The 141,708-nt window shown below is 44.4% G+C and overlaps 1 protein-coding gene across 1 annotated transcript; it reads left to right on the top strand.

Annotated features, from left to right (window-relative positions):
• The first annotated feature begins 21,968 nt into the window (after window positions 1-21,968).
• On the top strand, window positions 21,969-122,490 carry Myrfl (myelin regulatory factor like). The gene is made up of 26 exons (XM_042054244.1): window positions 21,969-22,090; window positions 33,016-33,074; window positions 37,470-37,560; window positions 47,623-47,690; window positions 47,780-48,023; window positions 48,670-48,761; window positions 58,142-58,292; window positions 62,987-63,182; window positions 66,085-66,161; window positions 67,135-67,245; window positions 68,191-68,281; window positions 73,768-73,968; window positions 79,030-79,138; window positions 79,842-79,951; window positions 95,482-95,648; window positions 96,325-96,388; window positions 100,460-100,545; window positions 102,919-102,993; window positions 103,267-103,319; window positions 103,440-103,622; window positions 114,959-115,021; window positions 116,207-116,294; window positions 118,798-118,872; window positions 121,776-121,887; window positions 122,211-122,285; window positions 122,404-122,490. The coding sequence occupies exons 1-26, from the start codon at window positions 21,969-21,971 to the stop codon at window positions 122,488-122,490; spliced, it is 2,850 nt and encodes a 949-aa protein (XP_041910178.1).
• Window positions 122,491-141,708: the final 19,218 nt, after the last annotated feature.

Below are 141,708 nucleotides of genomic sequence, written 5' to 3'. Positions count from 1 at the left end.
GTGTGTGCGTGTGCATCACACTCGTGCCTGGTGCACAGAGAGGTGAGACGAGGGAGTCAGACCTGGAACTGGAGTTGCAGACAGTTGTGAGCTGCCAGGTGCCCGCTGGGAACTGAACTAAGGTTCTCCGCGAGAGTCTTGAGCCATCTCTCCAGCCTGTGCTTCCTGCTTTAAAAATGAATAAATTTTCCCTGTGAGTAAACCTCCACATATTAAGAAGTTTTTTACAGTTTATGTATTTATGTGGGAATGTGTCTGTGCCTGTGGAGGTCACATGACAGCGTTTGGAGATCTGTTCTCTCCTGTGTGGTTTCTAGTGATCAAACAAACTCAGGACATCAAGCTTGGTGGCAACACTTTTACCTGGTGGGCCGTCTCTCTGGTGCAGATCTCCACACCCTAATCACTGTATGTTAATTGTAATTAAACAGTTTGTTTCTAGAGATTGGGTTGTTTTCAATTCTTTACCCATCATGACATTGTGGTGAGTCACTTTGCGTATGTATACTTCCATGGCCACAAAGTGCAGGGCATAGGCTGGAAATAGAAGAATGGGGGAAGTGAAAATGGTAGTGTTCAAATAAAATGTAAGTATTTATAGCAAATGTATTTATGTGAAAGTGCATGTGTCTATATATTAGCCCAAATATGAAGATAAAAAGTCCTTACTCCTTGTTGTTCGGCTTCTGCACCCAGCCTCCACTGCGCACGCCCAGTGCGGGGATGATCCACAGGCAGCAGGCAGGGCCGTGCTGAAAGATTACAATGAGGAACGGCGCAACAGGACTTTGGAGTCTTTCCTGACTCCTGCCCAGGCAGATATTAACCTTGGACCTCTCTGGTCCTCTCATCAGCCAGACAGTTGCTCTCTGAGGCTTTTAAGGGATTCACCAAGAGGACTTTGAGAGTCCCATTGCCTGGTATTGAATGTCCAGTGATCCATACCCCCAGACAGCTAGTCTCCAAAATGTAACTGAACTTCCTTCTACCACACTGTCTTGTCCTGTGTACTTCGCTCGACAAGGTTCTAAGACCCTGGAGAGCTGCCGCCAGCCTTGACGGGCACCTGTCCAGGCGAGGAGTGAGACCAGCGTGGGTGGGCATATCCCTGCAGCCGGAAGTGGCCTTGTTCACTCTTGCCACCCTGTGTCATGGTAACTGCCATCTCAGGGATCAGCAAACAAACTTTACATATAGTGAAATACCCAGGGGATGCTCCTCGTGGAATGTTCTCTGGGAAATCTAGAAGATGCTGATATCTTAGACATGTAAAAATTGTTTATATTCGAGGAAAATCTTGACAGGAGTATGGTCTTTGGTAGCAGCTCTGTAAGAAAGTGGAAATTACCAAATAAGTAGAAGGGGAAACAGGAGCAGGTATGGCGAAGGCTTCCTTAAACCGGAAGGTCAGGTTTGGCTCAGAACTCTCAGGTGAAACAAATGAGAAAAAGTATATGGGAAGCAGCTATATGAGAGACCCTTGAGGCAGCCAATATCCAGTTCTTGGAGGAGGCTGAACATGATGTGGAGAAAAATGATGGGGCACCGGAGGAGGGTGAGGACCATGCAGAATACGATTCTGCTGACCGGGGAATGGCCTGCAGACAGACGGACGGATTATCCCCATCTCCAGAGACATCTGGCCACACGTGGCCTCTGGCTATGACAAGAGGGTTGGTTTTGACACTTTTTCTAAGAAAGGGAAAATGTTTCGGAGAATATTCTGACAGCGTTCATCATTGAATTTAATAATTCACCTTAAAATTTAAAAGTGAGCATTAGAGATAGAAGTGTCAGCTACAGAATGCCACAAAGACGAGGCGGAGGGAGGGGGTGAAGTAGAGCTGAGTGTCATGACCCTGCCTAGAATCCTCCCTCCCCAATTAGGAGGCAGGAGGATAAAGAGTTCAATCAATGTCATCCTTAGTTGCAGAGCAAGTTCAAAGCCAGCATGAACTTACTGAGACCCTTTTCTTTCTTTTTTCTTTTTTCTTTTTCTCTTCCTCCTCCTCTCCTCCTCCTCCTCTCCTCCTCCTCCTCCTCCTCCTCCTCATCTTCTCCTCTTTCTTTCTTTCTTTTCTTTCTTTCTTTCTTTCTTTCTTTCTTTCTTTCTTTCTTTCTTTCTTTCTTTTTCTTTCTTTCTTTCTTTCTTTCTTTCTTTCTTTCTTTCTTTCTTTCTTTCTTTCTTTCTTTCTTTCTTTCTGACAGTTTCTCTGTGTAACAGTCCTGGCTGTCCTAGAACTAGCTCTTGTACACCAGGCTGGCCACAGATATCCGCCTGTCTCTGCCTCCCAAATGCTGGGAATAAAGGTGTGCACCTCTGCCATCCAGCAGAGACCCTATTTTTTTTAAATGGAAGTATTAAAAAATGTTTAAATTCTAAGTATTGAATAGCAAAATATAGGAAAGATTTTGGCTTTAGAATATATAAAATATAAGATTTCAGCTTTAGAAAAAATTGTGTATCAATTGTTTTAGAGCAGTGGTTCTCAATGGTGGGTCACAAAACCTTGGAGTCACAAAACCACAGGGATCATCTAAGACCATTGGAAAATACAGATGTTTACATTATGATTCATAACAGCAAAATTACAGTTAGGAAGTAATGAAAATCTTATGGCTGGGGGTCACTACAACATGAGGAGCTGTATTAAAGAGTCACAGTACGAGGGGGTTGAGAACCACCTATTTAGAGTGAGCAGACTGACTGACTGAATAAAATTACAGAAAATAAGCTCAGGGAAGTGAAGGAAAGGACTCTGGACCACAACACAAAGTGAACAAAATTTTAGGCAAGTTTATCATGGAGAAAAAACAGACAGATAGCCAACGTTAGGGATGGAAAGAGTCGCCATTACAGATTCTGGAGACACTAACCAGATTCAGTGGGTGTTGTCATGCCAGTTCACGTGAGAACTCAAAGTGAAAAGGTTCCAGGAAAAAGTTGAAGAAGAAATAAGCCTTACTATTCTTATTAAAGGAGAGAAATTTTTTCTTACATAGCTTTACCAAGAAGAATGGATTATTCTGACATGCAAATTTACCCAGAAAATAGCTTAAGATGCCAGCTACAGCCAAACTAATATCACCTTGATACTAACACCAGATAGACTAAATCTGAGGGATAAAAAGTATGGGTTTGTTATAGTCATGAACCTAACACACTGACCAAATGAAATCTGTCTCAGGAATGCAGCAAAAGCGGTATATTAGAAAATTGATCTCCTTTGCTGTAGGATAAAAGTCAAAAGCCAATTCCCATCAATTTCCCCATCAATAGATGGGGAAAAACTGATAAAATCAATACCTGTTAAAAATAAGTCATCTTTAAGTAAGAGAGTACTTTCAATAAAAGGATGCCTGAAAACCCTGTGATCACTGTTCTTGGGAGAAGGACACGAGAAACAGCTTGAAAATAATCAACCGGAGAGAAAAACACAGCTGCGGAGGAAATCTCACAAGGCCCCGCCCTTGGGGTGGAGAACTACAGGCAACTAATGACGGCTGAGAGTGGGGGGAATCCATCTTCCCCAGGGTCAGCCCCCAAACATAAGAGCAACATTAAATGGACTGACAAGTTGTGCTTATAAATTCATGTGTATGTCTAGATTTAACAATAAAGAAAAGAGTCCATGAATTTGAGAGGGGATGGGGGACATGCAAGAGTTGGAGGGAGGAGAGATGGGGGTGGAAACAGTTGTAAATACAGTACTAACATATAAAATTCTCCAAAATGTGAGCACTCACATTGAGCAGCTCACACCTGCCTATAATTCTAGTTCTAGGGGATCTCATACCCTCTTCTGGCCTCTGGGGGCACCTGCACTCATGTGTGCTTACCCCGACACAACCACACACATACAAATAAAAATTAAGTTAAAATTCTTCAAAATCAAAACAAGGACAACAATTTTCCTCATTTTAAAAATCTGACATAGTAATAGAAGTGTTACCACAACATAGAAAGATAAGAAAAAAAAAGACCAGCCTAATTATTGAAAAGAGATAGGCTAAAAGGAGCTTGCAGATTATGTCGTTGTATACATAGAAAATCCAATTAAGAAGTCCACCATCAGATTATTAGACCTTAATTGGGCAGTTTACTAAAGAATCAATATGTAATTGTAAATTCAAATGCTTGCTAGTTTTGTATGGAGAAGGTGATAAAGCTACAAGGCAGAGATGAAATGCTTGTGGCTTGAAAACCCCAAACCTGTCAGTTCTTACTGAATGACAGGTTGTGTTCCTCTTGGGCTTGACAAACTGGTTATGAATATATGTGACTGAGTACAAGATAAAAAAATGTCAAGGTACCAATTGGAAAAAAGAAAGTCTGAGCCCTACTAATAAGGCTGGAAATTAATGCATTAGTGCAAAAATGGACAAACCATCCAGTCCACAGTTCTATAGCATATTTGTGTACATATTTGTGTACATACATTGTGCTTATATTGGTAAGCAGGCATACTATAGATCAGTGATTCTCAACCTTCCTAATGCTGTGACCCTTCTATACAATTCTTCATGTTGTGGTGACCCCAACCATAAAATTATTTTTCTTGCTACTTCATAACTAATTTTGCTACTGTCATGAACTGAAATGTAAATACCCAATATACAGGATAGCTGATATATGACTCCAAAAGGGTTGCAACCAGAAGGTTGAGAACCAGTGCTATACATGAATAATAGAAGTGTCCATGCAACGAGACCAACCAACCAACCAAAACAAAACAAAAAATGGGGGTGGGCATAAGAACTTAAATCTTCCTCCACACGTACAACTTAAGTATCTTGAACTTAAGGTCTTCTGATGTACAAAACACAGGAAAAAATATATTTTAAAATACATGTGAATCTCTTTAAGAATTTAAAGTTGAGGCAGAGAGAAGTCATAAAAAAATAAGTAAAAATAAAATTGGTTGTGTTATAAATTCTTTTAGAACTTTTGTCCAGGCCAACTCCACACATGAGAAGACATTTGTCAGCAACATGAATGTATAGAGAGTTGAGACTGGTGGCTCATGCCTATAGTTACACAGGAGGCTGAGGCAGGAGGATTTTAAGTTTGAGGAAGGTTTAGAAAGTGTGGTATTGCTGGAGGGAAGTATATCACTAGAGGCGGGCTTTAAGGGATATCGCCCCCTCCCCCAAATTCCAAGTTCATTCTCTACTTTGTGTTTATAGTTAAAAGATGTCTGTTCTCAGCTTCCTGCTCTTCCCACCACGATGTGGGATTCCCCTCTGTAGTCTGTGAATATGTTTTATTACAATTGGTTAATGAATAAAGAAGCTGCTTGGACCTATGACAGCAGAACAGAGCTAGGAGGGGGGGGGAACTAAACTGAATGCTGGGAGAGAGTAGGCAAAGTCAGTGAGACGCCATGTACCTGGCAGAGAAGAAAGATGCAAGCCACTGGCTGGAACCTTTCTGGTAGGCCACGAGCTTTGTGGTAAAATGTAAAATAATAAGAATGGGTTAATTTAAGATGTAAGGACTTGCTAGAAATATGCTAGAGTTATTGGTCAAGCAGTATTGCAATTAATACAGATTTCTGTGTGGTTATTTTGGTTCTGGGGAGCTGGGAATGAACAAGCAGCCTCCTACTACTCCACCATGTCTACTGATTATTACCGTGCATCTGCTCTGCCATGATGGACTCTAACACTCTGCAACCATAAGCCAAGGACACGCTTTCAACTGCCTTTGGTAAGGGTATTTTATAGTAACTAATGCAGAGCTGTAGCTGAGTGGTAGGTACATGTCAAGCCCTACGTTCTACAACAACAAGGGCAGACAACCTAACAGAAAAATGGGCAATAGATTAAGGGTTAATTTCCCCCCTGAAATTAGAAGTACATAAATGACAATATTTAAAAGATTTTTATTCTCAGTCAGAGAAACAAGACCATAGTGATATATTTAAATAGAGTCAATGGGCAAAAATGAAATGACCTAACAAAATCCAGTTTTGAAGATTTTAATCAATATGATCAGTCATGTATTACTAATGTGTCAATTTATTTATAGCCATCGTGATTAGCCATTCATTTAAAAGTTAAATATTTGAAACAAAATAAGTCATTTTAGAAAGAGGAGTATTTTATGTTTTCTCTCCTACATGGAATGGAGATTTTAAAAGGAGGAAAAGGTCTATTTGAGATTAGTGAGGGGCTTGTGTGAAGGGAGCAGGAACATAAAACACCTACACAGAATTGTCATAATGAAATCCATTTTTTTGCAATTAATACTTGACAATGAATTTAAAGATAAGAAAATGGAAATAGTTAAGAATTTGTATACTTGCAAACAAGCAATTTCACTTTCATCTTTTGAGATAGTGTCTCACTATGTAGTCCAGGCTAGCCTGGGACTGACTTATTGTATATGCCAGGCTGGTTTGAGCTCATGACAATCCTCCTGCCTCTGCCTCCCAAACACGTAGATTTGTGTGAGCAACTATGCCTAACAGCAGTTCCACTTTTAGTTGTATGCTCAAGAGACATACTTGCACAACATATTCCAGAATATATAAATAAGCATGTTTTAGAAAAAAAATCAAAGGAATATTGTAGTGGACTGTTTGTTCCTGGCTGCCCAGATTCCTGAAATAATCCCACAAAAACTGTATTAATTAAATCACTGATTGGCCTATTATTAGGTCTAGCTTCTTATCGGCTAGCTCTTACATATTAATTTAACCCATTTCTATTAAGCTGTGTATTGCCATGAGATTGTGGCTTACCTGGTAAAGTTCCAGCATCTGTCTCCGGTGGGGCTACATGGCTTCTCCTAACTCCATCTTCCTTTCTCCCAGCATTCAGTTTAGTTTTCCCACCTAACTCTACTCTTTGGCCCTATCACGGGCCAAGACAGTTTCTTTGTTAACCAATGGTATTCACAGCATACAGAGGGGAATCCCATGTCAGTATATCCATAGGGGGATATATGTTCACGTAATGGACTGTTGTATGGTACTGAAATGTATAAATACTGACTCTTTGCAATGTGGTAACTTAATAACATAGAATGAAAAGGCGACTGTCGGAAAACTACATATAGGCCACTCCTTTTCTCATAAAAGTTAGCTGTAGGTGTGTGTGTGTGTGTGTGTGTGTGTGTGTGTGTGTGCGCGCGCGCGCACGCGCGCGTGCGCGCGCATGTGCATGTGAAGTAAAGTTTTTAAACTACAAGGTAGTAATATGGTTCAGGAGAGTGGTCATCTGTGGGCATGGGAGAGCTGGTGAAGTAACAAACACCTGCACAAGTATCTGTCATTGTGTAGCCTCTGCCCCGGGCAGCAGGTTTAAAGGTTCTCATTTGTCATTAAAACATGCATGGAAGAAGGAACGAAAGAGAAGCACCATGGCCTATTGGTGCCATGTGAGGGAGCGAAGCCTATGACTGGCTGGTCACGTGCGCATGCATTCCCTCACAAAACCCTGAACTATTGAGCAGGAACGTTGAATTCATTTTCCATTTTTGCTTTCAGTTGACTTGTGTGAAGCTGAACTTGCTACAGGAAATGGAAAGACAAGTAAATCACGCTCTGTGTGTGTAGTCTAGAAGGGCTTCCACACTTGGTCTGTACCTTTAAAAACAGAGCTTTGAAGGAGTACTGAGGAATGTACTTCTCCACCCTACATTTGAAAATATCGGACAAATTCCCTTTATTCTCACAAAACTTTTGAAATAACCCAGTCTTTTTGGCCATCCATAGAAACGATTATATTGATGTGCACCCTTTCTGAGGTTAAAGACAATAACTCTATCTTTTTGGTGGCTAAATGGATTTACTTGGTGAAGGTGAAGATAGAGACTGTGTACAGGACACAGAAGAGATAAGGCTGGGCATTTATTGCCCATTTATGTAATTATATGTGTCACTAAGGACAAAGGTCCTTAAAACAAAGACCAGAGGCAAAACAGAAACAGTTCCTGAACTAAGAGAGATGGATTGGTCACTACTTCCCTCTTGGTGATATTTTTTTTTCCTGTGTGGTCGCAAGCCCTTTCATCTTATAATCACGTTGGAGAACTTAGCCGCCTTTACAGGCTCAAGTTTGATGGCTGAAGAGATGCTTCACGTCCATAAAAAGAATATGGAGATTTCCCGGAGTGTTCATGGGCTTTGAAGCCCCGTGGACAACACCTATTTCCTGAGGTCTGGCTGCTTTCGCTTGGAGAGGAAAGAGCAGCATGGACGTGCTAGATGAGAACGAGGCTTTGCGGCAGTTCTTTGAAGGTAAGAGCCCAGGATGCCACGGTTTCTGCTTCTGAGCTACGTCTCTGCCCGCTCCCACTCTCTCTGCCCGCTCCCACTCTCTCTGCCCGCTCCCACTCTCTCTGCCCGCTCTGCCGTTGGAAGGGTGCTATCAGATAACTCCCGAGCGGAACGACAGGTTTTATTTGCGCCATTGATAGCAAAAGTCAGTGATATGGGTAATAGTTTTTTAAACACAGGATTCCATCTTCCTTAGCTTGGTTAGTAAATGAGTCAAGTGAGCGCTTGCATTATCACCCGCCTGTGTCTTGTTGTTAGGGCTCATTCCTTCCAATCCTTTATGTTTTAAAAACGCCAGGTCTGTCCTCTTTCTAAAGTGACTGTATGGTGTAACAAAAAAAACATAAGATTTTAATTAAGATATATAATTTTGAATAATTATTTTCAAATCAGCCTAAAACAGCAAAGGAACCCCAATTCCTACTCCCATCTTTCTGCTTATTCTTAGCACTTGAAAAGCATGTAGCTGGAAGATCATTTGCTTTTGCGGTTGAGGTTCTCGTCTGTCTGGCGGGGATTGACCAACACCAGCATTGTTACACAGGTTTTCACCCTGCTCAAAACCTAAGATGGCGGTGCAGTTGTTCATATTTCATCAGGAGGATAGTCTTATAATAGTGGGTCCTTTGAAGAAAAGATCTTGCCCTCCGCTGCCCCTTTATGATGCATGGTTGGGAGAGTCAACATTAACCCGGCTCAGGCCTCCTCTGGAAGGGAAATGTGGTCGAGTTTTGACAAGGTCCAGGGTGTTTCATGGAAGGTGCACTGAGAGGGTCTGGGGTGCACTCACTCAAGAGCAGGCAGCAGCACACTCAAAGAAACGATATTATTATTATTATTATTATTATTATTATTATTATTATTATTATTAATGTTAGTGAAGGGTGCGACAAATAAGAGATATTTAGAGGTTGGAAAGCATTAAAACCTGAAAAAGGCTGACCGCTAATGAGTGGCAGTCACAGAAGGCATTGAAAGACTCTAGGTCACAGCCAAGAGGAACTGACACCATGAGGGAGTTGCCATGGTTTGGGTTTTGCCGGAAATGGCAAAAAAGTCAAGTTAAGCTGTGAGATTCGCTGAGTTCCTTTGGTCCTGCATTCGGTCCCCCGGAGTCCTGCCTGCAGCGGCGGCCAGGCTCGACATCGTGCATCTGGGCCGTGTTTGGCATGCGCTCTGCCGGTTCGCTGTTGTTTTCTGCGGTTATGCCCTGTGGAACTGTCGTTGGAGCGGTAGGCAACGCGCTTCAAGCCACAGCTGCCGCCGTGCTTTTCTTTTAAAAGAGAAACTACTGATTCTTTGTACAAGCAAGAAAGGTAGACTTTGCCTTCGACTACTGAGGGAACCAGGTCTCTGGTCTCTGCTTTTCCTGGAAGAGCTCAAGACTCACATGATCCGCCTGCTGTTCTGTTTGTCACAGAGATCTCTATGATGCTGTTTCCATAAATCTTTTCTGTAGTTTTTGGAATACTTATTCTCCGTAATATATCATCATCGTCATCCTCCTCCTCCTCCTCCTCATCATCATCATATCATTATCATTATTACAGTTTCTTTTTTGGCCTCAAACTAAACGGTGCAGCCTCTCCAATGGTGAAAGAGTCCATTCTCCATGCATAGAAAGATTGCCAGCGATCCTCCTTTGAGTACAGAACAGGAGAGTTGGCAAACTTGGGGGAAATACAGAGGCACAAGCCCCCCAAATCACAGGTAGCTGCCAATTTTTAAAATTCCTTCCAGGTTTTAGCAAACATCAAGTATCTCTTTATGCCACGTCTCTCCCACCTCTTTTAGGTGGAGGCGAGCAGGGTGGGAAAATTTTCCCCTTAGGTTTTCATGATTTTCTTTCCCTGGAGCTTAAAGAATGCAAACCTTTAGAACAAGGAGAGCAAGACCAGATAGGGAGCTGCAATCAGGAGGGCTGCCGTTGCAGCCATATTCCTGTTGATCGCTCATTTTGAAACAAATGCAATCTTGCATTTAATTTCATTGGTTATTAGTGACACAGGACTTAGACACAATTAGTCACTGAATACATTTGGCATACCCACTTTTAAAGACTGATTCAAATCTTTTGGGGAGAGGGATTTTTAACCTGAAAAAAAATCCCCCTTTTCTGTTTAAAACACTATCAAAAATCATTCTATTGTAGTATTATTTAATATGTAAATTGTAATATAAAGATATATTTTAGTATATGTGTATGCGTGGGTGCTTGCTTGCACAACATCTGAGCCTGGTGCTTGTAGAAGTCAGAAGAGAATGTTGAATTTTCTAGAACCGGAGTTACAGGTGGTTGTGACCCACTCAACGAGGGTGCACAGAATTGAACCCACGTCCTCTGCAAGAGCAGCAAGTGCCCTTAACCATCGTGTGTGTGTATGTGTATTTTTTTAATTTACTCAGGTGTGTGGTTTTTTTTTTTTTATTTACTCAAGGTCTGAAAAAAATCAATAAAACTTTTGACAAATTGTTACACATCTGAAAGCAAACTTTCTCTTTACCTTGGAGTTTTTATTCCAAATAGGACATTCTTCCTTCTAAGGATTTTGGTATTAAAGAATTTAAGTTGACAATATAATCTTGAATTAAATGACTTTGCTAGTCACAGGTTATACTGCTGCTGGTATTTGTGTTAAAGTGGCTTACTGAAATCCAGCTCCCCTGTAGACAACTGCGGGAGTGACTTCTAGAACTCCAGGCTGTGCAAGGGCAGGGACTATCAGAAACAGCTTGTCTGGGAAGCTGCAATCAACATAGCTTTGAACATTTCTAGGCAGCCATTATCACAAGAGGGCAGCGAAGACACAGGAAAGACAGAAAAAGCTGCTATACTGGTGGATCTCAACCTGTAGGTCATGACCCCTGCCTAGGACCATTGGAAAACATTTACATATTTACATTGCAATTCACAACATTTGCAAAATTACAGTTAGGAAGTAGCAATGAAAATAATTTTACGCTCTCCATAACATGAGGGACTGAATTAAAGTAAAGGGTCACAACATTAGGAAGCTTAAGAACCACTGTGCTATACACAAACTGTTTGAGAATACCACGGCAATGCAAGGTTCAGGAAAATGAAGAATGCTATGGAGCAGAAAAACAATGACCCATTTTTTTTTAAACCTAGATTAATCTTGAAAGGCTTCAAGGGAGGCGAGCTAGATCTGTTGAGTAGAGGAGAGAAAAAACTTGAAACATGCTTGCCCTATACGGCATATGGCAGTCACCCCGTAATACATGCAAAGAATGAGTAAAAGAACAGTGTGAACCCCATTCCTGTCAACCAACAGCTGTTGAGTTCCAACTCCATTTGAGGCGATCAGCAAGTTCAAATGCAGGGAAAGGAGGAAAAATCGCCCAGCGGCAGAATGGTCCAGTGACTGGAGTAGAGGGAGTAGACACAGGGAATTGCTATTTGGTGGAAAGACTAGATGCCCTTATTTTCAGAGATCCAATGATAATTGCCTTGAGTGGTCCTTGTGTATTATTTCTCCATCGGCTGATGTTTCTGGCTTTCCAAGAGAAGGGTCAGAAGCCCAGAGCAGCTGAGTGCAATGTACAGGGCAGACATGGCTCACTGCCGGAGCTGGTCCTGGGCACGACTTTCCTGGGGACGAAGAATACCATCCACCATCAGCTAGCCTCTTAATTGTCTTTTTCTCACACTGAGATCCCCGCTTTGTCCCTGTCTCAAGCAATCAGTGCCCTTCTGCTTGCTTCCTTCCGCCTCAGCAGAATCTCAGCTCACACAGAAGAAGCAAACTCCAAATGGCCTAAGACCATCTCCCGTCTCTGTAAGGTCATGAGTTCCAAGTGCTTTCATGGAACACTGATGCTGTTCTGACCCAGAGGGTCAGAAAGGTTACTCTTCGTTGATGGGAGACTTGGTAAAGCTCTGAAGCTAGAATTCTAGACACGGTGTTGCCTCTGGTCTGAAGTTCCTCTGAAGAGACTGAACTTGTTTATCTGCAACATAGCTTTTACTTCTGTGTGGAGACAGCCAGGATGTTCCAGGAGACGGAGCAAGATTAAGTCGAGAACAGAAAGAACCAGCCAGGTCATGCAATGAGTGAAGATCCTTAAGGAAGATATTTAACTTCGATCTTAAGTGCAAGCTTCTATTTGATGTGGGCGGTTGGTTAGAAACCATGTAAATGGCATGAGCCATGCAGGACAGACCTAGTGATGGGCAATTTCGAGTTTAAAATGTAGCACAAGGGGGGATCAGCGCTGACTTCAACCACCTGCACACCCATTGCATTTGAAACCTATTAGGCTCGCCAGCATCTTCCCTCAGATAAATCCCCCAAGAGAAGGATTTCATCGCCTGCCTCGGTGTTAGTGGTGTCTGTCATCTTTCCGGCTTTGAGTCAAGCCAGGGTATCTGGCCGACTTGGCTGTGGCTTGGGTTGTTCAACACACAGGCGCTGACGTAGAGATGACCTAAAAAGAGGAGGTGGTTGTCTCAACCATGGTGCCATTCAGTGCTTACCCCTGTCCAGTTTTCCATTGCTGCTGTGTGTTTTCGTTTGGGCTTGAGTTTTGGTTTTGTGAAATGATGGTTTGTTATGTAGCCCAGGCTGGCATCAAACTAAAAATTTTCCTGCCTCAGCTCTCTAAGTGGTGGGATTTCAGGTATGCTTCACCAACCCCAGCTTTTTGTATGTTTTAGACAAAGTACAGAGGGTTCTATGACTTTACTCCTTAGCATTTCACCTTCTCATGAAACACAGGGTGAGCTATGCTTATCATTGGTTGGTTATTCTTGCTGACCTGCAGCAGAGGTTCACAAGCTATGACCTAGAGTCCACATCTGACTGGAAGCCTGTGAATGCCAATAAAGTTCAGCAGAACACACCTAATCCCACCCATGTTGCCTACAGCTGCTCTGATGCTCCGATGGCAGAATTGAGTGCTTTCACCAGAGACCATATGGGCTGTAAAACCTAAAATATTTGCCATCTGGTTCTGTACAGAAAATGTTTGACAACCCCTAGTCTGCATCCTAATTATCAATAATAGTTGTTATTTATTGAGCATTTATGTTTCTGAGTATGGGATAATAATTAAGACCATGGACTTTGAGTCAGTCATCCTGGTTGTGAATTGTGGTTTTGCAATATGCTGTTTCTAGGATGAGTAAACCTCTCAGTCCTTATGTTTCCCAATGTGTAAAATAGAAATAATCATATTACCTCCATTTGTGGTCTGTGGCATTATGCCGGTGCAGAGAGGTCAGTAGTTTTTGCTATGCTTATTTTTAGGGTTATCAATTTTTTTTAAGTTACATGTTTTCTTCTCCCTTGTAAAACTTAAGACTGAAGTTAAATAGTTAGGTTAAATCTTGTTTAAGTTCATCCAGGCAGCAAGTGGCTGCAAGGTAACTGCTGAGGCTTTGGATATGGGCTACACTAATAACTTGTCAGGATTATGAGAAAATGTACCACCATTGAGATGAGAACAGGTAGAGGAAAGAATAGCTAGAGGTGAGAACAGCTGGAGGTGAGAACAGCTGGAGGTGAGGACAGCTAGAGGTGAAAACAGCTAGGGGTGAGTTGCTTTAGGCTCCAAGGGTGATATTGAAGCTATCAGCAATTATGGCACTGGAGAGAGGAAGAGAGAAAGCAGATACTCTCCAAAGAAAAAGAAAAATGAGCCAGAATTTGGTTGATGCCGCTAACAGGAGGTAGGCTAGTCATTTGCCATGTGACATACGACCTGCAGCCAGGCATAGTGGAAAATTCTGGAAGCAGAAATGAAAAACAAGAAAAGGGCTTCTCTCACTTGCAGCCTGAGGCACACGTGCATGAGAAAACCACCTTTGCTTGAGATGACCCATAGTTCTACTGTCTCTTACTGTGCATGGAGGCTTGTTCTAGGTCCTAACTTCTTAAAATGTGTTGAAAAAATACTTCCAAGTCTCTAGTTATTTACTTAAAGATGCTTCTCCATAAAGTAGAATTGTTGGCACATCAATATTGTTAGGTTACCTGCTGTAAAGTTTGGGTGTAGGGGAGGATTGTTTTACTCTAAATCAGTGGTTCTCAACCTGTGGGTAGCAACCCCTTCGACAAACCTTTATCTCCAAGAATATTTACATTACGATTCATAACAGTAGCAAGATTACAATTATGAAGTAGCAATGAAAATATTTCCATAGCTGGGGTCACCACAACATGAGGAACCGGATTAAAAGGTTGCAACGTTAGGAAGGGTGAGAACCATTGCTCTAAAGCCATCCTTCCAGTTGCCCCATGTTGAGTTGCATTTTTTCGATCTAGAAAAAGTTACTCCAAGTTCAGAGCCTGGGATATAATTCCTGGTGGAGTGGGGTGGAAATGTGTATTTGTGAATGGTCATACAAGAAAGCTCCTGGCTCAAGAGCCCAGATATAGAAGGAATAAGGTGCCACTGAGACTGTCCAGGATTACAGTTCAGAGGTTTAGTCCATTTTCGTTATGGTGGGAAGCAAGACAGCATGCATGCAGACATGGTGGTGGAGCTCAGAGTCCTTACATCTTGATCCAAAGACAACAGGAAATGATTTGTCTCCAGGCATGACGTGAGCATATCTGAGACCTAAAAGCCTGCCTCTACAGTGATGCACTTCCTCCGACAAGGCCACACCTCCTAATGATGCTGCTCCCTTTGGGGGCCATTTTCTTTCAAACTATCACTGTCTGTCTGTCTGTCTATCTACTATAGTATTAAGCTGCGGCTGAGTCCCACCGCCCAGCTCCCAGCCACCTGGCTAGCTTATGCCCCGAAATAACAGCACACAAATTGTATTCATTTAAATACTGCATGGCCCATTAGTTCTAGCCTCTTATTGGCTAACTCTCACATCTTGACTAACCCATATCTAATAATCTGTATGCCACCACGAGTTTGTGGCTTACCGGGAAAGATTCTAGCCTGCATCCATCTCGGAGAGGAGACTCATGGCGTCTGTCTGAGGCATCTGCTTCACTGCCTTCTTCCCAGAATTCTGTTCTGTCTTTCCTGCCTACCCATGTTCTGACCTATCAGGCCAAGCAGTTTTCTTTATTAATTAACCAATGAAACAACAGATAGACAGATGACACTCCCACATCAATCTACCTACCTACCTATCATTTATGTGTCTGTTTATGTATCTATGTACCTATTATCATCTATCTATCTATCTATCTATCTATCTATCTATCTATCTATCTATCATCTATCTATCATCTATCTATCTATCTATCTATCTATCTATCTATCATCTATCTATCTATCATCTATCTATCATCTATCTATGTATCTATGTATCTATGTATCTATTTATCATCTATCTGTCTGTATACCTATGTATCTATCATCATCTATCATCTATCTATCTATCTATCTCTATCTATCTATCTATCTATCCATCCATCCATTCGTCCATCTATTTATCTATATGTGGGAGCATGCTACAGCATGCTTGTAGAGATTGGAGTACTTTACAGGTCAATTCTCTCCCCCACAATGTGGGTCATAGGGATAGAAAGAACGCAGGTCGTTAGGCCTGGTGGCAAGTGATGAGCTATCTGGATTTCTTCTTTCAATGCTGTTTCTACTCCCAAACATCCACCTACCTCTCCAGTTTCATCATTAGTCTCTCATAAACACCCACTGTCTTCACTTTTCATTCCCCCTTCAGTTTTGGCACACTGTGACCTGGCTTCTGTACCCATTTATTTGGAATGTCTTCCCATTGCTAGAGTCCATTGGAAGTCTTTAGCTCGGGTCCTCTGAGAGTTGCCCGGCCTTGCCACAGTCACCTTCTGTTTACTCATGCACACACTCTCCTAGTTACGTCCATGGTATCTGATGGAGGACTCTCATTGGTTAATAAAGAAACTGCCTTGGCTTTTTGATAGGGCAGGATTTAGATAGGTGGAGTAGACAGAACAGAATGCTGGAAAGTTAGTCAGATGCCCTGTTTCTCCTCAGTGAGACAGTCGCCATGAAGCCAGCCACCAGGTCAGACATGCTGAATCTTTCCCGGTAAGACACCACCTCATGGTGCTACACAGATTACTAAATGTGGGTTAAAGCAAGATATGAGAATTAGATAATAAGAGGCTGAAACTAATGGGCCAGGCAGTGTTTAAATGAATACAGTTTGTGTGTTATTTCTGGGCATAAGCTAGCCAGGTGGCTGAGAGCCGGGCGGCGGGAAGAGACCCGCACCTCTCACTACAGGTATCCTTGCCTCTGGCTCTCATCCAGCTTGTTCCTCTCGCTCCCTTGAAGTCACCCAGCCTCCTCCATGTCTGCTCCAGACGACTGCTTCCAAAGCACAACTATGTGACTGTCACAAGCTTACCCAGGGGTTCCCACTTCTTAGCACAGCCCAAGCCGTTGATAACTTCCAGGCCTGTGCTGACAGCTCCTGAATATTCCCATGCAAGCTCGACATCCCTGCTCCTCATCCAGACTGTGCTGGCTCCTGTGTACTCTTCACTTCCCCAAAACTTTTGCTGCTCTCTCTCTCTCTTCCTCTCTCCCTCCTTCCCTCCCTCCCTCTCTCTCTGTCTCCCTTTCTCCCTCTCTCTCCCTCCTTCCCTCCCTCCCTCTCCCCCCTCTCTCTCTTTCTCTCTCTCTCTCTGTGTGTGTGTGTGTGATAACACAGCACTGGAGGTTGGGAAACTTACGAAAGATGTGCATTCATGTATCACGGTTCTGGAGCCTTGACAGCCTAAAAGATTAGGACCTGGCATCTCTTGTCTGCTGAGGGTGCTCTTGTGTCCTCATGTGGCAGAAGGCAGAAGGGCGAGAGAGCAAGCTGGATGAATACTGCAGGAGATCTGTCTATCTAGAGTGTTGGTGATACCGGGGCTGTTATCAATATCTTAGCAGTTAAGAAGCCTGAATGCTTTTCTAGAGGACTGGGCTCGATTCCCAGTATTCACACGGTGGCTCACAGTCATCTGTAAATACAGTTCCATTGACTCCAATGTCTTCTTCTGCCCTCCATGGACACCAGGCACGCTAGTGGTGCAGACATACATGCAGTCAAAACACACTTAATAAGCCAAAACATACACTAGTAATAAAAAGGAGTCTTAATCTCATCCTGAAGGATAAAGCCCTCCTGACCTCCTCCCGTCCTAAAGGCCGACTTCTGAGGGCTATCACACGGCAACACTTGTGAAAGCTATCACACATCAACACTTGGATGCTGGAGGGACTCACATTCAAATTAGCACCTCTCAAACTAGAAGCAGGGTTGTAACTCTTAATGACTCTTCCTAATTATCTATTAATTTGGGTTGCTTCAACCTCAGAAATATCTTTTGGCTGTAGCTCAACTTCCTTCTGTTTGGAAGTCTCTTTCTCTCTGCCTGAGTCTCACTAGGTAGGCCAAGCCGGCCTCAAACTTAAGCTTCTGCCTCAGCCTCTTGAGTGTTGTGGTCCCTGGGGCTCACATGCTCAGCCAGAAATTTTACCTTTGCAACTTTTATTGTATTGTGTGTGACCCACAGCTCACATGTGGAAGTCATGTGGAACTTTCAGGCATTGGTTCTCTCTCTACATGATGGGTTCTAGTTCCTTAAAATCATTCTCTGGGGCAGATAGGTAATGGAGGCGGTATGGTATTCATGGTAGAAAACATGGTGGAGGTGCTACCTGGGGTGGAGGGGGGCTGGAAACCAAAGTCCACAGCTAAGAGGTCCAAAGTGAACTCAAACAGGGTTATAAGGTGGCCTAAGCATCAGGATCAGCACTGAAAGTCACTGGGAGATGTCAATCATCAGATGGAGCGGAAGCAATAGCCCTGAGTAAGAGAGAGATGGCATTAGAAAACACTATCAGGCACTAGGCTTGGGGTATGGGGATGGCTGTAGGACTCTCTGAGCACAGTGGCTTTCACATCTGAAGCTGCAGCAGGCCATTCCCCTCCGCTCTGGAACTGGAAGCTTTTATAAGTCACCTGTATTGACTTTGAGCTCCATGTTTCCGTTTGCATGCAGTGGTGAGGTGCACCAGTCAGAGCACAGGTGTGTTTCTAGATTGTTCTGGGTTCAGATACTGCTTCTTTTGCACTGAAGTGCTGCTGACAGATGGGTCACCTCCCTCCTCTATGCAGGGCTTGCGCGATGCATTATAAGAGGGGCTGAGAAAGGAGTAAGATCAAATATGTACAAATACATCCTAGTTAGGGTTAGCTGTCTGCTTGACACAGTCCAGGGTTCCCTGAGGGAGTCCCAGTTGAGGAATTGCCTCCATCATATTGGCCTGTGGCCATGGCTGTGGGGGGCATTTTCTCAATTGCTGATACATGAGTATCATATAACTATGCTCTTTGTCAACTTGACACAAACCTGGGCATACCTGGGAGAAGCAGGTTGACCTGTGGGCATTTTCTTAATCACTAATTGATGTAGGAGGGTGCTGGGTGGTGCCATGCACGGGCAGGCAGGCCCAGGCTGTGGAAGAAAGGAGGCTGAGCAGACCAGGTGGAGCCGATTTCCTCCGTGGTTTTTCCCTTTGCTTCTGTTTGTGTTCCTGCCCCTGACCTCCCTTGGTGGTGGACTGCCACCAGAGTGTAAACCAAGAAACCTTTTCCTCCATAGTTGATTTCCGTCATGGCATTTATCACAGTGACAGAAAGCAGACCAGGACATATGCCATCATGCCTGGCATACAGTTATTATCCAATAAAGCAGTATTATTAAGTTTAAGAAAAATTATTTCTATAGTTCCCTGAAGCAGGCTATGATCAGACACAAAAATCGCTGTCATTTAGAGAATGTTTGATTCTGTGGTACAATGTGCTGTTCTGGGAATCAAACCCAAGAGCTCACACACGAGAGACAAATGGTCTCCCACTGACCGACATTTCCAGCCCTGTGTTAATTCCTACCGCATCCAACGCAGTGAACAGGTAACATTGCCATCACCAGGGAAGAGATTCATACAGGATATTATGTGCTGTGTTATTAGATATCAGAGCTTGGATTTGCACAGAAGTCTGTCTGACTCTTGAAGGCTGGATGTCTATAGCAGTGGTTGTAGAACTCATGGCTCCTGCTAAAGCATCCAGCTGTTTTTTTTTTTTTTTCAGTTCGCGTATAAAATTATTGTGGAATGCAAGTAGTTGGTTTTCCAGCCACCTAGCGAAGCCCAGCTCCAGCACCATGGTTATAAGACAATGAACTATTCTTACAGAGCAAGTAGCTACAGAACCAAAGAAAGAACAAAACAACCTCTAACACAAACACGGGAGCATCAGTACTGACCCATTGTGCTGCCCGTCTTGTACCAACACCCTGCAGGGGAATCTAGGCAGCTGGGTCTGCCCTGAAGTTTAATAGTAAATATTGACTCTTGCCCTTGGCATCTAGGGTAGCCAGACTGAAGACAAGACCAGCAAGATGATACTCCAGGGTTTGTTACCCTGGTAATGGCAATAAAAGAAACGAACATAGGGTATAGCAATGGAAAGAAACATGTTCGTAATATTTTGTAGTTGGAGTTAATGTCACCTTTGCAGTCTAGGGCTCTCAAAGCTTTAAGTATTGGGAGCTGAGAAATACATTTCCTAAGATTCTGTCAGAAGCCTTTACTTTCATGTGTGCCAGCCTGGCTTTGAACCCTCGCTCTTTTGTTTCCCTGTTGTTGGCTTCTTTAACTTGGCTACTGGCTTAGCCTTTTAGACCAGTGGGCTTTTTCCTATTTGCATAATGGGAATAATAGCACCTACTTTACTGCACAGTGTTGTGAGGATTAATGATGAAATGCTGAAATGGGGGAATTAATAGTAGTTATTGATCCTTATTATACTGTAACCGTGAAAAACTCAAGTGCTTATTTTATTTATTTTGAGACAAGAATGAATCTAAGATTATACACAGACCCATACATTTCTTTTTCAAGGAAATACTCCTGTCTCCAGGGAGCTACTATAACTTTTACACGCTCATATTAGTTATCAAGCCTTTATAATCATAAAATCCATTTATAGCCCTTGATTGCTAAGCAACAAAGGACAAAGTACTGAGTGTTTCCTTTTACTATGAAAGGTTCAACTTTTCCATATTTGTCATGAAATCAGCATATTTTAGAAAGGACAGAACATCCTATTTCTTAAAGGACTTAGCTGGCATTTTCGTGTAGAGGTAGACTCAAGCCTGAAAGGAATAAGTGTTATTATTTTGCTGTTATTACATAGACTATAAAGCATTGCTATTTATACAGAGTGTGAACATAGAAGTCTGGAGTTGAGAGACTACAAGTTCCTTTTAAGGTGAGGTAGCATGTTACTCGTGTTCTGAGATGTTCTCACTCTGAGGCCTGGTGCTTTTAGCCAGCACTTGTCTTGAGGGAAGGTAGAGAGGTGTGCTTCCTGCACAGAGAGCCTTGCTACACACCTGTGGACCTTGGTAACCAACAGCTGAAGCAGTCAGGGCATTCAGCCAGACTCGACAGGGTTTGGGAGAGCTGGCTTTTAAAGAGTCATAATCAATCAATGTAACCAGTATCCTTTTAAGAGATCAAAATAGTTAATCATTTCTGTTGTTTTTCAATAGGTAAGACTTTGGAAGTCCCCAAAGAATATACCACTACTTAAAGTTTTACAAAGAACTTCAGGACATTTTCAGAGCCCTTGAGCGCAAAATTTTAATAGGTTGATGCAGCTATTTCTCTATTCACCCATATTAAAGTAGCATCAAAGCAGATTAGACTGTTCTTCCTGAAGTCTGGCTGCTCTTTGTCTCGGATGCATTTTATATAAGTGGAGGGGTACTATGGGTGCTGAGTGGGGACAATGGTCCTCTTCTTCCTTTCTTGTGGAGTTAGAAAGACTATTACTTTGAAACAAATCTACCGAGGAGTCCCATAGAATATCATTCATGCAGGAAGAGATGGAAAGGATGCTAAAGCTCCTATAATTCCTGACGGTAACATCTAGTCAAAGCTCTGTCGCTGAGAACAAACGGCCTTCAGAAGGGTTTGTGTGTAAATGTGGCAGTAAGTGCTGTCTATTAGGAATGGTTTGGTCCTGTTTGACCAGAAGAGAGAGACTTTAAAAATCTTAAAAATAAACAACAACAAGCCGGGTGGTGGTGGCGCACACCTTTAATCCCAGCACTCGGGAGGCAGAGGCAGGCGGATCTCTGTGAGTTCGAGACCAGCCTGGTCTACAAGAGCTAGCTCCAGGACAACAACAACAAAAGGCAAAAATAAGAAATCTAGAAAAAAATAAATCTATTATTTTATTATCATATGTGTTATCTATACAGCACACATATAAATATATATTTATATAAGAAAATGTAAATACGCATATCCATATATTATCCACACATGTTAAATAGAGTGCCTTCGGCAGCATTTGAACTACTAGGCGGACATCTGCTGCCCATGGATCTGAAAAGCTGAACACGGTGGTGAGCTCAGATCTACAGACGAGCACCAAGGATGTCTCTGTCTCTGACAGCCTTCTGTGGAAAAGAGCAAAGATCTACGCATCCCCGTTTTCCTTTCTCTGACAGTCTGTTCCCAGCCCATCAGCCCATCTTGCGTGTTTCCTTTCCACTTTCCCAGTTCTGCCATGCTTGTTTGCAGACTTTCATCCCTATGCGCCCGTTGGTCCTAACTCACCTCTGAGAGGAAGACGATTTACAAATCCAGTTTTTCTTGGCATTTGTTGTGTGTATTACCATGGACACAGAGAATGCAGAGAACAACTATGTGAATCCCGGGGGACTGAACTCAGGTCATCAGGCCTGGAAGCACACACCTGAGCTGTCTTATCTCCCCACAGCTTACATAGACTATGAAAAGTATGCGAGTATAAGTATTTACATGTAAAAGTACACATATAACAGAACAATCACACACATACACATACGCATGCACATATACATATGTATATATATATATATTTATATTGAGTCCATCTAGTGTCGATCATATGTACATGTCTTTAGGTCTGACTGCTTTGGATTGGAAAACCAATCAGGGATTTTGTTGCTGGAGAAAACTGATTCTCCCTCTCTCTCTGCAACCACTGATTGCCCGTAGCCCTTCATCTGGAGAGGGGATCAGTGTGAAACTTCTCCCATCTGCATGGGTAGCTGTCATTATGTAGGTCTTGTGGAGACCCTGTCACATATAGAAGACACTTCTAGCAGCAGGCATCCTGGTCCTCTTGCTAATGCTCTTACACTTACCTCCACTTACACAAGGTCCCCTGACTCTTAGATGCTAGGGATTGTATTGTGGATGTATTGGGCGGGGCTTGGCATTCCATGGTCACTTATTCCCTGCGTTTTCAGCAGCCGTGGGTATCCGTCAGAGGTTCCCTCTGCTGCAAAGGGAAGCTTCTTGGATGAGGATGGGAGCCACACTTATATGTGGGTGGAAGGCTAGGTATTTAGAATACAGTTAGAAATTGCGTTGGTTTAGGAAAATGGCAGTAGTGGGGTCTCCTCTGGGTTCTGTGATCTCTCCAGCCATGGGTAGCTGGCTAGGTTTATAGACCGAGAAATGAATTCCCTCTGTTGAGCAGACCTTAATTAGAGAGATGTTGGTTATCCCCAAGACAAGAGTGCCGCTATTGCACCACTGAGCATACCTTACGGGACTGGTCATGATTGTAGTTCAGAGGCTTTACAGCTGGGTCGGACTAGCAATTGCTTTTCTCTCCTGGAGGCCTGCACAGCACCTTCTGAGAGTTAGTCCTCAAGAGGGAAGCTTCCAGATCAGGCCCAGCTCAATCCCTCCACATCCTCTGTCTGAGGTGCGTGGTATCTTCAGTAACAGTTAAGCTCTGAGAGGCAACCAAGGGCAGTGGAAATTGCCGATGTTGTTTGAGAGTCTCTTGGATTCTCCTGACTTCAAAGAGAGGTTTTATATGACTGGAACTGGGGTTTCTGTTACTGTTAGTCTTTGGCTCCTGGAGAAACATGATGTAATTCCTATCATCTATCTATCTATCTATCTATCTATCTATCTATCTATCTATCTATCATCTATCTATCTATCTATCATCTAGCTATCTCTACCTAATCTGTCTCCTATTGTCTTTTTATTTTTATTTTAAATGAATGAGTGTTTACCTCTCATGTATACATGAATACCATGTTCGTAAAATGCTGGTGGAGGCCAGAAAAGAACATAGTATTCCCTAGAACTGGAGTTACAGATGGTTGTGAGCCACTGTGGAAGTGCTGGGAATCAAACCTGGGTCCTCTGGAAGAGCAGCCCGTGCTCTTAACCTTGAACCCATCTCTCCAGATATTATTTATAAATCTTTAAGTAAGCTTACAGAGCACTAAGTTTCCATGTGGCTTTTTTTTTTCAGGACATCCTAGTGTTTAAATGTGTGTGTGTGTGTGTGTGTGTGTGTGTGTGTGTGTGTGTGTATGTGTATGATGTGGGTTTGGATGCAAGGGCCCCTTTGTGTGTGTGGAGGTCAGGAGATAACTTTGTGTAGTTCATTGTCTCCTTCCAGTTTTATGTGAGTTCTGGGGGGGGGATAGGACTCAGGCTGCCAGCAAAATTGAACCATCTTGCTGGTCTGCAAAATTCAACATCCTAATAGATCGAATGAGAATAATACTATAAAATCTTGCATTATAAAACAATGAGATTATTTTCCTGTCTTCCTGTGCCACTTAATTTTTTTTTTCTAGACAGGGTTTCTCTGCAGCTGTTTTAGAGCCTGTCCTGGAGCTAGCTCTTGTAGACCAGGCTGGCCTCGAACTCACAGAGATCCGCCTGCCTCTGCCTCCCAAGTGCTGGGATTAAAGGCGTGCGCCACCACCGCCCGGCACTTAAATTTTTTGTCACGGTATGTTCCCCAAACTTATCAACTATAGTTGAAACTAATATCGATTAACATGCAATCAGTTGTGTTTAGTTTTAACCTTTCAAGTACCTTATTTACTCCACCGCACATTCACGGTAATGTTTACTGAAGAAAAAAAAAAACGAAGCATGAAAGTTTAATTCTTATGTAGTAGGGCTAGCTGTAAAGATCCCAAACTGCTGGCAGAATGGATTTGCAAACTCCCAGAAAAGACAGTGACTCTCTCTTAATCACTATTTCAAACTGCTTGTTTAAAAGTAGTGTGAATTGAATCGCCTCTTAGTGAAACGATTCGACCAAAATAGAGATCAAAGGAACCGTAGATAGCTTTCCCTTCCTGCTATGAATCCCACGTGAACTTACACTTTATTCAGTAAGGGGGGGGGGGACAAATAACACAAGGGCGGAGTCAGCCATCAATCCTTTTCTAGTTACACCAAATGCCTTTCGTGTTTGCGGAAAGCAATGAACGACACGCTCCTGCGGAACTTCCATGGTGTCCGCACTGAGGACGCTTGCAGCATTTGTAGGGTATGTGTGGCCAGCACCATCCACAGAGGCGCCCTGCCCCTTCCCTGCTCCCAGCAGCCTCATCTGCCTAGTCCCAGTCAGAGAACTCTCGAAGGTGAGAAGGGAGTCTCTGTCACGTGGGTCGCAACTGCCGTTAACCGGTTTCCTCTCCCCCCACTTCCTCGTCTTCATAATTCAGCAACTGCAATCCTCTGAAGCCATAGCATGGTCATAAAGGGGGAACTGTCTTCATTTGCTGAAGTAATAAGTCCCTTGAATACGAATTTAACAAATCGCTTAAGTTTGATTGGGACCATCACTGTTTTTATTGACCTCTAGTAGCTTTTCCACCAACCATATATCCTGCTATTATTTTGTATGATTCTATAGGAAGTACACATACAGTATGTGACAGTAAGATACACCTGGTCCCTTGCAACGACTAAGACTGCATCTCTGAGAAAAAAAAAATGGAGTTAATAAAAAGTGATGTGATAAAGTGAGCTTGCTTTATCTTAATATTAAATATTAAGACATACTTGCAAATTGACTAACATGGTGATGGTATGCACTACGTTTAGAGTTTACCCAGCTTTCCTCTGCTAGGTGCCACCTTTCCCTCAAAGGGCCTTGCCATGGTTAGCTTCAGCTTTCGTAGACATAAATATAGCATTTCCTGGGAAGAGGGAAACACTACTGAAAAGCTGCCCAGATCACACTGCCCTGTGGCCGTATCTGTGAGGTATTTCTTACTTACTAATCAAGGAAGGAAGGCCCCGCCCACATTGGGTGGTCATCCCTAGGCAGTGAGCCTGGGCTACGTAGGAAAGGTAGCTGAACAAGCCAGGGGTAGGGATCTAGAGAGCGACACCCCTTTGTGGTCTCTGCTTCAGTTCCGGCCTGCGAGTTTCTGTCTTGAGTTCCTGCCCTAGTCTTCCCTTAGAGATGGACTGTAAACCGTGAGCCACATTAACCCTTTCCTCCCCTAAGTTGTCATTGGTCATGGTGTTTATAGCAGCAACAGAAACAGGCATGGGTCTCACATCCTCAAGAGACAACCTGCGTGCTGAGGAACAAGGACCTCACTTGCCCTATTTTCATAGTCAATGATCTATGGCCACAGCCCTACATTTAGCTTTATCAATACTTCCTCATAGTGACATGCGAGAGGACTCATATCCTGGTCATCTATTCATCCCCGAGCAAGGCCCAAGCTGCGTGCTTAGCTCCCTGCTCGCACCCTGTCAGAGCAGCCACTAGGCAGTCAAGGCCAGACTGGGATCTTCTCCTTCACGTTCTGACACTCGGATAATTTGCCGTTCTGTATTTATCCAAGTCACAAGTGGCATTGTTAAGAAGGATGGGAGCAGAGTCTTTTTATACTAAACAAAATTTTCTCTAGGTTAGTCTTCTGGAGGACAGTCTAGATCAGTGGTTCTCAGCCTTCCTAGCGCGGCAACCCTTTAATACAGTTCCTCATGTTACAGTGACCCCCCCAACCATAAAAGTACTTTTGTCACAACTTCATAACTGTCATTTTGCTATCGTTATGAATCATGATGTAAATATCTGTCTTTTCTGATGGTCATAGGTGACCCCCGTGAAAGGGTCATTGGATCCCCAAAGGAGTCGTGACCCACAGGTTGAGAACTGCTACGAAAGCCATCAAATTCTGTGAAATTCTAAAGTATTCCCTTTGCCATTTTCTGTCCTTCCTATAGCTCTCGTCACCTACTTCTGACCTGCCTACCACCTTGCCCCTGTTGCACAATGTGCAATGTATGTATTTACTCAAATTGACTAAAGATTTATTTTCATTTTATCTCTCAATTATCAGTCATACCATGTTAAAGTCCAGAGAGAGAGCCCATTTAGTCACTGTCTTTAACAATGGGTGCTGTTATCTCTGCTGGGCACAGCTGATTAGATTCTGGCTAGATGGATCTTAGATAGTCATATAAGGAAAGCGGAAAATTCTCAGGAATTGGGACAGCAGTGCACTTTTGGAATTGGGACGAGAGTGTGCTTTTCTCGGGTGTGTTGTCCGGCTGCTCACGTCTGTACTAAGTCAGTCTTCCTATCACAGGGACAGAATCCCTGGTAGGAGCCATAGAAAGACGGGGAGATCTATCGTGACGCAACCCTGCATGGCAGTGGTAGCCAGCATTGTGGCTTGGTCCACAAAGCGGCAAGAATTTGCAGCTTGCTCACCTTATGGCTGACCAAGAAGCAGAGGTGGGATTAGAAGCGGAGCAGGATTGAGATCCTCAAAGTCCACTCTTCGTGGCCTCTGTCTGCCAGCTTAGGTCTTATATTACAACGTTCTACAACCTCCCCAGCCAATACCACTAGCTTGGGGCCAAGTATCCAAACACGGCACAGGCATTCTTACTGTGGCCAGTTTTAAGCTAGTAACTCAATGTAGCTAACTATGGTCTTGGGAGACAGACAACAGTACATACTCGTTGGCTTCCTCACCCTCTTGCACATTCTCCTACTTTCTGGACTCTGTTTCCACTGAACCAGATCAGAGTCATGTGACATCCAAGAGCCCAGAACCTGCTCTTGCTGACAGTTGCAATTGACCCCTGTTCCCAAAGCCTTTCCTGACACCATTTCACCCCGCTGAGTCACTTAGGTATCCCATAATGCCTTGCACGCATTCTTACTGTTTATTGAATAGCTAGCTACCGCACTGCAGGTCATGTTCTGGGTGTTGCAGATGTTGCAATGGCATCTTTACGTTTATTCTTTCTCACTGGCCTGTTAACTTCTAGAGCAGAGAAACTGATGGTAACCATACAAGGTAGCGCTTGCTGACCTGGTAGCTGGACTAAGCGCTTTGTGTGTATTATCTCATTGATTCTCACAGCTCCATGAAGGAGGGCCATGACTGTCCTCTTATTGATAGGAAAATGAGGCAGGCCAGTCTCCCAACTGTAGGCTAAAGGACCTTCAAAGTCATACACATGATCATATCACTTCTCTCTACAAATGTTATGTTTGTCGTCTCTCTGCAGAAGCTCTACCATGTATGATTGGATCAGTTACTTCCGTGTCTCCATGATCAACAGCACACACCACTTTGATACGGGGATGTAGTCCATCGTGGTGGCAGAGGCATACTAGTGGAAGAGGCTGCTGGCCCCACTGTGGAGGCCAACCAAGGAAGCCTGTGGGGGCACATATTCATATTTGCACTAACAATAATTACAATGATTCATCCAAGCCTTTGTTTATGCAACAAACTTAATATTTATTGAACAACTACCATACCCCTCGTCATGTTCTAGATCAGTGGTTCTCAACTTCAACGCTGCGACCCTTTAATACTTCATGTTGTGGTGACCCCAACCATAAAAATATTTGCCTTGCTACTTCATGACTGTAATTTTGCTACTGTTATAAACCAGAATGTAAATATCCGATGTAACAGGGTATCTGATGTACAACCCTCAAAGGGGTCACGACCCACAGGTTGAGAACCACTGTCCTAGATGCCTAGGCATTGTACAGTAAAAGGTTGTTTGTGATCTAGAGTTGAGTAGAGAGAGCAGACACACAACACGTAATTGCCACTCCATTAAAATCAGCCGTGCAGAGCTGGTGGGGAGCCCCATAGAAGGTGTGGTTCTTACTCTCTGACACTTTTGTTATCTGCTTCCTGCCTCATTTGCACAAACTGTTAAGATACAACTTCCCTGATGCTCCTAGGAGCACCACGTAGCTTTTCCACCTGTGAGCAGGACCTTGGCAGCGCTCTTGGCCTTGAAGCCTCTGGGCAGAAGCAAGTGGACCCCAGGATGCAAATGAGCTGCTTGGATAGGAGGAGAAATATGCAAGCTGGGTGCTCTAAGCAAGTGTTTAAGACGTTTAGAGCAAAGTGATTATTTTTAAAAGCCCAGGATTTATTTTAAGAGCCATCTGAGAGCTGCTCTCTGTGTGTGAAACCTCCTGAAACAGTTTTATCTGACACTATGAATTTATCTTGTTGAGTTATTTCCTCTGGGTCTGGGAAGCACAGATGTGATCCAGAGTCCCAGAGAAAGCTGGCTACAGCAGGGATCATCTCTCTGTAGTTCATTATGGTGCTTGGCTCAACCTTGTCAGGCAGGGCCCATCTCCCGTGTCCATCTGGGAAGGGGAGCCGAACAAGAAAGAGCAAGTGGGGTACTGGTCAAACCTTCAGGAATAGAGACTCTATTTCCACCTCCAGTATGTGTGTGTGTGTGTGTGTGTGTGTGTGTGTGTGTGTGTGTGTGTTAGGGGATGGGTGCCCCATAAAGCAGATGGGACACCAGCAGGAGCTTGCATGTGAAGCCAAACAGATTTCTCCTTCCATCTGCTTTGCTTAGCACTTGGCTTGTCCAGAGCCCAGTGAAGCAAGAGAAGCAGCGAGCCCTCTCAGCAGTGGGTTGGTTGGCATGGCTGTTGGAGGCAGCTGAGCCAGCTTGCCCAGAGTCGCTCACAGTGTATAAGTGGCAAGGGGGAGCCAACCCAGGCCTGCCTCGACACGAAGTTTCCGATAGCCCATCCTGGCCTCAAACTCACTTTCTAGATGAGGATGGCTTTAAATTTATGTTCCTCCTCCTGTCTCGACTGCCTAAATGCTAGGATCGCAAGCATTTACTGCCATGCCTGGTTTAAACAGCACTGGGAGGCAAACCCTGGGCTTTGAGCATGCTAGACAAGCACGCTACCAACCAAACCACTTCCCCAGCCTTCTGGCTTGACTCTTGAGCTCGCTCTCACCACCCCCTACTATGCCCACCTCTCAAAGCACAGAATCTTCCGTCTCTGCCAGCAATCCCAATCCTTGTAAGTTGGGTAGTACTGACAAGCACAGCCCAGGACCGAGATAAAGATTCATGGACACCAGGAAGGTAAGGTATGACATTTAGCCAAGCACAGAGCGAAAGGTTCTGTGGTCTTTGGAAAGCCGCAGTAGCATTCAAGTGCATCTCCCCACGGTTCTTCTTCCCTTAGAGTCCCCTTTGCATAAAGCAGCCAAAAGGACCTTTGAGTGTGTGCGAGAAGCACAGCGCATCTCTTTCCAAAGATTTCTGTTGCCTTGATCTCATCATCCCTACATTTCCGTGCTCCGTTCCCTGAGAGGATCCACTTCCAACTCGGCACAACGCAACCCCCTTGCTCTTGTTCTTGCCACTCCTCCTACCCAGCGTGCTCCCTCCTTGAAGACTGCATAGCTGGCTTCTGCCTCAGAGAGGCTTCAAAATCAGAAGAATGTCCTGGAGGGTGGCTTGTCACACTGTCCTGTTACACTTCATCACTGACTGACTGTATCCTGCGCACTGTTTCTCTGCGTGGTGGTTGTCGTAGCCTCCCTTTGCTTAGGGAGATACCTGGAAGGTTCCTGTTTCTTTCTATTTTTTCCCTACGTGCACATGTGTGTGTGTGTGTGTGTGTGTGTGTGTGTGTGTGTGTGTGTGTGTACACATCACAGAATGCAGGTGGAGGGCAGAGGACAACTTGCAGGAAGGAGTTACTTCTCCCTTCTAGCCATGTATTCTCTTGGGATTAAAGTCAAGTCATCAGGCTTGGTGGCAAGTGCCTTAATCTGTTGAGTCATCTCACTGGTCCCCATGGAAGGTTCTTGCTTCCTTTTTGCTCCCGTGTCTCCAGCACATTGCACAGTGCCTGGAATATGGCAGACGCTTAGCAGACACTAGTTGAATCAATGGAAGAGAATGTGATTCGTGCTACAGTCTATACCCTACCCAGCCTTTCTTCAAAGTCACGTGTAAGTCTAAAGGCCATGGTACTATTTTGGAGCAGCATGGATTTTAGGGATCTCTTTCCCCGATAAATGCAGGAAATGTCTGTGACGTGTCCCACCCGTTGACTCTTAACCACGTGCCTCTAAATAGAGTTGGTTGTGTTTCTTCTCCACTGGTATGATTCCAGAGCACGCAGAGAGAAGCCTTCACTTTCCTTTTGTGAAGCCAGCACAAACATGTAAAAGATGCTGGTGTGGGTAAGAGCTGAAGAGCTACACATCTAAACCACGCCTGGGAAGAGAACCCACGAAATATACCACACCCTCATTCAGCTATCTAGCCACTATTTCAGACTGTAAGAAGATGAAAGAGAAGCCTTTGGCTTCCGACCGTCGGTCAAAGCCATCAAACAACACTCCCCTTGTTTCGGGGTCTAAAGATAGGAGAATTTTGTTATCTAGAAAACCAAACTATTCTGCATCACAAAGTGAGCCACACAGGGTGGATGCTGCGAGTTGCCAAAGACGATCCCACCTCCGGGCTGTGCGAGTGTCATCCGCGTCAGCCCAGAGCAGCTGACTGCAGCAGAGCTGCACGCGACAAGTCAAGTACTCGCCTTAGCTCAACCCAGGGACAGCAGCTTCTGGATGTTGGCTGCCTGGGCTCTGGGACAGTCGTTCTCAACCTTCCTAATGCTGCGACCCTCTAATATGGTTGGTTCCTCGCATTGTGGTGACCCCCAACCATAGCATTACTTTCTTTACTACTTCATAGCTGTAATTTAGCTACCTTTATGAACTGTAATATAAATATCTGTATTTCAGTGGCCTTAGATGACCCCTGTGAAAGGGTCATTTGATTCCCAAAGGGGTCATGACCCACAGGTTGAGAACCCCTGCTCTAAGTAGTAGGGTATATAACCAAAGCAACCGCATCTTATTTTGTCCCCAGCACTAGTGGAAATCATTCTAACTATAGAAATATCTTCAAACTTCTTCCCCAGTGGTGTGCCTTGATGTGAGTTTTCAATCATTATACTATGTAGAGGGGAGCTGCGGGCAGGCCTGCTTTTCGTCCCGCCCGGCTCCCGCACAGCTAGCTTAGCCCCAGAATAATTACACGGAAACTGTATTCATTTAAACACTGCCTGGCCCATTAGTTCCAGCCTCTTATTGGCCAATTCTCACATCTTGCTTTAACCCATATTTAGTAATCTGTGTAGCACCACGAGGTGGTGGCTTACCGAGAAAGATCTTAACCTGCGTCCATCTCGGAGAGGAGAGCTATGGTGTCTGCCTCACTGCCTTCTTCCTCCCAGCATTCTGTTCTGTGTTCCCCACCTACCTATGTTCTGACCTATCAGGCCAAGCAGTTTTCTTTATTAATTAACCAATGAAACAACAGATAGATAGAAGACCCTCCTACACCAATACCATACACATCTGTACCTGTGTATAAAAGAGTTTTCAATCATTATACTATACATGTATGTATCTATGTATATGAATACATGGAAAGTATTCACTAGAGGCCGGGCGGCGGTGGCGCACGCCTTTAATCCCAGCACTCGGGAGGCAGAGGCAGGCGGATCTCTGTGAGTTCGAGACCAGCCTGGTCTACAAGAGCTAGTTCCAGGACAGGCTCCAAAGCTACAGAGAAACCCTGTCTTGAAAAAACAAAAAACAAAAAACAAAAAAAAAACAAAAAAAAAGAAAGTATTCACTAGAATTGACATTGATTGTTCAATTCTTTTTGGCATGGATCAAAAAAGTCAAAACACATTTTTCCTTTTACTAACCTAGTAAATAATCATTTTTGTGTACATTAATGATAAAGCCTCCAAATGTTAAAGTCCACTTGACAACATTTTCCTTAGGGCTTGGGTATGATGTCCACCACTGCTATGAGTTTTCGTTATTCATTCCATTTCCTCAACTGTGGCTTTGTACAAAATAGCTGAGCCTTTTCCTTTTCCCTCTGTGTTCCAGATTGTGAAACTGGCGGAGGAATTATCATGTTGCTCATGTTTTAAATGCATGGTCTGTGATGGTGTTTTATTAATTGGTTTATTTATATTTTTGTGTGAGTGTATTTGAGTGAGTATTGTGAGTGTATGCCACTCATAGTGTTGTGATTAAAAAGTAAACAAAAACAAACAAAAATCCGAAACAACAACAAAAAAACCCACATAACAGAGGCAGCTTAGAAAAAGAAGAGTTTCTTTGGGCTTGCGATTTCAGGTTAGAGGTGATGATGGAGGAATGAGGGGAGGAGGCAGGCAAGGCAGCTGGAGCACCAAGCTGAGCGCTCACAATTTACAGCCTGAGCAGGAATCTAAGAGAGCAAACCGGAACCCAGGGGAGGCATTCAGACCGCCAAGCCCAGTTTCAGTGGCGCACTTCCAACGTTAAGGTCACATTTCCTGGACCTCCCCAAACAGCGCCGCAACAGGGGACCAAACGTTCAAATAGCCGAGCGCATAGAGGACGGTCTCATTCAAATCGCCATGCTTTCTATTCAGAACTGTGATCATGGTCACACTTTAAATGCATGGTCTGTGGTGCTGTTTTGTTTATTATTTATTTTATTAATTGTTTTTTATTTCGGTGTGTTTCTGTTTGTGTGAGCGCGTGCCCGCTTTTTGTAGGTGCCCACAGAGACCAGAAGAGGACGTTGCATCCCTTACAGCTGCAGTTGCAGGCAGCTGTGGGCCACCCACCCATATGATTGATTACTGGGAACTGCACTTGCATCCTCTGCAAGAGTCTGACTAATAAAAACAGAGAGATGGGCTCTGAGATATGAATGATGATTAGCATTATGACGTATCATCTCATCGTCCAAACTTCCAACTTCTATTGCTTATACTACTTCCCCTTAGTCAATTCACAAAACAACTAGCCAGTCCTTTCCAAAACATAAATATCAAAAGTCCCAACAGCTAAATGGACTGGATGCTGGGCAAGAGAAAAAAAATACTATAGATAACATACAGGGATAATAGGTAAAATATGAATAGGAACGGAAGCTATATTAGTATTAATTTGAATAGGAACGGAAGCTATATTAAAAACTTGTATCAATGTTAAACTTCCTGATTCTCATCAATGAATTGTAGTTGTGAAAATAATGTTTTTATACTTAGCAGTGTTCACTGAAATACCCGGAACAAGGCTGCATGCTTAAGGGCTGAGGAAGGCCTGGTAGGAAGATGTGTGTAATTTTGTTTGCTTTAGTTTTTTTTAAAGATAAATGTCTTTATATGTGTGTGTATGGTATATATGTATATATGTATACATGTATATATGTATATATGTGTGTGTATGTGTGAGGAGAATGAGAATGAGCGATCGAGAGAGAGACAGACAGAGAGAGAGAGAGAGAGAGAGAGAGAGAGAAAGAGAGAGAGAGAGAGAGACTAAGGCAGTAGTATAATGTTAATATCCATGAATTTGGGCGAAGTGTATTTCTGAGTTCCTTGGCTTTCTTACTTCTCCATAGGTTTTAAATTATTTTTAAAAATGTTAACAATCCTTTCCTCCTCAAAACTACATAAGATGATTTTTTTAAAAAAATTACCAGTATATGTTCATTACACAAAATGCTAACTTTTATCACTTATATAAAGAAAAATTCACTCTTGTGAATTTATTGTTCTGGTTTTCATGACGCAATTAAAAAGCCTGGTCTGCCTCAGGATCATAAGAACTATACTCATATGTTCGTGATTGTACATGACTATGATCACATGTTTTCCCTGATTTGATTCTCATGTGGCCATGGTTGACCGATCTGGAATTTGATGTCGAAGCAAGGCAGAGGTTGAGATTGTTTCCCCACATGCCCAGCTGTCGTGTTCTCTTTCTAGTGTTCCTTGAATAACTAAGGTCAAAGTATGTAGTCTGCCATGCAGTAATACTCCACGTATTTTAATCCTGTTGCTTTATCTCACATAGCTTATGTCTCTTCAAGGTGTCCACACATATAGCTCTTACTTTTTTTTCTGCGTCGTTTTGTATATTTGTTCCTCTAAAGAATAGATATTTTAGTTGTCTGTTTCAGACAGGGTCTATGTAGTTCTGGCTGTCCTGGAGCTCTCTGTATAGACCAGGTTGGCCTTGAACTCACAGAGATCCTCCTGCCTCTGCCTTTGGACTGCACCACTACATCCAGCTAGGAAGAAAATCTTTTTCTAATAAATTTGTTTATTTATTATCATCCCGGCTGCAGTTTCCCCTCTCTCCGCCCAGCCCTTTCCCCCATCTCCCTCTGCTCCCACCCCCCTAATCCACTCCTCCCGTTTCTGCTTAGGAAAGGGTAGGTCTTCCTTGAGTATCAACAAAACATGGCTTATCAAACTGCAGGAAGACTTAACACCTCCCCATGTATTAAGGCTGGGCAAGGCAACCCTATATCAGGAGTAGGGTCTCAAAAGTCAGTGAAAGAGCCGGAGACAGCTCCTGTCCCACTATTAGGAGTCCCACAAGAGGACCAAGCGATATAAATCTATAACATATATGCAGAATGTCCAGCTCAGTCCCATTCTGTCTCCCTGGTTGTTGGTTCAGACTCTGTGAGTTCCTATGAGCCCAGGTTAGTTGTGTTTGTGTGTTTTCTTGTGATATCCTTAACCCCTCTGGTTCCCACAATCCTCCCTCCCTCTCTTCAGCAGAATTCCTGGAGCTCAGCCTAATGTTTGGCTGTGGGTCTCTGTATCTGCTTCCATCAGTTGCTAGATGACAATTGGGTTAGGTACCAGTCTGGTCACTGGAAATGGCCAGTTCAGGCCACGTGTCTGCTATTGCTTGGAGTCTTAGCTGGGGTCATCCTTTAAGATTCCTGGGAGATTCCCTTGTACCAGGTTTTTACCTGACCCCAAAATGTCCCCCTGGCCCCTGCCACTTTCAAGAATTATTTCAAAACACTTTAATGTAGAGAACATTTGATTTACGTGGGGGGTTTGAAATCAAATCAAAAGGGGGTTATTGTGTGTGACCAACAGTTTGACATCCAGTTGGAATAGCCAGGACTCAGAAAGTTTAAAACAGATTAAATGGGATTTAGGCAAACAGCAGAAATATTTAGATTAACATCTAGTCTTCCGCCTTACTGTTGTATGACTATCTAGAACACTGAATCTCAAATCGGTTCATTCAAATTATTGGTTGAAATAATTGAGTTGGTCACTGGCTAATAAATTGGTTGGCTCTGCCTGATTCTGTCTGTTGTGTTGTAAACGTGCTGCCGCAAATGGCTTTGTGAGAGGAGCGGTCTCAGCCAAGGCACAGTGTCATTGGCAGGCACACTAAGTAATGCCCACTAAAAACTTTGTAATACTGAGTTTTTCAGCTAAAGAACAACGTAGGTCTCTCCAGTTATTTAAGTCTCATCTTTAGGCCTTGGATGGAGATTTTTAGTTAAAAAGTTATTCTATTCTAATAATTAATAGTATGATGACGTCATAATGAAACCTATTACATAATATACTAAGATAAGAAATGAATTAAAAAGTGTTCTTAAATGTATGCTTGGTGCTTTAGGCTTTTTGTTATTTGTTGGGAGAGTTCATAGGAACTCACAGAGTCTGAACCAACAACCAGGGAGACTAAATGGGACTGAGCTAGACATTCTGCATATATGTTATAGAGTTGTATAGCTTGGTCCTCTTGTAGGATTCCAAACAGTGGGACAGGGACTGTCTGTTTGTTGTTTGTTACTGGATACCCAGACCTGATAATCACACAGAAATCAGTATTAATTGCAATTCTGTTTGGCCAATAGCTTAAGCGTATTTCTGGCTGACTCTTACATCTTAAATTAGCCAATTTCTACTAATTTGTGTATCGCCATGTGGCTGTGGCTTACCTGCAAGATTTCTGTGGGCTGCAGTGGAGGTGTCTGTCTCCTGTGAGCCACTACATGGCTTCTCCTGGACTCCACCTTCTTTCTCCCAGCATTCAGTTTAGTTTTCCCACCTAGCTCTATGCTGCTATGCCACTGGCTGAAACAACTTTATTTATTAACCAATAAAAGCAGCACATAGACCCACACCAGTTATTTTCAATGTATTTGTTGTATTCATTTGAATGTTAATTGACATTGTTTATATAAGAACAATTAGTTTTATGTTTTATTTTAGCTAACCATCCTTTTGATGCTCTGGTCATTTTTTTTCTTTTGAGTTTGCTAAGTATAAAATAACTTTAACTGCTGGCAAAGTGTTTATTTTATTAGTTACTGAGTATGTATGATGTATGTGTGTAGAGGCAGGCAGGTGTGTATGGGGATTAAAAGACAATGTTTCCCTTCTCGCTCCATAGTTTCTAGGGATCAAGCTCAGGTGGTCAGGCTCACAGAGAGAGCTCAGGTGGCCAGGTTCACACAGAAAGCTCTTTTTGGCCTGCTGAATTGTCTCACCAATCCACAGAATGTTTTTGTCTTCCTTATGAGACTTATTTTTACATTGCATTTTAGATTCTTTTAAAATTCTAATAATATTTGCTATAATCAATGAGAACTATTTTTTTTTTCATTTGTAAGTCAGGGAGAAGGGCAGAAGTATTATATTTTAGAAAATCTAATAAAAATGTAAAGAATGCATTGAACTTATATTGGTCAAACCAGTCAACACGCCAGTCACGTGTGTATCCATCCATCCATTCATGTATTCATCCGTTATTTGCTTATTTACCCAACAAATGATTGTTGCTTCTTTTATTCCTTGGATCTTCATGAATAAAATAAGAAAGACACAGATGTCTCCTTAAAGGAGGGGGTACAGGGAAAGAGAAGCAGAGGTAGGGATAGGGGAAAGAAATGGGTGAGGGGAGAAAGAGAGGTTTTTCAGGTGCACAAAGCAAGTGGTCAGTGTCACAAGAGCTAATAAAAGAGCACTACCCCAGGCTTAGTCAGCTGGAAGTCTTCCTGGAAAGGATGATCTGAAGAGATTTCTGAAGGAGGTATTTAAATGGAATAAAGACTACATTCCCAGCAAATGCATTGTGTTGTTTGTTTGTCTTGTAAGTCTGGGTATCTGCCTGTCAAGGTGTTAGCAGTCATGAAACAGTCATGGGTCTCATGATTTTCCATTTCCTTTTGCAGCTCAGGGAGCCAGTGGTACTCTGGAGAACCCAGCCCTGGATACGAGTCTTCTGGAAGAATTCTTGGGCAATGACTTTGATTTAGGAGCCTTGTAAGTAATGGAGACACCACTCCCTACTTGATGCTTTTGAAATTGTGACATGGTTGAATGATCTGGAGAGTGTTGACTTTGCTTGTGATTGTTATAAGATCTTGATTAGAATTAATCTTATTTCTTCTGTGGAACTTGGGCAGATTTTACCAGCAAAGCCATCTGGGCTTGGTGTTTTTCTTTGTGGAGGTTATTCTTGCTGCTCCAAATCCGTTCCTTTGCAACCAGTTCAGTATCTCTAGTAGATAAGGAGATACTCAAGTTATTTATGGGCAGGTGCCAGCTTAGGCTATTTGAGGTTTTCAATGAATTTGTTAATATTATTTAGATCATAGGTTTCTATAGTTCCCTATTACATATTTTAACCATTTTTTATGTTCATGAGTGTTTGCCTTTGTAGATGTGTGTACACCATGTGCATGCCGGTACCTGCAGAGGTCAGAAGATTATAGGCAGAAGTTTCCTGTCTTTGAGCAGCTCAGTCCCAAATACCCAGCAGCTACTTCCCACATTACCACAGAAGCTTAATATTACTTACAAATGCTCGACCAGTAGCTCAGACTAATTATTAACTAGCTTTTACATTTTAAGTTAACCCACATTCCTTATTTATGCTCTGCCGCATGGTGGTACCTTTTCTCAGTTCAGCATGCCCATCTTGCTCTCTCTGAGTCTGGCTGGCTTCTCTTCACTTTGCCCTTCTCCTGCCAATCATCCATAGTCTAGTCACCTTTCCTGTACTTCCTGCCTGGCCACTGGCCAATCAACCAACTCGAGTGACAAATCTTTAGAGTGTACAAGAGGATTATTCCACAGCAGAAGAGGGCATCAGATCCTTTGTAACCAGAGTTACAGATGACTGTGATCCACCATGTGGGTACTGGGAACCAAACCTAGGTCTTCTGCAAGAACAGCCAGTATTCAGTGTTCCCAACTGCCTAGCCATCTCTCCAGCCCCTCTATATTATATTCTAATATCTGTAGGGTCTCTGATCTGATTCTTCTTTTGCTCTTGGAGTCAGTAATGTCTTTTCCTTGGTCAGTCTGGCAGAGTGTTTATGAATTTCCTTAACTTTTTGAAAGAAATTTATATTCATGTTTCTTCTGGTTTTTCTGACGTTAATCTAGCTATTACAGATTTCTTTCTTTTTTTGGCTTTGTTTTGCCGGTTTTTTGAGGCAGGGTCTCTCTGTGTAACAGCCCTAGCTCTCCTGGAAGACCAGGCTGACTATGAACAGAGATCCACCTGCCTCTGCCTCCAAAGTGTTGGGTTTAAAGGTGTGTGCTGTCACACCCAGCTCCAGATTTCTTTTACTTTTAACTTCTATACAGCAAACTCCATGCACTTAAAATTTTTTATGTGTGCACGCGCATGTGTATGCATGTGTGTGTTTGGGTGAGTATATACTGTGTGTGCTGGTAATCACAAAGGTCACAAGGTGGGTGATGTGAACTCAACTCTGGAGGAGCAGTCCATGCTCTTTACCCCTGAGCCATCTCTTCAGACTTCAAACACAACACTCTTTGGATATAGCGCTGAGTTTTGATAATCTCATAGACTACTACTATAGTTATAATATAGAACAGTTCCCCATCCCCTGGTAACCACTGATTTCTCTTCTGTCTCTATGATTCCAATTTTTCCAGAATACCAAATAGATGAAGCCATGTGATACTTTCCGAGTCTGCTGTCTTCCAGTTAAATGCCTTTGCACATCAGTTCATTCCTTTTATTTCTGAGAAAGACCGCACTAAATGCTTATACCATTGTTTAACCACTCCTAAACTCAATGACATTTGGATTAGTTACACTTCCTGATAGTATGAACATTATCTTATATACATTTTCATGTATATGACTTTGATTTCCTTATTTTTGTGTGTGTGCACATGCATGCATAGACTGGAGGAGGAGGCAGCGTCCCGCTCGGTCACCCTCAGCCTTATTCATTTGAGACATGGCTTCTTACTGGACCTAGAGCTAGTCTGACTTCCAGCAAGCACCAGCCAGTCTCCTGTCTCAGGCTCACATGGTGCTTGGGTTACAGGTGTGTTCATGAGGTCACACCTCACTTTTTTTTTTTTTTTTTTTGGTTTTTCGAGACAGGGTTTCCCTGTAGTTTCTAGAGCCTGTCCTGAACTAGCTCTTGTAGACCAGGCTGGCCTCGAACTCAGAGATCCGCCTGCCTCTGCCTCCCGAGTGCTGGGATTAAAGGCGTGCGCCACCACCGCCCGGCCACACCTCACTTTTTGCATGGGTTCTGGGGATCCAAACTCAGGTCTTCATGTTTGTGAAAAAATACTCTTACCCACTGAGCAAGGGTCTAAGCATCTTTAGAGTAAAATATATAACATAAATACTGCTTTCTTGTGTTGTTGTAAATGCAAACTCAACTGTAAAAATTGCCAAATCCTCTATTGCAACCACACTGTTTTACTGTTACCATCTATTAGTTATCTGGCTGCTTCACTCTCCTTGTCTGAATTATCAATTTTTAACAAGTTTGTGGTTATTCATTTTGCTTTATGTTTTTATGTTTTATGATGTTAGGCATCAGTTTGTATGTTTCTTTGACACTTATTCTTATGTTTTCCTTGATAAATTATGTTTCAAATCTTACATCTATTCTTAAAAATTAGGGATTCTTTCTTTTGGTTTAGAAAACTTGAAAAAATATTCTGTACTTTAAAATCTTGTTAGCTCTAATTTGTGAATATTTTATGTCAGTCTGGCCATGAACTCGCAGAGATCTGCCTGCTTCTGTCTCCTGAGTGCTGGAATTAAAGGCATGCATCACCACACCCGGCTTGTTGAGCACTTAAACCTATGTTCATCAGAACACGAATCCTTAGTTTTCCTTGCTTACACTGAATTGTGCGGCTTGGCAATTGGAATAATTATAGCTTTTTCCAAGCAATCAGAAAGTTTTCCTCCTTAAGTTACATGGATGGAAGAGTGTGTGTAGACTCGGGACTATCAGCGCCATTATCTGAGTGGAAGAGTGTGTGTAGACTCGGGACTTTCAGCGCCATTATCTGAGTGGAAGTGTGTGTAGACTCCGGACTATCAGCATCATTTCTAGCCAGGCACAATGGCATACACCTGTAATCCTGACTACTCAGGAAGTTGAGCCAGGAGTTTCACAAATTAGAGACCAGCCTGAGCAATACACTCATTTCAAACAAGGACATCAGCAACACAGACAGCACCAACAGCGCTCAGGAGCTTTTTCCTTGTGAGTTTTGGCAGTTTTTTTTAAATCACCCCCCTAAGGAGTTGGCCCATTTCATTCAAGTCATCAAATTTATGGCTGCACAGTGTTCGAGGTATTTCTCATCATAACCTCTATTCCCCCAAAGGGTCTAGTGATACTGTTGTTCCTCATATCAATGCCTTCTTTTCTCATTTTCCCCAAGGAGTCTGGCTAGAAAATTTAAAAATGCATGTTTTAAGTTGGATCATAATTGTATGTATTTATGGGGACAGTAACAGTACTGTATAAAATGTATGATGATCAGATCAACTCCGGGTAATTATTATACCCATTACCTCACATGTTTTATTTATGTTTATTTCTTACTGTGGGAACATTTAACATTTTCTCTATTATTTTGAAATGTGTGGTTATTTATTGAATAGTTACTGCACTGTGTCGTAGAGCATTGAATTATTTCTCTTATCCGGCTGTACCTCTAGACTCATTAATCATCCCATTTCTACTCCCAACCCTCTTCTTAGGGCCTACTAAGTCCCCTCCCACATCCTCTTTCTATGAGCTGGGTAGTTTAGCTTTCACATTTAGGGGAACACAACAATTGTTTGGGGTGAGGGATATAAACAGAAGCCTAACTCAAAGGAACACCTTCTTATGTGGGAAGTCTGAATGTGTCCTAGGGTCCTCACGTCACTGAGATGTGTCCATGACAATCATGATCCTTCCTGTAGAATCACAGATGTCCATCCGCAGCATCAGCCATTGCCATGGCAATTCCGACTGACTTTCCCAGTAGAATTCACACCCTGTATCTTTGGGAGTGGGCTGAGGGGGCAGGCTGTAAGTGAGGCAGACAAGAAAATGGGTATTGCTGAGCATCTGCGAGCACTGGGCACTATTTTTTTTTACACTTAATTATGTGTTTGATGCTACACATTTGTTTTTTTATGGATCAAAGAGGAGGAGGGTGAGGTCCAGAGTGGTTCAGTAATGCATCATATGGCAGCAAAGCTGGGATTAAACCTTGCCTAGTGGGTAGCACACACATATCCTTTCTTCTACTGGTAGCTTTTAGACTAATTGCCATTTGGGGGAACGTTTTGGAGAAATACGAAACCTAAGGAAATAATTAAAAGCATCTGCAGTGATCCATTGAAAAGTGTGACTCAAATGAGATCCAAGCCATGGCTTTACAAACGCAGCAGTGCTACTGTCCGCAATGGAACCGAGGCCAAGGACAGTGCACTGTGCACCCAAGGTTAATGCTGGCAAGGAGCCCAAGGGGAGCCTGGTACTTCACCAGAGTTTTCTTTCCATATTTTAAGTGCAGATCAGATTATCAGATTAATCCAATGCGGTATTATAGGTTACTTAATTACTTAATTTTACAAATTCCCTTTGGGTGGGGAAGAATGGGTCATTGTTTTAGCCTAGGTTTTTTTCTCTTTTCTCTCTAGGCCTCCTCGGACTTCACTAGCTTGTGTTTTTACGGAGTTGTTAGCAAGTTCTTCCCGCAGAAACACACACACCACCCCACTCCCTTCCATAGCTGCAAAGTAACCATTCTGTAAGGGCCACAGAAACGTGATGTGCTCCTGGCCCTTACTCATCCAGGTCCTAACTAACACCCATCACTAGACAGAAATAAAATAAAACCAGGCGCTGACCGCTTCATGACCTAATAGATACCCTCATCGCCACCAAGTCCCCTCTACTGTGGCGTCACCATCCATCCCCGAGACACCAGAACTATGTTAAGCACACAGAATAGCATTTGCTCTGTCGTTGGTGGCACTTCTCCATCTAGGACTGGAGACATTAGATAAGACAAGGGATGCAAGACTTAGCCCAGTGCCAGGCCAGGCAGGGGTTACAGACCAGGGCCTCTGTGTCTAGCGCAGCAGAAATGGGGTGCCAAGAGAGCCAGAGCCTTGCAGCTTGCAAACAGCCTAGAGGGGGAGTGGTGGTATCTTCCTTGTCGTGTTTCTTGTCTTCCTGTCATGAAATGGCGTTTTGGGGCTATCTTAACCACTGACATGTCTTCAGAGCCGTTGTTCAAAAATCTTCATTCCAGGGCAGTAGCTACAAACTTCAGCAGCACTCTGGCAGGCGTTTACCTCTGGGTACCATGGAACAGTGCTCACACGGTGCTAAGATATATCTTTAACATGAAAGTCCGCATGGGAGAGATATAGTATGCTCGTTAAGATTACAGGAAACATCAGTTATAATAGCTAGTTTGTAGCTGGGCCATGAGATACGGTCATGAACGAAGCAGATCGATTCTTCATTGAGAGGTTATGAAGGACAAAGAGCAGCCTGTCCTGGCAGGGCACCCAGTTTTGTCCCCTCCCCCCATCCAGGACTGGGGTTGCATTTGGAAGGAAATGGAAAGCAGACAGGATCCTTATAGGCTTTGGTGTAGGTTTGAAATTCTCTACAGACAATGAGTTTCCCTCTTGCTGACTCTTGGGGTAAACCATTTCCTTCTCCTTGCTCTTGGCATGCCACTGCTGCTATGCCTCTCAGTGGGAACAGAGAGGCCATAGCAGGTGGTCTGGAGTTCTTTAATGAGGTGAAGACACATTGGACGAAGGTAAGATAAGTAGCGAGTGAGGGGTAGGGGAAGCCTACTGGTTTAGATTTGGTGGTGATGACAGCCCTCTCTTGACGCGTGAATTTACATACACATCATGTTCCTAATTTTTAGAAGAATCTTTCATACTTATAGAGTTCCAGGTCTGGAGCAGGTACTGTGCTGAGCTGTACCAAGCTTCACCGAGCTGTGCAGAGCTGTGCAGAACTACACCAAGCCATGACGAGCTATGGGGTTTCAGACCTAATGTGTGTGAAGGATAGGGGAGTCACTGCAAAATACGGGTACTGGGTTGCCGAACTGTAGATAGTCTTACCAGGAAAGTCACCTGAAGATCCTGCTTTGACGCGCGTGGGTATTGCAAGGTGTCTCATGGAGTCATTGGCCTAGTACGCGGTCAGTGAGTCTAGGACTTGATCAGACTTGCCATCTGAAAGTTATACTGGCGGCTTTTGGGGTAGTGCGCAAACACCATGCAGGCACGTATGGCCTCAGCCACTGGAAGGTAAAGTCTTCGTGGTCTCCTCTTGCTTTGTGTAGCTCCCAACCACCAAATCATCGCGTTTCTGTATTAATCCTCCAAAAGACAAAGCAGAGTGTGTGCCCAAAAGGAAAGAGATTAGAAGGCAAATTATTAAATTTTTTGCCGGTTGTTAAGAATCTCTTGATTTTTTCATAGTCATCCATTCCAGAAGCTAGAGACAGGATCAATCACTCAGAAAGTGACCCATGTGTCCCTCACTCTCTAGTGTCTGTCTGGTTTATGGACATCCCTTTGGAATAAGACCAGTTCAGAGCACAAAGGCCCCAAAGAGCCTACTGTATGTAGCTGGGACCCTTGATGCTGTGGGCATGAGGAGGGAGGAGGCAGATCAACTCTGAACAACTGTGTGCATTACCACCGCCTTTGTGTTTTTGACCATTTGTCTAATTTTGAAGGCAGTACTCACTTTCTTTAAATTCTCTGGGAAGAGCCGTAACACTGTCCGAAACACGTACAATGCACTGAGCATGGGCTGACGTACTATGTAGTAAGATAAAGCTGTGGCTGTGTTGAGTTTGGGAGGGCGGTAAACTGTGAGGAAGACATGGGAAAGTTAAAATCGGTTGAAACCACCAACACATATGCACTACACATGCAGTCGCTGGGTGTAGGTAGGGGCACACACATTTCTCAGAACAGTGGATAACCTTTGTTTTGACAGGCAGTTATTCTGCTCATACACCAACTGTAGACACTGTCTTGAGAACTGGTTCACATTTCAGGTCCCCACCACATGAAGGAACAGCACAGAATCAGCAAGAGATGTGGGCAGTTAGACACTGACTCTGGGTACCCCTGTCTTTTCCAAGATTCCCCATTAAGTTTTCAACATCCCTTGCTGGTTCCAAACTCTCTTTTCTGGTTCTTCAGGCCTAGAAAACTGAATTTGCATTGGTGTTTTAGATGCTTTGCGATTCAGTTAAGAGCTATAAATGGACCATCACTGCCCGCCATTACCTTCCTCAGAATCTTATTGTCTCTCGAGAGTCCTGTTGTCTTTGTCCACTTTCCAGTGTCTTTGGGTAGTGATGCCCTTCCGTAACTTCAGGTTTCCACCGGCTGGAGGACCAGATCTGGCAGGGGCTTACCTTTCCTTTCAGAGGCAGGACAGCTGTTGGTGACTCCCGCAGTCCTTATTCAGGGTCTGTCCTGGCTTTAATGTCACAAGCTTTCTGGCAGTGTGTACTGTTTCTTTGTTCTGTGTAAGTTCGGTATGCAGGTCATCATGTCCAAACTGTAGACTTCCCTGCAGAGTGATCAGATAGGGAGGGCTATTGATTTCCAATTAAAATTACTAAAATGGGGGAAGGGGCAGGGGAGTGGCCCAGTGGCCTTCTGAGGGTGCAAATTTGATTCCCAGCATCTATATCTGGCAGCTCACAACTACCTGTAACTAGCTCCAAGGAATCTGACATCTTCTTCAGCTTCTTCAGACCTACACACACACACACACACACACACACACACACACACACACACACACACACGGACAAATACATAAACACATACTTACACTCATGCATACCTATACACACTTATATATACACATGCACACATACATGCATCCAAATATACATATATACATACATACACTCACACATGTACTCATACATACATACATACACATATACATACATATACACATGCATTCAAATATACATACACATATACATACACTCACAATGCACTCATGCATATATACATACATACACACATATACATACACACACTCACACATGTACTCATACATACACGTAAATACATTTTTTTTCATCACAAATTATTGAAAGATTGTGCCCCTCTGTATCCGCCATCACATTCCGTGTTCCTTGGAAGAACTATTCCAGTTTCTTCCTTATGTTAAGCCTGCGTAGACAGGTGCAAAGCAGAGCTGAGCAAGGCTCTTACAGTTCAGTGTTTGCGTTTCCTTTTCTTTTGGAGGCCTTAGAACACAGTGCCTAACATGCTCAGAAAGCTCTCCATGCCGACGTGTGTCTCAGCCTTGGTATTCAGTCTGCAATGCATCCTTCCACGTTGTCCCAACAGACTTGATTGTGCTGGTCACCTTGTACCGCAACCTCCCTGGCTCTGTTTCCTCAGAAAACAACCGCTTGCAACTTTGGAGTGGTGAATGGGGGGGGGGGGGGACACTGGCCTAAGGGTCCAGTTGTTCCTTAGACCTCCATCCAATTCTGTTTCCAGCTCCACACTTCAGGATTTGAAGCTTTGGGTGACTTTAGTGTCCCGAGCTTTGTTTTGGAGCTCTGACAAGATTTCTCCATGTTGCGTCCTGTTGCACGGTCGGAGCTCGCTCCTACAAAGTCAGCTAGGGTTTCTGGACAGGGGATGCTCGAGGCCAAAGAAAAACAAGATGAAAGAAACAGAAGACAGGATAGACTCGGGCGGTCTGTCCGGTCATGCCAAAACAGCCAAACAGCCCCGAGTTTATTTCAGAGCTTGCTTATATACAAAAGCAGAACAAAGCGCAGCACAATCAGCCGGTGTCTAAGCACAAGACCATCCCTGTCCTTGAGTGAGCAGCCTCCTACCCAGCGTGTGCTTGCTGCTCTGGGGCAGCCTTACTGTTTATCTTGATGTTCCTGAGGTTTGTCGTCAGCAGCGTACGCGCTACTAGATAGAGTGTTCTTTTCTCACGGGCTAAATCAGAAGTCTCTCACAGCCCTCAAGGTTATGGCAAAAAGCAGAGCAGGCAAGCTTGAACTCAAATGGCTTCTTGTAGTCAGAAATGACTCCAGATGGAAACCTAGTCATGCGTGGGCTCCCACAATGCGCACCCCCCCCCCAAAATCCAGGCAGTCTCTGTTAATTAGATCCCACCATCTTATGTCTTCTGCCACTGTGTTATTGAAAGTCTGTTGTGGTCTATGTCCAGGTTCTCTAAACCTTTTAGTATTTATGCCTCTATATTCCTTCACAGCGATAAATACTCTCTTCCTTATTAATAAAGGGAGAATAAAGTTTAAAGAGCCAATCTGAGCATTAAAATTTTTTAAGAAAACTTTTATATTTAAAAATTACCTTTTAAGATGAGCTCACAGAGCAATGGCCATCGTCACGCCATTTTCACACCTATCTGTCTTTATATCCTAACCCCACTGCTTCTCCATTTCTCCTCTCTGGCTTTTCTTCCCTCCTCCTCCACACCCCCAAACAGTGAACGATGAAAATGCACTTTTCTCATCTTTGCATTATACTAGAATCTTTTTTTTTAACCCCAAGACAGGGTTTTTCTGTAGCTTTGGAGCCTGTCCTGGAATTCTCTCTGTAGACCAAGCTAGCCTCGAACTCACAGAGAGTCACCTGTCTCTGCCTCCTGAGTGCTGGGATTAAAGGTGTCCGCCACCACCGCCTGGCTATACTAGTATCTTGTTCCTTTCATGGAAGCCTTCAGTATCTTCCAAGCGTGTGGGATGCCTCACCCTTACATGGACGGAAGACCACTGCTTGCTTCAGTAGCAACATTTTTACACTCTATTGAACACTAAGTTCGGAGCATTACAGTACAGGCGGGGTGGGTAGGGGCTGGAGAACTGAAGAGATGAGCGGGGACTCAAAGCGCAGCCAGTCCCACTGGGCGCAGTTGGAGGAGCTCTGGTTCTTCCCCTGTCCTGTGCACAGAGGGTTGCCTCTCTTGATGAAGCAGAACGAAACGAAGCAAAACAAAATGTAGTATTTCTATTCCCCAGGCAACGGCAGCTCCCTGACACCCCGCCCTACTCTGCATCGGACCCTTGCTCTCCTCCACAGGTGGAAGGTGAGTCCATCCACATAGCACCTTGCACGGCTGACTCAAGCCTCGATGGTGCAAATGAGAGGCACCTGTCACTCCTTTCTTTCCCGCAGGCGCATGCTGCGGGACCCCGAGACCTACAGCAGGGAGGATCCCCGCCACCTTCCTCCACTCCACCACGGCACCCGGGCTGCTGCCTGAGCACGCACCACAGAGCATGTCCAGCCAAACCCACAGCGGCTTTCACAACGGCTACCTGGACTCCAGGCACCCCGATACTTCCTGCCACCAAAGCGGGCCTTCCCATATGGGCATGAGTTGCCCTTACCATCAGCAGCCTTTGTGCCACGTTCCTGGGTAAAGGATAAGATATTTAATCATGAACCACCTCAGCATCCACAGCTGGAGGGCCCAGGAGGGACCGCGGCAGCCTGTCCAGCAGGTGGCAGTGTGGAGACGCACACGGGGCACCTAATGTTCTCAGCTCAGTCTTCATTAGAAATCCCCGCAACTAAAGGTCCTCCTCCAACAAAAAGCTAACATGTCCAGAATGTGCAGAATAACTCCAGGTGGCGAGACAAGGAACGGCTTCCTTATGCTGTCTCCAGTAGAGGGGCTCGAGGCAGTTTGAGAATGAGTTAATTCTCAATCAAGTTTTCTTGGCTCCTCTTTTCTGGCCTCTAGTCCTCCATCTCTGAAAAGCCAGGTCCACTGGTGACCGTGGCAAGGATCCATGAGAAGAGAATTTTCAGATGTAGAGTGTATTCCTGAATATTCAGGCTGAGTCCTCTCTGCCTTGAAACTATTGCCTGTTTATCTTTCAGGCGGGTGGATCTTCGATTGGTCGAACATAGAAAGATTACTGTTCAGAATAGCGGGGCCCAAGGAACCTTAAAGAATTGGGATTAGACTAAGGAAATGGGAGAGAAAAGACCGGGGAAATTCGGCTTGTTTTCATGCAACAATAAAGGTGCTAATCAACCTTTTGGTCTCTTGCCTTTAGCGCCTCGTTGCCTCCAACAAAGAAGAGAAAGCATGCGCAGATACTAGAGGACTCCGGGGACCGCCGAGTGTGGGCCCACCGCTTCAGTCCAAGTGAGCACGACCGACTTTGTGAGGAAGTCGAGGCATGGAAGCCTTGGCTGCTGTCTTAAAGCTTTTGACCTGCCCCTCAGCAGCCTACACAGCTCTGTTCCCTCCCATAGAAGAGGAACAATGGCTCAGGGTCTGTAGTCCACCCTCTTGGCGTCTCCTTTATGCAGGTCAGTCACACAGGTGCCCCGAGGGACAGTCGCTTGCTGCTCTGTCTCTCCCGTGCAGGTAAAATGCTAGTCTTTCTATTTCAGGAGCGTTGCATCTCAGAGGATGCAGGCTCCAAGCCTGGGGAGCTGGAACACACACAGCTTTCAAAAGCCTATGAGCTGCCCGTTTCCTAGTTGCCCGCCGTCCTTTGCAGCTTTATTGTGCACAGGCTAACTCAGGATCTTGGTAAAATGCAGGTTCAGATCGGTGAATCTGGGCTGGTTTCGAAGCTGGCCTGTGTTTCAGGTGGGGGGAAGATGAACTCCCCCCACTCACGTTAAACTGGATCCTTACTAGTTTGTAAGATGATTTCGTAACTATTTCATTAAAAACATCCGATGTCAGACCGAGGAGATTTCCCTGTGGCTAAAGCACTTGGTATTCACGCTGTAAGTTTGAGGACCTGAGTTCAGAGCCCCAGAATGCACAGAAATGCCAGATGGCTATAGCAGCCAGCCTGTAATTCCAGCACTCTAAACGTGAAGACAGTTGATCAGTTGATCCCAGGAGTAAGCTGGCCAGTCAGAACATCCATATGGTCAAGCTCTGGGTGCAACTGAGAGACCCCGCCTCAGCGAGTGAGTTGGAAAACAATGGGGGAAGACCCCTCAGACCAACCTCAGGCCTCCACATATATATATACAACACATGTATCTGCATACATGTGGATATGTGTATACACATGCACACCACACATACCCTTGGGGAAAAAACCAAACCCCCAAAAAAACACCCGATGCCTAATAACTAGTCATTTATCTTATATAACTAGTTATTTATCTTATATAACTATTTACCTTATATGAGTTATCTTATATAGCTAGTTATTTATCTTATACAAGTTATTTATCTTATACAAGTTATTTATATATAACTAGTTATTTATCTTATATAACAAGTTATTTATCTTATATAACAAGTTATTTATCTTATATAACAAATAGCTCATTTGTTTTGAGCTTAAAATGATGGAGTCGGGAATAGCTTGGTCTTTTGGGATCTGAAGGGAAACGTTAGAATTTCTAGGCAAAGGGATAATACTCTAGGCCAATTCTCCTTGTGACTGTAAACCTTCAGAAGCATGCAATGTGAGCGGTGGCCCAAATTCAGTGTATAAATACCACACTCTGTCTCCAGGAGAAACCCAGGATTTCCTCTATCCCCCGTCCCTATTCCTAAACCCTAAACCCTCAGATGCTTCAAAAAGAGGTACTTGTTTTCTACCAGCTGGGGTTGCTGCCTTTGACTTAAATAACCCTGTGGTGGGTGAGGACCCTTCCAGGGACAACTGGCTGCAGCGTTGGCATGGGCACATGTGTATGTGGCTTCGTTGTTTGCTTCTGTGGAAAATGACATCATCTTCAAAGTCAGTTCACACATGTGGTCATCCCTGAGAGTGCCAATGTTAGGATCGCATAGGGCATCGTGTTCTGGTTGAGTTGAGTCTTGACCCCTCTCCCTGCCTTGTTTCCTCTCTTACTGATCCGTGATCACAAGCAGTTAGCCCTTTGCAGCATGAAATGCTGACTGAAGCCCTGCTTTTGGATGTAGAACCCTCCGTCTACCTTTCTATGCAAGGTTACCCTAGTTTCTTTAGGGATACCTGCATTTACCCCACAGCTAGAACATATATACCGATCACATCTCCAGCCAGCTGAAGGACATCTGTCCACTCTTCTGCGGTTGTCCTAGCTTCCTGGGTGATGCATAGCAGGCCACTCAGATCTTCCAAGAGTTTCTCAAAGGGCCAGATAGCTGCTCGATGAGTCTTGGCCATTCAAGAATTAAGCTTCATTCTGTGATGGTTTTCTGCCGCTGTCTTAAACATGGACATTGCTTCTTCACCTTCTTCAAAGGAAGCTCTGAAGAGCACCTGAAATGTCCCAGCAGGCAGGGAGTCCTGGATCCCTTGCTTATGTCCCTTTTAAAGGTCACTGAAAAGCCAGCTAAGGGTAATCATTTCCAGACAACTGTTTGAGAATGAAAAACAAGCAATTTCCAGGACAAAAAAAAAAAAAAAAAAAAAAAAAAAAAAAAAAAAAAAAAAAAAAAAAAAAAAGAAAAGAAAAGAAAGAAAAAAAAAGAAACATAAATGACTTAGCTCATCCAGATGCCATAACGTTGAAGTTTGGGTATACATCTTCTGGTGGAGAACTCCTGCTGGATTTGGTGTTGCAGAGACCGAAGGCCCTTACTACACTCAGCAGGAAGGAGAAGCCTGCACTAGTCTTGGCGGCAGGGATAGGGGTTGCAGATTTTATTTATTTTTTAATGAGTAAGATATTCTATATCAACAACAAGGCTTTACAATGTATGAGCTCTATTCTTGTGCTGTTTCAAAATGCCTGACAAAGCAATTAATCAAAGCTAACAGCCGTTTGCTTTGGCTCATGGTTTGAGGGTAGACGCCGTCACTGTGGGGGAGCTATGACAACTCACGTCCAAGGCTTGTGGTCCTGTTGTATCCATTGTCAGGAAGAGGAGCAAAATGAATATGGTTACTCAACCTCTCCCCATTTCTTTCTGTCCTTTCTGTTCAATCATGGACCATAGCCCATAGGATCTTGCCACCCACATGCAGGGTGGCTCTTCCATGTTTAGAGTATTTTGAGAAATGTTCTTATAGGCACTTCCAGAGGTGTGTTTCCACCTCCAGAGCTGTGTTTTCTTGGTGATCCTGAATTCATCAGATCTGCAGTGAAGATCATCACAGCTGGTGACCTTCTCCCCGCAGTGCACATGAGCAAGGCTTCCAAGGCACCGTTTGTGGACTGTAGAACCAATGTGTTGGTGCGAACAAATGTCGAATGCTCAAGAGAGATGGGGGATGGAGGGGGAGAAAGAGAGATAGAGATAGAGAGAGGGGGGAGGGAGAGAAAAAGAGGGAGGAAGAGGGGGAGAGAAAGAGAGAGGAGGGTAGAGACAGAGATAGAGGAAGAAGGGGGAGAGAGGGAAGGAGAGGGACACAGAGAGAGGGGGAGAGAGGGCAAAAGAGAGAGGGAGAGAGATAGAGACAGAGAGACAGAGAGAGGAAGAGGGGGGGGAGAGAGGTAGAGAGGAAAGAAGATAGAGAAAGAGGGAGAGAAAGAGAGGAAGAGAGAAGTAAAGATAGAGAGAGGAAGAGAGGGAGGGAGGGGGAGAGAGAAAGAGAGAAGGAGAGAGGTGTAGAGACAGAGAAAGGAAGAGAGGGAGGGAGAGGGAGAGAGAGAGGAAGAAAGGGAAGGAGAGGGATATACACACACACACACACACACACACACACAGAGAGAGAGAGAGAGAGAGAGAGAGAACTATTGGTGTAAGGCTCCTGTTCCTTGGCTCTTGACCCCAATTGCCTGATTTAGAGAGAGAGGGCTCATGCCTTTCCTGAGAGACGTTGACTCACGTGTATAATACTTTATAAATGAAGTATTTTGCCTGAATGTTGTATGCATGTCTGATGCTGGTGGAGGTCAGAAGAGGGTGTTGGGTGCCCGGGAACTGGAATTACAGATGGCTTTAAGCCACCTGTGGGTGCCAGGAACTAAGCTCAGGTCCTTTTCAGGAGCAGCAGGTGCTCTTAGACCACGGAGCCATCTGGCCAGTCCTGGCTCTTCTGTATTTTGAACACCAAACCTAAAGACAGGATCGCAGTGAGATATACGATAGCTAAACATGCCATATAGGACCAAAAGTATCTGTTTCGTCTCTTTAGCAACTGGGGACTCTCAAAGCATGACTTTCCTCAGTTACCAAACAAATATCCTAAAATCTGCTTCATTGACTTTTTTCTTTCTTTCTTTTTTTGAGAGCCTATCTTGAAAGTAGCTCTTGTGGACCAGGCTAGCCTCGAACTCCTAGAGATCCATCTGCCTCTGCCTCTTGAGTGCTGGGATTATAGGTGTGCGCCACCACCACCCAGCTCTCTGAGAGTCTTCTAAAGTGAGGTGTCTAGGTATTTTGAAGGGCATGCAAACACAAGCCACCAGCTTTCTCCAGTGGAATCCGGGTACTCGACTGCCATCAGTGTGTATATGTTCTCTAGAGATGCCCAGGTGACCTGAAGGGAAGAAGGAGGTTTACACACATGCCTTCCTCATAACTGCTGTGACACTAGCAAATCATTCCAGGTCCTCAAACCCCAGTGTCAATCCTTGTGAATGAAATTTAGGATCCTCGTCTCATAACCACTTCAGAAGCACTTAGTGGCATATCGTCAAACGTATTTCATTAGCCCCTGATACAACACCTAGGCATAAACCTGACGGAAATGTAAACACACACCCACCAAAAAAAAAAAAAAAAAAAAACAAAAAACATGCAACTCAGAATGTCCCTTGTTCCATTACCCATAATTCAGATGGGTCAATGGCAGGTTATGCAATGGAGTATGTTATGGCAATGCAAACAAATGAATGCCATTTGCAGCAATAGTAGACAGATCACATAAACACAGTGGTGGGTAAAAGATACCAGCACTGGTATTCCTATATTATATTCTCTCTCCCTCCCTCTCCCCTCCTGTCTTTCCCCCTCTCCCTCTTTCCCTGCTTCACTTCCTTCTTTCTGAGGCTGGTTCTGGGGATGGAACCCTGCACCTAGCTCATGTAAGCACTCTACCACTGGGCAACACCCCCATGCGTCTTCTCCTTTCTCTATAAATTCCTCTGTGCTTTCAGACTGCAAGGCAGTGGCGGTTATCAGAAGGGGCGTGTGTGTGCGCATCGATATTGGAGTTATCATTAAAGATAAAGGCTTTTCCTTCCCCTTTTCTTCCCTATCCTTCCTTTCCCTTTCCTTTCCTTCCCCATAAAAAGAGTAAAGGAGTCCCCGTGGCCATGCTTGGGTGGGTTAGTTCTAGCTTGCCAGGGAGTTGCCAAGCCACCGGTGAAGTCCTGGAGACTGCAGGCACAAGCTGAAATTCCAGGCACAAGCCCAAGGTCAATGCTTGGATCCATCGTTTTGTTTTGGTTTTGGTTTTTGTCTTGGGACAGGGTTTCTCTGTGTAGGAGGACATCTGAGGCCAGTACGTAAGAAAGTTTATTTTCTGTGACATTTGGGATGCAAAGTGACTTGAAGCAACCCTGTTCTATAAGGACATGAAAAGTGGACGGGTGCTGGGCGGTGGTGGCGCACGCCTTTAATCCCAGCACTCGGGAGGCAGAGGCAGGCGGATCTCTGAGTTCGAGGCCAGCCTGGTCTACAAGAGCTAGTTCCAGGACAGGCTCTAGAAACTACAGGGAAACCCTGTCTCGAAAAACCAAGAAAAGTGGACGGGTAAAAGAAAAAGCACAGACCCTTTCTCTTACCTTCCCCCAGCTACAGGCTGGTGGCACGTTCTATAGACGCTGATGTTCTGCTCCCGTGTCCCTGCTGACAGCCCACGCCTGATCTTATCAAGGCCTGCAATCCCCCTTATTCCTGACATCAGGCACTATGCCCCACAACCTGCGGATCCCCTTCTTCTTAGCAGCAAGTCCTCTTTCTACTTGTGTCCTTTTTTATTAATGACCCAATGGTTTTCATTAGCGTTGCTTATAAAATACGGACATCTTACCAATAGCTACAACACCGAAGAGAATGTCTCACCCTCTCCTACCAACCACCAATTGCCGGTATGTTTCTGTGAGCTGCATCCCCCTCCATGACACGATACTGATGGCCCCAGTCTTGTTTAGATAACCACAGTTGCTAAAAGCTCAAGAGAGGGATGGCCACGTTATGCGCAGGACACAGGGTTCTACAATATTCTACCCCGTCCTCTGGCCCTTTATGCTCTCTCTTTCCCCTCTTCTGTAGTGTTCTCTGAGCCTTGGAGCAGGTGGATCTCACTCACAGCTGAACAGCCAACAGTCACTTATTTTCGCCACTTGCGACTATTTATGCGTCTCTGTGGCCAGCACTAACCGCTGCAGTAAGACGCTTCAAAGCTGGCAGGAGCAGCAGACAGTGAGCATAAACATGATTATTGAGAAGACAATTGTATGGGTGGGATCATATCCGTTTAGCAAAATAACCGCAGTAGCCTTCCTACTAGGGACCTCCCCAGCTGTAGCTTTTGATTCGGCTTATACTAGCAGAAGGGAATTCCCTCCTGTGGAACAGGGCTCAAATCCAAGCAGAAAGTGGTTGTTTCTTCCCATAGCAGGCTTGACACTGTTGTACAAAGGGTACATCGTGCTGGCTGGTTGGTTTGCTTGCTTTCAAGGTTCACACTGAGCACAACTGTTGATGTCAATGCTTCCCCAGCAGTCAGCACAGCATCTTCCAGCCCACCGTGGGCTAGGCAGCAGAGAGGAAGTTTGTACCTGGTTCTGACTGATTTCTCTATGTCCTGGGACCAGAGCATGTGGTATCTTTAGCGACTTTTAGTAGACAACCAATAGCAGTTGTGATTGCATGTATTGTTTTTTACAACCTCTGGGGCCTCCTTGGCCAACAGCCCATAGGAAAGTAGCCCAACCCCCAACACTGAGACTTTCATTTAATAATACTTGACTTCTGTATCTGTTCATACAATTTACCTCTATTCAAATTCTCTCTCTCTCTCTCTCTCTCTCTCTCCTCTCTCTCTCTCTCTCTCTCTCTCTGTGTGTGTGTGTGTGTGTGTGTGTGTTGTGTATTTTATTTTTAATTGTGCATAGGTGAGTATATCTGTGTGTTGTGTGGTGTGTGTGTGTATTTTATTTTTAATTGTGCATAGGTGAGTTTATCTGTGTGTGGTATGTCATGAGTGCAGGTGCCCACAGGGGCCAGAAGAGAGTGTCAGATCCCCTGGAACTGGAGTTCCAGATGGTTAGGAGCTGCCTGATGTGAGTGCCGGGACCAAGCTTAGGCTCTCTGGAGAAGCAGGCATTCTTAACCACAGAGCCGTCTCACCAGCCATCTTTGGAAATTAGCTGAGGATCCCATTTCTTCACAGCCTGTTGACACATCCTTGGTTTTGACTGGCCCTCGCCCCTCCTCTCACTCACCTTTCTGCCCCACCCCCAGCACCTGTCTTCTGCTTTTGTATCACGTGTTCTGCTACCATCCCTCAAGCTTCGTTTTTCTTCCCTCATAGGAGCTTTTCTAGTTCCATTGCCCCTGCACCCTCTGCAACACACACACACACACACACACACACACGCGCGCGCGCGCACGCACACACACGCACACGCACACACACGCACACGCACACACACACACGCACACACACACACGCACATGCACACACACGCACACGCACACACACACACACACACACATAAAAGTTAGAAAATAGGACCTTCATATGAAAACAAACGTGGGATATTTATCTTTCTGAATCTGAGTTAACTGTCCTCATATAGTATACCCCAGTTCCAACCATTTTCCTTGAACGTTTTCATTTTTCTCTACAGCTGAGTAGAATTCCATTGTGTGTATGGACCATATTTTCATGATCTGCACACCAACTGGTGACCACCAAGGCTGATTTCACTTCTGTGCTATTGTGATGTAGAGGGGAGCTAAGGCTGGATCTGCCAGCGTCTCTGCTACAGATATAGAACTCTTTGGGTACAGGCCTAGGAATGGTGTGCTGTATTCTCTTTAGTGTTTCAAGACTCTGGGCTGGTTTACATGCTACCTGTACCAGTGTATACACTCAGCAACAGAGAGGAAGGCTTTCCCTTCTCTCCACACTTCCCAGGATGTGTGTTTGTTTTTCTAGTAAGAGTAGTCCCAAAGTCATTTTAATTTTCATTTTCCTGATAGCTAAGGATGCTGAAACTTTTAAAAAACATTTCTTGGGAGAGATGGCTTAGCAGGTAAGAACACACGTTGCTCTTCTAAAGGACCGGGCCCTACATGGTGGCTCCCAACCACCTGTAACACCAGTTCCAGGGAATCTGATGCTCTCTTCTGACACCTGTAAACAGACATTCAGGCAAAACGCTCATCCACATAAAATAAAGTAAATAAATATTTAGAAATATGTTTATTGGCCATTTGTACTTCTTCTTCAGTAAATTCTCTGCTCAGTTCCTCAGCCCGAGTTGTAAACTGCATTGCTAATTTTCTCGTATGGTGTCTTGAGTTCTGTTGTGTGTCGTGGGTACTAATTCTCTGTCAGATGTGTTTCTAGCAAAGATTTTCTTTCATTCTCTGAGATGTTTCTTCACTGGGATTCTTTCCTCTGCTATTCAGAAGCCTTTGAACCCCAGGAGGTCCCATTTAACTCGATGCTGGCCTCATGCTGAGCCACTAGAGTCCCTACTCAGAAAGCCGTGGACCAGGAGTCTAGGGCTATGCTTTAGTCCCATTTGCGGTGAGAGATAAGGACCTCATTTCCTTCCTCTGCATGCAGATCTCTAGTTTTCTTAGCACTAGCTTAAAGAGGCTGTGTTTTTCTCCAATGTGCATCTTTGAAATCCCTGGGAGTCACAGAATCTTGGTGCCACAAAGACCTGTACCAAATTAGGATGCTGACCAAAATTAGTAAGGCTAAAAACCAAGAATCATTAAATTGCCTTAAAACAGACACACACACACACACACACACACACACACACACAAGCAAATCCCCTTCCACAAATCCAAAACAAACATAAAACCAATAAGTTCTGTTGGTTCCTTTGACATAAGAGTTTAGGATTGGACCCAGAACTCAAGGCCCAACAGGACCGAGTGCCAACATTGTTATCCCTACCAGCTCAGTGCTGGCTTCATCCCCAGGTGGGCTTTCTCTCCTCTTCCCAAATCGTACCAGCTATTCTTGAGAAAGTATCTCAGAGGCTCAAGCCTTGTGTGAAAGAGAGAGCATCTTGGTCACTTCATCACTCCAAAATCTACTATGCTTGCATTGGACTTGACCACATGGCCACCCTGGATGCAAACAGTTAACACTATATCTTGATAGAACCTGGGTGACTACCCTCCTGGGGCTGGGCATAGACTTCCTTATGATCAGACATACAGGAAGTGATCAGCTATGTAGGGAGTGGGATCCCACAGGTGCTCAATGACCTCTCTTAGAGCTCGCTGACCCAGAAGGGTTTTTCTCACGGCTCTGGGTCAGCGGCACACCTCTTCCTTCTTAACACACTCCTTTAGTCATTCTGCTTCACAAACAGCCTGCTCCCTCACTCCACCCGCTACCTGCGAGTCTTAGAGGAACAGCCGCGTGGGAAAACTCAAACTCGTTTGTTTGTTTGTTGTTGTTGTTGTTGCAGTGAGAAGCAGGACTCACGGCATCGACGTGCAGGACCATGACAGAGAGGGCCATAATGGGATGCCCATGGACCAGTGCTCTCCTGCTCTGAAGTGGCAGCCATACCGAAGTGTTCCTTGGCATGGCCTGTTAAACAGTCATTATGAGAAACTGTGAGTGGTCCTAGCAGCGTCTTGGGGTGGGGGTGGAGATCCAGTGTCAGGTGTGAGCGCGGCGCTAAATCTTAGAGTTTTATCCAGGTATTTGGGCTTAGATGCCACCCCTGATCGAATTGGGTAGGTCGCTGAGAAAGGGTCTCTTCTCCCCCATATGGTTTACAATTCAATAATCACTGGGAGGAAGGCTCCTGGCTTTCAAGAAGTCAGCTTGTGATTCCACCTCATCATAATTTACACACTAAATGTTGGAGGGAGAGGGCCTCTTCCTAGGATAACAGGCCCAGTTCAAAGGAAAATCTGGGGGCTGGCCAGATGGCTGAGAAAGAAAAGGTGCTTGCTGTCAAGTTTCTTGACCTGAGTTTTATCCCTGGAAACCACATGGTAGGAAGAGGAAACCGAGTCCTACGAGTTGCCCTCTGACCTCTGAATGTGCATCCAAAATAAATGTTAAAAAATGAAATAAAAAGCAAAAAGGAAACATTGGGAAATAGCTAACTTCTAACCCTGCAGTAAATTTATAAATACCACATAATTCTTCGGGAGCACATTAAATTGGTTGCCAGGTGACTACTGACATTTATGTCGGGAATCAGTGTTGTCGGGCTCAAAGTCAACATGCTCTGACTCAAGAGGAGACTGTTCCAGTAATAAACGTAGCATGAGGCAAGAAATACCAGCAACCTACTGGAGGGCCTTTTTGGTGTTTTCCTAATTCAAATATAGCAAAGGTTACCTCTGGGACCCTTATCCTGGGTAGGCTACAGGAAAATAAATGTTTTTCTCAAAGTCAAGCCTAAGGATTCACAAAGATTTGGGGAGTTGTGTTTAATAGGCAGCAGAAGGAGGATGATTTCATTGAAATGTCACAAGGGTGCCTGGGCTTCTGTGTGCACTTAGTAAACAGAGGAGAAGCTTCTAGGTCTTGCTGCTGAGATAGCCTTCCCTTGATTATCTTTTGGGAACGTTTAATGTTCTGTCTGAAGCACGAAACTGTCACAGGCAGGTGTGTGCTTTAGGAAAAACCTGCCTGTCTCTGTGCATCTGAGCTGGCCAACTTTTAAAGGGTTAGTGTTCTCTCTCTCCCACAGAGGAGACTTTAGAAGTGTGCTTCCATGTAGCTTAGTGGGAAGAAGCACCGATAGCAGTTCTGGGTTCACCCCTGTGTCCCCCAAGATGGCAGGAGACAACCAAATCCTGAAAGTTGTCCTCTGATGCCACTTGTGCTGGTCCTCTAGAGCCTGCGTTCATAGATAGACCACACACACACACACACACACACACACACACACACACACGCACACACGCACACACGCGCACACACACACACACACCACTGGCCTATTTCAACAGCCTGTCTATGCTCCACTGATCTGGAATTAAAAAAAAAAAAATGAGAACCAAGAGGAAATCAACTCAAAGGTACAGAAGCAGATTTATTTTGAATACTCAGCCATCATTCACTTTCTCTAAACAAAGGCAACATTCACTGAGATGATTATTCCAGCTCTCTTGATTTGACTATTCAAGTTAGAGACAGAAAATCATTCACTTGTTTATAGGTAAATGTGTTTAATGTGCTATGAAAACATTGTTTCCCTAGATTACCTCAAAGCAATGAAGTTAGGGATTAACATTTATTAACCTGCCTTTCCCCGAGTAGTACAGAAGAGAGTTTGGCAAAGCAAGCTTGGTTGGCTTCATGTGTAATTTCTGATGTCAAAAGAGAATTGGCTCTCTGCAGTGAAGAGATGGATATTTAGTCAGGGACTGACTGTTATAGTTCAACACATCCAGGTTAGTTCTCATGGGTCCTTCCATTTCCGCTTACAGCTATCTGACTCTTCAGTCGGATGCTCATGTCTGAGCTGTAAGCCCTCTTCTTTCAGGTTTTTTTTTGGGGGGGGGGGGGGGGAGGTGTGTACCACTTCACCAAGACAGTTATTATCACCCTACGTAAGCCAACGTCACTTTATCCACCTAGACTTTAGACTCGGGCTTCTCAAACACTTCCCACTCACAGCCCTTTCTCCTGAGTAATTTTTATACAACCCTGGGGAGGTATATAAGATAGGTATGCAAAAATATTTGAAAAACAATTATTGGTATATATATATATATATATATATATAGTTTTGCCATTTAAAAAAGAAAAACAAATTTGCACACTAATTTTTACACAAAGAATCAAATCTTGGCTCATATTTGATACTGTAAGACATGGAATACCTTCAATGTTTTTCAGTTTACAGATGTTTTGATTTTATTATTATTTAATGCCAAGAACACTGATTCACATAAATATATAGTGTACATTTATGAAGGGTGTATTTAAGATCATTTCAGAAACTGTTGGCAATTCTATCCAAACCCTAAGCCAAAATTTATTTAATTATTTCTTTTTTTAAAAAAAAAATGAAACTCAAGTTGACAACTCTAAAAACTATTTTTAAATCAAATATTCAAATGCAGTCCAGTCCAAAGTGATATTAATTTGATCCTACCTGCTGAATCCTACAATCGAATCCTACAGTGAGAAATTATTAAGAAGTCTTTGTTTTCTATAATCAACCTTTTTCTTTCTGTAAGAACAAAATTGCTTTCTGGACGGTAGAAACAATGCACTCCATAACATACAGTTTTTTGAAATGTGGGCTGTGTTCCAGGCAGCCATCACTAGCCTGGTGTGCTGCAGGCGTGTATTCTATGACATGCACATGTGTGTTCAGAACCGAGGGTGCTGTGACATCAGACAAGATGACACGAGCAAACACAGCCAGAAACACTATAGATCCGTTGCACACTCGATCTTAATTAATTTCCGTCCACTGTGCAGTCACAAACATTTTACTGTTACCATTTTTTTCTCTTTTTTTTGGTCACCAGAATTTTGCCCATTCAGTCTTGTGGCCCCGTGTGGGGTTATGACCCACAATTTAAGAAGCACATTAGCGGATTGACTGTGGAAACCAAGTCAATATCAAGCTCCTAGACAGTAGAAGGCACATAATCTTCCTCAAATTCTTTGTTGGATGGCTTGTCCTTTGCTGCTGCTGAGCCCTGAGATTGCTAGACTTTTAACTGGTTACTTGAGGGTAATTCCTGGTGCAGGGGCGTGATCCATTGGCAGGCACACAACTCGAAAAGAACATGGATATTCCTTTTCCCAAGAAGCCCGCTAACACTTTCTGGTTTGGGAAATAGAGTAAAATTCCAAAGCTCTGTGCTTTTGTGATAATGGTAGTCACCCTCCACTGGGACCTCAGGAGGCATGTAGCCTCACAAGAGACCAGTGGATACTCCGTCCTCACTCCTGGCTCTAAGGAGGAACTGTTCTCTTGAACAAAAAGTCCCTTTTTAGGAGTCTTGATGAATTAAAAACCATGTTCCAGCCGGGCGGTGGTGGCGCACGCCTTTAATCCCAGCACTCGGGAGGCAGAGGCAGGCGGATCTCTGTGAGTTCGAGGCCAGCCTGGTCTACAAGAGCTAGTTCCAGGACAGGCTCTAAAAAAAAAAAAAAAAAGCTGCAGAGAAACCCTGTCTCGAAAAACCAAAAAAAGAAAAAAGAAAAAAAAAAACAAAACCATGTTCCACATCAGCAACATTTACAGGAGAAGATCACCGAGGAAGTTCAAAGCTTTGATATTTTTGTGTCTAGTTAATGATGTTAGCGTCTGATCCGTCCGTTTTATTAATATTTTTAAAAGATTGACTTTGTTAATTATACATCTGCATGGGGGTGTGTGCACTCGATTGCAGATGCCCGTGGAGTGCGGAAGGGTGGAATTCTCCTGGAGCTGGAGATCCAGGTGGGTGTGAGCTGCCCAAAGTGGGTGCTGGGAACCGAACTCAGATCCGCTGGGGGAGCACCACACACTCTTGGCTGCTGAGCCATCTCTCTTTTTATTAACACTTTTTATTAACACTTAAAATATGTTTATTCATCATGTTATATACAGTATATTTGAATAACATAATAATATTCCAATATACTACTGGAAATATTAAATAAAGCAAAAAGTCTGGCTAGCCACCCTGCTGCCAGAGAGAAAAGAAAAAAAAGAGAGAAAAGAGAAAAGCCAACTCTCTTTCCCGCAGAAGAAATCCTTGTGGTGGTTTTCAGTGCTGTTACCAGATTGGAAGGACCAAAGGGGCAGGAAGATATTCCGGGAAAGAGAATGCTTTCAATCACTGCAATGACTGGCTCTGGTTCCTTTGGTTTAGAGTTGTCCTTAGCCGGTCTGAGCAGCCTGTCTTTTTCATAGGACAATCGGTGGGCTGAACATTCCTTCAGCTGAGTGGCTAAGGTCCCTGTGACATTGAGAAGTGTCCTTTAAAGGGAGGAGATTAGTTGTACCCTAGGTAACTGTGAGTGAAGGCGGACAGCTGAGCCTCCAGCCCCGCCCCCTTTCTCATGTATGGTGTGGAATCAGATTAAAAGTTCTTAGAAAGCACCAAGGAGAAGTCCGGGGAAATGACGGTTCTGTTTGGCAGAACTCATACTTCTTCCTTATAAGAAGATTAAAAAAAGCCAGCGTGCTTCAAAATGTCATGTTTATTTCTGCAATAGAAATGCAGGAAAAGGGCACTTGGCGCAGTGAGCCTCACACAATGGGACGCTTACACTCTCGGCTCTATCAAGGAAGAAAGAAAATACCGTGCAATCGGTTTCGTGATCCGTCTCTTTTCAGGCCTGACGTGGGCTATCAAGTTGTGACAGACAAAGGGTTCACTTTCTCGCCAGTAGATGAAGCTTTTGTTTGTCAAAAGAAGAATCATTTCCAGATAACCATCCACATCCAAGTCTGGGGAAGTCCGAAGTTTGTTAAAACCCAAATGGGCCTGAAGCCAATAGAAATGTTTTACTTGAAAGCTTTTGGAATTAAGGTAGGTCCTTTTATTAATTCAGCTTACTTTAATCAGTGCTTCTTAAGTGTTCTCCTGACCTCAGACCTCCGGGACTTAAAAACATCAGCAGGAATTTGTTCAGACCACAAAGCTGCCCCCGATCAGGTGTGGCTGTGACAGCTCACCCTCTTCTACTGTCAGCCAGAGAAGGCCACTGAGCTGATTTTATGATGTGCCTGTCACATTCTGGCTTCCTGTCACCCGGTGCTTAAGTGGAATTAGGCTTGGGTGGCATCAGCTCTTCTCTGTGTAAACTCCTCAGTGAGGCGGCTTGTGCTTCCTATGGTGTGGGGAATAAAGGTCCAAGACACAGGAAGGACAATCTGCTACTTCCTCAGCTGTGAGCCCTAACCTTGGTACCACATCGCCTCAAACTGTGGCTTTTAGCCTCCAGGGTATAAACTGTTCTCTCGTCTTGGTGCATTGACCTCCACTGAAGCACAATCAATAAAAACTCAGAGAGGAAAATTGGGGTTCAATCTGAAGATCTGAAAAAGCAAAACAGCCAGCCACTGGCTCTTACCTCGGCCTCAGTCCAAAATGGCAATCCAGCCTCCAGGAATCTCAGAATGAGTGTCTGGGAGCTGTCTCCTCCCGTTTTATAATCCTCTCTAGGGTTGGGATTAAAGGCGTGCACACTGGGATTAAAGGCATGCACCGCCATGTTTCTTTGGCAACTAGTGTGGCTACTGGGATTAAAGGTGTGCGTTACCACTGCCTGGCTGTAAGACAGACCAGTGTGGCTGTTTCACTCTCCTGATCCTCAGGCAAGCTTTATTTATTAAAATACGATTAAAATGTCGCTACACTCAGCCATTTTAGTTTTGCTGCCAGTGCATGACCTCAGGGAAAGGATTCAATCTTAACCCGGGTCTCAAAAGAGTTCTCTAACTTCAAAAGCTAAAGAAGCATTGTTTAGTCTGTGCCCCCATTTCTGTAGATTAACACAGGGGAAACAGAGGCCCAGTGGTGTTACATAATTCATCTAGAATAGTAATGGCGGTCATTTTATCCAAACTACACAATCCCTATCTCTAACATTAGCGACTTAAAGATGATAACAGTCGTTTATTTGGATCACACATCCGCAACTTGGTCAGTCTGAGTACGACACCTCACTTCTGGCGCTCAGCTGTGTCTCTTCTAACACACACGCAGCATGGTTTGAGAGCAGCCGAAACCACATTAAATTATTATCTCCTGCCGAGCCCCTTAAGAGAAGTGATGTCCATCGCATACGGACCTCAGTGAACCTGAGCTTAGGTGTGGTGTCTTCTAAAATGTAGCTGCTGGATGCTGTATCCAAGTGAACTCTTAAAATGTATCCAAGTGAACTCTTAAAATGAACCGGCAGCAAAAATTAAATACAAACAACAAGCAATTAAGCAACAACCACCAAACATGTTTTTTATGAGTCTAGAAATAGTGTGTCCACTGTGAAAATGCTGGCACATAACAGACATGTGTGAGGAGGAGATGGAGCCTTCCTGGTTGAGGTCCGGCAGTTGGTGGACTAATTCTGCTCTTGTAATAAATGCTGTCCTGTTAACCTCACATGATGAAAGTCTGTGGTCACGCAGACTTAAGAGAATACTGTTGTCAAGGCTGGAACAGCTTTCTGTCTTAAGGATACATAATACTAAGGGCTTTATTGCTGGAAATTTCATTTCTGTCTTTTAGACTTCTTAGCAAAACTTCACTGAACATTTATGCCGGAGGGGATTTGATCTCAGTTGCCTCTTTGCTTTCTAGAAAGACTGGCCCAGTGTGAATGCCCGCTGGCTGTGCATCAGAGCATTGCTCTGGCAGTGTTCGTGGAATAGGGTGTGGAGCAGCTGTAGAAGAAACACCATCTCATGTGTTACCTAGAGGCCAAGTCATTGTTCCTTCGTATAGAACTTAAGGACTGTTTGCATGAGTTCATGCAGTCATATGTATGTAAATATTAATAGGGATGAATCAATGGTCTCATGCATGCTAGGCAAGACTACCCCTGAACTCTATCCTCAGATTTCTTTTTTTTTAATTTTTTATTATAAGATGCAATTTCACTAAGTTTCCCAAGCTATACTTGAATTCACTTGTCACTCAGGCAAGTCTGAACCTGATGATCTTCTGGCCTCAGCTTCTGAGTACCACTACAGGCTTCTACCACCGGGCCTAGTGGGTTTTATTAATTTTATTCACTTTAAAATTATACCTACCAATTTGTGCTGATCATAGGTATTAATGGAATTCACTGTATTTCTGTATGTGCATCCAACTGCACTGATCTTGCCCATTTTCAATTGTATTCACTTCTTTTTCTTTTAAGAAGTAAATGAGGGTATTAACAGTATTGGTTGCTTTGTTCACTTACCTATAATGCTTAGAATGATGCTTGGTGCATAGTAGGTGCTCACTAGATAGTGAATGAACTGATGAATGGATGGATGGATTGATGGATGAATGAATGTATAGATGGATGAATGGATGGATGAGTGGATGGATGGATGGATGGATGGGTGGATGAATGGATGGATGGATAAATGAATGGATGGATGCATGCATGGATGTATGTATCCTTTGAGCTGCTTTGCTCTTGTTAGCTTATTTTTATTTTTATTCTTTTAATTGCTTCTGATATTTTGGTCTTTTAATAGCTCACTCTATATTTTATCATTTAATTCTGCAGGCATCGCTCTCATACAGTGGCATACTGCTGATAGATGGTGCCCATTGCTAGTCTAACGTGTCTTTTTCAGAATTCAGACTTCCCACCCAGAGCCCAGCCTGTACCCTGGAAAAGGTTCTAAGCATATGAACACTTTCTATTAGTGAACATTATTTTTGGTAAGTTCATTAATCTATGAATTGATTTACTTTTTGTCTTTCTATACAGGTAGAAGCCACCAATCAAGTGATTGCTATCGAACAGTCCCAAGCAGATAGAAGCAAAAAGACTTTCGATCCCGTTAAGTAAGAATTTCTTTTCTGAGTGTGTCTTGGTGAAGACTTGGGGAAGATGACTAGTATTGTATTATTTACTTTCCCTATTTACAACAAAACCCATAATAGATCTAAGTTAGTAATAAGATGTTAGTATTATGAACACATGTTTATCCATAAAAATAAAGCTTCGAGATCATTGCAAAAAATTTTAAAATATTTCCTATATGTGTGCATACAGTTCATTTCCCCATGTATTTTATAGTTACCTTGACAGATGCTGGTGTGAAAGTTTGCACCCAGGGTAGCATCCACAGCAGTAATGATGTAACAAGTTAGAGTCCTCTTTCTCGAAGGGCATGAGGCACCATCCTCTCCCTGGCTTATTAGACCAGGATGCAGTTGAGGTAGCCTAAGCTGACTGCAGTCAAGCTCATTTGGGGCAGGATACTTCTACAGCCTGGACAGAGCCACTCATACAAATGTCTGTGGAGCCCCAGGCACGCAAGAAAACATGTGACTTGGCTGGCGTATGATGGGGTCTCCCTTCCTTGGGCAGGCTGCATGGCTTTTCTTTGAAGTGTGCTGCCTCCTGTTGGCTAGGCTGTGGGAGGTCACCTTCTTGAAGGAGATGCCAAAGGTATGGACGAACCTAAAGAGGTCGCTTGTGAGGAGCAGGGTGCTGGAGCGACGGTGAGCACACACGAGTGTCCCTTTCCTCCCACTGTGGAGGAAACAGAAACCAGTTGGGACATCTTGAGTTCATGGTCCTTGGGTCAGAAACCTGAAGCATACATAGCTTCAGTTAGCAAGGAGTCTTTCTGTGACCTTCCTTGGTGCACCCATGCTGTGGATTTCTGCCTAAGTAAGAAACTCCGGGGTATGCAGCTTCTGTGGGGTGATGAGAACAGGGAACAAAACCCACTGAGGGTTCCAGGAGACCAGATGTGCCCGAGTGCTGCGCTCTATTGCATTCTCTTGACATTTCTGTTGTTTGTTTTAGAATCGACCTCCTGACTGACCAGGTTACCAAAGTAACGCTGGGACGGTTACACTTCGGTGAAACCACAGCAAACAACATGAGAAAGAAGGGGAAGCCGAATCCTGACCAGAGGTACCTGGGTCACTGTGAGCAGGAATGTCCAGACACATCACCTAGCTAGGAAGGACCCCTCTGATCTGCTGAGCCACGGATCTCCTCCCTTCTCTGACTTGGCATATTAATATTAACCCATCTCATTTTACCCAGACATCCTTGTTCTCTCATTCCTGCTCCCAGCAATGCTCGCTCCTGTTCAGTCTAATTCCCGCCATCGTTCTCTAGATGGGCGACCACACATTTTGGTCATTGCTCTTGGGTTGAGGGCTGACTGTGCTTACCAAACCTGTATGCTGGAACTGAATCTTGGTCCTCTGTAAGAATAACAAATGTTCTTAACCGGTGAGCCGTCTCCCCAGCCCTGGGAAGATAGACTTCACAGAGAGCTTTTGTTCTGACCTTTAAGACATAGTTAGATCCTAGGATGATCTCACTGATGGGTCATGTGAGGATGGTGCTTAAGTATTCCCAAAGCGATTGGAGGGAGGTTTAAGTCTTCAACTATCGTCCAAGGCCTGAGGACGTTGAAGGTGGAGGATGACTGGGGCAGGTCAAGGCGGGAAGGGACCAGTGTGATGGGCTTATCCTCTAAGTCCCTGCTCACGACCCAGGATGTCTGACTTATATGGTTGAGGACACAGGGACCTTGGTGGTTTCTGTCCTGTGTTTGTAAACATGCTTCAGAGATGCTCCGGGGTGAGACATAGGCAAGCCCACAGAGGTGGACTGAACCCAGTCCTAAGGGCTCTCCCCAGGGAGACACCGGGATAGTAGCAAGCCAGCCACTCGCTCTTCCATTTCCCTGGGGTGCTGCTGACATGGGAGGGGAAGGCAGTCTGCAAGTAAGTGAACCCCGTCTAACTGAGCTCACTATGAATGAAACGTTGGGTGCCAGTTAATTGCACAAGCTACGTCTCTATTCTTTGATGCGCCCCCATCAACCTGCTGTTTCTGAATTAGATACTTCATGTTGGTGGTCGGGCTGTATGCTGCTAACCAAGACCAGTTCTACCTGTTGGCTGCCCACATCTCTGAAAGGATCATCGTACGGGTAAGCAGAGTTCTCTGGTTCTCTGGACCACATATGCTTTTCTACCTTGCAGGGAGAAGTTGAACTGGCAGCGACATGCTTGAGGTGTGTGTTTTTCCCAACCATGGTTATCAATTTTGATAATAGCAGAAACTACATTTTTTTTATAGTGTAGTTCTCGATCAAGGGCAGTTTTATCCACACACCTGGCATCTAAGGTGTAGTGACCAGAGATGCCACGCAGTGCTTTACAATGCACAGGGCACCATGCCAATTGGGAGCATCCCCTCCCCACATGCCGTGTCTACTGAGGTTGGAAACCCTGACACCGACTCTCTGTTGGCGGTGCTGGTTAAATCTACATGATACCACTTTATGCCCATGACGCCTTCACTCTGCGACCATTCCCTATTGTCTGAGGAACAGAGGCCCAAGATGCTAACTCATTATAGATCGTTCAGCTGGTGAACAGTGGGGTTCGTGCGGCACCCCAGCTCTCTCTAACCCAGGCCTAGTGAGCAAGAGACGCACCAGGAAGGTTTCCTGTGCTCCCACATGATGGCTGACCCCAGGGTATCAGGGCCGCTGCTTGGCACACAGGAAAGCTCCAACACGTTTGCTGAGTAACAGTTGCCGGATGGGTACAGTTATGGATGGGTATCTTGGCCATCATAACAACATTAAGCTACTAGTGGCTGCAGCTGTGGGTGTGAATCCAGACTGGCTGCCACTGAGACCCCGGGCCTTTTAAGAGTGTTGTAGGGAGGATGTGAAACTCCAGTAGGGAGCTTCATTCTCTGTGGGCAGGCCCATGATCACAGCTACCAACCTAAAGCCCTGGGGGACACAGCTGCCTGCTTCGGGAAGGCGGTGCTTCTTCTTGCCTGCTTTGAGCTATTCTGAAACAAAGATTCCTCTGTAATTCCTTTAGTCGGTTAAAACTAAGAAGCTATCTACTAGCAAAAACCCATCAGTTACCCCTAAAACTCTTTTTGGAGGTGAAGTAACAACAGAAGTGAAGTAAAATACTTCCATGAAAGCTGACTGTTCACACTCGGGCTGTTTTTGACCCGATCATAGGCTAACGAGGCTCTTTTGAGGCAAAAACAGGCGGCCAATCAAAGAGGTGTCCGCCCAATCCCCTATGCCAGAGCCATCCTGGATATCTCATTTGGTATTATATGGATTGCTATGCTAATAATTCTGACCCGAATTCAAGTCCAGAAAATGGGTTGTTCACCGTTTCAGACTTCAGAAAGAATGAGACGGTGTCGACCCGTAGGCACCACAGTGCAGTCCTGTATCTAGCTCCTGTCTCACTCTGTCATAGTTTACCTGACAGCTTTGTTTCTCCTTTCTTGACTGTCTGAGCCCTCAGTACTGTGCAAGTGCACACGGCCGCCAGGAGGGGAAGGGAGCCTGGCTCACAGGAACTCTGTTAACTAACACCTCCCCTCATCACAGCACAAAAGATGGGGAGCTCGGGAGAATGAAAGCTAGTCTCAATATGAAACACGCCAAGTTGCGCTCAGCACAGGTTAAGTGTTGTGCTATTTTCTCAACTTTTAAAATTTGAAAACATTTCGTACCTTGGAGACAGTAGCTTCCTCCTAGCTATTATTTCTGATTAAAGAGGGCACCCTACACTAGGGTGACACCAGCACCCTAGGAGGCACCAACTTACCCTAAGAACAATGGTGACAGTAACACAAACTCTCATGCCTCAAACTGAAACTATCTCATGGAGGGGGGGGGGGAGAGGGGGGAAGGGACCGGGGCACTAGTTCTTGCTCGCTTCAAATCACAGGTGTAACAGTGAAAGCAGACTTCTCAGCCCACTCAAATTAACACCATGGGGGGAGGGGGGAGTGAGAAAGAGACAGAGACAGAGAGAGAAGAAATGTAAGAGATGGTGTTATTATTTGATTCAGGTAGTTTTAGAGATGCTCACCAGTTTGCTGCACCCAACATTCTAGAAAGGACCATCTCTGTGTGGTATATCCATATGGGTCGGTACTGCACCGTACCCAAGAGTCAAGTGTGGCCTCTGAGGCCATGGCCTGGTTCTGTCAGCCTGAGCTTTAGAATAAAAGACAGGCGGGAAAGTTTAATAATTAAGGGCGCTACGTGCTTAACTATGCGTGGGGGGGGGGGGAAGCCACTCTTTAAAAACCGGAATCCACTTTGTGGACTAAGTCATTTCTCAAATGGAGATCAGTGTTTTACTGTTTGATAGAAAGACAATGTGAGGACTGTCCCTGAGACTCTGGCCTCTGGGAGGTGTCCAGGACACCGTATTTGTCAAAATTCTCCTTGGAAGGGAGAATGATGGCCAGAGTTCAGTCACTGTCCACCTGGCTTGTCAACCACAACAGCTTTAGAAATATATTAAACCCCTGTGGTGTAAATGGACTAATTTAGGGTCAGTTAAGGTTTTCTCCAGGCCCTTGATTTTGGGAGCAATCCTGGGAGGAGTTCCTTCAAGGTCCCCTGTGTTAACAACCAGGCTTTTCTTCAACCCTCCTTCCTTTCTGAAATACATAATTAGAGGTGGTTTGGGGGTGCTGGATGGCAAACAGCTGGGGCAATTACCTTTGCCTGCCTTTCAAAGATGCTTTAGGATTTTCTCCATTCGAAAAGAAGCAGGTTATTTCTGTTTTTGTTCTGGGGAGACTAGAAACGACCCCATCCTCAAGGGTTCCTGCTTCCCCCTACAAACCACACTGCAGTAGAAAATCAACACCAAAGACAGCAGCATCTGTACGGCTGGTGAGAGGTCGGGCCAGAAAAGGCTGTCCTCAGAACAGCTCCTTTTCATGTTCTCTGGGGGATTTCTGACCACAAACTTTCTTTCCCTATTCCAATCTACCCAGGGAGCTTGCGCAGACATAGGTAGCCATACCCACACCCAGAGTTTTTATTTTAATAGCCTGAGATGTCCAGGAATATGCATTTTCAATAAGTTCCTAGTAGTGAATGCCACACAGAATGGCCCTGCTGAAGAATATTTTTGGAGCCAGTTTTAATAACTCTTTCAAAAGATGCACACATTTATTTCCTAAGAACTGCTCGCTAAAGGCCAAGTTTTTCTATTGGCACCCTGACTGTGTTTAGAGTCATAGACAAAGTTAAAACAGAAATTCCAGCAGTTTTCATTCTGATCAAATCACTTCTAATACTGTTTGCCATCCCAAGTACCTGCAGGGGGCGCCCTTTACATTGTGTTCTCTCAGAAGGGAGCCCCGGGAACTGTGGTTCTGCTGCTGTGACCACAGTGAGCTCTGTATCCAGCCAGATGTGGAGGATGAATTTGTGTCAGTTTGCCCTCAATTTTGCAGACAGTTCACATTAAGACTGTTACTTAATTCCACAATAGCCTTTGGAGACGGCTAAAGATAGTAAATAGGTTTATCGCTATTCAAAAGATAACACTGGTACACAGAGATAAATGACCGTGGTGGAGTCCTACAACCAGTTGGTTGTTTCATAACCTAGACTGGAGTTCAAGTCCTCCCTTAACATATGAAACCATGAGACGAGAAAGTAATCTGGAAAAGTAAGCAGAACATTTTGGCGTTTGGTGTCCAGCAGCCACAGCAACCACAGCAACCACAGACTATTCTGACACCCAAAGACACGGCTCTCGGGGCGGGGTGGGAGGAGCTGCTCACATCTTACGTTATTTCTCTTTTGAGATGATGACCCCTTCTTGTTGATCTATCTGTGCTCCTTCTTGAGAACATTTGAACATATGTTAGGAGCTTAGTTTTTAGCTAATTTTAACAATTGCAAATGAAAAAAAAAAAAAAACTGACTGACGTCTCCTCTAGTGTCCAGTTACCAACACAGTAAGCATTATCCCAAAGCTCATTAACGTCAGCCAACAACAAGAAGCCTTCACTCTCCTGGTTGGTTGCCTCCAAGTGGCTCATGATGTTCAGCAGAGAGCAAAGCCCATCGGCTTTCTCCATGCTCCAGTGTTTTTCCGCTCACCGCAAAGGAACCTGAGTCAAAGCCAACTCACGGTTCACATCCAAGGGGCTCCAGGGACCTTGCAGAAAAGCTTTTATTTAAGTCAATTTCTACAAAATAGCGTTTCAAGCTGTTGATTTGAGTTTTCCCACCGCTCTTGTCTGTGACGCCTCAGAGGCTGGGTCTTCTGAGAAGTACAAGTTTTAAGCTGGTAGAAGCAAGAGACGAGGGTGTAGTTGCCCAAAAGTTCTTCAACTGAAATCAAAGTAAAAGCTAAACTTGGTGGCTTCTTTTATTTATTTATTTATTTTTAATGCGTAACACATGCAGGTTGGCAGAACATTCGAGCAAGATCAAAAAAGTGTCTGGAAAACACGGTCCCTGCCACCCACCCCAATTCCCAGGTCTGTCCTGAGTCAACTGCTATAGAGACTCCATGAGCTGTCTTCAGGGATAAATGGTGCTCAGATACATGAGACCCACCAGATGGGCAAAAGTGAAGTTCACTGTATTAATGCTACCTGCTGAGGCATCAGGGTGCTAGTTAATCTGGGTTCTCTACACCTGGCTACAAATGCAAAAATCACATTTAGAAGAAAACATCGTCATTTAGAAAAAGAAAGTAGATTTTGTCCTGAGGAATGTGAGGGATTTGGAGACCACCATGTAAGGCATTTAGAAACACAGAGAAGCCAGGAGGGAAGCGGGTAACTCCATAGAATTTTTTTTTGGCCACAGTTTTACTAGAAGGCAAGTCTTCAGAACTTTGGCTGGCCCAAAAGTTTCACTTGGATTGCTTTTAAAGATTGCCAGGGCTACTACAAGGCCACATTGTAGAACAGCAAAGTTTGAGTTCTTACTTAGTAACCAGAGGAAATGTAGCATGGATTATCTACGTGTTCTCGGGCAATTTATTATCCTTTCAGCATGCCAATTAGATGACCATAACGGTTTTGTGTCATACAATTGCTGCATAGATTAGCAACAAAACTTAGCTGCCACAGGACCCCTGTGTGTAGGGAGTAGCTGAGTGTGTCTTACATATTTGCGTTGTTGTCATTTGTGAAATCACCAATATGAGTATTGTGAAGTTAAAAAGGGCTAGTTAAATACAAGGTATTTTTGTTTTCTTGAGCATTAAATAATGTGCACTTTTTGATCTGAATTTAAACTATTATTATGTCTGAAAAGAGAGTCCCACCTTTCGTCCCTGCTCTCCCCCCACCCCCGCTGCCACCTCTGCCTTTTAAAGTTGCCCATGCGCTGTAACTGAACACACAGTTCAGTCTGAGAAACATTACAGAGACTGGCTGTTCTCAGCCTTGGCTTGCAGAGCTCCTCCTGTCGGGGTCCTCTGTGGCTCTCCTGGGCTCGCTCTCGGTGTTAATTTATCTACATCAGAGTGCTCTACCAGTACGTGAGTCTCGTGGGAAGGACTCGGACACCAGTCTGTTTTGCTTTGTCCCGAGGACTCGTGATCAGCCGTTTCTGCCACCGTAACCTGAACTGCAGTGTGCCGCTGTGTGTCTCTCCAGGCCTCGAACCCTGGGCAGTTTGAGAACGACAGCGACGCATTATGGCAGCGAGGACAAGTTCCAGACTCTGTCATCTGTCATGGTCGAGTAGGAATAAACACAGACGCACCTGACGAAGCCCTGGTTGTCTGTGGCAACATGAAAGTGATGGGGGCCATCATGCACCCCTCTGACAGCCGGGTGAAGGAGAATATCCAGGAGGTGAGCCTGGGGTAGGCACTGGGCTCTTCCTCTGACACCTCAATCAGGTGCCTGGGACTTCAGCCTGACACTCTGGGCCAGGGAAGGTTTATGTGTCACCTCTTGGTGTGAAGTGACAAGTTGTTGGATGATAATGATGGCTGGAATAGCGGGGTGTCTCTGTGAAGTTGTCCCTATCCCTGGGGGACAGGTTCACCCAACAGTCAGTGGGCAGAGGCAGCGTATCACTGGTGTCGCAGGCAGCATGTCTTACAGTGGTTTTTCTGCCGGCCAGTGCCTTCCTTCCACATTTGGCATCTCCTGTCTCCCATTGGCCCCCTCCATCTGGTTACTGAATGGTAAATTTCTCTAGCCCCTTCCTCCCTGGGTCCCTTGTACTGGCTCTGCTAGCCACTGTCTTCCCATGCGTGATCTTTGGGGAGCACTTGAAAAGCTCCCCAGTGGGGGCCTTACTGGGACAATAAACTTTGGGCCAGACATCTGGTGCCTTGCTCCATTTAGTACAGGCAGTTGCCTAACGGCTATTAAAGCCTGAAGAGCCAATTAAATAAAGGTGCTTCAGCTGGCTAAAGTCGTGGCCCGAGACTGTGACATGGAAGTGGGCCTACCTGACCCTCGGGGGTTATTTTCTGATTACTTGAAATAAGAGTCCAAAATTCTGGAAGGTTGTAGGAGTTCCGTGGGGCAGCGTGATCAGGATGATGACCACTCCTGATCCCGGCTTCTCCGGCATCCAGTCTTCTCTTCACGGCATCCGCCACGTCTCCACCGTCTCACGTCTCTTCTCACGAGACTGCTGTAATTTGCTCCGCACCTCATCCGCCCTCCTTTATTTGTTCTTCTTTTGACCGACAGAAGATAGAATCTGTCGGTCATTGGCCTTTCGTCCAGACTGCTTCCCTTTCCCAGTGCAAATGTGCGCTGGGCTTTCTGAGCTAGCTCTGGAGAGGATTCCCAAGAAGGACTGTCATTGCTGCCTTTGGTGTTGCTCTCCCAGCTCCCGTTCTCATTAGGGTTGCCGTGATCTCCTCCTTGGATAGGAATTCAGGACTAGAAGGGTCTCACAGACATTTCCAAATTTATAGTTCTATATTTCCAGCTTTGGAGAGATATACACCATCTGCATTTCAGTTCTTGCTAATTTGGACATGTCCTTGTGTCTGGCCACACCAATGGCTTATGACATCTCAATTGGAAGTCTTGGTGGAGCATCACAAATTGAGAATGTCTTCCACAGATTACCAGGCCTCCACAGAATTTCATTTGCCAAAAGACATCAAATTTTGCTCTCGATTAAAGAAAATAGATTGTTTTGAGTAACAGACATCCCTTGGAGTTTCTCAAATCCTTCTAGGAAGCATTCTTGGTATAAGTAGCCCTGCCCTAGGCTCTAGATTAGGAACTCCCCGTCCTGTTTCTGTTCCCAGCAAGCTGAGGGGATAAAGAGAATTGTAGGCTATGCTTAGAAGCCCGGCGCTGTACCCTGACAGATTCAGCTCAGGATTTTAATCCAGGGCTGTTCCAGGCTTCTAGTTTGCAATCCATGCCTAGAGGATGCTCGAGTGTGAGCCTCTTACCCACACCAGGAGTTTTTTCTAAGATTTTCTGTGAGAAGCATTTTTTTTAACCTGTAAAAACCTAAGTAAATGATAGGTTTGCTTACACAAAATGCATAGTATCAATAAGATATATTGAAATCATCTCATATTAGTATGTGTGTTTTATGTATTTGTGTGATGGATATGTTCCTAAAACTCCAAGCTGTCTCATTTGCTACTCATCACAGATACGAGACGGAAGGCGGTAAAGTCATCAGCGGTGGCAGGGATCTCTGGACATGCTCTTTTCCTTTCCCCGAGTCAGTTTTCCCAAACTTTTAATCCTTCCAGGGTTTCTAGAAGGCTCACAGACCATTTGCGCTGCTGTAGTGAAATGCCACTGGGCAATTCATACAAAATAGAAATTTATTACTGGTAATTCTAGAAGCTATTCGAAGGAATTGCAGGATGAAGGTACTGACAGATTTAATGTCTGCCGAAGGCTGCGATTGAAGGCAAGCCAAGGAGGAGTGTTGACCGCTGTTTTAACATGGCAGAAAGATGGAGGGGCATACAGGAAAGAGGTCTGACTTACGGAGCTAGTACCTTAGGTTTCTGTTGTTTTGTTTTAGACAGAATCCCATTATGTAGCTCTGGCTGGCCTGGAACTTTCTAAGTAGACCAGGCTGGACTTGAACTCACAGAGATGGACCTGCCTCTGCTTGTGAAATGTTAGGGAATAAGGGTTTGTACAACCACATTCCACTCCTAATAGCTCCCTTGTCAATCCATTTGTGAGTGTAGAGACCTCATAACTTAATCCCTGCTGTGGTGGGGTTAAAATGTTTAGGGAACTGATTGCTTTGGCTGTCTGGGGTCTGTTGTGGCTCCAGGTGAATTTTAGGATTTTTTTTTCTATTTCTACGAGGAATGTTGTAGAAATTTTTATTGGTATTGAATCTGAAAATTGCTTTTGGTTGAATGGTAATTTTTCACAATATTAACTCTATCAACCTATAGCCATAGGGTCTTTCCATTTTCTGCTCTCCTCTTCAACCTCTTTCTTCAGAGGTATAAAACTTCTGTTGTAGAGGTTCTTCACTGCCTTGGTTATGGTTGTTTCTAGTCCCTTATTATTATTATTTTAGGTATTGGAAATGGGATCATTTTCTTCTTTCTTTCTTTCTCAGCAAGTTCACTATTTGTACAGACAAAAGCACTGGTTTTCCGATGTTGATATTTGCGTTCTGCAAAAACTGGAAAGAGTTTTCTGGAAGAGTCTGTAGGGTCTGGTTAGTATAGAATCATGCAGTCTGTGAATAAGGATGATTTTAATTCTTCCGTCCTATTTTAACACACGTACAGGGTTCTCTTCTCTTACTGCGGTGACTTTGAGCTGAAATCCAGAGGGAACCTTTACCTCATTCCAGCTTTTACAGGAGACATCTCAGTTCCCCCACGTATATACTGCTGGCTGTGGGTGTTGTATGTCACCTCTATTATTCTGAGGTACTTTCTATTTGTTACCAACTTGTCTAAGACTTTTCCCACGAAGGCATATTGAATTGTGTCAAATGTCTTTTCAGTCTCTATTGAGAGAATTTGTGATTTCTGTCCTCACATCCGTTAACTTTGTGTGTTAGATTTATTGACTTGCTTATGTCGAACCAGCCTTGCATCTCTAAGGCGGAACCCATTTGGTCATAAAATGTATAATATTACTATGTTCTCGAATTCAGTTTGCGGGTATTTGGTTGAGAAATTTTGCGTCTGTTCTCAGCAGGGAATCTGGTCTTTTGTACATTAGTTATCTTTAATTCTTTATTTGAGTTTGGTATTTGGATAATGAAGGCTTTGTGGAATGGATTCGGTGCTGCACTTTCTCTTCCTGGTTTGTGCTGGCAGAGTGCTGGTTTCCCCAGAACGGCTACTATACAACTTGTCAAGGCAGGAGAGAGGAAGTTGCTTTTTCTGGATGACTTCTCTCATGGTTTGTATTAGTATCCTGTGCTTGCCCTGGTCAGGTTCTCAGGAGTCTCACCCCTGTGAAGCTGAGCCGTGCAGATGAAAGACGCTGATTCCTAGGCAGGGGCTGATAGGATCCTGGCTGTACTAGGGAGAGTGGCTTTTACGCAGTCACTGCTGTTGGGGTAGCAGACGGGGTGTGGATGCCGGGGAGGCAGGCAGTGTGGTGGTCACTGCAAATCTCCCTGATGATACACCTTCTGTGGGTGTTTGCTAGAAGAGGCATTTTAAGGCTGACTCGGAGAGGGCCCAGGCCAGCATGCCTTATTCCAGGAGGCAGCTGCGGTTGCAGGGGCAGGTGTCAAGTCACACCTTGGAAGGAGTTCACTAGAGAATGGGGCATATGTTGTCAGTCAGGGGGTCCTGAGGTGAGAAGCTTGCCTGGGCAGCACAGCAGGGCTAACCTTTCTACTTCCCTTATTCCGATCATCCGCTCACTTAGAGATGGCTTCTAGTCTGCTGTCTTAGCCAAATGTCCCCAGGTGATATATTCCTAATTGACAAAATAGCATTGATTTTATTTTATTTATTTATTTATTTATTTTGTTTTTTTGAGAGAGGGTTTCCCTGTAGTTTCTAGAGCCTGTCCTGGAACTAGCTCTTGTAGACCAGGCTGGCCTCGAACTCAGAGATCTGCCTGCCTCTGCCTCCGGAGTGCTGGGATTAAAGGCGTGCACCACCACCGCCTGGCAGCATTGATTTTACAGTCCAGCAATATTCTAAAAGAAAAATCAGGGAATAGACAGAAAAGTCATTAATTTGTTTTTTTAAATTAGATTAATGTCATTAAAGTTAGATATAGCTGTTTTGTGAATTTATTTAAAAAATTCTTCAAATTAAAGGGGAATCCTTTGGATCGAATATTTAGTTTTTAGAGAAGATTAAGTTCACTATCTTGCTATCAGTTTTCTGGAGACCAATAAAATTTTATTGAGGACTTGCGATAACAATTGGGAACATTACTAGACACACAGTCGGGAAGATGGATGCTGAACTAAACCCTGAGAGGCTTGGGGAGGGAGAAGAGGGCAACTCCACTCAAAAAAAATATCCTCCAGCAAAATGGTCCCAGCAATCCAAGAGTATGGTATCCCTCCTTACCTCAAGGTTGTCCTTGACCTAGGATCGCGTTTTCAGTTTGTAAGTAGAAGCTGGGCAGCAAGCCTTTGGACCCAACTGAACAGGACACCTTGGTATCCTGAACGGGTTCTCCAAAGTGAGAATCCTTGATCTTTCCTGAGAAAGGAAGACGAGACGGGAGTAGGGGGCACTTTGCTCTCTTAATTTAGACTCAAACCTCTGGGTACATATTTTAGGGGATGGAAGTTTCTATGGATCTTAGAGCTTTGGCGTCGCTGAGGAGAAGGTAATCTAGTGAGGTCAGCAGAAAAGGACATTCACACTGTCCCTCTCCCCAGGCTCTTGGGATCACAGGGGACGCCGATTTGAATAACAAATACCTAAGCAGGTGAAACTTGCTCTTCTTTAATTAAATCAGGTTGACACAAATGAGCAGCTGAGAAGAATAGCCCAGATGAGGATTGTTGAATATGACTACAAACCCGAATTTGCATCTGCCATGGGGATAAACTCTGCCCACCAAACAGGTATAGACACGGAGTCTCTTCAGTTGTCTGTTCTCAGCTATGAAGCTCCTCGTTGTCTCTTTATCATGAACTTGCACGCTGTGGCATCTGGCAACACACCCCTTCGTCCACAGTCATTGGAACAGGGAAAGTCAGAGAATATGTGGGTCACCTTTCCTTAACATCTCCATGCTGTACCCCAAGTCCTGGTAGAGCATTTTGACTATGTTGCTTGTGAGGCGAGGGTTTAGGGGTGAAGAGCAGTGCCAAGGGTATAAAGGGGCGTCCTGGGCAGGGTAGGGATGGAGTGAAAAGATGGCAGACAAGGAACATCTGCACAGCACTGCTTGGTCCTCAACCTGGTACCCTAAAAATAAACAGGAACACCGAGGGACCAAAGTCTCCTATAGGAACATTAAAGAACCAAATTCATGACTTGCTTCCTTCAATGTATAGGGCTTTAAAAGTGTTTATTCACCCTTCCCATCATTAGGCAAAGTCTTAAAGAAGGAGAGGGAGAAGGAGAGGGAGGAAGGGAAGGAGTGAGGGGACACCTACTTTTAATTCTATAGTGGTTCTCTCCTCAGTTGTAGATGAAAGCAAAAGCTGAGGTAAACCCTATTTCCAAAGAGTCCCCATGGCTGCCAGGCCTCCATTCTGATGTAGGAAATCCTGTGATCATCCCCTCACCCCCATTAACCCTGTTGGAGTGTTCTCTGTATAGGAATGATTGCCCAAGAGGTACAAGAGATCCTGCCCAGAGCCGTAAGAGAGGTTGGGGGTGTCACCTGCGGAAGTGGGGAGACGCTGGAGAACTTCCTCATGGTGGATAAGGTAATCAATTGTTCAACAGGTATTCGTAGCTAGCTGTGGCTGTCACTTACCGCGGAATCACTCTGTGGTGGCAGCACAGTGGACAGACACAATTCACCTGGACATGGGCTTGGAAAGAATCATTCACTGAGCTGTAGAGAGAGTGGGTGCCAATTATCACACACTGGTCACACTTGGGACCACAAAGTCCCAGGGAGGTTTGCATCCTGTGAGGTGTCAAATGGCTGAGGTGGTTGATGACTCAGGTGATGGACTTCATTTAGTCATTATACACCATATTTTTAAAAAAATCAGAATGTCACTTTATACCTCATATCTAAATATATACCTTTCCAACATGCAATAGCAATAGCATGATGATGATGGTGGTGATGATGATGATGGTGGTGGTGATGATGGTGATGAGGATGATGATGGTGATGATGGTGATGATGATGATGGTGGTGGTGGTGGTGGTGATGATGATGGTGATGATGATGATGGTGATGAGGATGATGATGGTGATGATGATGATGGCGATGATGATGATGGTGATGAGGATGATGATGGTGATGATGATGATGGCGATGATGATGATGGTGATGGTGATGATGATGGTGGTGGTGATGGTGATGATGATGATGGCGATGATGATGATGGTGATGGTGGTGATGATGATGGCAGTGGTGATGATGATGATGGAGGTGGTGGTGATGGTGATGATGATGATGATAATAATAATGATGGTGATGAGGATGATGATGGTGATAATGATGGTGATGATGATGATGGTGATGGTGATGATGATGATGGTGGTGATGATGATGGTGGTGATGATGATGGTGGTGGTGATGGTGATGGTGGTGGTGGTGATTATAGGCCCCATAAGGGAAAAGGGACTATGCAATGATTAGAATTCCTTTTCAGCTGGGACTATTGAAGGAAAACTCCAGAGTCCACTTTGTATGACTGTTTTCAAAATAAGGTCCAGACAGCATGGGGAACCTTAACAAAAAGCTCAGTTGTAGTACCTTCTCTTTAAAAACAGAACTAGAGGACTGGAGAGATTGCTCAGAGGTTAAGAGCACTGACTTCTCTTCCAGAGGTCTTGAGTTCAATTCCCAGCAACCACATCATGGCTCATAACCATCTATACTGAGATCTGGTGCCCTCTCCTTGTGTGCAGACAGAACACTGTATACATAGTAAATAAATAAATTTTAAACAAAACAAAACAAAGCAGAACTGTAGGCAGAGCAATGGCTCAGTGGTTAACGACACTTGCCAGTCTCCCAAAGGACCCAGGCTCAATTCCCAGCACCCATATGGTGGTTCACAACCACCTATAACTCCAGACCTGCACTCACATGGTGCACAGATGTACATGAAGTCACAAAACTCATACACACAAAATAATAAAAGAATTAAAAAATAAAATAAAATAAAACAAGACTATAGCTTGTAACAAAATACTTATGTTCTATGGTACAAGGAAAATAGTAATTTTTCAATGTTCTTCTTGGAATAATTAATGATGGGACATAGTGTTGCAATTTTTGCACTTTTTTTGATGAAACTGTTAAAGTTCCACAATGGGATCATAAAGTGGGTCATTTTTACAGTGATACTCAGGAGTCTCTTCTGTTTTGCCTAAATCCTTTGATATTCAAATTGTCCTCTGTTGAAGGATGCCCTCATGCCTCTAGATGAGGCTCCCTCGCTGGATAACAGGTCTGAGTCAGGCGGTTCCTCTCTTGTCAATGTAGCCTGTGTGATTTGCGCAGTTTTGTGATACCATATCCATCAATCTTGTGACATCCTCCTCTTTTGCAAGGCTCACAAATTATTTTGTTGATGGCTTACAGTGCGACAGATGAATGTATTAGGTCTGGAGAGGAAAGACTGATTGCCATAGGGATTTCTTTTAGCAGTGGGTGTGGATGTTTGAGTGGAGACTAATTTCTAATTCGTCAGTTCATAGGGGAATGCTTCTCAAATTTCAAAGTGCACATACCCCACTGGGGGTGTGTGTGTCTCACTAAAATGCACATTCTCATCTGGCAGGAATGGGACGGTGTCAGAACACCTCACCTCAAGATTGGGACGAAACACCCTCCAGGTGATACCAATCTCGCCAGCCCTGCTGGTCATTGCCAGGCTCGGCCCAGCCAACCAAACTCTGCCTTTCTTGTTCTCAACTTCTCCACCATCTTCTGCCTGCAAAACACTGTTCAACAAACAGCTGAGAAGCGGCCTCTCAGGGGCTTGCTCTGCCCTGGGCTGCGAGAGCCACATAAGAGAACAGTTCCTGCTTCTGCTGTCAGGACTGCATCCTTCCTCTTCTTACCAGGAAACTGGGCTTTAAAACGCCCTTGCCTGACTGTGTTGGAGAGGCGCAGAATGAGAAATCGCTGGACTTCTTTCCCATTTCTTTTTATTGTGTGGATGAATACAACATAACATTTAGCATCTTAGCTACTTTTAAAGGTATAGCCACGTAGTGTCAAACATATCCATTATGCTGCTGAGCCACTACCAGCACCCATCTCCAGAACTCTTTATTTAGTGACCCTGCAACTCTGTATCCCTTAGCAATAGTTCTGCATTTCTTCCTTCTAGTGACTGGCAGCCCACATTTTACTTGGTCTGGATCTGACTACTCCAAGTCCTTCAGAGGGATGGAATGGTGCAGGGTTACCCTTTGGGACAGCCTGTTGTTCTTGGTAAATAGAAGCCTGCCCATGTTGGAGTATAGATATTTTCTTCTCTTCTTACGGCCGAACAATGTTCTGTGTGTCTATAAATCACATTTGGCTCACTGGTTCAATCACAGGGAGACACCAGTTGCCTTTCTATCTTAATCACCGTGAACGATAGGTGTGCAAATATCTTTTGAGTCCTGGTTTTCACTTTTAGGGGTTGTATACCCAGAACCGGAATTTTTTGGGTCATATGGTGTCTTAGTTAGGATTTGCATTGCTATGGTGGAACATCATATTACCAGAAAGCAAGTTGGAGAGGAACAGGTTTATTTGGCTGACACTTCCATATCTGTGAGCATCATTGAAGGAAGTCAGGACAGGAGCTCAAACAGGACAGGAACCTGGAGGCAGGAGCTGATGCAGAGGCCACGGGGCGGGGGGTGCTGCATACTGGCTTGCTCGACATGGCTTGCTCAGCCTGCTTTCTTATAGAACCCAGGACCACCAGCCCAGGGGATGGCACCACCCACAATAGGCTAGGCCCTCCCCCATCAATCACTAATTAAAAAACTGCCCTACAGACTTGATTACATCCAGATTTTATGGAAGCATTTTCTCAGTTGAGGTTCCCTCCTCTTAATAGGCTTCAGTTTGCATCAGTCGAGTTGATATAAAACTAGCCAGCACATATGGCAGTTCTATTTCAGGTTATAAAGAGCAATCTTACTGTTTGGCAAATGCTGTCTTCTCATTGCAATGACAAAGTGTTCTAGTTTCTTCACCGACACTTGTTCCTCTCCGAATAGCAGCCGTCTCATCATGTGGCTGCGATGTGCATGCTCTGAGTGATGAGTGGCACCGAGGGTCTCCCAATGCCAGTACTGACCGTTGGGACATCTGAGAGATGTCTATGTCAACTGTTTTTTCCTTTTGCTTTATTTTCTTTTTTTTTGTTTTGTTGGAGTTTTCTGTACTCTGGGTGCTTGTCCCTTATCAGATAAACTTTCTTCTGTCTATGTTGTCTTCCTTCCTTCCTTCCTTCCTTCCTTCCTTCCTTCCTTCCTTCCTTCCTTCCACCGTTCCTTCCACCCTTCCTTCCTTCCACTCTTCCTTCCTTCCACCCTTTCTTCCTTCCACCCTTCCTTCCTTCTTTCCTTCCTTCCTTCCTTCCTTCCTTCCTTCCTTCCTTCCTTCCTTCCTTCCTTCCTTCTGAGCCTGAGTTGTTGTAATTAACCCAGGCTGGCCTTAAACTCATGGCAATCCTCTGGCCTCAGCTCCCTGAGTTTTGTGACTACAGGTGTGTACCACTACACCCAGCTATGAATTATCTTTTCATTCTCTTGAGAATGACTTTTTATGTGCAGAAGTTTTTAAGTTTGATGTCCAGTTTATCCATTTTTCTCTTTTGTTTCCCAAGCATTTGGCATCATATCTGAGACATTATTGACACGCCCAGCTAAGACTCTGCCCTTAGCTGCGTGGCAGTGGTCCACACCTTTAATTCCAGCACGCAGGAAGTAGAGACAGAGGCAGGCGGATTTCTGTGAGTTTGAGGCCAGCTTGGTCTACAGAGTGAGTCTCAGGACAGGCTCCAAAGCTACAGAGAAACCCTGTCTCAGAGGAGAAAAGGAAAAAACAAAGACTCTACCCTTACGTTTTCTTCTGAGGGTTTTTTATATTTAGGTCTCACATTTAGGTTTTTGATGCATTTGAAATGATTTTATAGACGGTGTGAAGCAGGGTCCAACTCCACCCTTCTCCATGTGGAGACCCAATTTTCCAATCGCTTGTTGAAAACTGTTCTCTTGTCACTGACTGGTCCCCTCAGCCTTGTCAAAAGTTACCCGGCTGTTCGTACATATTTGTCCCTGGAATGCCATCAAGGTAGTCTTGGGGATGTACAAAAATGCAGACTGAGCAAGCCATGAGGAGCAAGCCAGTAAGCAGCACCCCTCCATGGCCTCTGCATCAGCTCCTGCCGCCAGAATCCAGTCCTGAGTTGTGCCCTCATTTCTCTTGGATGATGCTAAAGATGAAATAACCCCTTCTTTCCCAAGTGGCTTACAGTTTGGTGTTTTATTATGGCACTAGGAACCCTAACTAAGACACCTCCCCTTCTCCAGGCGGTGTCCTGTCCCCCTCAATCAGCTATGCAGATACCTCCTGTTTGTGAGTCCCCCCCCTTTTTTGCTAGCCGTTTTCCTTCCATCTTCCATGCTGCCCAGTGTGTTTCTGCCCCAGAGCTGTGTGTGTTCGTGGCCCTAAAGACTCTCCCCATAGCCAGGCTTCTCATCTGATCTTCACTGCCCCAGCCTTCCCTAATGGTTCATCTGAAATGGTCTCTGGCCTGTTTGTGAGGTTTGAGGTCATGCCAGGAATACAGTAACTTAGCACAGACACCCCCCCCCCCCGGGGCTTCTCTACTGTGACCAACTATACACTCCGGTTCATAGCAGCTTGGAGGGTATTCGTGCCTGGCTGAAATTGCCTGCAAATATACTCATTCTTTGCCGTCTCCCTAAAGAGTTATATGAGAGCTCAAATCTATATTTTTCAAAATTATTTCTCCTGTACTTTATTGTGCCTTTTACCCCGGGGATTAAAGCACTGTAGGAATCTAACAAATAATGGAAGCATGAATTAACGAGTTCTGTGAGATCTGTCTCTACACAGCCTTAGGCCTCTGAAGACACTCTTGAGTGTTTGTCCCGTTGTTCTGTCATTCTCTTCTGGAGGTAGGAGAGCACACTTCTTAAGCGGACAAGTCCGGTGCCCACTGTGCTGTAGGTATCCTGGGAAGGATTCATGTCTAATTCCTGATTTCTGAATCCCAGTGAAGGGAAAAGAAGGACTTTCTTTACCTGAGAAAGTCTGAAGAAGTGATTTTCTGGGAAAGATGAGTTCAGATTTGGCCCAGGGATGTCAATCGAACACTCAAGATGAACATGGCCAGAAGGCAATGTGGGTTGTGGAACTCCAGAGAGCAGTTGGGGACAGAGGGGAGGCGGTAGCAAGGCGTGAAGATGCCGGGAAGGGAGAGATTGGGGACAAAAGTCACAGATGAAGACTTGGTGGCCAAGCCTGGCTCGAAGATAGTTTTCCCCTCATAGTTTAAAAGACTTGCAAATCTGTCACCTATATTTAAAAATCAGAAATCTTCTTCTGCTTTTTTTAGACTCTTAACTTCTGTGAAACATCAGGAGTTCTGGAAACATGGGGCTGGGGTGAAAGTCCCCAGCAGGGGGCTTCATGAGCCTTCACATTGCAGTTTATATGGCCCTATATATTTATTAATTTATGTAGAAATGAGAAGCAAGAGGACCACTGCAAATAGCTGGAAGCAGCATTCAGACGAGGTTATAGAGCAGGGAGTGGTTCTCAATCTATGGGCGGTGCCCCCCAATACCATCAGAAAACAGATATTTACATCGTGATTCATAACAGTAGCAACATTACAGTTATGAAGTAGCAACAAAGTAATTTTATGGCTGGGGTCACCACAACAGGAGGAACTGTAGTAAAGGGTGAAAGCTTTAAGAAGGTTGAGAACCACTGATGTAGGGAAAGGACACCCACAGAGGCTGAGAAGATGCGACAAAGGAAGAGAAGCCATGGCAAGAAGAGCACCAAAACCTCACGTCAAGAGGACCAGTAAGGAAGTAGGAGACAGATGAGTTGGGACATATGTTTCAAGTGGTACTAGATGCTGACAGCCTTCGTGGTATGAAATACTACCTGGTGTGTACGTGACCACAACTATAATGTCACACTTGAAAGGCAGAAGCAGGAGGATCATGAGTTCCAAGCCAGCCCAGGCTGAGTGAAACCCTAATTTAGCAAGCAAACTAACTACCCACCAGACTGTGGGGTGGTTCTCGCCCACAGCGCTAGTGTGACTTCTGACTTTCTTTTCTTTTCTTTTTGGTTTTTTGAGACAGGGTTTCTCGGTGTTAACAGTCCTGGTTGTTCTGGAACTTGCTTGGTAGACAAAACTGGCCTCGAACTCACTGATATCAGCCTGCCTCTGCCTTCCTGGAATTAAGGCATGTGCCACCACCATCCGGCTGACACCTGACTTTCTAAAATATGCTATTTTTATCAAGTGAAATTGATTTTGCTTTTTCTGATCAGTAGTGGTGCTATGGATCTCTTTTCCTTTCTTCCTTTTTGTTTTTGTTTTTAAAGACAGGGTTTCTCTGTAGCTTTGGAGCCTGTTCTGGAACTTGCTCTGTAGACCAGGATGGCCTTGAACTCACAGAGATCCACCTGCCTCTGCCTCCTGAGTGCTGGGATTAAAGGCGTGCGCCACCACCGCCTGTCTTGAATCTCTTTCTTATAGTCAGTGTTTACGTTCCTCCTTCTGTGAATTTGGTTCAGCATTCTATTCAATTGTTCTGTCTCTCTGTGTGTGTGTGTGTGTGTGTGTGTGTGTGTGTGAGAGAGAGAGAGAGAGAGAGAGAGAGAGAGAGAGAGAGAGAGAGAGAGCACAAAAACCTTCACTTGGCTCTGTTATTGTATTCTTTCCTGGTACTCTCAAAACAAAACTAATATTCTAAATCTATCAAAATAACTGTAGGCAGTAATGATAGTGCTAATAACAATGTAAACTATGTTACTTATCTGTGTTTTATTCTTATTGCTGGACAGTTTCTCCATTAAACGGTATGCTCTCTGAAGGCAGGAGCTATTCAGTGTTTGGTTTATTCCTCCTACCATTGAGGAGAATGCCCAGTCTATCAAGTGTTTGATGGAAAGGATTGATTCCATTCAAATAGTGGAAGGAAAGTGTGTGGGACGTAAGGCAGTTAGTAATGGTGCGCGCATACATCCCATGACACATGCACGGATATCAGAGGACAACTTATAAGAGTTGGTTCCACTCTTCCTCCATGTGAGTCCCAGAGAACAAAATCAGGTTATCAGATAGAGCCATCAGAAACTTTACTTACTGACCCATCCCACTGGCCCAGGTGAGAAACTATTGTTACTGTTTTTCTATCAAAGGTCGTTGACCAGACAAGAGCTTCCTACTCCCTGAACCTCCCCACTTCGCATTGTTGATTACCTAATCGTGTTAGGTTGTGAAACAGAGCTCCCCTCTATGGATGAGTCATAGTGACCACCTACATCGGGAATAAAAGACAGAGGTCGTGTTGGCCATGCATGCTAACCCTACTGGAGAAGGGAGGCCGCTTGTTGGTTCCCAGCCACTCAGCTAGCTTAGACCCAAAATAATCACACAGAAATTGTATTAATTAAATCACTCCTTGGCCCAGTAGATCTAACTTCTTACTGGCTAACTCTGACATCTTAATTTAACCCATTTCTATTAATCTGTGTATTGCCACATGGCTGTGGCTTCTTACCAGCTTAAGTTCCCAGCATCTATCCCCAGGGGCTCCATGGCTTCTCTATGACTCCACCCTTCTTTCTCCCAGCATTCAGCCTAGCTTTCCCTGCCTCGTTCTGTTCTTCCGTGCCATAGGCTCAAAGCAGTTCTTTCTTTATCAACCAATAAAAGCCACACATACAGAAGGACCTCCCACACCATAGCCCAGTTTGTGTTCTGGCACGTACAATCTTTTTTGCAAATGAAATTGCCTTGCTGAGCGACTCCACGTTGTTCATGTATTCCCTTATGCAACACCAAGATTATTCTCTTCTGACATTAGCAGTAATGTCTGTCAGTTTTTTCTCTCACAGCTGTGAAGCTGTGTTTCAGCTTAGGTACTGGACACCATTCATAGCTGGAGAGAGTTAAGTAACTGAATTAGAGTCACTAGTTTATAACCTAAGGTGATTACCAATATGGAATACTTCTGTGTGGGGTATGCTCGGCTCAGCACTGACAAACTCAGACCTCTACATGTAGTCTCTTCATGTCTATGAGAAAAGAGTTCCTTCAGCATCCAGATGTACATTCCTGGTCAAAAGCTCTCAGTACAACCCTACCAGCAGGATAACACACACACACACACACACACACACACACACACACACACACACACACACACACCACACAACTATTTCTTATCCTCACAAGCTTCACTCTGGTGATGAAGGACAAAAGTCAGAATTTCAAGTCTTTTATCAAGGGCTGATTGCTATAACATTTTCTAGAAATTTAAAGCCAGGACAGGCCATGATTTTATTCAGAAAGGACTAATAAATTTCCTCTCCATCTTCATTGCTTTCTAAAGAGGAAAACATGTGAATGATCTCCTTGCCTATTGGGCCTGCTGCAAGATATATGGTGCCGGAAAATCTGAGCTGAAGAAATCAGAGCTGGCCTTTGATCAATATTGACAAGTGGAGCCATTGCCTATATCTCCTAAGTCTGTATTAAAAACCCTCTTGGGGAAGGCATTGCAGAAAGTTGATGGTAGTTTAGGGAGGATGTTATCATTCTCTGTCGTCTGCTTTGGTAAGGGCTAAATCACAGTGTGTTGAGAAGACATTTTTTAATAAAGGAACAAGCACAGGAAGGAAAGGTGTAGCTGGGGCCTGATGGAGAGAGGGGGTGGGTACCAGAGCTATAGGGTGGAGAGAGGGGGTGGGCACCAGAGAGAGTCAATAGTCTGTGTGTGGGTTGAGAGGAGAAAGGTCAGAGAGTAGGACTGGCAATGTGGTCTGGACTGCTGAGTGGGCGTCTACTGACCACATGATCCCCCGTAAGTATTACAGATGTTGTGTAATGTCCTCTATGATCTAAGCTTAGTGGGCAATCACGTGACACCCATTTTGATTTAGAATCATGGAACAGTATTCTTATCTTCATTATTTCTGCCTTTGTTTTATTGAACCAAAGGGAAAGCCTGGACCAGCATTAGAAACATTAGAAAAGGTTTTGTCAGATCTTTCATTTATTTTTGAAGAAAAAATTTTAAATGAAATTTTAAAAAATGATATATGTGCATGTGTATGTGAGTGCAGACGCCTAAGGAGGCCAGAGTCAGAGGCTTCAGACCCCCTCCGTCAGAACTAAAGTTACAGGCACTTTTGAGTGGCCATGTGGATGCTGGGACTAAACTCACATCCACTAAAGAGCAATACGTGCTCCTGGCCTCTAAGCCATCTCTCCAGTTCCAAAGAAGAGGTTTTTTTTTTTTTAATATTTATTCATTATGTATACAATATTCTGTATATGTGTGTATGCCCGCACGCCAGAAGAGGGCACCAGACCTCATTACAGAATGTTGTGAGCCACCATGTGGTTGCTGGGAATTGAACTCAGGACCTTTGGAAGAACAGGCAATGCTCTTAACCTCTGAGCCATCTCTCCAGCCCCAAAGAAGAGGTTTTTAATGTACACAAAATTATCATGGTCATTGTTTTAGTTAGGGTTTCATTGCTCTGAATAGACAACCATGAGCACAGCATCAGGAAAACATGTAATGGGGCTGGTGTACAGATTCTGAGGGTTAGTCTATTATTGTCATGGCAGGAAACATGGCAGCATGCAGCCAGGCGTGGTAATGGGGAAGAGCCGTGAGTTCTACATCTAGATCTTCAGAAAGAGATCGATGCTGGGCCTGCCTTGAGCATTTGAAAACTCAAATCCCACCCTAAGTGATGCACTTCCTCCAACAAGCCTACACCCACTCCACACCTCCCAATAGTGCCACTCCCTATGAGCCTATTTGGGCCATTTTCATGTAGACCACAACAGTAATGAGAAGCCACACCTATCTCACTCGGGTTCCATAGGATACTAATTACTTTCCTCATCGCTGTGACAAAATGTCTGACAAAGCTTCTTGAGGAAAGAAAAATCTATTGTGACTCAGGTTCAGTCACTGATGGTGGGGACGCTCATGACGGCAAGGGCACGAGGCAGCAGTTCCCGGGTCTTTGTGAATCAGGAAACAAGGTCTCAGGCTTTGGGTAGCCTGGGATATACCTTTAAGGCCCATCCCACTGACCCCCTTCTGAAAGCTCTGTGCCTATCCTAAAGGTGATGAAAGTCTCCAAACAGTGCTACTGATCAGGCAGCCAAGAGTTCAAGTTCCTGAGTCTATGGTGGGACGCTCAGTCAACCATGTGTTCTAGTACATGAGCCTGCAGGGTATCTCAGGCAACCACGGGGCGTGTGAGTCTAGGGAGGGAATCTCCGGCAACTACGTGTTCAAGTCTATGAGTCTGCAGGGCATCTCAAATTCAAATCCATATACTGCAATTAAATTACTTAAGCCAAGTTCCAAAGTTATATCAATTTGTTATAGATACTTAAACATATTCTCCCCCGTCCCCACTGTGTGTGTGTGTGTGTGTGTGTGTGTGTGTGGTACAGCACAGGCATGCAGAAGCCTAGGGGACAATCATGGCCTCAGAAGGACTGCCAACCTTGTTTTTGAGATAGACTCTTTCACTGGCTCTCTCATCAGCAAGTCTAGAAAGTCTGGCAATGAGCCTTCAGGATTGCCTGCCTCTGTCTCCCAGAGCTGGAGTTGGAAGCGTATATCACAATGCCTACTTGGGTTCTGGGTGTCTAACTTACATCTTTGTGCTTACACAGCAAAGGCTACATGTGGTGTCATCTCTCCAGACTGACGACATTTTTCTGAAAGGGAAGGACTGTAGGAGGAGGGTTTGCTTGTTTGTCCCAGCCGCCAGGCTAGCTTAGCCTTGAGATAACCACACAGAAACTGTATTAATTAAATCATTGCTTGGCCCGTTAGCTCTGACTTCTTATTGGCTAACTCTTACATCTTAATTTAACCCATTTCTATTAATCTGTATATCACCACGAGGTCGTGGCCTACCAGCAAAATTTCAGCACACTTACCTCTGGCAGCAAATCCATGGCGTCTCCCTGACTCCACCTTCTTCCTCCCAGCATTCTGTTTAGTTTTCTCCGCCTAGCTGTTTCTGCCCTATCAACAGGCCAAGGCAGTTTCTTTACTCATTAATGATAATCACAGCACACAGAGGGCACTCCCACATCAAAGGACCACCTCTTAAAAACCAAACTAATATACCATTATCACATACAAAAAATTTACCAATCATGGTACATTTTACCATAGTTGGTGCTCAAATTTCAGAAGTGGTTGTTGTTGATGTTTTTACAAAAAGAATATTTCACAAAAAAATACATATGTCCATCTGATTTAGGCAGCCATTGAGAGAGAATCATTTTCTGTTGGATCTACCATTTTATTGGGGTGATACTCTATCATTCTTTATTTAATCTTTGGCATTCTACTAAAATGAAGAGCCTTTTCCTTACTAGATATGTAGTTGACATGCAGTTGAGGAATCAAAACTTCATTCCTTCTTTTCTTTCAGTTTTCTGAAAAAAAAAAAAAACTTAAACCTGTAATACTGTCTGAAGGCAACCAAGAAAACATTTTTAAAATGGGTACAACTTATAACTATAGGTGCTTTTAAAACACATTCAATTCTTTGATCTAGTCCAGCCATTTGTCCTTTGATGCTCTCTGGCTTCTTCAGGTGGTTCCTGGTTACTCTTGTGGATGGCCATCCTTAGCTTCCTGAGCTCTCCCTTCATTCCTACCTGCCCCAAACCCGAGGCTGCTCCTCCTCCCAAAAGTCCTGGTTCCTTCCAGTGCGTGGTGCCTGGAACCCACAATGAAGACACTCACTGTTAGTGGGTCAGACACATCTTGCTATTCTCATGGGTAAGGCTAGGAAGTGGTTTTCCTCTAAGGAGAAAGAATGCATCAGGAATCCATGGTGATCCTTATAATTTAAACTTGGAGTTGCTAGAATTTTATGCATATGTTCAGTTTTGTATTTATATCTTGTATCATGCTTAAAAACCCCAGGTCTCTATCACAATCATGTATCTGTTATAATCAGTTATCATATGTGGTGTATGCGTACATATAATCCCTTATTATTATTACAAACAGTAGGATTATTAAATGTTTAAGATTTCATTGCTAATTATTTTTATTTTGGTGTGTAGAACATATCTTTCTAAGAAGAACTAGTCAATTACTGTTCTGAAGACAAATTTGAAAATAAATGATTTCAGTAAGATTAAACCGGAAACTCAGGACCACATTGTATGATTCCTTTGTTTTTCTCTACAAGATGCTTTTTTGGTATAACCATGGTCCACCAGTTTTTTTAAAAAATACCCACAGTATCTTTTCTTTCTCTGCATTTTATTGTATTTTCGTCTTCATTTTATAACTTTACAAAGCAATAGGTTTCCAAATGGGGTTTTCACATGCGTTGCATTTGGTTGGGTTTTCCCAGCCCTGACACTCCCTATGTCCCTGCCCCTTTTCCTATATTTGGTTAGTTTTTCCCAGCCCTGACACCCCCTATGTTCCTGCCCCTTTTCCTATATTTGGTTAGTTTTTCCCAGCCCTGACACCCCCTTATGTCCCTGCCCCTTTTCCTACATTTGGTTGGTTTTTCCCAGCCCTGACACTCCCTATGTCCCTGCCCTTTTCCTACCATACCTTGTCACCCCAGCCTCTCCTATTCACTGTGGCTCTGTTGTTGTCTTCCCTACCCCACTCCCTGGGACCACCATTTCTCCCAGCTTCATGACCTCTTTCTCGTCTCTTGGACCTTACCCAACTACTCTCCTACCTGATATATGTATTTAACAATTAGAGGGTAGATTTCACCTGTGAATGAGAACATAAAGTAGAAGACCCATTATCCTAAAGGCAAGTTTGCATATATGTGACATATGTAATATATATTATATAGGAGATAGATATGAAGGTTCATTCTGAGAGCCTGGTTTTATCCATTTTACGTACCTTGCTTCTTCTTCCTGTTACATATAAAATTTTTAAATTACAATTTTTGACTTTTCGATAAGAGAAAATGGGCATATTTTGTATTTCTTCCGCATTTGTAGAGAAAATGGGTCGTCTGTGTACGCTGTCCTGCATTTTTGATTCTAACATTGTCATAATCTCATCATCAGGTCCCCGACTGGTGGGTATTTGAGATGATGTCAGTCTCTTTCCCCCCCTCTATCTTGCATTTTCCCAGTCAGTCTGGGGAACAGATTTCTAGAAACAGGCATTACCGGCTCAGAAAACAACCACAGATGTATGTTTGCTGGGCTTGTGCTGACTTCTGCTCCATTGCCTGTTTCATCACTAGGTGTTTTAGGCAGGTTTTTAAAGGTTATCTGAAAAGATTTTAGAGGGGGAAAAAGATTTTAGAACACACACACACACACACACACACACACACACTTAAAACAAGCATAAGCCTCAGAGATGAAGTTGTTGGTCCTTAGCTTCCCAAAGCTTTTCCACCCTGCAAACTTGGCACCTCTCAATTTGCCTGCTGTCATTTGTGATTTAACAAAGAACAGGCACAATGCTTGCCCACCGCAGACTCTCCATTTAAATAGTGAAGCAGCATGCAACACCCAACTGGACAAACGGCCAAGTGACAAGGTCAGGGGGCTTCAGTAGACCTCCTTGGCTGGCTGGAATTTAAGAAGATCATTCAATGTTTCTCAAGACAAACATGTCTTGAAAATTGCACAAACTGATTGGGCGGTGGTGGAACACGCCATTAATCCCAGCACTCACGGAGGCAGAGGCAGGCAGATCTTTGTGAGTTCAAGGCCAGCCTGGTCTTCAGAGTGAGTTCCAGGACAGCCAGGACTATTACACATAGAACCTTGAAAAACCAAAGAAAGACAATTACACAAACTGTACCTTAACTCTGGAATGTTCAGCTTTGATCCCCCACTGTATTAGCATATATCCGGTGTCCCTAGTGTATCGGCATGTATTCACTCTTCAAAATAACAGGTTTAATTAATTCATTTCCAGGCCTGCATACTCCATACCATACTTTAGTTCCTTTTCCAATGATTGGATTTCAGGGTTTGCAACCCCAAACACAGCACTCCAAGTTTGACCTCCCAGCCATGACCTTGAGTCATTGACCTTGGCCTTCTTCACTGTACCATACACCAATGCTTTTTATTATGACAAGGTAGACACGTGTTCACGGTAGAAGATAATAGATCCTGAGGGTGGGAGAGGGACTGACCCGGGCATCCGGGCAAGTTCTGTCACCTTTCTTTGTCCTTTCAGACGTTTTAGTGACTTTCACTGAACAAAAGAAATTAACTGTATTTTAAAAATTCTGTTTGAAAGTCAGATTAAAATTTGAATGAAAAGACACTCAGGAATAGAAATTTCATCTCCTGAGTTATCTGATTTGTAAACAACTTTAAAGAGCTCCTTACATTTTACCTGCGCTGGCAGAGCTCTGGGAGAAGTCAGGGCCTCTAGAGTGACATTGCCTTTGTTCTATTTTTAAATTCTCTTTGGAGACAAGGTCTCTATATGTAGCTGAGGCTGGCCTCGAACTCCCTCTACAGCCTGGACTAGCTGGAACTCATGATCCTCCTGCCTCAGCCTCTGGATGCTGGAATTACAGATGCTTGTGGGTCCATGCTCCAACACCTGGCTAAGCCTCCGTCGTCACCTGAACATCTTGGTGGACACTTTACCAGGGACAGCTGGAGTCACTTTGTAAGGGGGTTTGGTCCTCGAAAGCCTGTTCTAACTTTTTTTTTTTTTATGGGTTTTACACATAGCACAGTGGTCATAGACCATGTCTTCGGACTTCAAGCCTGCCTGTCCTTCAGTCCCATTCCATCTCTCAGGTTGCAAGGATGTATTTTCGTCTTATTGCAAATTGATCAGAAGCAGTGTTATCTCCCAGCTGGCAGTTTAGCGAGCCTGTTCCGAGGTTCGAGTCTCTTCAGATGTCTCCTGAGCTGACTTGAAGTTATATATTACCATTTTCAGTAGCGTCTTCTGTCTGTGGGTTGTGTGTGGACAGTTCCCAGCTGACCTTGAACTCTTGCCTCGTGTTCCTTTCCAGGACCAGATCTTCATGGAGAACGTAGGGGCGGTGAAGCAGCTCTGCAAACTGACCAACAATCTGGAAGAAAGAATAGAAGAGTTGGAAATCTGGAACAAGAAACTGGCCAGGCTAAAGCGCCTCAGTAGCAGCTGGAAGTCCTCTGTCAGCGAAGCCAGTTCAGTTAGGTACATTCAGCATCTCCACAGAGCTCTGGGGAAGGAAGAGTGGGCTCCTCCCGTGTGAGACCACTCTGCCAGGCACTGTGGATAGAGCAACAGGCACAGTTTCTGAGCTGAGGTCCCCAGTCCTCCCTTAGCTGAGTTCAGTGTGCACTTACCTTCTGATAATTCTGTCACTCCTCTTCCTGTGGGTGCTCTTTGAAAGAAGCATGAGGCATCTGTTTGAGAGCCTCAGCCAATTTAGGAAGTGCTAAATATTAGCCAAAGGATGTTTTCCTCTTTAGGGAGGAGAGTGGTCATTTCTAAATTTAGAAAAAAATCATGTTCGATCCCCAGGGGGGTAGTTATTTTATTGTTTGTTTTTTCTTTACTTAAGAAATTAAATGCACATCTCTTGGGTTCTAGTTCTTTTTAAACAAAAAGAGAGAGAGAAAATAGTGTTAATGCATTCATTAAGGCTTACTAATGGTTCCCCTTCCCCCCACAAAAGAACTCCAATTGCTTTGACTTTTCTTTTTTCAAATTATCACTGTATTACAAAAGAGAAGTTCCCCCTGCTGTGTTTGTGACAGCCTAGGCCTTTGTCATAAACCTCCTAGAGAGGCATTTGAATAGTAATCAATTTTCTCTTTCTCTCTCTCTCTCTCTCTCTCTCTCTCTCTCTCTCTCTCTTTTTTTAAAGCAAATTTAGCAGAGCTGTTAGTACGTCTTCACCAAGAAGGGCCATTTCCAAAAAGCCCAACAAGGTAAACAGAGTGAAATTTAAAATGAATAGAGATGGTATTTTCTATACAAAGTAAAGCCTTAGCTGAGCTTCCTGGAGTAAATCTGTTCCCAGCTAAGTGGGGGCGGGGTGGGGGGGGGATGGGAAGCTGAGGCAGGAGGATGGAAAGTGCAAAGCCTGCATTTTATAGCCTGGGGTATAAAATGAGTTCAAGGCTAGCCTGGGCAACTTTGTGAGAACCTGTGAGTGTACTTCACTTGTCTTACACAGGAGTGGCTCTGTTTTCAGTCCACAGTAACGCATGCGCGCGCGCACACACACACACACACACACACATACACACACACACACACACACACACACGATTTTAGAGAAGTTGATCAGACAGCCTCAGTCTGGTTTCCTAGTCTGCATCCTTCCACAGGAGTTAATGACTTGTATCTATTTTTTAAACAACAAAAGCCAAGGACTCCAGAACAAGGACTACACCACGTCAGAAACAACCCACCAGTTATTTACATGAACCCCAATCTAGTGAACCCCAACAGCCTTCACATGAAACATCAACACATAAACTTCTTTGTACTTATGCATGTATATACTTATGTTATCACACACATGTATGTATGTATGTAAGTAAGTATGTATGTATGTATGTTGCTGAGTCCCTCTTCCTGGGGTGATATGAACAAACTCCCTTCAGACAAGGAATCAACGACAGAGGATAGCACAGATACCACAAAAGTCCAGCCTGGTGAACCATGAGTTTTATCGGGACTACTTTCAGGGCTAGGGGTGAGAAGTTCCTCAGAGGAGCAGAAGTGACTCAAAGACAGCTGCATCGCCACCGTTCACCCAGCGGGGGTGACAGCTCACAAAGCTAGGAGCCTGGGGCACACTGCACAACTTGCTGGCGGCTCAGCAGGTTGGAGAGTGTCCTTTCCCAGAGACTCTGGGTCTTTTCCAGGCAGCTCCAGAGGTCCTTTTTCATCTATGCGGTCCCACTGCTCTCTGATTCTTCCCGGGGTCTAGGCTTGTCTGAGCACTTTTGTTTGTTTGTTTGGTTTTATTTATTTATTTTTAATTAAACTTTTTTATTTATTTTACATCCTGATCACAGTTTCCCCTGTTTTCTTTTTTTCCTTCTTCTTCCTCTTTTTTTTTTTGTTCATTTTGTCTAAGAGTGTTTCTCAGTAGCCTTTGCGGCTTGTCTACTCTTGGGGAGGGAGGGCCCTAATGAATCTGGTTAGTTTGGAGAACTTCCTGAAGATATTTTGAGTTGTTTGTTTCCTGTCTTAAGGAATTTTCTCTGCAATATAAAATGTTTCACTTGCAGAGGAAAAATGCTACATCACACACACACACACACACACGCATGCATGGACACATACACATGCACACACACGCACACATTTGCACACATGCACATACATGTGCATTCCTTGATAAGCCCCAAAGACTCTTTGCATAACACCTAAGTTGCATGTTTTCTCACTTTTTTTTACATACATAGCACAGATTTTTTTTTTTTTTTTTTTTTTTATATACCCACAGATCACAAAGGCAGAAAATTTTAACTCAAATTCTGGCTTCATGACTTTTTAGCTGTGTGTCTCTGGTGAGGCACTTGTTCTTCCAAGACAGCCTTCTTCTGTCTCCAAAACATGGATGGTCAAGGCATCTTCCTTAAAGGGTCGGGGAGGGTAATTGTGAGGATGCTATCTACATTAGTGTACATAGAGCACAGAGGAGAGTGCCTGGAACACAGTCAGCACTGGGTGCACATTCATGACTGTTAATGTTTCAAACCCGCTCTCTTTGTGATTCTCATCGTGTGTAGCAGAAATGGTCCAGGGAGCTTGACTGAGGGCGAATAATGATGCTTCCTTCTCTCACTCCTGTGCTTTCTTGGCAATGTTCTGTGTTTCTGCGAAGTTGACTTCCCTTGCCTGTTACAACCAACTCTCTAGGCGACCTTTGCCCCTAGAGGCTTCCTTGGGTCACAGGGTCATTGAACTATATAAACATGGGTAGAGAGTGGTGCTCCTGGGCTGAGTGAGGAGTGTTGACTATCGGCAGGTAATGGAGCTTGGGTGTGAAGCAAAGCTGGGACCACACAGCACTCAAGACATACTGTGGAGGAAGGTGAGGTCACCCTCATCTAGTGCTAATGCAATCCATAGGACAGCCCTTGCGTTTCTCCGTTTCTCTACCGCCACTAGGTAGGGCTGCTATATACAGTGGACGTGAAGGGGGAGGGGCTGAGAACGGCTGTATATATCTCACTCCAGATAAAACCTGCTGAGACAGAATTTGCCAGGGCATTTAGAGTTTTTAAAATGGTTTTTATTGAGCTATATATTTTTCTCCGTTCGTCTCTCTTCTCCCCTGCTCCACTTCTACTCTCTTTGTGATCCCCATGCTCCCAATTTACTCAGATCTTGTCTTTTTCTATTTCCCATGTAGATTAGATCCATGTATGTCTCTCTTTGTTGTCTAGGTTCTCTGGGGTTGTGAATTATAGGCTGGTTTTTCTTTGCTTTATGTCTAAAAGCCACTTATGAGTGAGTACACATGGTATTTGTCTTTCTGGGTCTGGGTTACCTCACACACTCATAGTGAGTGAGTCATTTAGATTTTTGACGGTCTCCATAGTAATCCTGAGGTATAACTAAATTGGAGAATTGCTACATTGTTAATCGGGTCCCCTAATAACGCAGAGAAGCACTTGGGCATTATTTTGCTTTCCTATGTTACTGGAAGGAGGATGAGGATGAATGACATAGAGGTTTGTGCTGGACTTGACTCTCAGTCATTTCCCAATGTGTGTGCAAAGGACTTGGGGCAAAATGAAGGAGATTTACACACAGGCCAGCAGCTTAATGGGGGAAGCACTTATTCTACAAGTAATACTACTAATGCCAATCCATTCAAGAAGGTCCTTTGAGCCCTTTCTCTGCATGGCAACACTCAGACAACCTCAAAACATTCCCAGCGAGAGTTAGGAGGGGTACACACCAGTCAAAGGCTTGGTGATATTCAGACTTGCTTCTGTTGGCATTCATGAAAGACTTAGTACTAATAGCCCCTGGACGCCTGTGCTTGTTAAAAAGTATATGATTAAACACCCCTTCTTTGCACTAAAGAACGTGTTCCTTCACCAGATAACAAGTCCAAGACACAACTAAAGGACAATTTAAAGCTATTTCTTAGTTGTTCCCACTCTCATATATCCTGTGATCAAAATCATGATTCCGCTCTGTGTTCTGAGAAGGAAGGGACACAACGCTCCCCACTGCAGTCCTGGGAATCTCCTACATAGGCTGCAGTCTCTAGCGCAGGCAGCAACTCTTTCAGCTCCATTTCCTGCCAGTTTCACGGCTCCTGTTGCATGTTTGCAGTTCTTGCCCATTCCCCGTGCCCAATTTTCATGGCACTGTGTCTGCCCTCACGCATGTTTCATTACCTTCTTAGAGGAGATATTTACTGATATTTTCATATCAGCTGTGGCTCTACACAGCAGCAATCAATAAATATTCATGGAAAGGATGGAAGAATAAACAAAACACAGGCCCAGAGCTGTCCTTAGTCATAGGTGGGGAAATGGGACACACACACACACACACACACACACACACACACACACACACATACACACACTGTGTACACACAAAGGGCGTGCTTGATAGCATTTGCATCACAAAAGCTTTCCTATGGCTTTCCCAACGTTCTCCTGTGGGGATTTATCCCTTCCTATCTGGAGGAATTGGGGATGTCCCGTCTGTTAGGAGACCGGTGCTGGGTTCTGATGTCCTCTAGACTGCCTTCCTTCATAAAGGACAACATGGGTATACACAGCTGTCCTGCAGGTACCGGGAAAAGGCCAGGCTGCTCTGGCTTGCAGCACCTAGTGAAAAGAGGGCCTTGGATGAGATTGTTGTGTTCAGAGAGGCAAGAGCAGAGGGGGCAGATGTAATCTGAGGCAAGTAAAGAGGAGTCACCATCCTCAGGAGGCAGCAAAGATCCCCACTGGTTTGGGTCTTCAGGCCTTGTAGCTGCTGCTCTGATTTGTGGTTCACCGACTTTCTTACAGGTCTCCTTCACAGAGAGGAAACAGTCCTGTCCTAACTGGGTCTTCCAAACACTGGTTATAGCTCTAATTGCTGTAATGACATTTTGGTAAGAAAAACTTCACTGGGATGCTGTCAAGCTCTTTTTTTTTTTTTTTTCCCTCTCTTGCCTTTCTTTTCTCACACATGAACTGAAGACTCACCTTCTCTTTGCTTTGAAGACAAGGAGCTTTTTAAATCAGGTAAAATCTTTGATAGCTTAAAGATGAGGGAGCCCCTTTGAAATTTATATTTTGAAGGAAAGACAACTGGATTTATGTGTGTCAATGTGAGATGAATGTGGTTTTATTCTTTTCAGTCATTGTGATTTAGCAACAGACCATGGTGTGTGTGTGTGTGTGTGTTTGTGTGTGTGTGTGTGTGTGTGTGTGTGTGTGAGAGAGAGAGAGAGAGAGAGAGAGAGAGAGAGAGAGAGAGAGAGAGGAGAGAGAGAGAGAGAGATTTGTTCTCTGGGCTTATAAACACTATTTTCTCCTTCCCTTTTTCCCCTTCCTTCCTTCTTTTCTTCCTTTTTGATTTTTGTTGTTGTTGTTGTTGTGCTTCTGTGTGTAGCCCTGGCTGTCCTAAAATTCGTTCTGTAGACCAGGCTGACCTCAAGTTTACAGAGATCCTCCTGCCTCTTCCTCCTGAGTGCTGGGATTAAATGTGTGCACCACCACCCTGGTGAACAGTATTTTCTTGTTAATGGTATGGCATAGTAAAAGACAGGAAGACGGTTGTCCCAGAGGGCAAGCAAGCGAAGGGTCAAAGGTGCTCATTAGCTGCAGGACACTGTGTAGATGGATCTCAACCCTTCTACCCTCAGCTTTTCACTTTTAAATTTAGATGATTGAGTGAGTGAGTGGTTTGGCCCTGGGGATTAAATCCTGAGCTTTAAGCATGCTAAACACACGCTCTCTCATTGATTATAACCTTTGTCCAGCCCAGCCAATGCCTATGGTGGGAATATACCCTTGGCTTTGATGTCATGACCTGAAATCCCTATCAGGAACTGTTGTGTTTTTCTCCTTGTTTTCCTAAGGGCTCATCATCTGTTAGGTCCCCCAGCCAAGGGGAGGGTGAGCAATCTACTTTTAGAGATATACTTCATATGCTCTAGAGATGTAACCCCAGCCATGTGAAGAGCTGTCAGGAAGTCCAGTTCTGAGTAAAGTCGCTGTATTTAGAGCCCGTTTATGACATCTCCTGAGCCCAGTGTTGGGTAGTAGGATCACAAATGGGAGGTTCTAGACTCCATATCTTGGTTGTGGTCTCTGTCATACCTGAGAAGGATCAAAACCTGGGTTTGCCTCTGAAGAGAGCATATGTCTATTTCATTATAATGCACTAGAAGTTGTCCGGCCTGTGCATTGAGACAGATGTCAACCACAAATCAGGGGAAAGATTTTAGAATGAATAGTGAGGAGACAGAGAGTGAGAGACACAGAAAAACCCAAAGCAAGGGAAACTGGACCACAGTCAATGGTTGCCAGGGCGATCTGTCTGACACATCTTCAGACTTAGTGCCGCTTTTCCAGAAAGGACCGAGCCTGTTGGGCATCCACCAGCTGTCTCTAAGAACACATTTGGAGTTCCTCTCTTGCGGATGGAACTCGTTTGTGGCACAGCTCCTGGTTTTGATGCTGTGATGGTAAATTTGCCACCTTCATGGGAGAACAAAGTCCCGAGGCGTTGAGTTTGGAAAGCAAGGTGTGAAGTGAGGCTGGCAAGACAGCGAGTCTGGTGACCTTCTTCCCAGCAGACGTTTATGTGACTCACGAGAGAGTCTAAACTCTCCCTGCAAAGGGGAAGGCACACAGCATTTAGATGGCTAAACACTGCTGGGATTTGTGTCCCAAACCCGAGAACCGTTCAGGAACACTTGAATTTCGATGTATACATTGTGTTAATGAGAAGAAAGGCATGTTCTTTATTTTGGAGTCATGTCATGTGGCTGCTTTGCTCCGTTTCCTTTCCTCCTTCTACATAACGCGATACATTGAACTCGGAATGATGTTGGAGGTGACCAAAGGGTTTGGGGGTCCATGGCTGGCCTCTGCCTCCTTCCATCTCCCAACCCAACAGCATGGATGAGCACCACGAGCAGGGAGTGAGTTTTGTCCTTGTCTTTCCTGCAAGGGGCAGAGGGCTGCCTCCAGCTGTTGACAGGTTTCCTCTAGTGACAACTTGCCGGGGTGACAGAGCCCCCTCTGTGGAGCACTCCTCTGAGCCTCTGAACTACCGGGAGCCCGGGGCTCCTTCCTCTTTCCCTGGCAGAAAAACCTCACTGTGCTGGTTTCCATGGTGCTCCTGCCAACTCCAGCTCCCTCTCCCCCTCCTCCCATCTGTGTGGCCTGTGAGTACATCTTTGACCAGCTGGAAGCATGAGGGAGATATATATGGGAACAAATCTGCCACCTAATGCTTTCTCCCCCTCTAACAGTGCCTTGACAATAGTCGCCTTATATATACTTAGCTTAAAGGATCAGGACCGGCGCTCCCCAAACCACCCTCTAAGGTAAGAATTCAGATCTTGTGTTTGAGAGGAGCACTTTAAAAAAAATTATTCTTATATATGTGCATATGTATGTGGGTGCCCGAGGAGGCCAGAAGAGGGCACTGGATCCCGGGAGTTGGAGGTTTACGCTGACTGAATTCACTGACGTGAGGGCTGGGAACTGAAGTCCATTCTTCTGGAAGAGCAGCAAATGTTCCTATCCGCTGAGCCATCAGTCCAGTTCTAAGAGGACCCTCGAAGGCCTATTTCACTAACCATTTTGTACTCTTCCAGCAATATTACAAGTGCTCCGGAGCCAGCTCTGTCATCCACAGCTTCCCCTCCAGGTACGGTCTTCCTGTTCCTAACCATAAACCCAACCCATCTTCCCTCGCTGGGCCACGACTTTGTGTGACCCTCCTTCACTCACGACTTTGTGTGACCCTCCTTCGCTCACTGTCTTGCAGCTTCTCACACAACCTTGGCCACCATGCAGACCTCCCCTCAAGTGCCTGAAATCACTTTCTGTGAGATCCTGACATGCCAGGAAACTTACTGCTGCCCCGTGTGGGGATCAAGAATATTGTTTTCAAGTTCTACACAAAGACAATTGGAGGCGGAGAGAGAAATCCATCAGAGATACTGGGCAGGTAAATGGCGTCCGGAGAGAAACAACCAGACCTTTGAACTTGAGAGAAACAACCAGACCTTTGAACTTGAGGTTTGCCTTGCTGACATTTACCTGGATAGCTTGTGAAGGGATCTAGACAAGGATTCTACTCTTCTGTTAGATGGAACGAAATCTATATAGCAATGAACTGGTAACTGTCTGAATATTGAGCACCTTCCCCATGGAGGAAAAGCTGGGCTTTTGTTTGTTTTGAGACAGCATTTCTCTGTGTAACAGTCCTGGATGTCCTGAAACTTACTTTGTAGACCAGGCTGGCCTAGAACTCACAGAAATCCGCCTGCCTCTGCCTCCTGAGTGCTGGGATTAAAGGCGTGCGCCACCACCGCCTGACTGTTAATTATTTGTAATATTTGCCCAGCAGAAAAGTTTCATCTGTCTGTCACCAACACAGATGGTGAGGTGGCCATGTACACATGGGTTGGCTTTCTTGTTTTGTTTTATATTTTGGCTCATTTAGAACTTAAATGGTGTAGCGTCTGGGCTTTTGCCTAAAGTAATTTGGAAAAAAATATTAAAAAGGTTGAGGAAGGAAGAAAGGAAAGAAGGAATGAACAAATTCTGGAAACCCTAATTTAACGGTAGCCTTTGAGTTAATGAAACCCACTAACTTGGCATCCACTTTTAGCGGCCTCCCTTTTCCTTTTCTATCCGTGTACACAGCTCTTGGCTTTGTTGGTTTATTTGATTTTGTGTTTATGGCACATTCATAAATGCATGTGGTTAGGCGTAGTTCCGTGCATATGTGTGGGGGCTATCATGGCCCCGTGTGGATGCGTGAAGACTATTATAGCCCTGTGTGAACGTGTGGGGGCTATCGTGGACGTGTGTAGGCTATCATCGACCTATGTGGATGTGAGGAGACTATCATGGCCCCATGTGGACATGTGAAGGCTATCATGGCCCCGTGTGGACGTGTGGGGGCTATCATGGTCCCGTGTGAACGTGTGGAGGCTATCATAGGTTTATGTGGATGTGTGGAGACTATCATGGCCCCGTGTGGACATATGAAAGCTATCTTATTTTTTGATACACAGGGTCCCACTGAGCCGAGTGCTCACTGATTAGCTAGGTTGGTTAGCGGCAAGTTCTGGCAGTCTGCCTTTGTCTACCTTGGCACACGCTTTCCCCCATTCTACCCCACCCCAGTACTGAGCGTGCTTCTGTGCCTGGCTTTTTACAAGGGTGCTGGAGATGTGAACTGGGGTCCTCATGCTTGCCCAGCAGACACTTTACCAACTGAGCTAGCTCACTAGGACCCTTTAAATGTTAAAAGAGAAGTTTTTAGAAACTTGGTCAAGGGCTCCAACTGAATTTATCTCTGTAAGAGCAAATGCATTTCTTCCAAGTGGATTCTAGTTTCTTTTAGAAATCTCATTCTGTATACACACATTCGCAAGTGTCCAGGATAGCGTTAATAACAATGGCAGGTAGTATCAGCAGTATGTACTAGTGTGGTTCATCTATGAGGAGGCTGCTAACGCAGCAACTTCCAAATGATGGAGAGAGATGTCAGGTGCCAGTAAATTATTTCTGACTCTATGAAATGTGGATTTAAGCAGGGCTCTGGCTCGCCGTGTTCAAGACCCAGCAGGTGGCGATTCCATGTCCTTGTGTTCTCCGAATCACTGTAGTCATGGCAAGAAAACAAATCACACCATACTCTGCCTTCTAAAGCTCCCGTCTCGTGATAACATGTGTCTTTTCTGCTTATGCAGTTGGTCGAAGCAGGTCATATCAGTCACCTCTGGTTCAAAACGGATGGAGGTAGTGTAAATTCATCATGGGCCTCAGTGACACAAAGGAGCAAAAATACTGAGTGTAAGCAGCCTGACACACAGACTCTGGTCAGTGGGCAGAGCCTTAGGGTGATAATGACATCCCCTTCCCCTTTGATATTACTTTGTATCCTACCCTGGATTCACATCAATACAAATCACATCCCCATTAATCATGAGGCAATGAGGAATTACTCCATACACGATGCTGTAATAGCCGCTCACATGAATGAATCATTTACTCCTCATAAGCGCATAACAGGTGCCGCTAATATCCTCTTTTTGTCCCCCAGTGAGGAAGCTGAAGCACAAAATGTTTCCCCCGTCTCTAAGAGACTTGTGCCTTTTCCCCCCTCATAAAAACAATGTTGAATTGAATTTAGGAACAGATGTATCAATCCAGAGTGGATAGGAAGCTCCAGTATAAAGAAAGGGGTCTGTGTCAGTCATCTTGTTCTCAATATATTGTCCTCTTTTTATTGTCGCATGTGTGCATCTGTGTGTGCCTATTTGTGTGTCTGAGCACGGGTGTGCGCATGCCATAGCCTGCACGGCAGACAACAACAACCTTTTCCGCCTTGGGGCGGGGTCTCTTGTTGGTTGCTGCTGAGCATGGCAGGCAACGTGGCCTGTGAGTGGGGATTCTCTTGTCTCCATCTCCCCTATGACTGTGTGAATGCTGAAATTACAGCCATGTGCTATTACGTCCATCCTCATTTGGGTGATGGGGTGTCAAATACAGCTCCCCATACTTGTCCAGCAGGTGTTTTTATAGCCACTGAGCCATCTCGATAGACCCCTAAATATTTTTGACTATAAAAAGTTAGTATATCCTGGAGAGGATGGCCCGGCAATTAGGAGTGTTGCTGCTGTCAAAGAAGACCCACGTTTGATTTCCAGCACCCATGTCAGGTGTCTCACAACTGTCTGTAACTCCAGTTTCAGGGGACCCAAAGTTCTCTGGCGTCTGCAGTCTAGTGACTGCACATATGTGGTGCACATAAGCTCATGCAGACACAGACATGTGCACTTAAGTAATTTTAAAATAAGAAAGGGAAAAAAGGAAGAAGGAAGAAATTAATACTGTCACAAAATCCCTAAAACCTTTGTCTCTTTTGAGAGAATGTGGAAGCTTATGATTAGCCAAGAATTTTCTGACCTTGGCTGTCCTCACTAGGGATTCTTGATGTCCTTCTTTGAGAGCCATCTCAGAAGGGACCATCTGACCATTGAGATGTAACAATGACAATGAATCTAAAGAGGGAGAGGCCAGAGCTGGTCTGCTCTTCATTCTCAGGGTTTTGTTTGGTCAGCAACAACCAGTTCTCCATGTAAGAGAATATTAGAAAGCTCAGCTCTGAGCAAACTGGACAGCGAGTGTCTACTCATCCTGTATTTCCACATCTGTGGAACTCCTAGAGAAAGGTCTGCTGCCAAGTGTCTGGTTGTGTCGTAGACTGTCAGAGAGCAGCTACACTAGTGACCTTTTTTTACCCCGAGAACCCAGAGTTAATTATATACTTTCATAATGAATGTACTGAGGAAAGCATAAAGAGTAAATGGAACTATAAATACATCTGAGTGTCTACATGAGTGGTTTGTAGTAGAATCCATGGAAAGATGCCTCCTCCCAAGACCATGGACAGCATCATAGACCCGTTTCTGCAGTCACTCTGGGTTTCCAGAGTGATTTACCTCAACAGAGCCTCTAATTTATGGTGATGTACCCATTTTATAACATAGTCCCTGGTGGTTAGAATTGGTATCTGGGCCCCTGTTTCCATGACGAATCGGACATCCTGCTTTCATTTACTTGGACATAGCGTGTGCACATACATGGGCCCGCCTGTAAAAGATGCAGAAAGTGACCACTCTGAGCATCCTCCCTCCTCATCGAGTCTGCTTATAGCCATCAGGATGTCCCCTGGTGCAGGATCTTTCCCTGGGTGGAGAAGGGTTGCTCTTCTCTTGCTGATGCAGCCTCTTCTCTCTCTCTAGGGCAGTGGCTCAACCTGTGGGTCTCTCCACACCCCTATCACAGGGGTCACCCAAGACTATTGGAAATATCAAATATTTACATTATGATTCAAGAGTATCAAAATTACAGTTATGAAGTAGCAACAAAAATAATTTTTTTTACAGTTGGGGCTCACTACAACATGAGGGACTGCATTAAAGGGTCACAGCATTAGATGAGAACCACTCATCTAGGGTGATGACTTCGGGGGTCCCAATACAAAAGAGGAGAATGTTGGATGACTATTTTTTTTTTTGTGACCAGATGTTTCTGAGACATGAATAACAATTAAAAATTAAGGAATACAATTTAAAAAAAAGAAATTCAAGGAATTTAAAAAAAACATAGGAGAACAAAACATAGGAGAGCTCTCAGTGGGATGCAGGGTAATATCTGGCAATTTCCTGGACTCCGAAAGACATTTCGGAGACTCCTCCCTGAGGAGTCAGACTACAGTAAAGTAAACAAAAGACAGTCTGCATCGTTATGACATGCTGAGCGCAAGTCAATTTTTCTTTCTGGCCTAAGTGGATTGTCTAAGAATTTGTAAAACGTCTTTCAAAAAGTCATCTACCCCGCCCCCATTCTATTTCCCTGCTCCATAATAAAAGGTTTGAGAAAGGCAGATCAGGAAGCAGAAAGTATTTCAGAGTGTTGAGCTTCTGCTCTAAGAAGCCAACTGAATGCGATGGATTAGGTTTTAACCCATGGCACCCATACAGACTTAAGTAGACAGGAGAGTTTACATATGAAAAGACAAAGGGCTTGTGGGGAAAACATTAGAGAATGCTGACTGTAACAAGTTGGTGAACCTACCAAAAAAAAAAAAAAAAAGAATCAAAGCAGCAATGCACCCTCACTCATTTTGTTTTAGATGTAAGAATTTTTAGGAGAGGGGGCTGGAGAAATGGCTCAGCGGTTAAGAGCACTGCCTGCTCTTCCAAAGGTTCTGAGTTCAATTCCTGGCAACCACATGGTGGCTCACAGCCATCTGTAATGAGGTCTGGTGTCTTCTTCTGGCCTGCAGGCACACACACTGACAGAATATTGTATACATAATAAATAAATAAATATTTAAAAAAAAAAGAATTTTTAGGAGAAAGAATGCCCCCAAAGAAAATGGTCCCCTGTGCTGTGGTCTAGGCCATGATGGGCAGGACTCATTGACCTCTTGCTACAGGTCTGTCTCGATCAAGAAAGGTATCGCAGATGCTGTGCGGAATGCAGGCTTCTGCACATTTGTGCATGTATACTACCCGCCTTCCACTGCGGCCTGATGGATACCGTTTTACATCAACCGCTCTGATTTTTAATATAGTTGACTGGGAGTTCTCGCTCACCTGTTGTGAAATACACCCTCAGCTCCCTAATGAAAGCCACCTGCTCTATACATTAAGCCTATAGCAAAAGTTCTGGAAGGCATTTATAGAAAAAGAGCTTCCGTTTAACCCACCAGGAGTTTCTCTTTTCTAATTACCAGCTTTTCGGAGTTGAAGAGTCCTGCTTCATAGAAGTGACAAGTTAGGGACATTGTGTAGGGAGTTTAAAATTTGTTTATGCCTTTAAAATAACATTTTCGGAATTTTAACCTGTAAGGTTATCTCTTCTCCACCTCCCGTAAATTTTCCACCTATGTTGTTATTGTGTGAGAGTATGTGGGTGTGCATGGCGTGTGGCTGCAGACATATGCATGCTGTGGAGGGCATGTAGAGGTCAGAGGTCACTTTATAGACTCAGTCCTCTCTTTTCTCCTTTTATGTGGGTTCAGGCAATAAAAGCAAATTCAGGCCATCAGACTTTTGTGGCAAGCACCTTCACCCACTGAATAAAATAGATATTTTTTAAATAAAATAAAATAGATTTAAAATAAAATAGATATTTTATTTTCAATTGTGTGTGCGTGTGTGTGTGTGTACGCACATAAATGCAAGTGTTCATGGCAGCCAGAAGAGGTCACTGGCTCCATTGGAGCTGGAGTTACAGGTGGTTGTGAGCCGCCTGACAAGGATGCTGTGACCCACACTTGGATCCTCTGCCAGAGCAGTACAAGCTCACTGCTGAGCTCCAGCCTCACTTATTACTTCTTAAATACTTTAACAGGGCATGGTATTACATACCCAGAATCCCTACAGTTAAGAAGATCAAGAATCCTAGGCTATGCTAGCCTGCCTTAGATAGAGTAAGGCACACACACACACACACACACACACACACACACACACACACACGAAAAATATATTACAAAGCAGCCAACCTTATTTATAGGGCTCACTCTCTTCAAGAACTGATGAACACAGTTCTGTGGAAGGGAAGGGAATCTGTCGTGTTATTGCCAGATCTTACAAGGAGCCCCTCTCCCTGCAAGTCCACCAAGGAAGCAGAACCAAAGGCAAGGAAAACAGACATCATGGAGAGCTCTGCTTTCTCCTTCTCTGTGGGCCTCAATTGCCTTGGAAACCCGTGGCTTCCTGGGGAAGCCATCTTCAGTGAAACTTTTAGGAGAAGACAAGCACCTAAAAGTTATTGTTGGAACAGCTCGAATCTAAGCGATCTGGAAGCCTTTAGGAGCGCATATGTATTTATGTACAAAAGAAAATGAATATTCAGTTTTCTAGAAGTTTCTCATCTCTCAAGATCCATTAATGGAATGTATCATTTCGGGCTGCACGCTCAAACCCTTGCGTTGCCTGTCTGCTGTTCTCACTCCCTGTCTGCTGAGAGGGGGAGGAAGTGTAGACTCTCGCATCTGTTCCAGCATCCTTTACCTTCTATCCTGGGAGTTTTACCTTTGAGAAAAGGGAAGATAGTTAAAGGTTAAACAACTGGCTTTTCTCTCGCGTTTCCTTCCTCTTTCCCTCCTATCCTCCACACGTGGTTGCAGAGTACCACAGAGAGCCACACACACAGCCATTTTCAAGGTCATCACAGTCGTGTGAGCTGTGCGTTAGGAAGCTTTTCCACCTAGTGTAAAACGTGCGGAAGAGGAGAGAGATTTCAAGGAAGATTGTCTCTAATGATTGTGCCCAGTTGCTTCTGTTTCCTGTCCTCAAACTGAATGTCGAAGCTCGAATGTCGACAGAAATCTGAAAAACAAAAGCGAAACAAAGCTCAGCGCTCTGTGGTGGTTTGAATAAGAAGTTCGCCACCGTCTGGGACATTTGTATATTTTGTCCCCAGTTAGTGCAGCTATGTGGGAAAGCTTTGAAGGAGGCGTGGTTCTGTTGAAGGAGGCGTGGTTCTGTTGAAGGAGGCGTGGTTCTGTTGAAGGAGGCGTATCATTGGGGGTGGGTTTTGAGGGCTTAAAGACTAGTATTTGAGGTCATTCTCTGTGGTTGTGCCTTCAGTTTGAGAGGTGTGCTGTCAGTTTGCCATTCCAGCCGCTGTGCTATACCTGCTGTCACTCCTCCCATGCAAGATGGTCAGCTCCTCTGGATCCATAAGCTCTGATAAACCAGCTCATACGTTCTGTGACTTGCCCTGGTCACGATGCGATTTTTTTGTTTGTTTGTTTTGCTTTGTTTTTTTTGTTGTTTATTTTGCCATCGTGAGAAAATACTATAGGAAAACAACTTAGAAAGGAAAGACTCGTTTTGACTCCTGGTTTTAGAGGATGTCCAGTCTATGGTGGAATAGCCGCTTTGTTCTGGGCCTGAGATGGGCAGATTACCATGGCAGCAGGGATATGTTGAGGGGTGGTTCACCTCTTAGCAGCCAGGAGATGGGAGAGATAGAGAGTGGGCTTGTTTTAGAATGCTTTCTCTTGCATTTCTTCCATCCTGGCTCACACCTATTGAATGGTGCTGCCCACATTCAGGGTAGGGCTTTCCCTATCAGGTGTTGCCCACATAACAACCATCTTAGGAATGACCCCACTGACACCCCCGCTCCCCCCCCCCCCAGAGGTTGCTGTTCCAATAACCTAGACTTGGCTTCTTAAAATTCTCTACCCATGATCCTGTTTTTTTGAGAGATTTCTAGTGATTTGAGATATATAAGCACATAAAATAGACATAAAAACCAAACACACACTGATTGTGTGTGTTTAAAGCAATTTATTCTAAAACAGTTCTTTGATATTCCTGTAATACTGAAATAAATCATAAATTTATTTTAAAGATCATTGAGTGGCTCGCTATCACCTGTAACACCAATTCTAAGGGATCCAATACCCTTCTTTGGCCTCTTTGGGAATTTTCACACACAAGAACGTACACATAGCACATACACACCCTCAGGCACATACACATGAAAAATTTGACAAAGAAGACATTTTAAAAATAATTGAATCTTGGTGGAATATTTGATACTGAAGGACCCAGAGCCTCTCTATTATTTTTGGGGGATTGATCAACATTTTGATTTTATCATCACTGATGCTGAGAATGTCTGTGCTGAAGTATACAGCACACAATTGCAGACCTATGTTTAGGGACGTTTCAGAAATGGTTAGAAATCTTTCCTAATTCCAAGCCAGGATTCATTTAATGACTTTTTTTTAATGAAACTCAAGCCGGCAACCCAAATAACAATTTTTATAATCAAACATTCGAACACAGTCCACCCAAAAGACGGGCTAACGATATTGCCACGCTGAGAAATGATGGCAGGGAACTGTTGCCAGGGAATGGATATGTTGCCATGAGAGTAGAAAGCTTTGCAGTCGAGTAAAAACACGGCAGCATCCTATAGTCTTGAACGTGAGCTGGCGCCATCCAGGCCGTCTTAGTTGGTGTAGGGTGGCGCGCACTGAACACCGTGTATGCAACGGGTGCTCAGAAGCAAGGCTGCAGGCTGGGGGATTCTAAAACACCTAGAATCCTGTAAGCTTGTGGTTGTGAGTTAACGTTTGGTTGGTGTGCACTCATGGCCTTTTTACTGTTCACAAACATCTCACAACTATCACATTCATTTATGTGACCCCCATATGATCCTAGCTTAAGAAACCGTGGCTGATTCTCTCAATGAAACCGAGTTGACAACCGAGGTTAGCCAGCACACCACCAGGTGACCGCTCTCGCCATCTACTTTCTTCGTTTGTTTTTCAAGACAGGGTTTCAGTGTATGATGGCCCTAACTGTGCTGGAAATTGCTGTGTAGACCAGGCTGACCTCAGACCCACAGACATCTGCCTGCCTCTGCCTCCTAAGTGCTGAGATGATAGGCGTGTGGACCACCACCTCCCACCTGCTCTCATCATCTACCTTTAAAAGATTTGTTAGGGATTGGAAAATGGCTCAGAGGTTAACCTGAGGACCCAGGTTCCGTTCTCAGCATCCACATGGTGACGCACAACCATTTGGAACCCCAGTTCCAGGGGATCCAATGCCCTCTTGTGACCTCTTCAGGCATGGGCATGCACATGGTGTATATACAGACTTGAAGGCCAAACCTCACACACATACTTAATCTAAAAACAAAAACAAAAAAAAAAAAACAAACAAACAAGAAAAAAAACCTTTGTAAATAATAAAAAATTAAAGGATTCATTCTGCATAGTCCTGACACCTGAGCAGCTGCCTCTTGAAAACAGCTTTGGGAACACCACGTTCTGCTGTAGGCAGATGACAGCCTTGGCTCTGTCCCCATCCCAGTGATCCGGCTCCTGGCTTTAGCTGGCTGAATTCTCCCTTATACTTTAGCCTCACTTTTTCCTTACGTGGACCTTGCGTGGACCTTGTGTCCCATAACTGCAGGATGGCAAAATGGTGGTGCACAGAATCGGACAGTGTGGGATGTAAGCCCCTCCTCTAGTCCTTACCCCTGGTTCTCAGTGGCTTCATCTGTCAAGGCTATCCCTATAGCCCTCCTTTCGGGCTGTCATTAGGTGCTCGGAACAACGTCTAGTAGAAAATGTCAATGAATAGTTGGTATAGTTATCATTATTAGCCTTCTCTGCAAATAGATAGCAGGTGCTTTTCCCTAATATGGAAATACTCAAGCTATTAAATAACCAGGAAGGAATACCCAATCCGTTTTATCAGCCAGCTCATCCCCTGAAACCACCAAGGCTGTTCATATGAAGGTTAGCATTTCGTAATTTTACTGTAGAGATAGTTTGCTTCTGTTTCTCTTTCTTCATTTTTACTCACGCTACACATGACTTTTGAACCATAGTCTCTAATTTGATTGGATCTGTTAGGTAGGAGAGAGGCCATGGGAGTAGGCAGAGTAGAAAAAAAACCAAGTGGAGCAAATGCACCCTTGACTCCACGCCCTGGTGATACCTGGACTGAATTCTCAAAGGATTACTTCCTAAACAAGAGTATTGCCTTCTTTCCTCTGAGTTTCCAGGACAGGTCAGAAATCAAATTCCAATGTGCGTGTGGTTGTTCCTCGTTCCTGGTTTCTGAATGGCAATTTGTAATGATTTTTAATTTTCACCCAGAAAGGAAATCTGAGCCTCAGCAGGCACTTACGAGCCGGGCTTGTGTGGGGCACAGCTGTTGCCTTTAGGGCCTGTTGTCACCCAAGCTGAAGTGGCATCAAAACAGATGGACAGGAAGATAGATGACAAGCCAATGAAAGGGACACTTAGTTCCGCCCAGCAGAGGAATGTCCTGTCCCTGGAGCCGAGTCTTCTGCTTCTGATGTGTCCACACAGAGACCCTCTAACGACTTAGCTCCGTTGTCTGAATATTACATAAACAACACATAGCAATCCTAAGTCACGTGAGTCGAATGGCTTTGATTAGCAACGTTATTGATTCAGAATCCAGATGAGAAATAAAACTACCATTAGTTTCTTACTAATCAGAGAAAAACGCTTCCTTAATATGATTAAGGCTGTCAGGAATTATAGGTTTTTTTTTTTCTATGAAATGGTCAAGAAGGAATAAAAATGCATTTGTACTTAAGGGATACACGGGGTATCCGCTCTGGGCTCAGGGGCAGATGAGCGTCACTTACTGATGTGCACATGCTGCGGCTCTGGGAAAGAGGCAGCTGTGAGCTCTGGGGCCATCTGAAGTGATAGAATGGTGAATACCCCTGCCTGGGTGGTGTAAATGACCGACGTTTGTTTTTGACAGTTCTGGAGGCTAGAGGTCCAAGATCTTGGCCTCAATAAATCTGGCTTCTCTGGAGGTCTTCCTTTTGCCTACAGAAGGCCACCTTTTGCTAGGTCCTCAAATGGTCTTTTATTTGTGCATGTGTACATGCACAGAACCCCTCTGGCATTGCCCGGTATGTCTTCATCTCAAGACAGCTGTCAGATAGGCCTAGAGCTCATCCTGTTGTCCCCATCCTCTTAACCCCCTCTTTAAAGGCTGTACCTCCAAATACAGTGGCATTCTGAGGAAGAAAGTACTGGCTGGGTGTGTGTAACTTACCCATCCCAGATGGCTTCTTGGGTGAGGATGAGAAGCTAGATCGGGAAGAAATGGAATAGGTGTGGGTAAGTGTGAGGGCGGGAGAGGGAAAGGGTGGAGATGCATTCAGCTTACAGCTCAGCTTCTTATCGTCCTGAACAAGCCTTCATGACTGACAGATGTTTTCATTCTTCAGAAGACAAAAGCAAATCATTCCTGGCAAGAGGTGCGCTTATCAGCCCCGAATGGGAGAACGACAGTAAGTTGACATTTAAGTGACTTTTTTTTTAACCTTCTGGGCAGTACCACAGGCCTTAAAAGCATTACTGGAGTGAGAAACAGTGACAAGCACCCTACCTGCCACACCACTCACCCCCCCCCCCACAGAGAGAGAGAGAGACATACACACAGACATGCAGACCACAGCCACACAGATACACACACACACCGCACACACAGAGACACAGAGACACCCATCCACCGCACATACACACAGACACACATACCACACCCATACACCCTCACACACATAGACACACACACAGGCACACACACACACCACAGATACCATACACACACACCCCAAACACGAATCCACAGACACCATACAGACACACAACACAACACACATGACACATACACACAGACACATAGACACACACAGGTGCACACACAGGTATACACACACATACACATACACACTCCATACACAAATCCTTAGACACCACACACACACATACGGACACAGACACATAACACACTACATACACCGCACACACACATCACATACACACAGACACACACAGGTGCACACACAGATATACACACACACCCACACACCCCACTGTGGGCACCTGTATAGCCATGTTTTATAACCCACGTCAGTCTGGCAAGTAATGAGGCATGGTCACCTGAAGCCAGAGAAGCTGTGGTTCAGCTCTGTGATTTTTTTTTCTGGTTTTCCTAGACAGGGTTTCTCTGTATAACAGCCCTGGCTGTCTTGGAACTTGCTTTGTAGATTAGGCTGGCCTCAAACTCACTGAGATGTGCCTGTCTCTACCTCCCTACTGCCCAGCAAGCTCTATGATTTTAAGAATGTCTTTGAAGTTCCTTCTTTCCTCTTTTTCCATTTCCTGAAGCAGATTGCATGTCTCATCTCATTCCCCATCTCTAGCAAATTCCAATTTAGCAGGACTTCTATAGCCCAGAAACGCTTTTTGGACGTGATTCTGGCTGTTTCCAGGAGCCTGGCTTTTGATTAACAATCTCTTAAATTTTGCTATAACCACTCATTCTCCAAAACAAAAACAAAAGCCTTGTCTTGACTTTTTCCTCCTTTTCCCATTTGGATGGGGACTGAACATTTGTCTAGGATCTGAGCAGGCGCACAATACTTCCCCCCTGCTCAAGAGTTCATTTTCTCTCCCTATTCTCTTTACTACAGGGATTGATACAACCATCACGTCTATTCAGATTATGGAGATCCAGCAGACGATAGACCACCGGTATTGCAGCAGACTGCTTCGCTGCGGGTGGGTAAGCCTCCCGCGATGCCCTAGCTGCTTCTGGAATTTACTCAACGTTATAGTTTTGAGACTGGGATGAAAACCAAAGCTCCATGTTGAAATCCGTGTGTGTTTACATTGTTTCTTAAGTAAAAGCACGTTAGGCACATGGACTACAAGGGAGTCAGAAATAGTGGGCGTTACCAAATGTCAGTATACCACAACCCCCACGATCCCAGTCTTCTTGTTCAATAGCTCGACCCCAAGCAAAATCCTGGGGGTCAGGCTGACTCCTGGGGGCACACACTCATGACCACAGTAGCGAGCTGACTTTTGAACACAGGATGGACGTGAGTGAGGTGACATTTATATAACTGCAACGGATATTAATATAATTGCAGTGGGAATCTGGCTTAGCTTAGTGTGGCTTTTGTTCTAGGAGGCAAGCAATTGCCCGAATAGTTAAGACATTTTTCTGCAACATCTTCCATCCCTGTTTATCATACCCCTCCCCCCGAAAAGCGGGGCAGTGATGCATCTAGACACGTTAGACTTCAAGTGGCTGCAGCAAGCACAAATGCATAGTGTAAACATCCAGAGTGGGGCTTATTTCTTAATTTGATGCTTAACCTGTCGGGTGTCCGGAGCTGAGACATTACTTTCACTAAGGGTGCGGGTCGGTGAGGACGAGTTCTGTGGGTTTTCAGGATTAGTTTTTTTTTTTTTAACCCCAATAGAATGTAGGCTTCAAGTTGAATGTCCTGAGTTAGAAAAATAACGTATTTAAAAATTACTTATGACACCTATGTTTGTAAGCACCTAGAATTCTCACATTAGCTGTAAGAAGTTGGTGCTATTTATCTCCGTTTTGTCGTTTGCTGTGAGCTGAATGAGTTTGCCTTAGATCACACCTTTAGTAAGCAGCCGAGATAGATGTTAGTTAACATGGTAGACTGACAAGATGAGGAATCAATCACACGATTCGGGCCCAGGGTCTCAGGCAAAATGTTTGTTTCCATACATTCATTCCTTACCCGTAAGGTAGGGAGGGTTAATATCTGGTGAACGGGGGTACTGAGAATCCACAGATATCCAAAGGTCTATAATGGGAAAGGGATTCCATGTAGTTATAAACTCTGACCCTAAGGCAGATGGGCAGAGTGTGTGTGTGTACACCAACAATGTTAAGGGTTTTTTTTAGTTTTTTTTTTTGACATGTAATTGACAAGAAAACATTAAATATATCAGTGGTGCACAACATGTTGTGCTTTTTTTTATATCTTGGCGTACAACTCATGTATTTTTAGTTTTTAGTTTTTGTTTTTTTCAAGACAGGGTTTCCTTGTAGCTTTAGAGCCTGTCCTGGAACTAGCTCTTGTAGACCAGGCTGGCTTCGATCTCATAGAGATCCGCCTGCCTCTGCCTCCCGAGTGCTGGGATTAAAGGTGTGCACCACCACCACCACCGGGTTTTATTTTTAGTTTTTAAAGATGCATTGATAAGTAAAAATATCCAGTTTTAAAGATGTAACAATAAGTAAAACTTGTGCATATCCAAGGTTCACAGTGCCTTATTCTGTTATTCCTAAATATTATAAATTGCTGGCCTTTTTTGCTCCCTGTATGTTTTTTCTTTCACATTTTGACAACTAGTGTAGTATTATTTAAGGAGGATAGCAAATGACTGGTTCTTTCTCTTATCTGATTTGTGTTCTTTTCCTGTGCCATCCGTGGACTGACCAGTCATAAGGAGTGCTTGAGTAAATCCACACATGCCTTTAGCTGGAGTAGTTCATTTTCGTAGGAATCAGTGCAGCCCCCTCCTCTCTAAGAACCTATTATTTGGTAGGTGGACCTAAGGATAAGCAAGTCTACCTTACAATTTCCTCCATCACTAAATGGTAGTCAAGGCTATAATAATTATAGTTGACTTTGGTGCTAAATATATACATTTACTGCTAACATATTTTATTTTATTTATTTATTTATTTATTTATTTATTTATTTATTTATTTTTTGGTTTTTCGAGACAGGGTTTCTCTGCAGCTTTTTTGGAGCCTGTCCTGGAACTAGCTCTTGTAGACCAGGCTGGCCTCAAACTCAGAGATCCGCCTGCCTCTGCCTCCCGAGTGCTGGGATTAAAGGCGTGCGCCACCACCGCCCGGCTCTTGCTAACATATTTTAAAGGGGGGTGACTTACACTAATATTATCTCAGGTCTCCTTTCCAGGAGGATTTAAGTTAACTTCATTTTCCTTCTGAAATTTGTTTCCCTATGACCAACCAAAGTAATTTCCTGTGCATTTGGTCTGGGACTTGACTTTCCATATTTATATTAAGGTACAAACGCATTCATTCTGACACTGGATGAGTTTGTTTCTGAAAACTATAGAAAAGTAATCAGGTTAAACTCAACTTTCTAAATTTATCATGTGATTTTTAGTTTACACACTATGTAATAAATAATAAAAAGCTGCTTAAAGCTTTTTTGGACATATTTTGACTTGTGATTTTTTTTTCTTCTAAAACCAGGCCTGGACTTTATAATTATAATATTCCTGTTAATAAGAACACACCCACCAATGTCAAATTCTCTCTGGAAATCAAGTAAGTGCTTGGCTATAAGAAACAAGGCTGCTTTCTCATTCACTGAATAGTAAGTCCGAATTGATGTAATAGTTTAGCGAGTTAGGAGGTAAAACACTGTCAGTCCATGTTAGTTGATAAAGGGTGTAGAGGGTGAGGTCATCCGGGCTCCTCGGAAGGGTGGGGAGGATTGGAGGCCACATTCTTGCTTGTAGGAAGATATTCACAGGTCACGGGTTTCCACTGGCTGTCTTCTCTGAGCTGGAGTAGGAACCCCAATATTAACATGGCCCCTGGATGAGAGCTGAACATTTTGGTGATCTCCAGGTGGTAATACAAATGAGGGTGGTATTCTTTTGCTTTAGGACAGAAAAAACTTAAACACACACCCAAGCCTGAGTTTTGAATTGGGCAGAACAGGATCCAAATTCTGTCTGTTACTTCCTCATTTTGTGATCTTAGAAGAGACAGTTACTGTCTCTGTGCTACCATTTCTCCACCTATAAGATGAATATTACACAATGCCACGGCTTTGGCATGTTAGGAGAACTGTCGCGAACACTGATGGAATTAGCAACTGTCGTTTGTGGAGCACAGACTACCCATCTGCTAATGCACACACTTATCTTAGGGCATACAGTCCTTATGACAGCCCTCCTAGGATGAATTTCTTCCTAGCGTATGCTTACATGTGGGACACTAGGGTACACAGGTCAAGTGTCTGGAGCTGGGGCGATAGCTCAGTTGGTAAATTGCTTGCTACACAAGTGTGAGGACCCAAATTCAATCCCCAGCACCTCCGTGAAAAGCTGAGTTCAGAAGTCCTTGTCTGTTGCCTCAGCACCAAGAAGGCAGAGGCAGCCAGTCTAGCCTTAGGTGAGATATGGGGTTCGCTGTCCCAAAAAATAAGGTACAAAGCAATAGAGGAAGATACCCAGCATCAACCTTTGGCCTCCACAGATGCACACGCACGGATGCATACCACACACATGAACTATGTTCCGAGTTCATAGCTGGTAGGTGGTGGCACTGTGCTTCATGTGTGGCCCCCAGCCATTCTCCTGCCAATCTTGTAAGATGTGTGTGGGTAAAGACAATATCCCTTCCGGACCTGTAGTTAGGCACTCAATGGACAGCAGCTTGCTTTATAGCTACAATGTCTCTAAAATCACAGATATGATTCAGAATTTAATCACCCCAGACCTCAGAATTCTTTCCTTCCTTCCTTCCTTCCTTCCTTCCTTCCTTCCTTCCTTCCTTCCTTCCTTCCTTCCTCCCTCCTCCCTCCTCCCTCCCTCCCTCCCTCCCTCCCTCCCTCCCTCCCTCCCTCCCTCCCCCCTCTCTCCCTCCTTCCTTCCTTCCTTCCTTCCTTTTTTTGTGGTGGTGTGGATCAAACTCAAGGCCATGAGCATGTTAGGCAAAAGCTCTGCCTCTGAGCGACATCTCCTGGGTATTCTCAGACGAGGTAACTCAGTCTGGCCTGGCAGTCCCAGTACTCCAGCGTCCACTTCCGGGATGCAGGACTGTAGGTGTGAACTGCCACGTCTGCCTTGTCATCTCACACTTTACGTAATTATAACTTTCAACCCACGTCCCTCAAATGTGCGCAGTGAGCTTTGCGGAAGAAGAGAGTTTTATTCGCTCTTGACTCTAGTCTTACCCTTGCTCCGGCAATTCTCCTTCTTCTCCCTCTTCTCCTTTCCTCAAACGTCACTCCCCACCCTCAACTCCTCTTCCCTTGCTCCGCTGTTCCTCCCCCATCGTTCACCATGCCCTGGTCTCCTCTGTCTCACCTTGGACTTCATACTCCTTCTTTCTTAATTTTGCTCATCTAGGAGGTAGTGAACTCAGTCCAGCTGCATGCTGGGGGAAGGTAGCGGTAGTTTCGTGACTTAGAATCCACCATCAACCAATACCAAATGAATGGCGAGTCTACTAGCCTAAGAGCCCAGGTGTGCTGGGCTGCAGTGCCTGTTGGGGAAGGCAGAAGAGCATTTCTGGTTTTCTCATTCCTGGTTTTCAATGGAAGGAAATAAGATTATAAATTAGAACCCGTGAAGGGCCTTATCACCTTCAACCATTAAATCAAGACTTTGAGTTTATGAACCAGTTTTTCAAATACCAGTGATTTAAAAATAACAGATGCAGTAGACCCCATGTATCTATAACTTCACTTACCCATGAGCAACTGTGGTCCAAAAGCATTCAATGGAAATTCCCAGAAATAACCAATTCTTAATGTTTTTACACAATATATTGTTATAATAATTCCCATTTTATTTTTAGTGATGTTAATCTCTTTGCTATAGTTAATTAAAAAATTATTGTGTCATAGAAATGTATGTATCTGAGAGCAGATAGTAAACACGGGATTTGGTGCTATCCGGAGTTTCAGGCATCCACTGGGTGTGTTTGAAAAGACGCGCTGAGGATGAGGGAGCTATTCAGCTTAGAACGTGGGGATTTCTTATTTGTACAAAAATGGACCAATCTCATCCTCTTAGAGAAGAGTCACTCTTCTCATAGGTCTTCTGCCGTCATAACTTTAAAAGCAGGTGATTTCTTTCTCTTTTAAAAACGTAGTTCTTTGGCAGTTTCAAGCATGTGTCTAATGCATTCTGGTCACCTCTACCCCTTCCTCTGCCTAGCTCCTTCACCCTTTCCCCTACCCCTTCCTAGCTCCTGCCCTGTCTTGAGTTCCTTCCTGTCCTGACTTCCTTCAGTGATGAAGAGTATAGTGGGAACATAAACCAAATAAATCTTTTCCTCCCTAACTTACTCTCAGTCATGGTATTCATCATGGCGATAGTAACCCTAGCTCAGACATGGCCTCAGGGAGGCTTTCTAAGTACCATCCCCACCAGTCACCTGATTCTTTGTAGATTCTACTAACTCCTTTCCTCCTCTTTCCTCGTATCTTGAAGCACTACAGAGCCATTGATAGTCTTCCAGTGCAAATTCACCCTCGGGAATATATGTTTCCGCAGTCAAAGGGAAAGAATCCAAAGCCACAGACAAGACTCCCCGATGACTCAGGTAATGAATGTTTCATGGCTCCTTTACCCATATGTCCTGGTTCCAGTAGAAGTCATTTGGGATCTTGGCCTCTGCTCCCTACTGTGGAAGGGATGCCTGGAACCAAATGCTAGCTCTTCTTGTTAGCTGACCTTGGCCACCACGCTTGGCTCCTCATCGTCCCTGTTTCCTTAAGGGACTATAGACTGTTCTAACAACATATATCAAAAGCTGTTGTCATGGAGCTTCTCCTAGAGTGGGCAAGGGTACGCTGCCCTAGCCTGCCTCCTTCCGACTGAGTGTAACTTGTGGTATGAGATGGAAGTTTCTCCTTTGTTTCTTAGGGGTATCAGCACATTTGGAGCCTCCCTGTGGCCCCGTTCTCCGACAGCGCCTACCATTTCCGAGTAGCTGCACCAGTAAGCATGCCGTTTCTCTCTTTTCCTTTTCAGTAAGAAATTAAACACTCAATAAATAAAAGAAATACCAATGAAAGTTAACTTTTATGTTCATCTATCTCTCTTCCTGTCCCCACAGGATTTAGCGGACTGTTCAACGGATCCTTTTTATGCTGGGGTTTTCTTCACCGACTACTTCTTGTATTTCTATCGACGTTGCCACTAATTTATTCAAGTTCAAGGGCTGCACCAAAGGGAAGTGCGCAGACATGCAGTTGACAGAAACTGGCATTTCTTCTCGCCGCTCCTGCAAAGCGTTTATATTTTTGCTGAAGGAATTTTTCAGGTTTGACTTCCAATGGTTTTGAGACTTAATGAGGAGAATAAAGCGTTTGTCAGAGGATGTGGAGTTGGATTCTGTCATGACGATGAAGGAAACGTGTCTGCGGTGGGTCTGAAAACACAGCTTCATTTACAGCAGAAGCTGTGAGATCAAGATTAGCCTGTCTAGCTTTACTCTTGGTTATTGCATTTCTAGGCATTGGAGGAAAAAGGGCCAGGTTAAGTTGGGTCCACTAAATATGGAGAATTTGTGGCAATGGTGGAGGAGGGGTTGGGCTGTGGGAGAAGGTGAGCACTGCATGACGCAGACCTTGAATATAGGCAAACTGATGTGTGTGTGTGCACGTGGGGTGTGTGTGTATGTGATGTGTGTATACACATATATGTAAAAATTAGATACAAATTTGACTTGATAATGCAATAGCTTTGCCATGCTTAATGAATACTGGATTTTCTATGTGAAGACAACAGAAGCTCCTATACAGAGAGCCCTGGTGTAGGAGTTTCTTCTTGTTTGTGTGTTCCTTTCATTGGATAATGAATAAAGAAACTGCCTTGGTCTAGCTGATAGGACAGAATTTAGGTAGGTGGAGTAGACAGAACTGAATTCTGGGAAGAAGGGCAGAGTGGCAGATGCCATGGATCTCCTGTTTGTGATGGACGCTGGTTAGAATCTTGCTAGTAAGCCCTAGTCACATGGTGATACACAGATTAGTAGAAATAGATTAAATTAAGATGTAAGAATTAGCCAATAATGGGCCAGGCAGTGTTTAAACGAATACAGTTTCTGAGTGATTATTTTGGGTGTAAGATAGCCGGGCAGCCAGGACAACAAGCAGCCTACTCCTCCTGTTGCAGAGCCCACTGAAAGTAACCAAACCAGTTAATTCATCTCCTTATGGTGCATTCCCTTGGATGGCAAGACTGGTTCCACAGTGCCTCTGTCTACCCACTGTCCCCAGGACTCCATACTTGGTGGACAACATGGTCTCTTATCTTGGGAACCGTGAACAAAAGTTCATTCTTTGGTGGCAACCACCTCCTGACTAATTTCCGCCATGCCACCAGCTCTTAGAATGCGGAGGGCCAAGCCACCCACAGCACAGTGCCACAGTGCAGGGCTGCAGAATGCCTGGCTTCCCTTTAAGTCGCTCCAGTCAGTGGGTCAGTGAGAATGAGGATGCTTGATCTTGTTTTTTTTTTTTTTTAATTCCACAGCGATCATCAGTAGTGACCACACCTCCACTCTGAGATACTATGTGTGTCACGTGGCTAGACACACATGGCTGCTCTGACCTTGGCAGTCTAGTGAAGACCGGGGTACTTGTCCTCACAGAGGTGCTCTGAAAGAAACTCCTTCGTGCACAAGGAATGCAAAGCAGTGATTAGTCAGGAGCTGGGGCTCTGCTGCCCACGGGCTCACCCTGGAGTTCACATCCTTGCTTTATCCATGTTTCCTTAGCCATGGTCTTTGACGTCCCGAAATCACTTGTAGAGTAGGAAAGTCTGGATGTGAGAAAGGCTTTAGTGAAGACGAAGCAGATGGAGCACAGGTAGGGTCTTCAGTCAATATGGGCTAATTCTTAAGTGCCTGGACACAGTGGACAGATTGCAGTTATGATTTCGTTGAGTAACTAAACACACAGATGATGAAACGTTTTCATCAACCAAAACCCAAACGGTACACGGAACATATGCATCGGGCTTAATTCTCTTCTCTGTGTTTTGGAAACAGTTCTTCCTTTACTAACTGCATAGGTTGTGTGCAATATGGGGGAGAGTAACTAACTCCTGGAAGCATTTCAGGACCCTCCCCACCCCCGTTTCTTATACTCAAATTTGGGGCAGCTTCTCCTGTGCTGTGGCATCAGCCTGCCTCCACACAACTTAATGGTCTCAGGTGGGGCTGTGGGACACAGACCCACTGGCGCGACTCTTCTCGTGAAGGAGTGTTCGTCACAGCATAAATCCCACATCTTATTCAAAATGTTTTATCGCAGGCACCCCACGAGTTCCACATTGCTTCAGTAGCTCGGTAATACTGATCCTCAGGCGGTTTCTATAAAGCGACTGCTGTTTCCCATTAGATTCCGTTAGAAGCTTGAAGCATTCCCCCCCCCCCCACACACACACACACTCAGCAAACCTACAGGAGACTGTTGAGAGTCTTCAGACAGGATTTAGACTCAGCAAAGACTCAAGGTGATCTCTGGCACATTGACATCAGTTACTGGGGGAGCCGCGGGGAGACTGTGTATTTGAAGTGCCTTTCCTGCTGCAAGATGCTCTCTGTGGACCAGGCTGCCTCAAACCCATCATCTTTTCCTCGCGCCAAAGGACGCTTGGTTTTCCACTTGAACATTCCCAGCCTCTAGTAATTAAAATGCCTTTACCAGCCTTCCTCTTCAAAACTCGTTACCCCGTGACCCCGAGGAAAACACCTTCGAGTCCTGCAAAACATACTCCTAAATCCTAAAGATAGCATGTCTCTAAAGTGTCATGCCACCAAAATCGAGGAATTTGGAGAAGCTCAGACAGCAGCTAAGAGACCCTTAGGGGTTGTGGTGACTAAATGCAGTATGACATCTTGTATGAACTCCTAGAATGAAAAAAGATATTAGTTGCAAAGAAAATGTGAATAAAGTATTTATGAAACTCTTGGTTTCAGCTAGTAATAATGTGTCACAATTCGTTTAAATGGGAAAAGTATGTCATAGTCACATAACGTATGAGTCACAGGAGAGGGCTCTGGGGGTGGCTGAGAAGCTAAGAGGGCTTTCTATGAAAAGTGATTACCTGTGTTCAAGTCTTCTGTGCCCATATCAAAAGCCAGGCATGGATACATGCCCCTGTAACTCCACTGTTGGAGGATGGAGACAGGCAGATCCTTCAAGCTGATTGGTCAGCCAGCCCAGCCAAAATGATGAACTTCTAGTTCTGAGAGAAACCCTGTCTCAAGGCAACACGACAGATAGCAATAGAGGAAGAACATGGATACATTGATGCCCGTCCCCTTTATATACAGCAAACACAAGTGTGTATCACATGCACACGCACATGCACACACACATGCACAGGAGAAACTGGGCGCTGGGTTTATAGGAACAGTCCATATTATTTCTGTGATCTTTCTACATCTAAAATAAACTTATTATTTTACAGTCAATATAAACGAGTACAATTCTAACAACCTTTGTGAGTTCTAATAAAGGTGCTCAAGACTTTGAAAGCACTATTTGTGTATTCAAAAGAATAGAACCATAAAAATTCCGGTGGATCTCTGTGAGTTCGAGGCCAGCCTGGTCTACAAGAGCTAGGTCCAGGACAGGCTAAAAAAACCAAAAAAAAAAAAAAATTCCCTTGACAACTGACTGGGATGTAGATGCCCAACCCTCTAACAAAAAAGTCAAGTGAGAATTTTAATAGGGGTGAGTAACTCTTACTGAGTTTTCATTCTTTTTTTTGTATAACTTTTTAAAAAAAAATTCCTTATCTTTTATTTTCATGTGTGCCCATGTGTGGTTGTGTGAATTCATGTGCCCCATGTGTGTACAGAATCCCGCAGAACAGACGAGGGTGTCAGATCCCCTGGAACTGGAGTTGTGGGCTGCCATGTGACTGCTGGGACTGAACACGGGTTCTTCGGATTGCCAGTGCTCCTAACCTCTGAGCCATCCAGCCATCCTGGTTTGATTTTATTTATTTTTTTTTAAGATAGTCTCACTCTATAGCCTAGGCTAGCCTCAAATTTTTGGTGGTCCTTCTTCCTCAAGCGCACAAGTCCTGGTAACAGGGGCTCAAGCCATCACCCCTTGCTCTCATACAATTTTTGGATTTCATCTCTCGTGATAGACTTTCAACAGTACATTAAGTCGCGAAGCCAGTGAACTTCAAAAGAAAAGCAAGACAAGCAATTCTGACAGCACTTTCAAGACCTCCCGCGTGATCTTACCACCTTGTGACTTGAAAGCGAAGGGAATTCCTCCCGTCTCCCATCTCTCTGGGCACAAGAAATGAGCCAGGCTTTCTGGTGCTAAATGTCATCACTATCCCTCCATCTCTTCACTTACCCTTGCGAAGTTCCTTCTTTCTGCGCAGCTCTTTAGAATTTACGAGAGACCACCAACTCCGATATCGGTCCACCAAATAAACGACTCGCGCGCTAATGGCTTGAGCAACGGATATTTCTTTGGGACCCATAAACTGATTAGAGGCCATTTAGTCATAATCCAGGACAGGGGTTGGGGAGAAGCGTGGAGGGACACAGAAGGGGTGACTCTCTTGTCACCAGCCACTACGTTCCATCTATCTTAACAGCTCACTTAGGAATGCTAAGAATCAAACTCACTTGGAGGAATGTTCCAGTAAAATCTCCACTTGTCAACGCTAAAAGTCTTCAAGGGCGTGTGATATTGAATTCTGCATCTGGCTCTAAAGAGGCAGCTACACTCTAAAGCAGCACAAGGATTTCAGTCCGGTGCATTTTTGATGAGAGGTTGTTTAGAGTCAGTAGAGATGTGGCTTCAGAGACTTCCCGTTTACCAACCGTGTTGCTTGTCCACGTCCATCTCATCTTGGCTGGTGTCCATGAACGGAAAAGTCTCTGTCTTATGACATACAATTGGAGGAAAGGATGGCTGCCAAGAAGCACAATCCCGATCCTTCAATTTCTTTATGTTCCTACATAAATATAAAATGAGGTCATATTTGAGAAAGATTCTTGATAACGTGCCTGAACCAAAGTTGACCTCTCAAGCCAGCTTTTAGTGGCACCAGACTGACTTTCTGTTTAAATGCAGACTAACCGGGAGGCCATCTGAGCTCAGAATCAGGTGGCTTGATGTTAGCCAACAAAATATCATTGGGGTCATCTTGGACAAGCCGCTTGCCTCTGTAGATTGCACTTCCTCTTTGCAAAATCAGATGGATAATAGTCTCTCTACCACTTAGGTTTTTTTGTGAATGTGAGATAAAATAGATATCTATGCAGAACATCACTTAGAAAGAAAAGACTGTGTGGGTACAAGAATCATTAAGACCGGACTCAGGCAAGCTGCTAATTTGAAGAAGTAAATAAGGCATGGAAATCTTCCATGTTCAAATGAGATTCGGTTTGTTATGCTAAGGGAAAGTTACTTATGTGTCCATGGACTCTCTTTTTCAGCCAGAGAACATGTTTCCTAGAATGCAATCAGGACCAACCAACATTTAATGAGAAACGTGTAAACAGAGACACTGCCCTTTTCTGTACAGGCGGTAAGGAAAGAAAGCACACCCAAACACATTCAAGTTCTTCCCACTCTTCTCTTGTGATAGCTTTTAATTGCTAATATTCAGAATAAAAATGTTGCTATGTTACTACTATTTGCATTAAAGAGTTAATATTCTTTTCCCCAAGCATTTAAACAAACAAACTGAAAACAAGCAAACAAACAAAACCTCTTAAAGGCGTTTCAATAGAAACCGTGGGAAATCGAATGGCCTGTTATTGTCTATCATAAGTTTCCAGGGCATTGGCAGTTGACTACAGCTTATTTATTATCCATCATTTATATTTATTCTACCACATTTAATTCCGTTCAGCACAAGTGCATATGCATTTAAATTAATTACAGATTGATCATGGAACAGTTAATGAACGTTTCCTTTTGTGTCCAAACACTGAGCTCATTCTGTCAGTAACTGCACGCACTGCTGTGGTGTTTTCCCTGGCGTGAAGGGTCAGATCTTGACCTGCCATCTCCCACAGTTGCTCACAGTTCCTGTTGAAGGTGGAGGATCTCAGCTTTCGGGAGCAGTTTCTGGAACTGTCCATAGCAGGAGAAGCTGCTCAGGTGAGACTGAAAATACTGTACATTTTTAGCTTCCCCAGCTCTCCAAGACTCGCTCATACATGACTCCTCCGCACTTAGGTGCGACTTTCTATGCCACACTCTGTATGAGGTGCTGGGAACAGCTAAGCCTGAGGGCATTGCTGACCTTTTGGAGGCATCGTGGAATATTCAGACGGCTATCACAACACCCACCAGCCTCACGCTGGGCTAGCGGTGACAAAGGCTGCCCCTTAGGGACCTGCAAGAGATGGAAGACAGAGGAGGCTTCAAGCAGGGAGACACGACTGAGCTTTCTGGTGCAAGATGATGAAGGTGTCTGCTTCTGTTTTAAACAGAGGCATGGGGAGAGGGGGAAGTTACATGTAAATCTGCTGTTTATAATAAAGAATCTGATTTTAGAGGCTGGGGTAAAGAAAGCACAGTAGTAGAACACATGCTTAGGGTGCTTGAAGCTCTGTGACCCCGGTCACTGGAAAACAAACAGATCTTAAGTCAAGCAGGGACTGAAAATCGATTCTTTCCTACTCATCCTGCCTAGGTCTTCTGCTTGTTCCAGGGGAGGGTCCCTTGTTTCTAAAGACACTGTGTCTTCTCCCAGGGCCTACAGCCCTCTGTCTGTCCCAGAAGATTCTAGGACACTGGGAGAAAAGCAAAATATACTGGGTGGAGTGTGGGTGACCCAGGGAGCTGGTGGAGATGCTGGATGGGGAGCTGGGCCTGGGGCCAGTGACTCAATCACAGGCCCTGGCCTCCCTGGGTGGCAGAGGCTTGAGCAAAGGTGCAGAGAGGCCAGGGGTATGCGCCAGTCTTTTGGCTACTGCTTGTTTTTAAAGAAAAGGGGCTTTCCTTCTAAAGAAGGTTGATTTGTTCTTAGGTGCTCATGATAAGAAGGCCTCAGAGGGGCTGGAAATGTCTCTCGGCATGGCTTCCCCATTCTGGGGTTGAAGCACCCTAGTGTTTTCTTCTCCAGAGCCATCTTGGCTCTTCATCTCTGTGAACTTTTGAAGCTAATCCTATCCACTAACTGTAAAGGAGTCATCATGCACCCAGGCAAAGAACACATTGTATTCCCTTGGCAACAGCCATAGCTCAGGTGCAAACATAAGACCCACGTTAGGCCAATCAGACCATAAACAAAGGCACACTACTTTGGAGGAATTAAGCGGCAGCTGCTGGGATCTTACCATGGTGTGAACTGGCCGGTCCCTGACACTGAAGTCATCACAAAGAAAGAGCTTAGACAGATGTCTAAGGTAGATACGCCCCCAGCCTACCAGTCAGGTGGACCGCAATATTTGCGGTCTGCTTTTCAACCCAGTTGAATTTAGATCTTGGCGTGCAGACAAAACAATTTGGCTGAATACAACCCCTTATCGAGACTGAGAATTTTCCACACAGGATATGCAGTGACCGATCCTAGCTCCCGATACCTTGTTTATGGGAGTTTGCCGCTCTCCAGGATGTGGGAGGTTCATGAAGTTGTTCTTCCCTGAAAGGTCAGGTTGCTTGCTCATTCTTCTACCCAATCACTAACTGTGCAGTAAAAACTGGACAAAACCATTGCTGTATTTCGATGGTGTGGTAGTTTGAATGTAATTGGCCCCCATCATCTCACGGGCAGTGACTATTGGGAGGTGTGGCTTTGTTGGAGAGGGTGTGGCCTTGCTAGAGGAAGTGTGTCACTGTGGAGGTGGGGTTTGAGGTTTCCTATGCTCAGGATACCTCCCACTGTCTCTGTCAACTTCCTTCTGCTTTCAAGATGTAATGCTCTCAGCTCCAGGACCATGTCTGCCTGCACACCACCGTGCTACCCTACATGATGACAAAGGAGAAAACTGCTGGAACTATAAGCGAGTCCCCTCAGTTAAAAAGAGGTACCATTATAAGGAATATTTTCCTTGCAAGTTGCTGTAGTCGAACCTGGAAACAACCTAAATGCCCCTCGACCGAAGAACGGATAAGGAAAATGTGGTACATTTACACAATCGAGTACTACACAGCAGAAAAAAATAATGACATCTTGAAGTTTGCAGGCAAATGGATGGATCTAGAAAACATCATATTGAGTGAGGTAACTCGGGCCCAGAAAGACAATCATCATATGTACTCGCTCATAAGTGACTTTTAGTCATAAAGCAAAGAAAACCATTCTACAGATCACAATCCCAGAGAACCTAAACAGCAATGAAGACCCTAAGAGATGTACATGGGTCTAATCTACATGGGAAGTAGGAAAAAAAAAAAAACAAGATTTGAGTAAACTGGGAGCATGGGGATCTTGGGAGAGGGTTGAAGGGGAGGGAAGAGGAAGGCAGAGGAGCAGAGAAAAATGTATAGCTCAATAAAATCAATTAAAAAAGTTGCTGTGATCTTGTGTCTCTTCACAGCAATAGAACCCTAAGACATATGGTATTTTTCATTGTACAGCTTTCTATTTTTCTTCAAGGAACAAACACTTAAAAGTTACTCGAGAGCAGCAGCAGGGTTATCCTATAAAAATGCGGAAAGAATTCTACACCTAATGCAGAAAGTGTAGCTCAGCTTCATGGGAACTAGACAGTCACTAGAGGCTCACCCTTGTCTCTCCTTTGGGGACTACCTGACATCTTTCCCTCGTTACCAATTCATTCTTTGTTCAGATCCTGTTTGTTCTTGTATCTATCATGGCTATCCTAAAATGTTGCCTGGACCAAGGTACCACTCAGGTCTTGGAGGACCACTGGTTCTCCAAGGCTAAATATCTCTCAAGTATCAAATTCCATAAAGGAAAATCTGATTGGTGGCTCAGCTGCCCACTTGGGGCTTAATCAGCTAAAAAGGTCACATGATCCATATGACTGCTCTCACACAGGTGGCTTCAGTATGGCCTCTTGATTTTCATACTTTGAGAGGTAGAAATTAGTATTATTTCTATTTTACATAGCACAGGTTAGTATGATGGTTAATACTATCTATTTGACAGGGTCTAGAAGTACCTAGGATTCTGGGCATGTGTGGAATTATTGAGATTAGGTTAGCTGAGGTAAGAAGATCCATCCCCAAAGTGGGCAGCACCATTCCTTAGGCGGGAGTCCTGGATAGCAAGAAAAGGAGGAAGTGAGCTGAGCGGCTACCATTCTCCTTTGGTTGCTTCTTCTCTGTGGAGGCAATGTGACCAGCTGCCTCAGCCTCCTGCCACCAGGGCATCCCTGCTGGGGTGGACTGTAGCCTTGAACTGTGACCCATAAGCCCGTCTTTTCTCAGGCTCTTTCTGTCAGGTGCCCTGTCACAGCAATGGGGAAAGTGACTAAGTCAGTGTCCCATCTGAGTCTGTACATGGGGTAGACAACTAAGACACCGCATGGTCGTGTGGAGGTTTGGCTAAGGCCATGGTTCTCCACCTTCCTAATGCTGCGACCCTTTAACCGAGTTCCTCATGCTATGGTGATCCCCAATTATCAAATTGTTCTCTTGCTACTTCCTAACTGTAATTTTGCTACTTTTATGAATCATAGTGTAAATATCTGATATGCAGGATATCTGATGTGTGACCCCAAAAGTTGAGAACCACTGGCCTAAGGCAAGGGGTGACTTGATTCTTGATTGATGGGTTTGAGGTAAATGTCGCCAACTGAGTGATGATACTGGTTATAACATGTCCTGTCTGGGTCTTCTGTAAGAACAGATGGCTCAGTGTCAACTGGCAGCTCATGTTCCCACACACTTAAATATTTCTACTCATTCTTTGTCTCCTATATCCCACAGATCTAGGAACAGAACTGGGGTTTGGAGGAGAAAGGAGCAAAGTTCATTCATGCACTCTCAAAACTGCAAGATTCAAATCTGCCTTCGATGTGGCCTCTTTAGGTCCCTTCCCCTAAGGTCAAGTCCTAGCTCCCATCGTTCTGAGAATTCCCAGGGTCTGTGGTGCAGTATGGTCTGTCCGTTAGCGGTGTTTGCCGTTCTTTCCCTTTTACGTTTGTGTCTCCTTGGTGGATTTTCAGTGGGTACCAAAGATGCCACAGAGAGTGGCGTACAGTAGTGTTCGCACTGGCCCTAGGAAGTAGGTTTCGTCTGCTTGTCAGGCCTGTGCCTGGACTCTGCCTGCCCCCCACTCACACCCCATATGACAGCTGTGCCCCATCTTCACAGCACCTGGCCTCTGGCAAACTGTTTCTGGCAGCCTTGTCTCCCTGAAATTCAGACTCGGGTATATACAAGACTGGTTGGAGGGATGCTCAGAAAGCTGCATTCTTCAGTGTCATGCATGGCTTCCTCACTGAAGAAGCTGATGCTTGTCCTGCAGCCAAACTGATGGGCCTTTCCTTGCTTCTCCTATATAATGGCCCTGGGGACTCCCCCACGGACAGCTGTGCTTAAATCCTAGATTAAATATAGAATAGAGTGTAATGGAAATGCTTAAATGTGAGTAGATTGGCACCTCCTGCTAGATGTTCCATTGTTACCCAGTGTTTTATGTAACCTTACCACTGAGGGAGAACAAAAGCCATTCCCAGGGCACCTTTGAGAAGCACAAACGAATCCCAGGATGCACGTGGTTCTATCCCAGCTCCAGCGCTTCTGGGCTGGGAGGATCTGGATTTAGCAATCAGACCGCAGCTTCTCGGGTGGGGGGGGAGGGGCCACTCACTGCTCTACTGACACACTTTCTTATTTTTCACTTCTGTGTCTGTGCAAAAATAAAATATAAATCACCAGGATTCCAGAGGTGTGCACAGACCCAAGAGGACTGTGGGCGACACTCTCAGCCGGAGGAGTTATCTCTTTCTGCTGCGCTGATGCGCACGGCGTAGATGGATCCCTGGCCTTTCATTCCAGCACAATGCACAGTGATCTAAATCTGGACGCCGATAAAACACTCACACATTTCGGTTTCTTATTCTTGTCTGAGTCATAGGCTTTCTGGAACTGATTGTTACATCAATCAAATTTAGCACATCTATTTAAAATGCTTTAGAAATGCAAAGAATGTCTTTGCAAGTAGTGGCTGGCAAATGGAATTATTCCATTTCTGTTATGACACTGTGATGTTATCAAAACGTGTTCTCATGGTTAACTTTTGACCAAGGTTATGGAAAATACAAACAAAAATCACACGGAAAAGAAGGAACAAGGGTGTGTGTGTGTGTGTGTGTGTGTGTGTGTGTGTGTGTATGTGTCTGATGTGTGCGTGTGTTTGAATGTGAGTGTGTGTGTATGTGCATGTGTGTGTGCATTATGTGTATATATGTGTATGGTATTTATGTGTGAAAGTATGTTCTATGACTTTGTATGTGTGTGTGGTTGTGTGTATGTATGTACATGTGTGTTGTGTGTGTATCTCTGTATATGCATAAATGCATGTGTATACAGAAGTGGTGTATATATGTGTCTATGTGTGTATGTGTGGTGTGTGTATGCGGAAAAGAGAGTTAAGGCAGCCAAAGTCAAGAAAATTTTAGAGTCTGCCTAATCCTGACAGTTCCTAGTTGTCATAAACCTCCTAGCTGTCAGGAAGCAGATACAGAGCTCAGCTCAGGTTAATCGATACCTGTGAAGCAGCTACTATGGCTCTCTCACATCTAACAGGGATCTCATAGGACTGAAGCCGAGGAGCCCTTCACTCTGAGTTGTTTTCCTTCCCAGTTGCTCTCAGGCACTCTGAGCAGGAGAGACTTCACATCATCTTTGGTTGCCCCTAACATTCAGAACCAAGTTTAGCAGTCTTTCCCAGGGCTAAGACAGTTTTGTACATTGTATCTGTTCTCCTGATTTTATACGCTAGTGACTCTCTCAACCAGTCCTTTACTGAGCAGAAGGTCCTGCTCTCTAGACAGAACCCACTTGGATTATAATCCCACTCTGGTTGGATTTTCAAGACTCAGAGCCCTGTTGTCTTTGGCATTGTATGAAAAAAAGACAGAGCCCCCAACTATAACAGGCTACATTCATTTAGTTCTTATGGAGCTGAGCTCCCTGGAGCTTACTGCTCACCTGCTGTGGATGGTGCTATTTTACCAAGAAGGTCTTTCTAATGGGTTCCCCAATGCCGCCCGGCTGTGGATCCACTTTGAGGACAAGACTTTGCTCTGTCCTCCTGTTCAGCTCTTACTGTGCTCCTACAACATACCCAGTCATCCCTATTCCAAGAGACAGACGTAGGTTAGGCGAGGCAGATCGCTTGCCCAGGGTTGCACAGCTGGCAAGGCTTACCCAGGACCCTCTAAACCCACTCCTGTGCCTTTCCTTCCACATAGCTATGACCTTGACACATATCCATTCTTGGCCCGTGACATGTCCTAGAAAAAGCTCCACATGCAAACCTGTGCTCTCAGAGTGCTTGTTCACCAGCACCCCTTGTTCACCAGCACCCCAAACACTCAAATTGTTGCTGCTCCTTGCAGCCTGTCGGAGCGTCTGCTTTACGGGCCCATTAGCCACACATTTCCTACCCCACTCCACTTTACACAACCAGAGGTTGTGTAGACGAGACCCAGTTTCTTGTGCGCAGAGGCTCAAGTATTTATGAACGTGTGGAAGGCTGAGGAATATCTACAAACTAACAACACTAGTAAACTGCAAAAGCTAGAGATTTAGCTAAGCACAATGAATGAACACACGAACTTAAGGACACTTCATTCTGTCTCTTACTATGTGACTTTGGACCAGTTATTAATGGCTCTAGGCTTTGGTTTTCTTACAAGAAGAGACAGTATGACTTTCACAGCCAACACAAAATGAATGTATTCACAAAAGGTCCCATTGTGTATCAAGTGCTCAAAATGATTAGTAATCTTTAGGCCCCAAAGTTAGTACTGAAGCTTGCCAACTTCCCTTAATTAGCAGTGACTATAATCAAATGAACACCATGGCTATATCTTTATGTTTTACTAGCAGGCTTCGCTGAAATTTAAGAATTGCCAGTAGAAATATTTAAAATCAGCAGTCATCACTATTACTCATCCTAGTCTAGTTTCCCTCGTTGTTTTTCTTTTGTTTGTTTTGCTTTTTTTGAGAAGCGGTCTCTCTACATAGCCTGACTCGCTATGTTGACCAGGCTGGCCTCAAACTCAGAGATCTGCCTTAGTCGCTTTAGTTCTGATAAGGAGCCAGAGAGGCTTAAAGAGCTCAAGTGGTTTCAGCAGACTTGGCCCTTTCACAGTGTGACAGGAAGTGACTGGCTGGTGACAGGTCTCAGGTGAGTCTAGAAATAAAGCTGGTGACTGAGTTGAGACCGTTTGGTTTCTGTGCCATCGTGACGACGGCACAGACACATGCCTGCACACAGTTCTTTAGGGACAGCATTGCAGACAGCTCCACCCTCAACCCCACCCCCGAGCAGCATCCAGCTGACAATATTGACTTCTGCAACCACCACACTGTTATCTTTCCCCATTCGTTCCAGGGAAAGCCTGGGAGTGTGGGATGAAAGAGAAGGCACCCTAAGTGGAGCCATGGTTCTGCAGACCTAGTCGGAAGGGTGCTTTGGTGAGTGTGGGGGGAGACGGAGGTGGGGCCGGAACCGGTAAAGTCCTGGCCTGCGGTTGGGCTCTCTCTAGGTGATTTTTCCAGTCCCACCCAGAGACTGCTGATTTTAGGGCCAGCACAAGCCACTGGGCTGAAGCCAGTGCTACTGGAATTTCTGTTGCCCAGGACATAAGGAATTGGGTTACCCCGGCCTGAGGGTGGGGCAGTAGTTAGCAGCTGACCCTCCTGCCTCACGAGGCAGCTCTATTTCAACTGGATTAAAAACCTTTGTCTTCAGAGAATTCTCTGGCTCTGGGCTTTCATGCTTTTGATTGGAGCAGCCTCTCCCTGGTCCTCAGATTTCAGGTGAGGCAGCTGGTGTGTAACCAAGGGATAAGTGCAGAGGGAAATGAAAGCCTTCCCTGTCTAGCGGGAAGCCAGGGAACGTGCGCACACGCAGCAAAGACGTGCAAATGAGTCTGAGAGAGAATGCAAACAATTATGACTCCCAAGAGGCTGACACCATGTTTAGAAAGCACAAGAGAACATTCCACAGCTTTGTATTTCCGTTTTCACTTAGAACACACGTTTACGGTCATAGGGGCCACTGAAGAGCTATGTTCGTTCCCTTCCCCAGTTAGCTTCTTATCGGAAGTGTTCTGTCTCTTGTTGCAAAGCATCTTGGTGTGACTGCACAAGCTCCCCCTCCAGTCACGTCAGAGACGTCTCAGCCTTTGTGTGCAGAAACCCAGAAACAGTGAAGATTGTCCTTGGTAGTCATCCTAGCCCCGGGGGAATCGCTGCCCTAGATGCAGTGTTTCTGGATTACAGGGGATAAAAGGGTTCCAAATTGCAGGGTGTATAATACGGGAAGTGCTGAGACTGTTTGCTTTTAGACAGGGAGCACGAAGCTAGTCTCCAGTGAACTGATTTGGACACACATGGACAGAAGTCAGTGTAGAAGAACACTTATTAGAACAATCCACACTCATGGTCTCGGGCTAGCAAGCTCGCGCCCAAACTATAGTTTACTCACACGCAGCTTCTGTCTTGCACAGACAGCCATATTCTCGTGTTTTCACTAATGATTCTTGCACTGGGCTCACACTTTACAATACCATGTGTGTGCTACTCTCTACCAATTTCAGAGGAGACGGTGTGTATTCTTCCTCCCACCCTATCCTCCAATATTATCTACCGAAAATTCTTTAAGAACTCATCTTTGGAGGTTGTCTATTGTGGTTTAGCAGTAATATGATTTGCAGTTTTTTTAAATGTTTGTTGTTACCATTGCTGTGGCTTTCTGTTTTCTGTTGCCGTTGGGACTTGATTGTCAGTTGTGTCTAATGTTTAGGTTCATGACCAGAAGTTGCCTCATGCCTTGGTCAGTGGGTATCTCCATTTATGTCTCATCTGGAAATATGTTCATGTAGCTTGGTTCCCTCTGGTACCTGTCCAGCCTCGCTGAGATCCAAAATGTGAGGTCCCTTCAGAGCCTAGATTTTTAAGCAAGCGTTAGAAATAGCAAGAAGAGAAAGCTTGTTTGGTGAGAGAGCTAATGGGTAACAGGGCTCGCCCCCTAGCTTCCAGACTTGAGTACTGACAACAGAACCAACATGGTGAGAAGGGAGAACCAATCCCATAACGTTGTCCACTGACTTCCACATGTGTTTTGTGGTGTATGGACATCTATGGGAACACACAGACCCACACACATAAATAAATGTGCTAGAAAAAGTCTAAAGAAGAGAGAACAGCATTACTAAGAACAAGAAGCCAGCCTGGGATTGCCTAGAAAGACTTTTGAGCGTGTCAGCAGTCTGTGCAGATGTGGCTGCCAAGTAGGGGAATAGTTTTAGAATCATAGCTGTGGAATTCTCTTCTCTTTAAAAATAACCCACACACATGTGTGCAACCTAAAACCTAATTTCAGATGCGTGTAAAACTTAGAACCATCCCTTCCATGCTTCCTCGGCAGGCCTGACTTGATCATATCCTTATCTTTTGCCACTGGTTGAGACCAAAGAAGCAACTGATTGCCTTTGTAATCCAGCTCCTACCGCCAGATCTCAGGAAGCATGAGGTTTCCTCCCCCAATGTCTCTCTTTGTCTGCATCTCTGAAGGAAGGGAGGAAAGGAAGGCACAGAGTCAAGGCATGTGTGTGCCCAAACAGCTGCTCTGCTGATCTCCCTGGGTTTTTATTCCTCTCTCTGATTCTTTTAAGACCTCGAGCACATATATCAGAACACTTTAAACTTTGAGATGGGAAGATGTGAAGACATGTCTCTCGCTAAGTGATAATTTGCCAGATATTTTCCCCTTTTCTTTCTATGAACACAAGAATATTCCAGAATGGCTCCTTAGTTTGCTGGTGACTAGAGAAATGGAAAAGACCGTGATAGATGGAGATGCTGAAAGGAAAGGAACCATGGGAAGCCTGATTCCTGTTGTGTTCCTGAGTCCAAATCCTGAGTACAGATAAAGAATACAAACAATATTTACAGTGACCTGTCATTCCAAGTCATAAGCTGAGGGTTTGAATGGAAAAATACTGGGGAGCACCTACAATAAAAACTGAAAACTATCCTGTGTTATCTGTTCTAGTCAATGTCCCTTCTAGGCAGTAGAAACAACTTCCAAATATATTTACAAGGTTGTGAACCATTACCTTCTAGTCCTGGGACTGTTAGATTCTCTTTCAGGCTTGTCGGTGGCATTTAATCTAACCATGGATGAACTGAGAGTTTCTTCCCAAAAGTTTTACCCTGGGAGGTATAATTGCAAGAAGGAAAGAGCAAAAAAAAAAAAAAAAAACTAAACAGAAAACAAAAATAGTTGATTATTGGTGCAAAGGATACACTTGTGCATGGAGATCCATAAGGTAGGTGGAGATACCATTTAGAGGATTTCCCAGTTAAAGCATCATCCATAGAGGATCTCCAGGTGGAAGCATGGTCCACAGGTGGTTAGTGCTCATCTTCAGAGACTCTCCCAGCAAGCTGCAGCATGGGTGCTAGGCCCACTCAGCATGTGCATCCTTAAACCTGGAGCTGGCTGACTCTGTGCATGGACCATCTGATGCACGGACCTTGCTCACCCCATTCCTTGCTCTAAGCCTCTGTTTTCTGAGAAGGCTTCCTGTTTTGCCCTGACTTTCTAGTTAGAGTTTCTCATGGGGATCAAACGTGAACTGCCGTGATCATCAGCTCAGTCGTCTGGCAGATTTGACTCTCACGACGAATGAATGGATCTTCCATCTGCACATCGGTTATGGGAGAGGTGCGTTGGTGTAAGCCTGACCACCAGAGGTGTCTCAGCTGGTACGCAAATAAAATTAAATCACTTATTCTACTATTGTGAGGTGGTCCAACTACATTACTTCCCTTTGCCCTTGCGAGCCTGGACCTGTCATTTTCAGAGCTCAGGGCAAAAGTACAAATGGGAAATCTAAGGCCTGTGTCTCAGCTTTCTTTTTTTTTCCATCAAGGAGTCTTCCTTTCACATCAGGACAGATGTGGGAGTACATGAGGGCCCCAACCCACAAGGTCCATCCTATGACCTGCTCTAAGAGTGTGCACGGCTTCCTGTGGTGGGGGAACCAGATGGAATCAAGACAAACCTGGCTTTAGTCCCAAGATGGTCTGGAGGACAGGGCTTGACTTCAGGTGGCAAGATCACCTCTGTATCGTGACCTTCTCAGTTTCTGGAGAGGGTTTGACTGGAAGAAAGCCAGAGTGGGACCCAGGCAAGAGACCTCGTTACCAGATCCCAATCCTGACACCACCCACTTGATCGTCCTTTCCGCAATCTAAGACCCGATGAGAGTGATGGCTGCCTCTTCGGGTGAAGTTGCCATCTCAGTCCTTCTAAACTCTGATCATTTCTAACAGAGTTTATTCAGCCAAATTGTGGTCTAATGGGAATTTGATGGACGCCTCTAGGCTATACGCAAAGTGATATCTTGTCTGAAATGACCCTTCAGAACTAGAAATAACTTCAGGGATCTCTATTAACGTTTATATAGGTTCCTTGGATTGCAGTCTGGGGTCACAGCCTCATTTGTTTTAATTACATGGTCAAGGACACAATTGGCTTTATTTAACCACAAATGGGAAGCTCTTTAATCTTAATGAACCTGAGTCATTTGGCCCAAGAAAAAAAAGCACAGAGTGTCAGCAAGTGACATTCAAAAGAGTTTAAAATAATCTAGTCTTTCAGAGTTCTGCGCTTGACTGATGGGAATGAGAATTGCAAAGGAACAAAGTGGAACCCATTTTCTTCTGAATGAGCTTTGGGGCAGAGTGGTTGCAGAAGGGATCCCATTTTGTTCCAAGGGATTTCACTGCACAAATACTCCGTCCAGCCTTGTTTACAGAACAATGCTGCAGAGCTGCGTTAACTGTAGGAGAAGTGGGGGTTTAATCTACTCGTCCAGCTGGTCTGTCATCTAGGTTACACTTCGAAGAGAAGAAGAGAAAAACAAGACATACATAACGTAATACAGCAATTTCATGCTGTCCCCTGATCGAAGATGCCTTAACATGAAATGGACGGAGAGAGGCTTCATCCTACCATGGATGGAAACAGATGCGGGACCCATGGCCAAACATTAGGGGGAGCTTGGGGAATCCTGTGGAAGAGGAGCCAGAGGGGTCAAGGACAAGAAAACTCACAGAACCAACTAACCCGGGGCTCCTAGGGGCTCACAGAGACTGAACTGACAAACAGGGAACCTGCAGGGGACTGACCTAGGCCCTCTGCATATATGTGACAGTTGTGTAGTGTGGTCTTCTTGTAAGACTCCGAAGAGTGGGAGCAGGGGCTGTCATTGACTTTGTTACCTGCTTTGGGGACCCTTTCCTCATACTGGGTTGCCTCCTCCAGCCTCGATAGGAGGGGAGGTGTGTGGTCTCACTGCACCTTGATGTCATGGCTAGTTGATATCCGTGGGAGGCTCGCCTTTTTCTAAAGAGACAAGGAGGAGTGAATGGGGAGTGGGAGGAAGGGGAGAGGGGAGGGACTGGGAGGAAAGGAAGGAAGAAGAACTGCAGTCTGGATGTTAAAAACAAATTAATTAAAAAAAATAAGTGAATGGGAAGTTTGAAATTTGCCAAAATTCTAGGTGGGACCAAAGGCTGTTTTTTCTCCATAATATTCATATGGCTGAAGAGGTGTGGCCAGAGGGAAGACCTGCAGCTGTTTGTTTGATTCCATGTCAACTATTCATCTGGCAAAAATCTGAGCACCCACTTAATAGATTATAAGTCACTATCCATTTAGCCCATTTCTATCGATTCTTTGCCATGACCCTCCTTTAGTCTCTTCCTCTGTCCCAGGAGGTAATCTAGCATAGATGGCTCACCACACAAGGGTGTAAATGTCAAGAAGTCACCTCGCATCTCTGAGTCTTGTATTCTCCATCTGCAAAATAGGAACAGTATCAACGTCTACACATCAGTAAACGTGAAATATAAGTTCTAGAAAAATAGTGCAGTGGTAGAACGCTTTCCAAGAACACTCAAAGTTCTAGCACACACACACACACACACACACACACACACACCAAGCCTAACAAAATTCACCCGCTCTGCCAATTGTTTCATGGGCTGCTGGAGATCACGTAGAGATTGCCTTTACAAAAAAGAAACTAGAAATGAATCTAATTTGGTATTTGTACCTTCCAAGGGTTTCTATTTCTTGAGCATGAAAAATCCATCAGCATTTATTGAACACATATTACATGAGGTTATAAACTGAATGTGTAATAATCTCGGCATATGTGTGTGTGTGGTGGTGATGGTTCAGTGCTTGGGATTCTGTA

The sequence above is a fragment of the Arvicola amphibius genome, chromosome 17, assembly GCF_903992535.2.
Source record: "Arvicola amphibius chromosome 17, mArvAmp1.2, whole genome shotgun sequence".
Lineage (NCBI taxonomy): Eukaryota > Metazoa > Chordata > Mammalia > Rodentia > Cricetidae > Arvicola > Arvicola amphibius.
This window is presented reverse-complemented; position numbering and strand designations above follow the sequence as displayed.

What these genes read in the sequence shown, in the direction of transcription:
- Myrfl (XM_042054244.1), top strand. Translation starts at nt 21,969, where the DNA reads ATGGACACAGAGAATGCAGAGAACAACTATGTGAATCCCGGGGGACTG. An exon ending in TGAAAGCTTTTGGAATTAAG is followed by an intron (nt 63,183 to 66,084) that starts GTAGGTCCTTTT and finishes CTTTCTATACAG; the next exon opens with GTAGAAGCCACCAATCAAGT. An exon ending in AGCGAAGCCAGTTCAGTTAG is followed by an intron (nt 95,649 to 96,324) that starts GTACATTCAGCA and finishes CTTTTTTTAAAG; the next exon opens with CAAATTTAGCAGAGCTGTTA.